Raw genomic sequence first — 144,179 nt, forward strand, 5'->3', positions numbered from 1 at the left:
ATGTCTACAATGATCTCTCTTATATATAAGAGTCATTTTACAACTTGCCAAGTTGACTTACAAAGATTTTACAATAATAAACAAAATATAATATATCAAAAATCCTATCGGCCTCTGTGTTGGTATACTTCCTTTCTCTGCCGGTGTCAGTGGTCTGAGTGCCGGTGTAGAGTCTGATCTTGCTAGTGCTGGTGTAGTGTAATGCCTTGTTGATGTAATGCCTTGCCGGTGCCATAGGATTGTAAGGTTGCCATCAATGACAAAACCTTCAATCACCTACAATGTCTCATTGGAGTGTGCATATGCCAATATGGTGAGCAAACGGGCAGTTAAGGAGGATATGATTGGTGTCATCCTCATCTGTCTCACAAAGAGGACATCTACTAGGGCCCTCATACCCCATTCTCCTAAATTTGTCTGTAGTTAGGAGCTTCTTCTGAATCGCAAGCCAAGAGAAGATGCCTGCCTTAGGCAAACAATACCTATCCTAGCAAAGTTTCAAGGGAAGCTCAATCATAGGTCTTAAAAAATCTTTGGAGATATGAGAGTACCCATCCTTGGAGTTGTATTCCCCCTTTAGGGAGCCATCCCAAATGAGCTTGTCCTCATCATGACCTAAGACTATGTTTTTTGATTTGAGAATTGCCATAAGAATTTGTTTATCTCTTTCCGATATAACCTCATTTTCCTTCTCGATCCACTGCCATCCAACCCCTTCCTTTGAAAGGGAGATACAATTGTTTAACAGGGGACCTCTATGAGATTCAAGAAGGATACGATTAGCACCGAAGTCATGGATATTATCAATTGCCTTATACCCACCCCATGAATCAGACCAGAAAAGGGCTTTATCCCCAGACCCCAGGTTCCAAGTAAGTCTGTCAGAGATAATGCTCCTGCAATCTAGCATAAAATTCCATAGGCAGGACCCTCTAGGAGGATTGGTTTGTTTGAATATTTGGATAGGATCCCCACCATTAAGGTATTTGTGGTGCAACAGTCGAGCCCATTTGAGGTGGGGGGTTCTGAACAATCTCCAGACCAACTTGGTCCCCAAGGTTCTGCCCTTATCACATAGGTTTTTAATGCCAACTCCTCCTTCTTCCTTGGGTTTGCATATCTTATCCTAGGATATGAGAGATATTTTACGGTTGTCATTAGCACCTTGCCAAAAGAAGGTCCTAAGATGTTTGTTGAGCTCAATAAATTTGGAAGAAGAGAGATGTTGACAGGAGAGTTGGAAAATGGGCATGCCTGACAAGATCGATCTCACCAAGGTTGCCCTATCCGCAGATGAGAGCCATTTCCCTTTCCATATGTTAATCCTAGACTTGATTTTATCCACCAAGTTGTCCCATAATTTTGAGGGTCTCCTCCCCTTGTCAAGGGGAATGCCTAGATATTTACAAGGAAGGGTTCCTTGACTAATCTCTAGGATATTGCAAATCTCCTTTCCTAAAGAGGGGTCTATGTTGAACATAAAAACTACAGATTTAGCCAGATTCACCTCTTGACCCAAGGCTAACATAGAGGAATTGAGGATGCCTTTGAAGGCACTCGCTTCTCTCGCACTTCCTTGCCCAAAAAGTATCGTGTCATTAACAAATTGTTGGTGGGTGAAAGGAGGGAGGCCACTGGTGATGGGGATTCCTTAAATCCCACCCTCCTCTTTGGCTTTAGAGATGGATTTGCCAAGAGCTTCAACCATGATAATGAAGAGGAAGGGGGACATAGGATCTCCTTGCCTGAGCCCTCTCGAGCTACCGAAGAAACCTCCCGGCGAGCCATTAACCATAACAGAGAATTTAGGGGTGGAAATACATTCAAAAATTAGCTTGATCCAGGATTTGGAAAAACCAAAGGCCTCCAAGCATTTACATAGGAAGCACCAATCAACTTTGTCATAAGCTTTACTTATATCTAATTTGACTAGCATGCTTGGAGCCCTGTTGAGCTAGACCGAATGAATGGCCTCTTGGGATATAATAACTCCATCATAGATTGATCTATCCGTTACAAAGCCAGTTTGTTCTTCACTAATGATAATGGGGAGAAGATTCTGAAGTCTGGCTGCTAGGGTTTTGGTTAAGAGTTTATACAAAGTGTTGCAAAGGGCTATTGGTCTGAAGTCATTAAAGCTTTCAGGATTCTCTTTTTTGGGAATGAGAGCTAGAAAGGTATTGTTGATCTCTTTGAGAATCTTACCAGAGTTCCTAACGCCTTCTAAAGCATCTGTTATCTCTGTCCCCATAAAACCCTAGCATTTTTGGAAAAAGCTGGTGGGAAAGCCATCTGGACCCAGAGCCTTGTCCGGATTCATCTTCATAAGGACAGATTTAACCTCCTCCACAGAGAATTTCTTTAACGAGATTTTATTGTGATCGTCATTAATGAGTTTTGGAAGATTCTTGAAGATGTTGAGTTGGCCCCTATGGTTGGAGCCTTCAGGATTGTTTAAGATTTTATCATAGAACCTTACTGCCTCAGCGACAACATCCTCTGGTTCAGGTAGGATGGAGGCTTGGCAGTTCTTTATTTTAGAAATTTGATTGACCCATCGCCTCTGCTTGGTACTATTGTGGAAAAACTTACTATTTCGGTCCCCCTCACTCAACCAAGTCTCCCTAGATTTTTGTTTCCAGAAGATCTCCTCATTAGATAGTATATTTTCATACTCAGAGAGTAGAGCCTTTTCCTTAAGGAAGAGATGTCCATCCATCCCCTTCTCTAGAACCTCCATGTTAACCTTCTTAAGATCATTTTCAACTAAGAGTTTTTTATCGAAAATATTGCCAAAATTAATCCTCTTCCACTCTAAGAGCTTCCTTTTGATAAGCTTTAACTTACTTGCAACAATAAACATCTTCGAGCCTGAGAAAATAGAGCTTCTCCACCAATTCTCAATTAAGTTTAAAAGGTTATCATCTTTGAACCACATGCTCTCAAATTTGAAGGGACATTTATTAGGGGAGTGGTCAGATAATAAGTTTAGTTGGAGTGGGAAATGATCAGAACTTGATAAAGGGAGAGGCTCTGCTTTCAAGGAGTAATTAAGCTCTGAGAGCCCCCCATGGATAAAGAACTTGTCTAGTTTCTCAGCAATGTTACAGAAACCACTCCTTCTATTGTTCCAAGTGAAGGCATTATCTACCGTCTGGATTTCCAACAGGGAATTCCTATTGATCCAATCAATTGAAATCTGCAACCGCTGGAGGGAGTTTGCTGCTCCCTCCTCTTTTGTCTACTACCTTGGTGATAGCATTGAAGTCTCCACCAATGATGCATACATCATTTGGGGAGCTTCTAAGGAAAAACTCAAGTTCCATCCACATCCTAGCCTTATCCCTGTTCTGGATAGGGCCATAAACGTTAATCAGTTTGAATCTAAGGTTATTTTTATAGCTTACAACTTCTCCTCCTATCCAATTTTTCTTAATCTCTAAAGGTGTAAATGAAATAGATCTAGAGTCCCAAATGATAGCTAAGCCCCTTGAGGCCCCTATGGTAGGGGAATGCTTTAGCTGTCTAACACTTAGCTTTTTCTCAAAAATGAGAATCTCAGAGGAGTTCATTTTAGTTTCTTGGATTAAAATTATGTCTGGTTTAGAATCAAAGATGCAACGCTTTAAGATGCGCTATTTGTTAGGGGCATTCAGACCCCTAACATTCCATGTTACGATTTTCATGGCTCTGTGGGGAGGAACTTCCCCTCCCCTGCATTAAAAAGATTAGATATTTTAGACTGACCCCTTGCTTTTCCATCCTTTGATCTTAGTTCAAAAAGGGATCTCCTGCCTCCTTTCTTACTGATTTTAGCACAGTCAGGAGAATCTTTACTTCTTTCAGAGCTGAGAATGCCTAGAGTGTTTGGGTTATCACTTTCTAAGTTGTCTAATGCTATAAAAAGTTCATCTATTTCTAATTCGACTCTGGCAATATCCATTAGATTTTTGACATAGAGATCCCTTTGTCTTTCCAGTTCCTCATCATCACAAATTTCATCAACCAATTGATCCATAAGGTCATTTACTACTTCTTCCCCTACAAATTTAGCGATGATGTTAACTTCCCTAGCAATTCGGTCACTCTCAGATTTTGCAATTGAATCTGAAACAACCATCAAAGATGGAGGATGGACCTCTGACACCTCAAAGGTCTCCATTCTTGAGACTTGAAAGATTGGTTGACCCTGCATGGATACCAATCCTGGATTCAAGGTAGGTCTATCCCTCTCTGATTGCTCAAAGGAGGAGGTGAATTCCATTAAAGGGGAAGACCTCGAAGGACTCAGCCTCTCTGGTGGGATGAGAGAGCTAGACGATGGCAAATTAGTCATTCCTGGTTGCTCTTTCTGAGGGAGCACCTCACTGATTTCACCTTCTTCCAGGTCTTGATCCCAAAGTAATGAGTCAGCTATAGGTGGATTAATAGTTGGCAATGGAGGAAGAGGTGGGTGAGATATCTTAATGGGGGAACTGTGAGGACATAAATCTATGGTGAGATGATTAGGGTTAATATTAGACTTATAGCATTCGAAGGTAAAACCCCCTCCTTCCATAAATCTAAATGGGGTGCCATTAGATTTGAGGACCGATTCAAAGAAAGGTTTCTCAGAGGGGATCTTCCTCGGCATAGTATCTTCGAAAGAACCATTATAAAAGGGCAATTATAGGGTTAAGAAGAAATTGTTGCATTTAACTGCTATGGGCTCTAAAGATTTAATGTTAATATTCATATTAACAATCAAAAGCTTGTTAAAGAAGCTTAGGGCTGATTTTTTAACTTCTACAAATTTGCCTATTTTGTTACCTATTATTCTTAAAAACTCATTATTTCGTAATTCTATAGGGAATTTATCAAGTGAAATTTCTCTGTTAACCATGCAGGAATTGAATTGAGATGGAAGAAAGAGGGGTTGCCATTCCCGATAATCAAACCCTAGACCTTTGAATGTTAATATGTCCCCGTTTAGCAAAGAATTTCTCAAACTCTGATTACCACATTCAATAGCTAAGAAATTATCAGGAAGGATATCAATTTTACCTGGTTATTGAGAGAAGCCAACACCCAATTAGCAATTTTATCAGACGGGATCCCCCAACCTTTCCACCGAGCAAAGATCATTCGGTCGTTGCAATGCATTTGATACCTGATCTTAGTATGGGTATCAATTTCAATGACCAGCCCATTAGGATTAGCTGGAGGATTTGAAGGTGAATTCAGCTTAAGATGCTTAGCCTCCTTTAAATTGTGATTATTCGTGAAAGAGTGACGACCCAGGGATACCATTTTCTTTGATAATTTACCCAAGGATTTTCGAGGAGGAAAAATATGGTGAGCAAAGGAAATCTTTGACTGGTTAGGTTTTACAAAACCCTCCTCCCGACGATGATTGGGATTCCGCTTGAGGTAGTTTGGTTTCCCTAATGCTCTGTTGTTTCTGTGGCTCACCAAATGCCAATCTTGATCGCAACCCTTGCAAAGAGGAGGGGGATCCCTAACCATGTCAGCCAAAAAATATTTAGTTTTTGCAAAGAAGGCTTATTGATCGCGAGTTCGTGATATAACCTTGCCAGGTTCCTCAGTCCTAGAGATATTAGCCAAAATAGCGAACCGATTTACAAAGCCTCTGTAAATTCCTTGTTGCGAGTAAGAATGCTTGAAAAAGGGTGTCGACGCAATGCATCGATTTTTCGCTCGCAGAGTCATTTTTTCGGTATGTTATCAGGTCTTTGTAAATTTTAATTTATATAGTTTTGTTTTTTTTAAAATAATTTTGTGTGTATATTTTTATGGCTTGGGCGTACCTCCCCCCCCCCAATCCGCCATTGGCATCCACAATGGTGGGAGCCCTTGCCGTGGAATACCCACAGTGGTGTGTAGCCCCCATCCACCATGGGTAGCCCCACCACCCAAGGAAACCCACAGTGGTGGGTTACTCCACCGTCACCGTGGGGTTTACCATGGTGCAATTTGCTAAAACACAGACTTAGAAAGGCAAATTTTTTTAATTAATTTAAAATTAAAATAAAAATTAATGTTATTTCCTGTCACTTTCCCCTTTTGGTAATACTTTTAATTATTTGGAATCCTAGTTGGTGTGTGTGTGTGTATATATATATATATATATATATATATATATATATATTCGTAAATGTATAATTATTTTTGTATAATTTGTTTAATTAGTCTTTTGGAATTAAACGCTAGAAATTTGTAAGTAAGTGGAATATTGTTTATTTGGTCAAAATTACCTGTTTTGGAGGATATTTTGGGTAATGGGAATTTAAATGGGAATGTGAGTATTTTTATGTTTCAAATGTTTTATTTAGTATTGTTTGCAAATTTTCTTTTTAATGAGATTAATTTATAGTTTTTATGGGTATGCTTGGTTGATGTTGCTTGCAATCATGTTTCAGTACTCGCTAGTTTTCTTTTGTCACTTTCTGTCAGTGGTTTTATGAATATGAGTTGTCTTGTTTGTGCTATCTGTGATACCTCTCGTGTGTTTTTCCTATGAAGAAGTTGTATGTGGCCAAGTGTTATGAAAGTTCTTGTATTGGATTTCATTGTGATGTATATGTGACTATGTTCATTTATGTCTTGGAGATTATTTTGAGTATGTTTAGTGTCATAAGGGATTGTGGCTTCCAAGTGGGGGTCAGGGCCCAAAGTGGCTGCCAGGATAACCCATTGGAAGTTTGCTTAATAAGTGATAACCTAATAATGAATCTAGGGGGCTAGGTAGATAAACACATTAATCAAGATAATGATTGCCCCACTCATGGCTTGAGTGCTCGTTTAGGCTCAAGATGAGGTGGGAAGGCCTGGAATGGCGTGATCAGCTACCTTATCCTCTTGAAAGGTATGTTGGTTCCACAGGAGACTTGAATGGGGACCGAGGGTCAGAAGAGACTGCCAAGATAACCTAGGATGGGGGGTCAGGGCCTATGGAGACCTACCAGGATAACCCATATCAAGCTATGCAATGACACTCTCCCCTTGTGTGCACTGGTGTTCTATTTTTGTGTATGTAGCTTTTGGAGTTATTCTACGTTGGTGTTTTATCTACGTAAGTTTTTATTGAGTCCTTACCTAGTGGAAATATGTTTAGAGTCCCATGTGTTGTATTTCCTTGTTTGTATGCTTGAGGGCCTTATGTTATCTCCTAGCATGGGGGGTGGACCTTCGAGTTCCACATGGTCGAGTGGTAGTTTCCTTCTTCCATCGGGGGTTTTGAACCTATCTTTGAGTGGACTGGCTTTGTTCATGTTCCAGATTGCTACTCATGGATATGGTTAGCTCAGTGAGTCAGATGAAGATTCTATGCATTTATGATGTTGCACTGATGTTATCAAATGTAAATTTGCATGGACATGCCTACATGGCAAATGATGTAACTATGAAGTGTATATGATTTAATCTTGATGCAAGTATTATGAGATTTAGATGATATGGTTTTATGTCAGTAATTGGAAACATTGTTCTTGAATTTAAATGTGTTCATGTTCATTATTCTTTACTTGTATGTTATGGTAAACTGTCGTAATTGGTTTTCAATGAATGTAGTTTTAGAAAGTATTTACATTATGCAATGTAATTGTATTTTCTTTATTCAATTACTTTAGATGATAATTATGGAATATGCTCTTAGATGTATCAATGTTATCTTTGTTTAGTTTTAATATCTCTAGCGTAGTATGTTTAATTTAATAACAACGTTGGGAAACCTTAGGGGAAAGATAGTAGATGTCTTCTGCTTGTGCATTATATTTCCATTCATTTAACACACACACACACACACACACACACACACACACACACACACACACACACACACACACACACACACACACACACACACACACACACACACATGCACGCACACGCGCGCGCACACACACACACACATGCACGCACACACGCGCACACACACACACATGTATATATTAGTTTTATTTGGTTAAGTTAGTTTTTTCCTCTAGGGTTTTTTGGCGGGGTGTTACATAAAATTTCAATATAGGTGAAAGAATATTGTAAAGAAATTGAAACTGACATGCAAGTAAACTTGGTGTAAAAGTGCAAAAGTAATCAAACACCCCAAAATTTAGACCATTAAGCACAGCTAAACCTCCAAATTTTTGGCAAAAATCAACTCCATTGCTTTCTTTCTTTTAAAAGAAAGAAATAGACCAACTATAATGCCCACCAAGAAACCCTAGGGAATTAAACCATCTAGCATCCTAACTAAACAACTTAGAATTTTTTTTTTTAAAGAGATACAACATCACATTAAACTATAAAGAATTATATACATTTACAATCACATGATCACATAACACTAATGCACAAATGGAAATAAACTCTAACACCTAACTTACATTCTATAAGGTTCTTAATGTTGTTACTATTAAAACATCAACTAAAAGATACATGAGTTATTTCCCTACATAAACTATTCCACACAACATAGGAAAGTCACCATCTAAACTTTAAAATTATAATCACGAGATATAGCTAACACTATTAAGTTATTACAATTATTTTATTTCACCAATATTCAATTGTTCTTAAGCTATTAGAACATTCAACATGATATAGTCTATCTATCCCTATAATATAGTTGATGCTAATGTAGCAATGTTTAAGTACATGGATATATTATTACATTACATAATACATCTCATACATGAAGTATATTGCATATATAATTCAACCATTACAAATAGAATGCCATAATACATTGATCATATGAATGATATACAAATACAAGTGCATAGATGAATCTTTACATATAACAAAGATTACATTTGCACTATAAATCCATAGCACTGAAACTGAAGAGAATAGGCAATAGCCATAACGCTCATGAACATCCAACAAGGAATCCCAATGGAAGAAGGCATCAACCACTTGACCATATGGAACCAAAAAGGTCCACCCCCTGTGCTCTAGAGAATGACATAAGGCCCCACACACATCACTTGACCTAGGCTGACACCTATACATCAAAGGGAATACAAAGACTCACAAAGATGAAACAAACTGAATGACTAAACAACATAAAACATAGGCTTAACATAAGACACAAACTCACCAGAGGCTTCTACATAACATGAGGGTTAAGGTCCTAGGAAACACATAGATAAGATTGTCATCACATGCCATCAACACGGGTTTTCCTGGTAGTCTAACCCTCTCCAACCTCCAGACCCCAACACCCATTTGATGCACATGCGGAACCAAACAATCTTTCCATGGAGGCAAAAAAGTCGATCTACCATATAGGCCTTCCCAATCTCATCTTGAGTCTAAAAAAGCACTCTAGGCCATGAGAACTCATCCTCTGTCTATACGAGAACACGAGACATGACTGGGGCACCAATTGTGTGTTAAATCCAACCCAATTCATTTAATTTAATGTTATCACTTGGTTAACTAACTCCCAATGAGATCTCCTGGCAACCACTTGAGGGCCCGACACCCACTTGAGAGCCAATCCCCCTAATATGCTTCTATAATCTAGGGTACAAAAAGAGGATCACAAAAAATATCATAACATCCATTGTTCAGATAATTAATTATCACAACCACATCTCATAAGCAAAGATTTCATAATTCCACATGAAACTTGATACATTGGATCCATAACAAAATCCGATCCACATTAACAAATTTGATCCATAACATTTTACTCAACAAAATAGATCTCATGCAACCTCAAGTTGCCCAACCAATATACCAAAATGTTCAAATACATAGGAAGAAAGTAAATAACACATACAAATACTCTTAATAAATCAAATTAGCCTCTAGAAAAATTAGGTACCATAGCAAGTCACAAACTCCAAAATAAGCCTCTAGCCTGACCCAAACCGACACAGACTTTGAAAATCAAATTAGAAATATAAAACTATGAAAAAATGCTTTTGTTAAATCTTTTATCGCATATATAACACAGAGTAGTGCATATATAACACATAGTAGCACATGCATAAACTCTTATGATGCATTTGACCTCTGTTCTGGTACATTCACAATAGAGGCATAAACACAATGCTAGGTTACCTTTGAACCCACTAACAGACTCCAAAAAGAAACCAAACTCAGAAACTGACTTCTAAAGAAGCGAAATGAAAATGCCTAACACTCTATTCAATCAAAACAATACAATGAAAACACAAGATTTTTCAAAAGTATCAAGACATCTTTCAAACACACAACACACAATCTTTGTAGTTTTTTATTTTTTTGAAGCAAAATACATAAATATCAGAAAGCCAAGAAGACCACCAACCTAGACAAAGAAGATTGGAAAATAAGTTGAAAGAAAGATGATCCCACACAAACAATCTGGACATGATAACCAATCCACAACTTGTTCAAGCTTCTCCAACACATACACAATAACAAAGAAGTCCAAGAAGCTCTTCAAACCACACTCAAACATGCACAAGAAAGCTTCCTTAACTCGAAATCAAGAAACACCCTTCGAATCCAACATGCAGATCTTCAACACCACATATAGACCCTCAAAGTATCATTCCACAATCTTAGATTTTTGAAAATCAGAGCACAAAAACCATCCTCACTAAAATCTTCTAAAAACATAAACTTTAAAACTAAAATCCTTTTCCCAATCAAATACCACCCTTACCAAACAAAATCCATGCAAAAATAAAAAAGAAACGTTTTTCCCAAAATATTGAGAACTCGAAATAGAAACTTCCCATGTGAACACAAAAATCATTCCACATCCTCATTCAAAAGAAAAAAGAAAAAGAAAAAGAAACAAGTATTAATTAACAATTTTCAACTCCAAAATATTCAATATAAAATAAACAATTAAATTCATAAATAAACATAAGTACAATAATAATATAATTTCATATAATAATATCAACATAATATTATATGCTCATAATAAATATAAATATATATCTATACATAACATTATTTATTAATTACGCAAAAGGGCTATGAATAATAATTAATCAATTAATTAGTCACCACAACTCCATAAAAATCAAACCAACACAAGGTTAAATAAAATACCACATCACACCTAACAAGACGACTTAAGCAAAAAAACAATAGAATTGACGAGACACTGACTAGATTTAGAGTGCGGTAAGACCTTATGTCACTTTCGATCAACTGCCATTGGGATTAGAGGCATGGTCAAACCTGTGAAACCAGGTGGAGTCGATGCCTAATACCTACATCCTACATAACACCAAACGCCTATACACAACATATATATAAACATAAGATACACAAACATGTGAAAGAGAATCACAATATCACACCCCGCTCATATATGAGTGATGTGACATTGTCCCTTTCATTCCACAATAGTAAGACATCATAGAAAATATATAACATAATAATTGACATCAACATCATCCACATCTAACGTAGACACTAAATTAGGGTTAGCACAAGATAAACCATTATAATCAATAAACATGAACCACATCTCCCAAATAGTGAATAATTATGAAGCTAATCATGACCTAACATCTATAATTAATCCAGAGCATAGAATACATTTATGTTGTAAACTTTGCCTAGATCTTACCAATATATACATATTTCTGTAATTATTTGGTATCCTATACTATTATAACAAAATAATCACTCACATTTGACAAGAACTTCGCTGTAGTGCAACATTATTTTATAAAATCGATATAATTATTACATCTCTATTTTAATATTGATATAAAATTTATAAAAAAAAATGAAAGCTTGAAAACATATCATCAACCCAAAATCGAAATTGTATTTCAAAATAATATAAAGAATACAAAAAACATTATAAATTAAATTATAAATTAATAATACAAATACAAAAAAATAATATAAATTAAATTAATATATCTTTATACACTCTCTAATATATTAACTTATATACAAATGTTATACTAAACCTGTTAATATGATAACATAAAACCCATTCCGCGTGTGTTGTGCACAAGTCACGCTCGACTGAAAGTATACGAATGAAAAGAAATAATAGAAGGCAAATAGGAGAGAACAATTTAAAAATTAAAAGCGACTGTTGATTCTTCGACGGAAGAGAAAAGCACAATTGTTGGATTTATAGAAAAAATTCAAAAAACCTGGTGAATTACCAAGGAGATTGGCTGCATTGCGTTGGGGAGCATTTAATTTTGCAGTTTCCTTTCTCTAAAGTGTCCATTCCAGAATCCAGGTAAATTTCTTTAGGTTCTTGTGCGACTAATTTTGGAATTAAGGCGCTCGTAACAGAATGTGTAGTTATAGGCAACCTGAATTGGGTTTTTATTGAGTTCAAGACTTGCGTTTCTGAGTTTGGAAGGGAAAGTATAGCTCAGAGAAGTTTTTGAACAAATTAGCAACAGAAAAACCACGCTTAATAGAAGCCGCGTGTCTCGTGTTTAGGCATGCTAATCTTGTAGAACTTTTGGTGTAGAATAAGAAACATTCGTGCTATAGTTTCCAACGACCTTCTGCAGTTGTAATAAACTTTGTACAGGGCGGAAATTGAACCCACGACTTGGTTAGCCGGCGAACTGCTACAATTTAAAAGGGAACAAGATTCAAACCCTTGACATCTTCAAGCCGTGGAGTTGCTCTAAGCTTGTAAGGCCGTGGAGTTGTTCTAAGCCTGTAAGGCTGGGGTTCCATGGATGGGTATTGTATTGTTTAGATTTTTGAGGAATATTTTAAAGTTGGTGGTTCCGTGGTACAATTTAGCTTAAAAGTTTAAGTTCAAAAATTTAAAATTGTTGGTGGAATGAATTATAAATACAGAAATTAAAATAAATAAATAAAAGCTTTTTTTTTTCAAATTGTTATTTTTTAATCTAAAACATCATATGAATGAAAGTGTCAGAAAATATTCATAAGTTAGTGGGATAATTTCTAGACCCACCTCAATTTCACCCGTTCAAATATGCAGTCATAAAAAGTAAGGTCCGATATTATTCAGAAAAAATTCCAATTAATTCTGCAGTTTGCTTCATGAGACTCCTACTCCTTGAAAATAGATCCTGAAGGCCCCAATGGAACCCAGCCTCCTTTTTAGAGTTTTTTCTCTGTAAGTTTGTCGCTGTTACTTACTACGGGAGAAGATTTGATCTTATGACTATTCTGTACTGGTGAGTTGCTTCAAGTTTTTACAGATTAGGTTTCTAACCTGGGATGTGCTCTAGATGGTGACCAGGGCTAGTTTTTGACATGCAGGAGCTGCTCCACGTTATTGTGTTACTTGAATTTTGGATGTGGATAGGTTCAGATGTTGGACCCTCTGAGGTTCTGTTCCATGCTTTTGAGTTGTTCTTGAATTGTGCTTCTAATTGTGGATGGTACATGGTTCAAACCTAAGAATGGTCTAGATTGTTGAGGAGATTGAGTTTTGGACAGGCTTGAATTAGTACATTTTTTTCTAGGTAATGACTACAATATACAGGCTTAGAGAGATGGGAAAATGTTCAACTGGTATCCTTAGGTACCCAAATTTAGCATCCACATCCACCATGCAGCATGCACTTGACAAGGTCAGGCTGCCTCCACGTAGTTTTTTGAAGGAAAATACTTGATCTCATTAAGCGAGATATAAGTTAGAGCATCCAAGATGGGATCTGCAGACTATCCACTTGGATTGAGCCTTAAGAGCCTCTCCTCTTGAAACTTAAACACCGTTATAGTTAGTACCTTCACTTTGAGTAAAAGATCATCCAACCTCAAAATACATCGAGTTCTAGTCATCTGCAGCTTGGGGGTTCAGTTTAGGTTTTGTTCCGATCAGCCCTGGATTGAAGCAAACTACTACATTCCATGGGAGCATTTCACTTGGTGAATTTTTCTCTTTATAGCTGGAGTCTGAGGACTGTTTTGTATTTAGATGCTCTCCTTGCTACGATACCAGGAGATTGTTTGAGGTTCACATGGTTTCCTTTAGGGTTTCTTGGCATACAAAGAATATAAATATCTTGTACTTTTATCTCGGGTTGTTCAACTCATGGTGGCAATAATCTTTAATAGATCACCACTCAGCCCAGTTGGCGATTGCCAATTTTTTCCTTTGATTATTGTTAATTTCTATAACCCAGTTACAGATTAACTACTCAACAAATATCACAGAAAAGAAACAAGAATAATGTTTACCTATCTGATTTATAACAACCAATGCTCTGGGTTAATTAACAGAATGAACAGTGGAAGCAAATTCACACAAAACCAAACACAAAAACAAAATATCGTAGATAACATTGATATACCCAGGAAACCCCAATGTGGGGAAAAACCTACAAATGTTGAATCTTTTATTCAGCCTCGAGCAAAATTTCCTTCAGAATACCATCCTAGTCGCTACAACAATCTTACATATATAGCCCTCTTGATGAAACATCAATCATGGAAGAGAAGAGAAACTTTCCTCACACAAACAACCTAAGAGAAACATTCCTTACCTGATGCAAATTGGAACTTTCCTTACATGATGCAAGAGAAAAGAAACTCGCCTTACATAACTTAGACAATCACACACATAAAACCGCTCTTGGTGTTAACCTCACAACTCTAGGAAACATTCTATTTACATAATAGAAAACATTCTCTTGCTGAACATTCAACTCAAGCTGCACTTAAGCAACTTCCACATTCCACATGTTTCAAGCTACAAAAAACTCAACAATCCCTCTTAGGGAGGAAGGTGTTTTGCACAACACCCAACTTATCCTTGAAGAATACAAACTTACTCTTCATCAAGGCCTTGGTCAAGATGTCTGCTATCTTTTCATCCGTAGGAATGTATTGTAACTTCGTTGCCCTCTTCTCCACACAATCTTTGATGAAGTGATACTTGATTTCAATGTGCTTTGACTTGTCATGAAACTCTAGATTCCTAGAGAGTTTGATGCAACTTTGATTATCTTAGTAAATGACAGTAGGATCTAACCCCTGATTAAAGAGCTTAGCTAGAAGGTTTTGAAGCCAGATAGCCTCACATGTAGCCATACTGGCTGCCATATACTCGGCCTTTGCAGAACTCAATGCAACTGACTTCTGTTTCCTGCTGTACCAAGAGATTGCTCTATATCCCAAATTGAAACAACACCCTGAAGTGCTCTTCCTAATAGTTGTACTGCTTGCCCAATCTGCATCAGTGGACCCTTCGAACTTCACTCCATCCCGCTGAATATACTTCAGCCCATAATCAATTGTGCCTCGGAGATACCTTAAAACATGCTTCGCAACTATCCAATGCACACGTTTAGGTTCCACCATAAATTGACTAAGTGAATTCACTGCAAAACAAATGTTTGGCCTTGTATTGACCAGATACATAAGAGAGAAGTTGGGTCCACTGCCTCTAATTTGGAAGCATCGATTTTCTTCCAGTTGGTCACAAGTGGCGTGGACATGGGCTTACAGTTTTCCATCCTAAATCGCTTCAAGATATCAAGTGTATACTTCCCTTGTCTAAGGAAGATTTCTCCCTCTTTCTGCCACAACTCCAATCCCAAAAAGTAGTGCATCAATCCCAAGTCTTTCATCTCAAACTCTCTTGCAAGATCCTGCTTGTAGTGGGCTATGAGCTCTTCTGACCTTGTGAGAAACAGGTCATCAACATACAACACCAATATGAGAAGTTCGTCCTTCACTTGAAAATAGTATAGGTTTGGATCATCCTCACTCTTGGTGAAGCCCACACTCTGCAAGTAATCATTGATACGTACATACCATGCCTTGGGAGCCTGCTTGAGCCCATACAGTGCTCTCTTCAACCTGCACACATGGGAATCCCTCCCATGCACCTCAAAACACTCTGGTTGTTCTATGTAAATCTCTTCCTCAATCAGTCCATTAAGGAAGGCCGTCTTCACATCCATCTGGTGAATCCTCCAACCCATCTATGTTGCTACAAAAATGATAGCCCTTATGGAAGAGTACCTGGCTACCGAAGCAAAGGTCTCGTCATAGTCAATCCCTTCCTTCCGAGAAAACCCCTTAGCCACAAACAGGGCTTTAAACTTTTCCACACTACCATCTGCAACATGCTTGATCTTATACAACCATCTCGACCCCACCACTGACTTGTTTTCGAGTCGTGGCACTTCCACCCACACGCTATTCTTCATGATGGAAGAATATTCTTCCACCATGGAATCCCTCCATACTTGATGCTTGGATGCCTCTTGAAAGCTAGAAGGCTCCACCTCAATCAGTTCACTCATAAGTGCCAGATAATCAAAATAATGTTTGGGAACCTCAACCTTGGTTGCCTGCTCCTCCTTAACCTTCATCAAGTTATTAGACTTTCGAAGAGCCCTTTCCTCCTTGAACTTCACATCTCTGCGAACAATTGTTTTCTTGAGGGCAGGAATGTAAACCCGATAAGCCTTAGAAGTTTCATTGTACCCAACACGGATACCCTTCTCTGTAGTTGGTTCCAACTTGGTTCTCTTCTCCACGGGAATATGACAATACACAAGGCATCTAAAGATGCGAATGTGCTCCAAATCTGGTTTCTTCCTAGTGAACGCCTCTTTTGGAGTCAATTTGCCCAACACTTTGTATGGGCTCCTATTCTGCAAATACACAATTGTATTGCATGCTTCTGCCCATAAAAACCAAGGCAGATCCTGATAATGAAGCATGGCCTTGACTGCTCCAACTATAGCCCTATTTTTGTTTAACAACCCCATTTTGTTGAGGGTTGTATGAAACTGTCTACTCTTTCTTGATACCTTCCTGAGCATAGAAATCTTTGAAGGCATTCGAGGTATACTCACCTCCATTATTAGACCTCAGTATCTTGATCTTCCTCCCTGTTTGGTTCTCCACAAGAGCCTTAAATTCTTTGAACCTACTGAAGACTTCATCTTTATTCTTCAGAAAACATATCCACATCTTCCTGGAGAAATCATCATTGAAAGTAACATAATACTCATACCCATTCAAGGATGCTATTGACTTGGGCCCACACACATCCGAGTGTATGAGATCCAAAGGGAGATCCAAAATCCCTTTGGATCTAGTGTCACTGCTTGGAAAACTGGTCTTGGCATATTTCCTAATAGAACAACCCTTGCACACCTCATGCTTTTCGACCTTCATCTTAGGCAGCCTTGTCACTATTTCCTTGAGCACATTAAGTGCTCCATGGTGAAGATGAGCCATCCTCCTGTGCCACAATTCTCCAAGCCCTGTACTGCTACTCACCAATGCATGTGTTGGCTCAAACTGTAACTGAAAGAAGCTACCATGCCTGACTCCAATCACTTTTGCTACCTTGGAATTCATAGGACCGTTATAGACTTTTCCCCCTTCAAAGGTCATGATGTAACCCCTTGTCCACCAAAGTAGAAATAGAGATTAAATTCTTTGTCATGCTAGGGACATACAACATGTCCTCCACCAATAGAGGTTTGCCAGACTCCCTTTGAAACTTGACTGTGTGAACACCAGTTGCATGGTATTTGGCATTGTCTCCAAGCTCAATACAAAAATCCAACTTCTTCTCCTCCAATTTAGTGAAACATTCTCTGTCTCCTGTCATATGGCAAGAAGCCCCACTATCGATATACCACACATTATTGGCAATTGAACTTGAGAGACCAGCAATGAGTGAAAACTCATTCTCAAACTGTGATGCAAACTTGTCCACCTCTGTAGTAGCCACAACTTCTTTGACTAACCCTTGTTTTTCTTATTCGGGCACTGACTAGCATAGTGACCCAATTGATGTTAGCAAAAATGCTTTATCTTGCTTAGATCTTTCTTCTCCCCATCCTTGGAAGAAGACCCTTAAGTTTGCCCTTTATTGAACTTTTGCTTACCCTTGCTTGCAAGAGCAAGGTTTTCTTTGTTGTCAACTTTCTTTGTCTGACCTCCCCGATGGGCATTTTCACGGATCTCTTCCTGGACAAAATCATCTTAAATCCTTGCCCAGTTAGGAAGGTGATCTTTGTCGACAACACACTTGACAAACTCTTCCTAGTGCTTCAAAAAACCATTCAGGGCTATCTGAACCAGCTCATCATCAACAATTGTCTCTCCAACAGTAGCCAACTCGTCCCTGACCTGTGTTAGTTTGGACAAGTAAGAGGTCACGCTCTTGCCCTTGGACATCTTGGTGTTATGCAATTTGTCCTTGAGCATCATCTTACGACTCTGATAGTCGCTCTATTAAAGTTTTGTGAGCGTATCCCACATTTCCTTGGCGGTGTCTTTACCGAATAGATGAGGACTCAAATGATCTTTCACCCATCAAGGATAATCCTATGAGCCTTGGCCTCCTTGACTTCATGTGAATCTAGGGCAATAGGATCATTTGTTGGTGGAGTCACTTTTGTACTAGCATAGATCCATAACTTGTTCTCCTTGAGAACGGATGTAATCCGAACTTTCCATTGTAAGAAGTTAGACACACCATCAAGCCTATCCTCATATTGAACACTGGTTGCTATAGTCACAAAAAAAACTGAAGACAAAATTCTGATTTTTTTTTTCTACTTGAAATCTGCGTCACAAATCTTGGATTCGTATTCGGAGTTTAGAGCTCTGATACTATGTTAATTTCTATAACCTAGTTACAGATTAACTGCTCAACAAATATCATAGAAAAGAAACAAGTATAATGTTTACCTATCTCATTTATAATAGCCAATACTTTGGGTTAATTAACAAAATGAACAACGGAAGCAAATTCACGTGAAACCAAACACATAAACAAAATAACACAGATAACATCGATATACCCAAGAAAACCCAATGTGGGGAAAAACTTGCAAATGTTGAATCTTCTATTCAGCCTCAAGAGCAAACTTTCCTTCAGAATACCATCCTAGTTGCTACAACGATCTTACATATATAGCCCTCTTGATGAAACATCAATCATGCAAGAGAAGATAAACTTTCATCACACAACACAACCTAAGAGAAACATTCCTTACGTGATGCAAATTGGAACTTTCCTTACTTGATGCAAGAGAAAAGAAACTCTCCTTACATAACTCAGACTATCACACACATAAAACCGCCCTTGGTGTTAACCTCACAACTCTAGGAAACATTCTATTTACTGAATAGAAAACGTTCTCTTGCTGAACATTCAACTCAAGCTGCACTTAAGCAACTTCCACATTCCACACCTTTCAAGCTACAAAAAACCCAACAATTATTGGCATGATTCCTGAGGTTGTTGGTTTTTTCTGCTGATCCCCGGTGTGATTCTCAACGCTGTTTTAATTACAAGTCAAATAAATTCAAGTTGTTTCATCCATGTTTTTAATTTGCCTATAAAATACTTGTTTTTTCAATTTTCTGTCAAAACCTCATTTTTAAATTGCAGATTTAGATTTTGCTGAAGTAACCAAACATTGGATTGATTAGAGAGAGCTCTCAAGGGCACAAATTCTTCAGTGTATATTTGTGCCATTCTCATTCAGTTAAGGCCTGATATTTGCTTTATGGTCTTGACAACCATGTTTTATGAAGGGTCTGGAGCTCGGTAAAATGCGATAAAATAATGAAAAATGGCTTACACCATGAATGTCCATGTGGCCTCAAAGGTCTTAATTTGGTCTTGGGAATGCACTTGGGCACTGCCCACCTATGAAGGGTATGGCCCTTAACTTTGCTGGATGCTGCTTTAGTTTTAAAAAACAACAAATAAAAATTTCATGTTAGACAAATAGTAATGGTGTGCATCACACTAGAGGCCCCCTCTTATCTAGATAGTTTCATAGATTGATCATTGAACAACTCCTGAATTAAAAGTGCAAGGCAATTCTAATCTTTGTATGTCAAGAAGCCCCGTACAGAACTATGTGAACCTCAAAAGAGGCAAAAGAAGAATCCCTTGATATCATGATAAAGAAGGGAACAAAATACAAAATGATACTTGGTTTCGAGCTATAAATACCAAAAACATTGTTTTAATTTCATGCCAAACAAAGGAAAAAAAAATTTCATGCCTTTCTTAGAGTGTTTGATTGGTTTTTTCACTGTAGTGGGAGTATGTTGTTTTTTCTTGCAGTTTCGGTGCAATAAGAGATCATGGCTAGCTCATCTCGATTGATCATTGAAAAGTTCAACAGTTCTAGATATGAGCTTTGGAAGCTAAAGATGGAGGATCTGTTGGAAGAAAGAGATCGATGGACTGTTGTTAATAAAGAGGAGAAACTAGATACTGTGTCAAATGAAGATCGGAAGAAATTAGATAAAAAGGCTTGTGGCACTATTCGTTTGTTTTTATCTGATTCAGTTCTATAAATGTTTCAAATGGGAGTGCTGCATATAATTTATGGAATAGAATAGGAGAGATTTACCAAACTAGGAGTTACATTAACAAGTTATTTCTGAAAAGAAAGTTATACTCTCTTAAAATGAATTATGGAGACTCGATTGCAAAACATTTAATCTAATCTTGAGAGTCAATTGCAGTCAATTAATGTAAAGATAGAGGATGAGGATAAATGTATTTTGTTATTATGTTTACTACTTGAATCTTGGGATAATCTTATTCTTGCAATTAGTGGTTCTTTTTTAGATGATTTGAAGTTGGATGCCCTTGTTACCACTCTACTTTCAGAGGAAATGAGGAGAAAGACTTTAGAGGGGTCTAAAGATGCATTGCATGTAAGAGGTAGAACTAAGGAGAAGGTAAGGACAAGAAGAAAGGTGAAAAGGACAAGTCCACGGGAAGGTCTAATTTTCTAAATCACTTGGTAAGAGTAAATTGAGATGTTGGAACCGTGGTAAGTAGGGGCATCTCAAAAAGGAATGTAAGAATTAAAAAATAATGATGATTCCTCTACAGATATATCCTCTAATGATGAAGTTGTTGATTGTTTTACTATTTCTGCTAATATGACTTATGGTAACTCTTGGTTATTAGATTCAGGTGCATCCTACCACATGACTCCTCATAAGGATTGGTTTTAAGCACATTCTTGGTTTAGCTAGAAATTTAATTTCTATCTAAAATGAATGATTCAAAGATGCATGTTACTTTTGAAAAGAGTGGTTGCAAGTTAAGCAAATGGAATTTGATTTTAGTTAAGGGTAATAGGTGTGGCACCCTATTTAGACTTGATGCCTCTACTTTTTGTAACTCTGTTAATGTAATTGATAAATCTGTATTATGTAAACTATGGCACCGCATGATGGGCCATATTGGTGAAAAGGGTCTTTAAACCCTCATAAATAAAAAAGATGGTTGATGGTTTGTCTGGTTACTCTGCTGATTTTGATTTCTGTGAACATTTTGTGTATAAAAAGAAACACAGAGTATCTTTTAAATCTGGAAGTACTAGAGCTAAACAAGTTTTGGAGGTAATTCATAGTGATGTTTTTGGTCCTGTGGATGTACCATCTATTGGAAAGTCTTGCTACTAAGTTTCCTTTATTGATGATTATTCCAAATACTCATGGATTTATTTTTGAAGGAAAAATCTGCTTTTCTTTTAATATTTAAAGAGTTTAAAACAGTTGTTGAGAAATAGATAGATAAAAATGTGAAGGTTTTAAGAACGGATAATGGTGGTGAGTTTTGCTCTAAGGTTTTTGATGACTATTGTAAGCATGTAGGAATTGTTAGGCATAAAACAACTCTATAAACCCCACAACAAAATGGAGTGGCAAAGAGTATGAATAGGACTTTAATGGATAGAGCTAGAAGCATGTGAAGTAGTGCAAATCTTGAACAACGTTTTTGGGCTGAAGCAGTTCGCACTGCTTGTTATCTAGTTAATAGATCACCGACTTCTGCTCTTGTTGATAAAATTCCCTATGAGGTATGGATAGGTAAATGACCATCAATTTCTCATTTTATAGTTTTTGGTAGTGAGGCATATGTTCATGTTCCTAAAGAAAAACATTCTAAGCTTGATTTCAGAGCTAACAAGTGTGTTTTTGTGGGTTATGGCAAAAACATTAAGGGTTATAAGCTTTGGGATCTTGTAGCAATGAAAATGGTATATTCTAAGGATGCAATTTTCAGGGAGCTAAAGGAATTTAAAAATAATGAACAACCTCAGGTGAAGCCTAACAAAATAGTGCATTTTGATATTAAGGTTGAACCACATAAAGATACAAAGGTAGAACAACCTCAAGAAGATGCACATGTAGAACAATCGATGAACATGAAGGTGAAGAAGGATTAGAAGAGAATCTCGAAGATGAACAAGCAGAGCATCTTGTTACACCTCAAAGAAGATCCACTAGACAATGTAAGCCGATTGATAGGTAGGGATATGGTCCATTTGATTTTTGTTGTGTTTCCGCTTTATCTTGTATTGACAACGAACCTAGATCTATGAAAGAGGCCTTATCTTCAAGTGAGAATGAGTCTTGGTTAGAGCCAATGAAAGATAAAATAAAAGCTTTGGACAAATGTGACACATGGGATCTAGTTGAGTTGCCTAAGGGGAGGAAAGCCATTGGATGCAAATGGGTATTTAAGAAGAAATTTAGAGAAGATGGTAAATTGGAATAGTACAAGGCTCAATTAGTGGCAAAATGTTACTCGCAAGTTGAGGGAGTGGATTTTGGTGAGATATTTTCTAGTATGGCTAAACTAACCTCTATTAGGTTCCTTTTATCTATTGTTGCTGCTTTTGATTTAGAAGTAGAGCAAATGGATATTGATACAACTTTCTTACACGGGGATCTTGATGAGGAAATATTTATGAAATAGCTTGATAATTTTATTGTGTAGGGACAAGAACATTTGGTTTGTAGGGTAAAGAGATCTTTGTATGGTTTGAAGCAGTCACCAAGAATGTGGTATCAAAAATTTGATGCTTTTGCATTAAATCATGATTTTGTCAAAAGTGAAGATCACCATGTTTATTTCAAATTAATTAATGATTGATTACTAATCATTGTCCTTTATGTTGATGATATGTTATTTATTGGAAATGACAAGTGAGCTTAAGAGCTACTTATTTGGTACATTTGATATGAAAGATTTAGGGGCTGCAAAATATATCTTGGGTATGGAATTCAACAGGGATTGGGCTAACATAAAATTATGGTTAAGTAAAAAGAAGTATGTTAACACTATTTTTGGGTTAACAGAAAATTATGGTTAAGTAAAAGGAAGTATGTTAACACTATTTTGCAGCCTTTTGCCATGCATGATTGTAAGCCGATTAATATTCCCTTTCTAGTTGGCACTAAGCTATCTCTAGAACAATGTTCTAAAATAGATAATGAACTTGAAGGGATGTTTAAAGTTCCATATGCTAGTGCTGTAGGAAGCCTTATGTATGCTATGGTTTGTACAAGATCAAATTTTGCCCAAGCAATGGGAGCTCTTAGTAGATTGATGGCAAATTCTGGTAAAGAACATTGGACTTATGTGAAAAGGGTTTTCGGATATTTATGTGGGACTTCTAATCATTGCATTTGTTATCATGGATCTAACGATATGAGTAGGGTAATTGATGTGCAAGCCTTTGTTGATTCAGATTTTGCCGGTGATCTAGATTGCATAAGATCAATAAGTGGCTATGTGTTTACTTTGTTTGGCGGTTTAGTTAGTTGGATGTGCAAAAGACAACCTACAATTGCATTGTCCACTACAGAAGTAGAGTACATGGCTGCAACACATGATTGTAAATAGGTAGTGTGGTTAGAGAGAGTAGAGTACATGGCTGCAACACATGATTGTAAATAGGTAGTGTGGTTAGAGAGATTGTGTTTAGGTATTGGCTTTCAATGTAAAAAAGTAAGAATTGGATGTGATAGTCAAATTGCCATCCGTTTGGCTAAAAACCCAATGTATCATGCTTACACAAAGCACATAGATGTTTAGTATCACTTTGTTCGAAAAATGGTTGAGGGTGGTATAGTCATGTTACAAGGAGTAGAAACTTTAGAGAATGTTGCAGATTCACTTACTAAACTAGTAAGCATAGAAAAATTTAGTTGGTGCAAAGAGGCCATGGGCCTCACCTCTTCTGAAGCTTGATTTGTTTAGTTTCCCTTTATGCTTTATGCAAGGTGTTCAACAAGTGGGAGAATGTTGAGAAAATGTCTCAACCTTGCTGTTGCTATTTTTGAATTTAATTATTAATTGACAAATTGTAATTATCTTTTAGTTGTCATGAAAGTTGCTAAATGCAATTGTGACAACTTGTAAGATGTCTTTTTATTATCAAAATAGTAAAAGCATAAAAAGGGGGAAAGATAAATAAAAGCTTGATAAGATAAGGAAGATCTTTCAAAAGGCGGATAAAATCACAAGTTGAAAGAGGAAGTTTTCTATTTTTTGTGATTTGTGCCTAAGTGGTTTACGAAACCATTTGTGATATATGGTTTCTCTCATGCCTATTTATTTAGTGCTTGAGTTGAAGGAAACATATGTTATTCACATTTTGTTGAAGCAAAGAAGTGTTGCAGAAATTCAGAGAGAGAAGTTGTATTGATGTAACTCATTTGAAGGATTAATACAAGTCTTGGTTCTCTTTGGGTGTGGAGTTTTTTCCTGAAAGGGTTTCTCCACGTAATTCTTGAGTTATGGTTTGCATTTATTTTGTTATCCATTTCCATCTATGATTTATTGTTATCTATTTATTTGGATGCATAAAATTATCAGCATAATTTCACTGTAAAGTTTTATCTTGTTTTCAACACCTCCTTGCACCCCCTTGGCCTCATGGGACTATCAGTCACCACCATGAGGTGGCGTGCCTAGAAGAGGACCTCATAACTGTTTCCTCTCCTTGTATTCCCTCACTATCCCTATCATGGTTGTTTGCAGCATTTTAAATAGACATATGAGGAATACACATTATCTATATTCCATCTAATATAATATCATTAGATTGCATCCATATTATTCTTATGTGAGTAGTTATGCATAGAATCATGTCACCTACCGCAAGAATTACTATTACCAAATCACTGGTGTAATGCTTGATTGCTGTATGCCAGAATCTGACTCACTTGTATCAGATCTGTTTTTGTTCAGCATATAGATCTGCTATAAAATCATTGTCTAGAACCGCTCATATATCTTCTCAAGATCTGCTCATATATCTGCTTAAGATATGCTCATAACCTTCTCAAGCTCTGCTCATATATCTTCTTAAGATCTTCTTATATACTTACCTAAAATCTGCTCGTAAAATCTGATTTCAATAATGTCTGATCTGATTATAAGTCTGCTAATGAATGGACAGATATTGCCTTCTAGTTCCTCATTCACATCTCCTCTTAACCTTGTTTTATACCTGATCACATCTCCTCCCAAGATGGGCTATCCATTCAAGAGAGGTTGGCCCTTGCAAAAACAAATATATATTTATTTTTGAAATTTAAATCTCAAGGAGGGGTGCAAAAACTCCAAGGGTTGGCCTATGTTAAGTTAAATAAATTTATTTAATTTTATTATTTCCACTTAAGCCCTAGGTCGTGTCTTCTTCATTTGCAGCCCTAGTTTCTAAATAAGAAATGGTGGGGGCATGACATGTAAGCTGATATACCACTCAACTTCTTGTTCATTTCATGATGGAACTTATAGGGTCGCTTGAGAGTTTGAATTACAATTACTTACATTCCCTTGAAGCATCTCTTATAATTGTTTAGGGCCTTAGGCTTTAAAATCAAACCCACTCTTGGCTTGTAAATTGTGATGTCACCAAGTGACTTACTTCATGATGGCACTTATGGGATTTTCTCTCGAAGTGTCCAATTTCCAATATGCATCATTCCAATCCATAAGCAAGTTTTAGCTTTAATCAGATTCTAACATTGATTTTGTTAATGTGTTGGAATTCTTAAGCCAATTTTTTTTACTGGAGAGCTACTTTTAATTGAAGAACTACCATTGATCTACTTGACAATTTCATGATGGCTTTGGCTTATTTATTCAAGTTTTATTTTCAAATCAATTGTAATCTCAATAGCATAACATTACAAATTGAGGTCTTTTGAGTCTCTAGGCATCATTATAATTTGTTGGAAAGGCAAGTTTGAAAGTGAGCTATCATTTCTATTATCTTGGTTGAGGTTGAATGTATATAATTTTTTGGGGTGGATGACATTAGCAAAGATGAAAAACTCTTAATCGGCAATAAATCTTTTGGCCCAAAATTGTAAAAAAATCGGGACTCACAAAAAATCGGCAAATTTATCGAACATTTGAAAATATATAATTTTTAAAAATATTCTTAAAAAAACACACATATACACTAAATATCAAGAAAATAATAACATATCACACTAATTCACAAATTTAGTCTTAAAAATAGTTAAATATATAACACTTTTTCTTTCTCTCACTGCACTTGAAAAACATCATGGAAACTCATGTGAATGGATTTCATGCTTAAGTTATTTAATGTATAATATGACAGAAATAAAAATAGCCCAAATTTGATCCATTTTTTCTGGATAGGGTTTGTGAAAGAAACTCGACCACCATAAAAGAAAATTCAAGATACAATTTGATTGTGACGTATTTACGATTTTTTTAATGTTTATAATTGTTAAACTAATTTATTAAGTTAGTTCAATTTCTTTGAAGGTGAAGCAAAGTTTAGGGATGAAATTGTGCTGTATCAACAACTTCCGTTGGCTTTCGCGTCTTTAGTCGTGCGCTTAAAAAAATAAAATCGCCCCCGTGCGTAAAAAATTGAAGCCGCTCTTTAGGTTTGCCGTAAGTTATAAACTAACACACTTTTGAAGACACGATTTTTCCGGTTCTGCTTGCAATTTTATCATGATTTAATCGCTTCGAATATTACGATTTTTTTAAAAAAATCGACTGCAATTTAAATGATGATTAAATCGTCTGTTACATTGAATCGCGATAAATCGCGATTTTGGCTATTTTTTAACGATTTTTTCATCCTTGGGCATTAGTATAAATTATTTAGGTCAAGTTGAGGCAAGTAGGCATTTTAGGTTATAAACATCCTCCAAGAAGTTCATATAACATTTTGACTTTAACTTACTATATTTTATTGAGGTTTGTATCCCTTTTAATACGGACTTGATGTGTGTCTTTTTTTACTTGAATCTCATTGAAATTTGACTTTACATTGCTGAAAATATTATGCATTAAAGTTGTGAATGTTTTGATAATTGCTCAACTGTATAAGATTTTTTTGTTTTGTTTGGTATGGCTGTATTTCTTCTTAGCCTTTTGGTCTTCTTATGAGGATGAATTGGTTGGAGCTACAATAACTCTTTTCCTGGATAGATTGTATAACCTTAAAATAAAATATAAGATATAGAATGAGTGACCATATTTCGTGATAATGAAAATGGGTTTATTAAAATATGTATCGTGAATTGGATCCCTCTGATTTGAGAAACTTGAGAACATTAAAGTTCAAGTCAAAATTTTATCTGTACAATCAAGCCCAAAAACTAAAAAATCCTTTTAAAACTTGAAACAACCTTATGACATTCCTCAAATGGATAAATTATAAAATAATTTGAGTCATTATGAAAGGGAGTAAATCAAGAGGACAATGATATGGCTTTAAACAAAATTTAGTAACTTCTCTAGATAAGTTGAGATCTGAATTAAACCTTATAATGACGATATTGTACTTTGTACTTAATTCATTTGGCATTTCACCTTATGGGCAGGGACTGCCACTAATCCAAGCATAGGAGGGGTTACTCTTCCCACATCCTTGTAGCAATATTCTTGTCATTATTTGGAAGCATGAAACTACTCATTGTAACAAATGCATGTAGACAAGAGTTAAGCAACACTAAACCTTAATGCCAACGCTTCAGCAGTTTGACGCTGTCTTCTTTGCTGGGATTGCATGAATTGTCATATGTGTAAAGGGTGTGATTAAAAGTTAGCCATAACAACCCTTACTCCACTTGGTTGACCCTTACTATTTGACTGTTTCGCCTTGGATCAATGCCACATAGTTTGGACCCACACCTCTCCAAATGGCTCACCCTTAATTGACATCAATATAGTTGTGCTTCCTGGCTTGATGTTACTTCAATTGGCTTACCCTAGACTGGCACCACTACAACAACCTTCCCACATCAGAACTATTTTGATTGGCTCACCCCAGATTGGCACCATGCTAGTTAATCGGTCAATACTATTTGATTGGTTCTCCTTAGAGTGGCACTACTCTAGTTGGCTATTCTTAGAATTGATGTAATACTTAATTGGCATTGCCCCCTCGGTGCAAGATGCTAAGGATTTCTGCATAGGTCTAGCTCAATATTAAACCTTCATGCGACATGGTGCTACTCTAATTACATTTCCATGGTTCATGCCATATTAGTAGTCTAGCTTGCACAATGCACAAATGGAAGTTGACTTGACAAATCAGGAAGATGAATTAGAAATTGCTACAAGATCTGAAATGTTCTTGAACTGCTTTTGATTGTAACTGCTTCTCTTGTTATTCATTTATACTTGTGGTAAGCCTTGAGGTAGATTAGATAGGAACATCAACCGTGGGAGCTACACACACATGGTTCTCCCATTTTCCTAGGCATTCCATAAATTTGTCGGCTTGACAAATTAGCTACGTTGATGTTCTTCCCTGGTTTTTGATCACAATATTTCTCATTCCTAGTCTTCTGGTTCATTTTATACTTAATGTACCTGTTGTGACCATTTCACACATCGCCCCATCGCAAATGGGGACCCCCTCTTTTTGCTTGTTTTTCGCTCGTTTTCGCTTTCGTTTTAGGGTTTTGTTAGTTAGTTAGTTGTCTGGATTTAGGGCCAAGCCTTAGGGTTTTAAATATTGCCTTTTTAAGCCAAAATCCAGTCGCTTTTGAGAGCCTTTTGAGCTTCTTTTCTAGAATGCAAATTTTGAATGCAATGAATTCGCCAAAATGGTCTAATTTTCAATTGGAATGTTCATACAGAGCTTAAACTTGTCTAAATTATGACCGTCAATGTGAATTTTTGTCTGATTGAATATTTTGACCAAATTTTGACTTTTTTGAAATTTGATCCTGGGCATTGGAATTGATTTGTTTTCGCCTCGTGAAGTGTTAAAATGTGAAAAATCTTGTTATTTTGGCCTGTAGGAGCAAAATCGCTCCTGTCCCTCAGTGAAGGACGGGAGCTCATTTCCAAATATCTCATTGTCCTTGCAGAGTCCAGACAAATTTTACGTTTGAAGTGATGGAGAACGACAAGATCTTTCCATTGAATATAAATTGAAGATTTTCATGAGCACAGAAATGCCTCCAGGAGGAAAATCGCTCCTGTCCCTCTATGAAGGACCGGAGCTACAATTCAAATTTCACCTTGTCCTTGTAAGATTTTGAAAGTTTAGCAATTTGAGGACGTCCAAGGGAAGATGCTTTGCCAAATGAATATAATTTGAGATGCAAAAACGAAGGAGAATGACCTATATTGACCAAATCGCTCCTGTCCCTCTCCAAGGGACCAGGGCGAGGTACCTTGTAGCTCTCGTCCCTCTCCCAGGGACCAGAGCGATTTCCTCCATTTTGCAAAATCCAGACAAGGGTCAAAGCAAGTTTACGTTCAAAAACGAAGGAGAACATGAGATGAATGCATTGAATATAAATTGAAGATTTTTGGGACGTCCGTACCAATGCTAAATGCCTAGTTCGCTCCTGTCCCTCAGGAAGGGACCAGAGCGATTTTTGATATAATTACCTCTTTTTGCAAGATTCCAAACAATGTCAAGGCATGGACGGATCGAGTAAAGAAGGACGAATCCGTTGAATATAAACTTAGAGCATGACAAAGTAAGATGAGAGCCACAAGGAAAAAATCGCTCCTGTCCCTCTCCAAGGGACCAGGGCGATACAATGGTGAAGATACGTCCCTCTCAAGTTCAAGGTCGTCCCTCCAAGGTTCAAGGCCGATCCAAGCCAGGACAAAAGGTGGCGAGGACATTTCAAGGCGCTTTCATCATGCGTAAACACTTAAAGGACGTTAAAATGAAGAAATTGACACCCTATAACATAGATCGCTCCTGTCCCTCAGGAAGGGACCAGGGCGATGTTAGATGCATTGGCCATTTCATGCAAAATTTACGTAAGGACAAGACATTGCAATATTTTAGAGGGTCCATGGTACGACAACAAGATGATAAACAAGAGTTTTGAACGTTAAATAATCACCAAAATGGATCTAGGAACCATATCGCTCCTGTCCCTCTCCAAGGGACCAGGGCGATTTGCTTTGGATTCCTTGTTAGTTTCAAGTTCAAGCTAAGTCAAGACGTCCTAAGATAGCATATGGTCCAAGGCATCGTTTGAAGATAATTCGCAAGGGTTTTGAACGTCCAAACATTGCTAATCAAAGTAAAAGTCTCCCATCGCTCCTGTCCTTTGGACAAGGACCAAGGCGATCCTATCAAAACACTCACGTTCCTTCAAAGATCAAGGCGAAATGAGGATAGGAAGTGCGAAGGAAGACGTTTGAAGGACATTACAATGAAGATCGAAGTGCAAAGTCGCCAACATCAAGGAGAAATAATAGATCGCTCCTGTCCCTCTCCAAGGGACAAGGGCGATGGTCCCTTTAAAACGTCCAAACACATAATGAAGACAAATGGAATAAGCGCAAAGGGCACAAGCAATGATATTGTTCGCCTTACAATAAAAGATCGAAGTTAAAAGATGCAAGATGAACATGAAGACATGGAGATCGCTCCTGTCCCTCTCCAAGGGACCAGGGCGATGTTAGGCAAAACACATGATATTCTTTGAAAATCACGTTAAGACAAGGGCGCACAAGGTTTTAAATAGCATTTGGAAGATGATACAAGGAAAGGATCGTACCAAAATGGAGAATTTCAAGCAAAAAACTTAGGATCGCTCCTGTCCTTTGGACAAGGACCAGGGCGATGTACACTCAAAAGGCACTTAAACACACATGCAAGAGGATCAAATGCGAAGAACCTATCAAGATGATCGATTTGGGACGTGGAAATGAAGGAATTGAACGTTAAAAACGCAAGAATCATGCCAAAGATGGTGAATCGCTCCTGTCCCTCTCCAAGGGACTAGAGCGATGAGGTACGTCCCTCTATTTACATATTTTTTGGCGCCAAATTAAAACAATTTGAATTTTCTTTAAATGCTAAATCAATTTAAAAAATTGAAAATCCATTTTTATTGGCATTTAATATGGCGTTAACACTTATTAATTATTTTTGCCTTATTTAAAAATCGAAATTTGCAATTTAAAAACGCAAGGCATTAATAGTTAATTAATTAATTAATAAAAAATCGATTTCAAGAGCTCATATATGGAAGTCGGCCTTGTTATGACATTGCAAATCATTTAAAAAAGGTTATATTTTGTCAAGTCGGCCAAAGAGATAAATCGATAAGAGCGCTATATATAGGGGGGTGAAAACTATTATTTTCACATCATTATTTTACCTCTCTACATGCGAATTAAGGAAGACGAAGGGAAGTGTTAAGTGTGTTCAAAGATAGTGCGAATATTATCCAAGGTGGCGCAAGTTTTATTCATACCAAAGGTGGCGCTAATATAGAGTGCGAATTACATTGAAGACCAAGGGTGGTGCGAGTTTGAAGGTTCACTTGAAGACCACGCCAAAGTACGAATTTGAAGACCACACCAAGAGCGAATTTGGAGATCCATCCAAGACCACGCCTAAGGCGAATTTACTAAAGACTTGGTGATTTATTTGTGCGAAATTGAAGATCACATTCTCTCCAGAGGTGGCGAAGTCAATTCTGAGGAGATCATATTGAAGATTATCTTTATACCTCAATTTTGCCTAGGCAAATTTTGTTTTTGCATTCTAGAGTTAGCTCTCTATCGAGGTATGGCGATTTAATTATTATTGTTTTATTCATTCATCGTCATATTTCAAATTTTGAATTTTAAATCTCTTAGCTCAATCGTTGTATTTTAGGAAATGATAACTCTAGAGACTTATCATGAGGTTTCCTAAAATTTATCTCTCTTATTTACGTTATTTATTGCAAAATCTATTTCTTATAATGAAATGTTGTGTAGGTATGGCGACCCCAAAGGCGGGAGCATCCACCAGTCGCTCGGCCCTCATGAAAGAAGATCAGAAGACCGAGGAAGTGGAGACCAAGATCGTGTCCAAGTGGAGCAACATTGGAGATACAAACTTGGGGAACTTTAGCACGAAGAAGTTCCGAGAGGTCCCTTACATCGGCAAGCCATCACCTGTCGCCCGGAGAATAATAGAAAGTGGCATCATTAAGGCGGCCGGTTTTCCTCCAGCCATTCAGTGTCACGAGTTGATGATCGAGTGTGCCCGTCATTACAATCCACAGTCCAGGACAATTGTGTCCAATGAGGGAAACATTTTGGCGTACCTTTCAGAGGAGGCCATAAGTGAAGCCTTCCATCTTCCAGAGCACAGGGACATGATATACAAGAGCATTGAAGGAGCCAGGTCAGTATACGATGATGATCCAGATGCTTGTCTAAGCATAATCAACAAGAACTGGCTACTCAAGAGTCGTCCCCGTCTGAGCAAAGTACCGAACACACCACACCGGATTGATTTCCAAGAGGAGTACAGAGATTTGATTACCATGCTCAACAGAGTTACAGGAGCACCTCATGCCTTCTATTTTGAGAAATGGATGTTTTATTTCATCCAGGTGATTGTTCAAGGGAAAGGTACAATACATTGGGCTAGGATAATTAGCCATTGCTTAGACGTACAGTTGAGAAGACTCAGGGCTACTAAGTCCTTCCACATGAGTTCATACGTCATCTATGCCTTAATCAGGAGCGTTGAGTACGCAGGACTACCTCACAGAGGAGTGATTGGAAGAGGACCCGGCGAGGTCAGAGTTTGCGAATCCTATACCTACTTGCATCATCCACCAGGGAAGAACTACAAGTTAATCAATGATACTTTCACGATGAACATCACAAGGACGTTGCAAGGAGGGATTCACAACAGATTATCTCAAGATGCCCAGGAGTTAATCAAGAGGTACGGTGCTTGGTTCATTCAGTTTCCCAAGTTCACTTACATTAGAGTGTATGGATGTCCTTTACCTCCATACATGTTGCCGAGATACCCGACAGACAGGATTGTGTTACTTGAAGTAACAAGGCAGTTGGCAGCATATGTGAAGGCATTCAGACACCGACATCAGAATGGAGTTCAGGTACCTATTATTTTGGGTAATTCAGTTGAGGTATGTCCCAATGTCTCAGCCATGGATGATGCAGAGAGGGAGTTAGCCTTGTATCCTTTTTCATCTTTTGCTTGGAGGAATAGTTTTGATCCTCATGGACATTTAGAGGAGACAGTCGGTAGAAGATTTAGACATGAATACCAGATTGAAGATTTTATGATGAATCTCCTAGATGATCTCGAAGTGAAACGTAAGATACATTCTAGATTGCCTTTGGATTTCATCAGGAAATGTAAGATTTACAGAGTGGCCGACCAAGCTCAGGACAACGGCAGGCACATCCAATCTTCATATGATAGAGAAAGCAAAACAATAAGTTTGAATTGGAATGAGCCCGAGGCCGTGGATTTAGATGAATTGATGGCACCAGTCTTGTCTTGTACTCGCAGATGGGTAGACATTCAACATCAGAAGTTGAGAGAACAAGGCATAGCCATGTCTTTTACTTTGGAAGAAAAGCCAGCCGAAGGAGGAGCCAGTGTTAGTGAAGGCAATCCTAATCCTAGGAATTCAGGTGAAGGTAACCTTCGATGTGCCAGTGAGGGCAATATCCATTCGAGAGGTTCAAAGAGAAAGGAAAGATCAGAAAAGAAAGAGCCTTCCAAGAAAAAGCAAGGTGCTAACAAAGATCAAACACCAGGTACTTCTTCCAGGCCAGAAGACAGAACAGTTCGAGTGGAAGAATCCATGGAATCGATGGTACAGAATGACAGACAGGAGGAAGAACAGGCATAGCATGTTTCATCCGACGGATCTCTCCAAGACTATGATTTAGATAATGATAATGAAGTAACATCTCCTCCCAGACAAGAAGAAGTAGTACACAAAGAAATTCAAGTTCAAGAGACAAGATCAAATATCCCAGATTGGTTGAAGGAAAGATTGACTAAGGTGATCGTAATTGAGGACGAGGACAGTGCAATCGATCTAGAGAGCCTTGTTGGACGTTCACATATGACGACAGAGAAGAAGAAGGCTACAAAGATGTCCAAGATGATTCGAGATGAGACTGGATCTAGAAAACTGCAGATAGCTACACCGGCAGCAGACAAATATGAGGGTGAGATCCTAGCAGAGGACTATCATATACAGACTATTGAGTTAGGACCATCCACAGCAGAGCAGACTTTAGATGATGCCACCGACACATTTGAGGCATTGAAGGATAAGTTCAGAGAAGAAGTAGAAAAGAATAGAAAGCTTGAGAAAGAGGTCGGTGCATGGAGAACATATTTCAGTCACATCAATGAACCTTTGGGACGTCAGGATCCAGTTAGATCACCATTGCAGGCATTGCCCCTTCAATCAATCAATGAAGCAGAAAGATTCAGGAATATGGTCCAGCGTACATGTAATTGGATGGATAGATCTCACACGGTGGCCATTGAGTTTATTACAAGGATGTCGAAGATCACCCACCAGGCTATCCAAGTTCTTGAGATAATTCACAGATTGATGGCAACAGTAGCTGCATTTGCCCATACCAAGGACGTTGTCATTCCTGTCTTGAAAGTTATAAGACATACATCCAGAAGAATTTTAGCACAAGAGAAGATCTTGGAAGGCGATTCTCACAGTTTGTTTCAGTGGTCAACCTTACTCCATATAAAGAGTGTTCTCTTTGAGGACATCAGTATTAGATGTGGTCAAGTTGAGGAGGTGATCAATCCGATCCAGGACAGAGTATTTGAGGTACTTCGTACCATTCTTGGCAGAAGGATCGAGATCGAGACAGATGTGGATTTACAAGAATTTGAAGATAGAATCAAGATCATCTTTCGCAAGGACGCAGATGTTACAGATGAGCAGTATGATCAGATGTATGCCACCATGCTCCTAATTGATAGAACTAAGGAACTTGAACCCACTTGGGACACAGCTCTTCTAGATGCATTTGATCAGGTTATCCACTTAGAAGAGAGTATCAAGAATCTTCCCGAGATTCCAAGCACAGAAATCGAAGGAATTGTGACAAAATTCATTGCATATGCTAAGAAAGAGAATTGGAAAGGGAATAAGATTCTAGATGAAAGGTTGTTACAGATGACATGACATCTTATTTCTCATTGGCTGATACCTCCTAGATTTTTGTGCCAAATTTAATATTTGGCTATGCATTTAATATTGTTCAGTAAAAAGGAGGTCATTTGTAACAAACCCTAATTAGGGTTTAGGTGTCATGATCTTGTCCGTTGATTTACTTTCAATCTGGACCTTTCATTGTAATTGGGGATGCTATTTATACCCCCATTTTTCATTTCATTTGAGATATAATAGAATAGTCAATAGAATAGTCAATAGAATAGTCAATAGAAAATAGAGAATAGAGTTGAGAGATTTAGAGTTGTAAGCAATTTTTATTTTATAGCAAGATTGAGTCTTGAAGAGAGAAGTTCAAGCAATTGTTGTATATGATGACTTGGAAATCAATAAAATATTGAAGTTATGGTGTTTTGTTGCAAGTTTCTTAAGTTATCTTCATGGTTGTTGGATGTACTTGAATCACGCTCAATCAAAGTAGTTTGTTAATTTGAAAGGCTAAGTGTGAGGTTTGATATTTGGTAGGATTCGCTATCCAAACCACTAGCTTCTTGCTGATTGTAGGAATGCCTTGCGTGGTCGACTGGAAAACGTTTTGAGCCCTTAACCTTCAAGCATTTTCGCATCTAGGATATGTACCTTCGTAGTAGTGTCCTTGGTCTTTGATGCATTGAACACCATTATTACCTTAGAAGATCGCACTAGTTTCAGTTGAGTTGTTATCTTATGGCAAAATTGAAATTGGTTGAGTCTTGCCTAATCTCACTCATGCTAAGTCATTCATAGGATTAGACTAGATTAGATTTACTCAAACCCTGTCCTTTTTCCCTTTTTTTTGAAAGTTCCTTTTAGATTAGTAAAACCTTCGAACTATTGAATCCGTAAGAAGCCTTGAAGGAAACAGCAAATCACATCATACCACTAAAAAAGCTTGTCCACACGTGGAGACCCCACTAAAAGAACCTTGGAGTCCACCTAACTGATCCTTTTTGCAGATCTTCAGCAGTTAGAGACTATTTTCTCAAGAGAGGATAAGATGCCTAATGGTATTTTATTCTGTGTATGATTGTGTACAAAATACACGTCAACAGTACCATACTTGCTCATATTGAATAGAGAGCATTATTCCCGTGTTGCTTGGGGATGTGTCCTTGGCATTTTTGGACACATCCCTGTATTGGGAACGTTTGGGGGATGTAGGGATGCGTTAGAAATTTCCCCTTGCCATCCCTGATTGATTTTGTTTTAGCTCTAATGTCCCAGAAATAAAATATACTTTGTGGGGATTGTTAGGGATGTCAATGACATCCCCCAATCATCTTGGGGATCACCAGCAATCCCCTTGCAGTTATGCCCAAATTAAAAAAAGTAAAGAGGTCAACATGAATTGAAATTCATTGTATTGTTTTTTATTGTGGGCCTGTTGTGACCTTTTCACACATCGCCCCATTGCTAATGGGGACCCCCTCTTTTCAGGCTTGCTGCGTTGTTAGTTTAGGGTTTTGGCTGCTTAGTGGGCAATTTTGTGTTTCCCGTGCCTGAGTCTCGGAGTTTTGATCATGCCTAGTGCCGTTTAGGGTTTTGAAGTTGTAGGATCAAGTTGCAAACATTGATATTTTAATGATCCTAAATTTTGTCTAATTGTTGACCTTTTGAGTGTTAACGTGTTCTTAAACACGTGCATCAGTGATTTTAAAGTGCCAAGGTATTCCCAGACCTTTTGGAGTCGTTTTCTCGCTCCTAAGGTATTATTTAAATTGATTTCGCACTTTATCCCGATAATTTCCTAGCGTTTCGCTCAATTTTTTGGAAAATTTGCCTAAGTCCAGTCTAATTTTGAAGTTTCTAAGCAATTTTGAGTGGTTAAAATGCCAAATTCCTAAGGGAAATTCATATTCCAAGGGTTAGAAGGTCAAATTCCATGCTAGAGGTGCTTTTCCCCTCATATTCCAGACTACCCACCCTTTTCCCCCACTCAAAATCCACACTACACATGGGTTTCCCCTGAAATCCATACTGGCTATGATTTTCCACCACTGTTTATCCATGCGTGGATCGATTTTCCCCTGGAAGTGCTAAAATTTTGCTAAGTGTCAGGACTTTTCCAGACTGAGATCGATTTTCCACCAAGAGTGCGGACTGGAGTGCGGACGACGTTGAGGATGATTCCATGCTTGGGTCGATTTTCCATCAGGATGTTTTGTGACAAGTTAATGCAGATTTTTGTGCAGACTCTCAGTCCATACCCAAGTCGATTTTCCACTGAGAGCATTTTGATGAGTTTTAAGTCCGGATTTTCATCCAGATTGAGGTCGAATTTCCACCAAGGAGTGTTTTTTGCAAATGAAGTGAATTTGGAGTGTGGATTCCTTGTCCAGACTGCCATCGATTTTCCCTTGGAGTGTTTTGTATGCATTTTGATGAAATTTTGCATGGATTTTTATCCAAGCTAAGATCGATTTTCCCTTGTGGGGATTATTTTGACACTTTAAATGATTTTTAATGGGATTTTTTAATCCCAACTAAAGTCGATTTTCCCCTGGAGGCTCAATTTTGACTTAAAATTGAAATATTCAATAAGTGAGCCCCATTTTAATTGTTTTTAAATGATGATTAATGATTATTTAAAATTTTAAAAGCAAAAATTAAATAACTTGCAATAAGCATTTAATGTTTTTACCCTTCTAGAAGCAAGTTGTTTTTTACCAAACAAGTATATAAGCAAGTGTTTTATCCCACATTGCTTGTGTGGTGAAAGTGAGAGGCAAAAACAAGTATAAGAGAGGAGTCTCCAGCAATATTTTATTATTAAATTTGCCAGGTGTCTCCATGAAAGGCGATTTTCTCTCTTATTGGCGAATTTTGGCAAAGTGTTGAAGTGAAGTGTTAAATTGAGGATTTCTTTCCTCCATTTTTTCCAGCTTGCGGTTCCATCCCATTGCTGCCATTGAAGACCATTTCCAGATTTTTCGATTTTTCCAAGTTTGGCGATTTTTGGTGTTTGGTGACTTGGGTGATTTTATCCTCCATTGCTGCTTGCTGTTCTAGACCTCCATTGTTGTAGATTCGAGCTACATTGAAGAGATTTTCAGAATTCCAAAAATGGCGCCATAGCTGGGAAAGTTCGATTTTTTATTTTGCAAGTGCTGAGAACTTATTTTGGTGAATTCCACGCATGTTTGATGCCACCTTTGCCTCCCTACTTGCTGTCATTTGCTTCAGATTTAAACCTCCATTGTTGGCTGTACATTCAATTTTCAGACTTAATTTTTATTGCCCAGCCAGCTGCAACTTTAGCGATTTACATTTGAAGAACATTTGTAGGCATTTTGGAATCATTTCCAGATCATTAGAAGGCCGTCTTAAGGTCTGCAACTGTGTTAATGGCTGCTTGTCCTCAAATTTTTTTTTTTTACCAGCCATAACTATGTTTCCAAAATTAATTATTTTCATCATCAAGACTGATTTTTATCAAGTTTATGCATATTTTTGAAGGATTGCAACATATTTTTGAAGTTAATTTATTAGTTGCAGGTTGTCTTCAGATTTGTTGGCCTCCATTGTTGACTGCGGAAGGTGTCCTCAGACATACATTGTGTGAAAACACAACCTTTCACACCTTTTCTTACATTGTGTGAAAACACAACCTTTCACATCTTTTCTTAGTCACCATTGATCCGTTATACTCTTTTGCATTTTAGTTTGCATAATTTCTAAGCACAAGGAGCTATTAATGAATTTTATAGGGGGTTTCCATGCCCTATCGTTGTCACACTTTGAATCTAATTGTCGAAATCTACCAAGAGTATGGATTATTCTCTTGATTTTATGCTCTAATTAGCTAAAATCTTTAAAAAGTTAGGAATTTTATCAAGAGCATTATTTATTTTCCTAAGTCTAACTTCAAGCTTCATACAAGTGCGATGTCGAAGTTCGGATTTAAGGAAAGGAAAGAACTATTGAAGATGCTGGAGAGTGGATTCTATCCAGAGCTCAAGATTTCATCCAGATGGAAGGAGATCACAGATACAAACATGCATTTCCTAGACTTGGACCAAATGCGACATCGGATGTTCGAAGTCGGAAATCAGTTTCCTTCCCCAGCATATGCGAACATTATGAAGAGTGGTATTTTTCATGCCGCTGGATTTCCATAGTCCATACAGTGCAGTGAGCTTATCTTAGAGTGTGCACGGTGTTATGACCTGCTCACGCGAATGATCAAAACTCCTAAGGGTGTTGTTATTGCCTACCTTGCTGAGGATGCTATTGCTGAGGTGTTCTGAATTCCACGCGGAACAGATATGAAGGATGTGACCAAGGATGAATATATAGAAAGATACACGAAGAAGATGGGTGCATGCAAGAATATGATAAACAAAGAGTGGATGATTGAGCCTAGGTCTCATCATTCCAAGGCTCCCAAGACACTCATGTGCATAGACTTCAAAGAGGAGTATAGCGACTTAATATTCCTACTCTACAGAGTGATGGGGATGCCGCAGGGAGCAATATTCGATGGATGGATGTTTTACTTCATCCAGGATTGTCTTAGGGGAACACTAGTAAATTGGTCTAAGATTATAAGTGACAATCTGGACTTTCGGCTGAGGAATGTAGAGCGGTCCAAGTCATTCGCCATGACTTCTTACCTGGTATACCTGCTTGCACGGTTTGTTTCATACGGAGGATTGATATGCAAGGGTGAAGTCGGGAATGGGCAAGGACAATTCAGGAATCATGAGTGCTACCCCCAGTTGAGCATGTAGAGAATTGAAGACTATAAGAGAGTGAATGATGCATTCACTATGTACATCACATGGATGTTGCAAGGCGGAATCCACAGAAGATTGTCCAAGGAGGCAACAAAGTTAATAGAGAAATATGGATCGTGGTATATTCAGTTTCCCACTTTCACGTACCTTAGGATTCATGGGTTTCAATCTGAACCCTACAGACTTCCTAGGTATTCGACCGACATAATGATCTTGTTCAAAGTAGTGAGGCAACTTCTAGAGTTCGATGTCATTCAAAGAGAGAAGCATAGGACATGCATGACATTCCCTATTTCAGTTGGGAAGACATCAGAGGTTTGCTAGTCTGCCATAGCCGCCAGCACTGCGAGTGAGGAGCTTGCATTCTATCGATTTGCTACATATAAGAAAAGAGAAATATTTGATCCTGATAAGAAAGTTGGAAGGATCAGGGGAGAGAAGTTCATTCACAAAGTTGACATAGAAGTTTATTGGGCCAACTTGATGGACGAGCAAGCAGTGAAGAGAAGAATGTGATCCAAAATGTTAGTGGATTTCATGATGAAGTGTGGACTTTTCCTCATTCTTGATCAAGTGTTAGATAATAGAGATCATACACATCCACAGTATGAGAGTGAAATGAAGAAGGCAATCTTATTGCCTAATTGGTCAGAGTCAGAAGAGATTGACTTGAATGTATTGATGAGAGAGGTCTTGAGTTTCTCCCGCGCATGGGTAGATATACAGATGAATAAGTTAGTTGATATGGGTGTTCCCTTCACTTATGAAAGGACGAAGCCGAAAGAGTCTACTTCCGAGGATGATCAGAGGACTATCAATGATGTCAGGATTCATGCAGACGAAGAGAGTCAAGCTCCCAAGAGAAGGAAGAACACGCTAGGAGAAGTCAAGGCCAGAGGGAAAAAGATTGAGGAGGTGAAGAAGAAACAAAAGATTATCATTCCGTCACCACCTCTTAGTGTCTCATCAATCAAAGTGATCGAAGTAACAGAGCAGAACAAGGAGACTCAACAATGTTCCAACACAGTGATAATACCAGGGAATATTCAAGAGTTACATGCCACAGTGACATCTGCACCTCCAAATGAGAATGATGATCAGTCGGGATCCCCTATTGTCCTTTTGGAAGTTAGTTTGGGAAATGAGGTATACGATTGGACCAGGAATAATCCTGATGATGATGATGATGTTGTCTCGGCTTTGAGAGGACTTGATCGAGAAATGTGTCTCGATGATGGTATGGAGATGGCCGCTATTCCTAACTGGCTGATGAGAAGTATGGAGAAAAGTAAGAAAATTGTAGAGGTACAACCTATTGATGACATTGATGACTACCTAGCGAGGAGTGCTGAGGAGAAAGGACCCAAGAGATCGGAGATTTTGTCACATATAGCTAGAGATGAGACAGGAATGCGGATTGTGCAGATTGCGGTTCCTATTGCCGGCATGACAACGGACGTTGCTACTCCTATGGATTTCCAGATCACTTCAGTTGCCCTTGGTCGTACATCCAGAAAGCAAGAATTTCAGGAGGTTGGTGAAAACCTCAAGGCAATTGATGCAAGGTTAGACAGAGAGATTGCGGAGAAAGAAAGGTACAAAGAAGAGAATATCAGACTTAGAGAGTATATTGCAGGGATAAGGTGTGAAAATCCCACCCTTATTTCCCCTATTGCATTTGCCCATGGAATGCATTCACACTATGAGGTAGCGAGAGATACACTCTCGGAGGTGGAAAAGTGGATTGAGAATACAAGAAAGCAGGCAGATGATTTCCTTACTCAGTTTGTCCATGCATATGATAGGACAACAAGGCTCACATTTAGAATCTAGTATCTGGAGGGAGTTTGGGAAGAATTCTGGCCTATTCAAGAGAAGACTATTCCACACCTCCAGGCTTTGAAGAAGATTCCTAATTCCACCTTGGTCAGCGAGAGCATTGTGCACAGTGGAGACAGATACAATTTCCATGGCTGGTATTGTTCATTAGCCGTGAAGAAATCAACTTATGAGAATGCCCAGTCGAGTTGTATGGAGATGGAAGGATTGATTCAGGACATTCAGATGAAGATCCTTGCCTCGATTGAGGAATTATTGGGTGTTGATGTTAGTGATGCTAGTGGTTTACACTAGACCGAATTAAGAGACAAGATGAAATTTATGTATTTTTGCCAGTTGGACTCTTTGAAGAAGAGTCAGATGGACGACTTGGTCTCTTTGTTGATTCATGTTCATAGTTCGCAGAACCAGAATGGAAGAACACTTTGGATGCTTGCCTGGATTCACTGAACGTGATTGATTTACAATAGGATACCTTGCCTAGCATTTCCATGGAGGAGTTAGATTCAGTATTGGCTAGATTCTTGGAGTATGCTAGGAGAGAGAGAGATGCACGGAGGAATCTTCTAAAAGATTCCCTATTTGATGACTAGGTATCTTTTCATTGGGCCATATGTAGGTGGCACCATTTTTGATGTAAACCCTAATTAGGGCAATTCTAGGGTTTTGTTGGCATGATCTCGGCCGTTGATCTTGGATCAATCTAGGCCATCCATTTTGTAAGAGACTCTATATATGCCTCCTTGTCTCTCATTTGTAAGAGAGAGTTTTTGTAGAATTGTTGGTATATGCTGCAGCTATTTGAATCATGATCATTGGTCAATTGTTGGTGATTTTGCTCTTCAAGTGTTGTCTTTGCATTCATGGTTCTCAATTCCTCCAAGTTAGATTATAATTTATTTTCATGTATGTTAGATTGAGTGGAAGATTTGTTGAATTCATTTGTGTGGAATCCTTAATCCATACCACTAGCCTCTTGCCGCTGGTAAGTGCGCTTTGTGTGGTCAACTGGAAATTTAAGTAAGCTTAACTTGAACTATTATGCGTCCCTTGACAAGCATCAACTTGGATGGTGTCAACATTTGATGGTGATAGCCTGAAAATCTTTAAGTATACCTTAGACGATTGCACTAAGCTTGTGTCAATACCTGTTTGTGAGACCTCGCCTAGTTTGATTCCACTAGATCTGTTCATCATTTCCTACATTATTAGGCTTAGAATAGATTTCCTGAACCCTATTCCTTTTGCCCTTTTTTTAGTAAGAAGTAAAATCCAGAGCCCTATTGATAAATCTTAAGTTGTCAGCACGCCTACTCTGCATCTTCATGATAATCCAAACATTTGCGTAAGTCCCCAAGTGAACACAACAATTCACATAGACCATTGAGTTACCCACTCGTCAAGACCTGACATGTAGAAACCTTGGAATCATTTTAGTTGATCTCATTCTTAGCATCTGAGGTGATTTTGTTCAAGAGAGGGTAAATTACCTTGGTATTTTATTTTGAAATGTTATGTGCATAAAAAACACATCAACAGGCCCCCCACACAAGTCTCAGCCCAACAGATTTTTAAGCTCCTTTATAGTGTATGACAATCACATGTTGTCAGAGTTGACTTTGTAAGATGTGGAAGCAGTTTTTAGCCATTCCAGTTGGCAAAATAGCGGGGTTTTCAAGGTAAAATCAGACAAAACAATACCTAGGATTTCAAGCTCTGTTTTTAGTTTTACCTTGCAAGGTGATGTTTCAGTCCCAAGATGGCAGTTTTCAATCACTGAAAACAACAAATTTTTAGTTGTTTTTGCAGTTAAAAAATTGCAGGTTTGCAACATATAATGGCAGAGATCTTAGTCATAGAATAGTGGATCATCAAATTCTCATACACACATTTTGAACACCCTTTTAATGAAGCTGGCTCAATTATACAACCTTCCCACTAGAACCTCACACCAGCGATCAATTATCAGCCCCCAAAAGTGATTCAACTTGATGAGGGGGGGGGGGATATTTAATTGTTCCGAGTGAACTTGAGCTCCCCACCCATCCCCGAATTGAATCTCCCACCTTGAATTCAGTGGGGGATAATGGCATCTCCAACCTTGAACTGAGTGGGGGGCTAAAGTAGTGAATTGATTGATAACTGCATGTGAGGATGGGCGGGGGGATAAAGCCTCTCACCCACCCCAACCTTCATCCTCCTACAATTTCTATCCTGTGGCTGGGACCTATAATTTGAAGGGCACAAAGAAACCCCTAGATAAAGGTATTGGTGAGTCAATGAATAGATAGTTGAGGTTGGTTATTGGTATCCTCCTCTCCTCCTAGCTGAAATTAATCTTCTCACTCTCAAACTTATCTTGATGAGGGCTCCGTGGGAAATGACATCCATCCAATAGGTCAAGGCAATCATTCTATTTAGATGATACAATTACACTCCATGGGCAACTTTACCATCCACCACACCCACCCCAATTTTTGATAGTAGTTGGCCAAAGAGATGGAAGTGTTGTCATTTTAGGACATCCTTGGTCCATCAATAAGAACCGATTAGAGATATGTTCCATGGGCCAACATTGCCTTGGTTGATCAAAGATAAAGCCAATGGAATCATGAAATGTTAAGTGTTGTCTCATCAGAATTCCCAGTTCTCAAGCCTTTTCCTTCCTTGAACCCCTGAAATCTCGAAATCTAAGAATTCCTAGTTCTCAACCCTTTTCCTTCCTTGAACCTTGGAATCCCGAAATTTCCAGTTCTCAAGCCTTTTCCTTCCTTGAATCTTCGGAATCCCAGAATCCTGGAATTCCAAGTTTTCAAGCCTTTTCCTTCCTTGAACACCAGAATCCTGGAGCCCTGAAATTCCCAGTTCTCAAGCCTTTTCCTTCCTTGAATCCCTGGAATCCTGGAATTCCTAGTTTTCAAGCCTTTTCTTCCTTGAACCCCAGAATCCAGGAACCCTAGAATTCCCAGTTATCAAGCCTTTTCCTTCCTTGAACCCTCGGAATCCAGGAATCTCGAAATTCCTAGTTCTCAAGCCTTTTCCTTCCTTGAACCCCGGAATCCTGAAATTTCCAGTTCTCAAGCCTTTTCCTTCCTTGAACCCCTAGAATCCCGGAACTTCAGAATCCCCAGGTTCCAAGCCTTTTCCTTCATGACCCCGGAATCCTGGAACCCCCAAGTTACAAGCCTTTTCCTTCTTGGTCTTGGAATCCCGAAACTTTGGGGTTCCCGACTCCTCTCCCCTTGCAGTGGGGCCCGACTTGCGATGACTTGCAACACTTCCAGATGACATGATCAACACTCAAGGCTCTTAATGCTCCACCAACCCTGTGACTTGTCTACTTTCATTCATGGAGCTACAGGGGCACATTTAATGTCTTTGCAGAGTTGCCATCAAATGGAGTCTAGGGCCATGCTTATTTATGGTTACTTGATGGCCTTCATGTCAGGTCTACATGCTTTGACTTTGGAATGTTAGGCAATCCACCTTTTAGAAGTACTTTTCTTCTTCGGATTGCTTTGTCAGGGTATGGCCAGGTTGCTTGCATACACACCATGTCAAGTCTGTGCATCTCCTTGCCTTCCTTGATTGACATTCCTTTGTGCACACTAGGGTCAACTCTTCCTCTCCTTGACCTTTGGTCTCTCCTCTGCGACCAGTTTGCTATATATAGGCTGCTAAGCCTCATTTTAAAGGGTTCTCTCCCTACTGGTTTGAGTTACTCTCTGCTCTTTCACTTCTCTTGAAGATTTGTATTATTTCTTGCATTTCTGCAACTGTAAGTTTGGCCATTGGCTTGAGAATGAATTGAAATCATCATTCTTGCCTCTCTTCGACTTATGCATGTTGTGTATGTTTCCTTAGCTTCATCAAAAGTGCATGTTTTGTGGCTTTTCTCTCACATATATGCCGTGTTAACTTGTTTCTAAGTGTGACTTGTGGGAAATCTTCTCCCCTTTGACATTCAACAAATTCTAACCTCCATACATGCGTTTGGGGTCATTCATGCAATTGAAGTTTGTGCATCTCCAGGGTATTACGTTTGATTCTTTGTGTCATCTCGGGGTGGGGAGAGGAACATCTCTTATCTTGGTGCTTAACCTCCTTTCATTTTAGCATTTCCTTCTTCCCTTTTTTTTTGCAAGTTGTTAGGATAGGTTTAGAATTAGAATTTGGAGTGTTGAGTTGGTTCAACACCTGCACTTGGATTAAGAAGGAAGCCAGCCTTCTTCGGAGATTCAACCCCTTTGCGCATGGTCCCACACTTGGGGGTTGTTTCCATGTTTCACAAGGTTGCTGAGTTGATACCTCAACAAGGGTGCAAACTTTTGTGACAACATGAAGCAAAGGCTTAAGTCATAGAATGATTCCACCTCATCATTTAAAGTAACACAGTATGAGAAGAGTAATGCTGTGATGAAAGGTTGGGTTGAAAGAAGATCCAACTGAATGAATGAATGAAAGAGTTGGGTGGGTGAGATGGGCACCCCAAGCCATCAGATCTCCTACTCCCACTCAATTGAGATGGAACACCAACAAACTTCTTGGAGGAGGCCTTCAGTCCTATCCTTCTCTATGCAAATATGCATATGAGACACTGCCCAGCTGGAATCTGCATCGATATGAGTGGGTGCGCTCTCAATGTAGATGACAATAAACTGATTTTTGTTATCATAACACAGCAGTTTTCAGTAACAGAATAGTTAGGATTTCAGTGGAAAAATATATGTTTATCTTTTCAGTCATTAAAGGGTGCTAGTTTGGCCCTGAAAGAGCAAGTTTTCTATCAGATTTTAGGGGGCAACAAATATTCAAAGTGTAAAATAAGTGAATAGAGGGACCTTTCTCATCAAAATGCAACACATTTCCAAATGGTAGATTCTACTTCTAAACTAGTGTCTGAATATTGTTAGATCAAGCATACCAATTTGGGATGCATCAATGCCAAAGAAATAGAATTTGAAGACCACATTTGGAAAGGCAATAAGCTAGTGAGAAGACTTTGGGACAGTGGTCTTATTGAGGCAGCCTCCTTTCTGATCTCAACACAGAGTCAATGATTTGGTGTTGCTTGTGTCAACCACAACAATCCTATGACGAGGGAGAGAAGCTCACTGAATGCACGAGGTCTTTGTAAGTGCGGAGGGAGTGGCATATTTTCTATGTTTTTGTCATTTTTTAGTTGAAACTTATAGCCTTTGGGCTTTTTTTTTTTTTTAATTTTATATATTATATATCATATGCACATTTACAATGATCTATGAAAGCAATTAAATTTTAGTAATTTGTTCGACTCTCATGCGAACTCTGAATTTATCTCTAATTTTATGTAATAAAGACCTATAGTGATATGATTGTGTTTGACGGGGACGTGTCTCGACCCTGAAACCTGTTAAAACTTGAACCAGAAAATCTGAAAATCTGAGAACAGAAAATAAATAATGAAACACAATTGAACAAGCCCTTATCAAGCGAAAACCCTCCACCTGAGGGTGAAAAACACAGCCCACTCAAAATTAACTTTATTATATCTCAGAAAATAATACAACTGATGATAGTCTCAGAATACTATCAATCATAATAATAAGAGTTCGATTCTCTATGAATCAATCATAAAATGAACTCAGCTGATACAACTCGAATACAATCCAAAGCCTACTAATATCAGAAACTTTGTATGCAGAAGGAATACACAATATTTCTGATCTGACAGACACAATTACAAGGAAGAAGAAGCCGATATATAAAACTGCCAAAGAAGAAGAAGAAATGGATACGAGACAAGGAAGAATAATAATATAGCACATTGGAATTCCTAGTGAAGAGTCACACAAAGGGAGAGGGAAAGGCACAGACAGTTACACCTGTACCGACAACCTCATCATCTTCACCGACAGCCACATCACTTTCACCGTCAGCTGTAGCAACATGAAGGGTCACCGACAGCAACCAAGACAAGATGAGAACGGAAGCTAAAGAGTCAAAACTTAGACGAAATAAATCAGGACACGGCATAGATGATCTCTATCGCTGCTATATCTTCAACAAAACCCTTGTCCCCAATCCCAATGCAGTTTGGGTATGTTGGGACAGTTGGGGATGCCCTCTGGCCATTCCCAAAAATATTCAAAATTCCAAAATGTTTTAGAAATATGTTGCAATAACAAGAAAATCGTAGGGACATTTGGTTGTCTCCGAGGCAGCTAGGGACATCTTGACTGTCCTAGAGATGGTTGGATGTCCTTGATGGAAAGATTCCTTTTTCTAATGTTCAAACCTTTTTTTTCTTCATGACATTAAACAAATACTGTTTTCAGAGTCCTTCATGAATCTAATTAACTTATACAACTTTTAACTATTATATAAATGTTTTAAAATTCCTTCATGGCTTTAAAAGAATAGTGTTAACTATTATATAACTTATGTCGTTAACAATGAATCTGAATCATGACATAATTATTACTGTTGTACTATTGTTGCTGCTTGATGTCACTGCTGTCATGATATACTTATCACTGCTATACTGCTGTCACTGTCTTTATATACCGTCACCCCACTGTCCCTGAAACCTGTTCTCTGTTGTCTTGCCACCCCTATCCATGAAACACCATGGAATATAGGTATATGATGAATGCGTCATCAATGTTAGCATATGAATATTTGAAATTTCCCTATATGTTTAAAATTTTCCCTTTTTACAATAGCTGTCCCAGAAATTGGACTCTTAAAAAGACGTCCCCTGCCATCCCTGTCTGGGAAACTTGGTGTAACATTGCTGATCATTATGCTATCTCTTTGTTCTTCATGAATGTTTGACGGTTTTCTATGTTGTATTCTGTTGCATGTTCATTAGAAGTTAGAACATAGTAGTTTACTAATTAGGTTATTGCGTTGTCCCCCATACCCCCATGTTGGGTCCCATGGTGTGGATCAATCACTCACTTTGACATGTTTTTAGGTATTGAAGTTGTGGATGAAATCAATAAATAATTGATAATCATGAATATAGTTTCCAAGCAATCAATTCTTTTTGGCATGAGAAAATGCTTGATGCCAAGTAGTGGAAATCTTCCATGAGCAGGCTGAACTCTTGGTAACGTCAGAATGATAGTCATGTTAGTTTGAACGTTAGAGACATGAATCATCAACTTGCAAGCAACTTAGCCTTCTAGAATCATTAATCCATGGCATGCAGTTCCTGAGGATTGGCAATTCCACTCCCCACATAGCTACCATTGCAAGAGAAGAACTAACCTGGTCAAATTCTAATCTTATTTTAATCAGATGTCTTTGTTTTTCTGTACATATTGTAAAGCTTAATCTCAATGATGATATCTCCGACTCTTGAACATAAATTCTTTAGCAGATGTTATCCCTGAATATGAAGTTGAGTGCCATGGTGTATGGGCCGAAGGTATTGGTGACCATGGCCTGGTTTGCGAGAATTTTCTGTAGTGCATATTGAATTTGTGCTAGGATCACTTGGATGTGTTGAGACATGGACCAGCTAGGACTCGAACCTAGGACCTTCCATACATTGTTGGAGTGCTCTACCACTGAGCTACTGGCCCCCCTTGGACTAGTCCATCGTCGGTCTGGGTGTGGATTATTTCCAACACCAACACCCCCCCTTAAGCCACACCTCTTGTGTGCTTGGGGCTCCTAGCCTGAACCTGGCTCTGATACCATGGTATCAGAGCTATAGTTAAATCGAACTTGAGGCTATTCAATTTTGTGGAAAATTCAAAACAAGCATATATTCAACATCACATTTCTTCTAATGGCTAGCGCTATTAGATTTGAAGATAGACTCGGAGGAGGTGATGACTTCTCAGCATGGAAGTTCAGAATTCAGATGATTCTAAAAGAAAATAAAGTCGAATCATTTGTAAAAACTGAAACTGCAGTACCTGAGATTGAACTTGACAAAACAACTTGGAGAGAGGGAAATGAAAAGGCCATCAAAATCATAGTTGATGGGGTGAGAAATAATATTATGCCCATCATAAGGAAACATGAAACGGCCTACAACATGTTCAAAGCACTTGAAGATGCATTTGAGATATCCAATGCTAGTAGAACCTTGGCTTTAAAAAGAGAATTAAATCATATAGCTATGATCAAAGGAGAATCAGTCAATGCCTACTTCATGCGAATATCAGCCCTAAGGGATGAACTAGCAACCCTTAGATATGAGATCCAAAGCAAAGAATTAACACTCATTGCTCTAGATGGGTTGCCTAGTATATGGGAAACATTCGTCCAAGGCATCAGTGCAAGGGATGAATTTCCAAAGTTTGATAGGCTAAAGGCAGATTGTCTCCAAGAAGAATCAAGGTTAAATAAGAAAGGGATCAAACAAAAGAATATAGATGAAGATCTTTAAGTCCTAAATACAAACTCAAACAAGAAAAGCAAGCAGAAACAATTTAGGAAGAGAAAAGGTCGTCATCGCAAGAACACCTTCAAGAAGGACCTTTCACAGATTCAATGTTACAGATGTGACAAATTTGGGCACTATGTTGCCAAATGTCCAGAAAGAGCCAAACAACAAGCCACATTTGCCAAAGCAGGAAAATCTAAAAGGGAAGATGACTCCGAGAAGTATGTAATCTATTCAGCACTTACAAACCAAGCATCAAACAAGGTTAACTCCTGGGTGATTGACAGTGGCTCATCCAGACACATTACAGGGTTTAGAGAAGTGCTAGACTCCATGATAGAGGAGAATGATGAGGAAGTGACTATCGGAGATGACTCCACACATCCAGTTAGAGGAGTTGGAACCTGCACCATCAAACTAAAGTCAGGTGTATCATTACAACTTAAAGGAGTACTATATGTCCCAGGCATCAAGAGAAACCTAGTCTCCATATCAGCACTAGAGGATAGTGGATACAGAGTGACCTTCATGGACAATAGAGTGTTGGCTTGGCCAAAGAATTCATCCATCAAGAAAGCTAAAACCATTGGTCAAAGACAAGGCTACTTGTATGAGCTGTGCACAGAGCCCAACCTAGCCCTAATCCATGAAACCACATATGCTAATGAAGTTTGGCATAGAAGACTAGGTCACCTGAATTTTAGAGCTTTATCATCAATGAGAAACCTTGTCACAGGCCTACCCAAGTTAAAGCAATATCATTCAGGGGCATGCAAAGGATGTGCCCTAGGTAAAAAAATGCTAAGGGTGCTTTTCAAAATAGTACTAGGAAAACAAGCAAAATTTTAGAGTTAGTTCATTCTGATGTATGTCAGCCTATGTCCATACCTTCTTTAGGGGGATTTTTGTATTATGTAATATTTGTTGATGACTACTCTAGGAAAACTTGGATCTACTTTATGAAGTGTAAAGAATTAGAAGAGATCCTCAATAGGTTTAAAGAGTTTAAATCACTAACAGAGAACTACTCAGGAAATAAAATTAAAACTCTAAGAACTGATAATGGGGGGGAATACACATCAGAATTATTTAAAGATTTTTGTAAAAATTCAGGGATTAAGAGGGAGTTAACAATACCTTATAAACCTCAACAAAATGGGGTAGCTGAGAGGAAAAATAGGACAATTGTAGAAGCTGCCAAAGTCATGATTCTTGATCAGAATCTAAATATCAATCTTTGGGCAGAAGCAACTAGCACTGTTGTATATATACAAAACAAATGTCCTCACTCCCATCTTGAAGATAAAACCCCTGAGGAAGTCTTTACTAAAACAAAACCAAATATCAGCCACCTTAGGATATTTGGGTGCCCTGTCTATATTCATGTACCTAAGGAGAAAAGATTAAAATTAGAGCCTTTTGGAAAAAAGGGGAATACTTGTAGGATATAGTGAAACCTCCAAGACCTACAGAATCTATATACCTGGTCAGAGGAATATTGAAGTGAGTAGGGATGTAATCTTTGAAGAAGACTTAGCCTTTAAAAGAGCCCAAAGCTCAATAGAACCTGAAGTCTATATCCCTACCCCTAGCATAGATGAAGACCCTGCTCCTGAGCTTCAGAGGGAGAGAGTCTTGAGGAAAATGAAAGTGAAACTCAAAACCCACCTAGAGAAAATTTCAAGAAAAGACCACTATGGGCCACCAAAACTGTAGAAGAAGCTTAGAAATATGCTGCCCCTTCAGGAACTTTCAGAGAAAGCAAAAGGCCTAACAAACTTACCAACTACGTCACCCTCCTAAATGATCTCTCAAAAGCAGAACCTACTAATGTATCAGATGCACTTAAACATCAAGTATGGAAGGATGCCATGTCTGAAGAATACCAATCCATTATGAAAAATTATGTTTGGGAAATTGTCCCTAGGCCAGCTGGGAAATCTGTTGTCACCTCCAAATGGCTCTTCAAAATCAAACACGCTGTAGATGGCAGCATTGAGAAACACAAGGCTAGATTTGTAGGCAGAGGGTTCTCTCAAAAGGAAGGAATTGATTATGAGGAAACATTTGCACCTATAGCCAGATGCACCTTAGTAAGAGCAGTCTTAGCCATTGCAGCATCAACGGGATGGAAAGTTCATCAGATGGATGTTAAGATATCATTCCTTAATGGTGAGATCTTAGAAGAAGTATACCTAGAGCAACCTGAAGGGTTTGAGATTCATGATGTAGAGTCTCATGTGTGTAGACTCAAGAAAGCTCTCTACGGGCTTAAACAGGCTCCCAGGGCCTGGTATAAAAGAATTGATACTTATCTCTCAAAACTAGGCTTCTCCAAGAATGATGCAGATCCTAATCTCTACTATAAGCAAAACAAAGATGATATGCTAATATTGATTTTATATGTTGATGATTTGTTAATCTCCGGAAAAGATCACCTCATAGATCAGTGTAAGAAATACCTTGCTAAAGAATTTGATATGAAGGACTTGGGACTCCTTCATTACTTCCTAGGTTTGGAAGTATGGCAGAATGCTGATTGGATTATACTAAACTAGGGTAAATATACCTTGAACATTTTAAAGAGATTTGGAATGCTAAACTGCAGACCCATGACCTCTCCTATGGAAACAAACCTTCTTAAACTTAAGGAAGCACCAGCAAAATCACAACCCTCAGATCCTATCTGTATAGGCAAATGATTGGGTCCCTGATGTATCTTGTAAATACGAGACCAGATATATGTTATGCAGTTAATGCCTTAAGTCAGTTTATGTGTAAGGAGATCCATCTGATTGCAGTAAAACACATTATGAGATACTTACAAGGTACTCTAAACCTTGGTTTCAAATATGAGAAAGTTGATCTAGACCTACACGGATTTACAGACTTAGATTGGGCTGGAAATGTGACTGATAGGAAAAGCACTTTAGGGTGTTCGCATCAGTTTAGGTTCAGCCATGATATCCTGGATTAGCAGAAAGCAGTCTTTTGTAGCTCAGAGTTCCACCGAAGCCGAATACATTGTAGCTTCCATGGCTGCCCGAGAGACAGTATGGTTTAGGAAGTTGCTTATGGGATTGTTTGGAGAGCCTGTGAAACCTACTATCATACATTGTGACAATCAGAGCTGCATAAAACTTTTAGTAAATCCAGTGTTCCACGACAGATCCAAGCATATTGAGATTCCATACCACTATGTGCGAGATATGGTAGACAAAAATGTGATCCAATTAGAATATGTTTGTATAGGAGATCAGACTGCATATATTTTGACCAAACCTCTTTCCAAAGTGAAGGTTGATCACTTCAGAAAAGGTTTAGGTATGATAGAAAGGTAATTTGCTTTGTAATCTGTATTTACATATCAATAAGATGTTTAATGTGTAAACATTTTTGTCATGTTAGGACATTTTAGATTTTATCCCCTGGGTTCATATCTAAGAGGTGACGATCTCTCAAGATAATGAACATTTGTATGTAGACATTATAAGGTGACGATCTTATGATGTTGAAATCAGTTATCATGTTGGATCTCTGGAATGTCATGGATGTGCCATGACTGTGTTGTGGTAAAACATTTGTATAAAATGTTAGTGCACATACCACAACTTGGATAAGATGAGAATCAACTTGGATAAGATGAGAATTTAATCATCCTCATATGTTTATCCTTAAGTATTGCATGTTGAGGCAATACTGATATCACGTGCTTAGGTGATATCCTATCATCACAAGTTGATGTGATGAATGTTTGTATCACGTGTTTAGGTGATATTTCATGTCATGTGATTAGGTGATATGATTCTCTGAAGAGTCAGATTATGTAAGGAATACTGATCATCATTGGAATTGTGATGCTTGATATGTTGTCTTTCATTTATCTTACCTAGCTAAGAGGGAGTGTTAATGCATGATAGCCTCGGTAAGATAAATGATTGGATGAGAGATAAATGAAGTCTCTCATGCAATCATCTATCTTATCGATAGACTATGATAAAGACTTCAAGTTATTGTTCCTTCATTTGATGATTATTCTTCGATTTATATATATTCAACCTTACTTGCAAATTCCGATCAATGCTTAACTATCGATAATTATCGGATGTAAATCTCATAGCACAGAATACCGATTGGTATCGGTTTACATTGAATCGTATGCACACCAAAAAATATCGGTTAAACATATTAACTGTGTGAACACCGATTGTTATCGGGTTTAGTTTATAACTAAATACATACCGATTAGTATCGGTTGTCTTGCTTATGGTATACATGCCGATTAGTATCAGGTGATTTGTTAAGTTTTATACACCGATTGGTAAATACAATGATAAATGAAAAGGTGCAATCAAGTAATATCTTGATTGGTCATGTCTAATAGACATGACCGGTCAAGGTATTGCTTGATCCTCCTTGCATACATATATATATCAATCGGCATTTGTGAGAAGGACATTGAAATCGATAAATGCTCTTTTCATCTGCAACGTACAAGACAATAATCAGATTTATTATATTAAAGATATAACACATACTTGTAAGAAAAGATAACCTTGAATATAACTTGCATCTTGAATTGAAAATTGAATAACATTTACAGGATGAAGGTGTAATCTAGGATTTGTGGACAGTCCAGTTTATAGAGGCAGGCACAAGTAGAGATCGCCAGTGCCACCTAGGGGCAGCTGGTGGAAATGAACATAGGAAATGTAGTTTGTCTATGTAATGGAGGAAGTGTGCAATGAGTGAAATCATTAAATTATATTGAATTGACAAAGTGAGAACAAACAAATGCCTTAGAAGTTTTCATTGATCATAGAATTTCCATTTTTTTAAAAGAAACATAAGAACTTTTTGAAATTACCAGAAGCAAACCATTACTGATAGGTGTAATTCATTTATTTTCTACATATGCTACATATCAAGAAAATTGGATGGTTGAGAAGATAAAGCTGTAACCAAAACCTGAAATTGTGACTGGCTGAGCATTGAAATTCTGATGCTGACTGGTGATTGTTTGGTGAGAATTGATGTAGTATAATTGATATTGGCATTGTTGTGGAGTTTAATTTTGGTGCAGGACCAACATTGGCCTGGGTTGGGCTGAAGCCCAAGGTTCGAGTTTTCTACCAGAGTTGAACTTTGTACAGGTGATCCTTCAATGAATTTTGACAAAAATGTGGATGAAGTGAACATTGGGGAAACTGATTGCATGGAATTTGTCACTGTGCATTAAGACAGAAATTGTTGTTAATGTCAAGATGTACTTGGCATGGTTGGCCAGATATGTGATGTCAAAAGTGAGAAAAATTGGTGCATCTGTTGACATAGCAAAATTTGAATTGATGTTGCAATCAGTTCCCTTTAATAATCAATTGCTTACTTTCTAAGTGATAACAAAGTACAATATAAGGCCTTTGACAGGAGCCTTAACCTCGGCTATGTTATTTGTATAATGGTGAAGTAATAAATTTTCTTCTTGGTTTCCAGATAACTCCACCTCTTCCTTTTCTTCTCTAGATTGCCATTTTGCACCACGTTGAACTTGAACTTAACAAAGCCATCATAGTAGCGTCCATTAGAGACCTTATAAATTTTCTTCTCCTTTTTGCCTTATCAGGTTTCCTTGTCAGAGTTTGACAAAAATACTCATTTTACTTTGGATTCTTTTCTTCTAGTGATGGTACTTTGAATTATTTATGAGGCATCTTTAAGAATTGTAAAGATTCCAGAATTCAAATGATCTTTTCTTATCAACAAAATACTAGGGAAACCTTTCACAAAGCACAAAGGTATAAATTTTTATTTTTATCTGGGGAAAAGATCACTATCTAATTTACAGGTTAGAGCACATTTGTTGTGTCTTATTGAGATTTTGTGTAATGTCCTGCAGTGATGTTGCATATAATTTCCATGCTTCCAAATTGTTTGCTTCACTGCTTTGAAAACTTAAAAAGCATTGGAGATAAACTTTGAACACTTAAAAAACACAGGAGACAAAACTATGAAAACTATAAATAATGAAACAATGAGATAACCCTGCAATAACTACCAATTGTTTTCGACAGGATAAAAAATGTCAGTCCAAATTAATATGCCTGTTAAACAAGAAGGTAATAAGTTCTTAAATGTTAGAGACAATATCTATTTAGGTGCAGAATATTGCTTCCAATTGATCCCGGGTCATTGATTCCTTAGCGCTTTCCCCAGTATAATGATAATAGGCACTTGCTACTACTATATGAAAATGGATTTACAGATAATGATAGCATATATAACAATTGTATTTGTGACAGCAACAATTCAGACTATAATTGCAAATAAACATTGATCATGGTGTCAGTATACTATATTTAAATCAGAAAACATTTTCTGAAATATTTTGTGCTATTGGTGATCTGGATAAGTCAGAGTTCGTAGGAAAGATGTAAATTTTTAAGGTCTCATGGAAACTGTTAATTGTCACATAGCCAAAATGTCTTACAGGGTTGATGAAACAAATGTTTGTATAAGGAAGAACCTACTACAAAACGAAATAGAACACACCAAAATATTCTATTAGATTTGATAATTGATTACATGTAGAGTTTAGAGTGAAGATAAAACAATGCATGATAAATAATCTTAAATTAATAAACTAGTCTAAATTAAGTCACTAAAGTGACTTTATTACAAAAGTAAGTCGTAATAATATCTAATAGGCCCTTATATGCCTTTATATAAACCTCATATGATTGAAATATATTTCATCTGAGGTCTAATAATTCTCTTTTTTAGATATGTTTTTGATCAACTAGGTTATTTTCTGTATTATACAAGAGTGCCATATTGATTTTCTAACACTTATAAATATCATTCTTGCAGTTCATGTGTTTGTGCCATTAGAGCCGGATGATAGACATTTCATTTGGTTTGACTAATGGAGGTTGGATTAAATGTTCCATATGAGTTAGAAGATGGGGAATTACATCAAGATGACTGCTTGGATCATCCAAATCATGTAAAAGAAGTTGCTAATAATCTTGGCAAAAATGGAAATAAAATTTCTGATCCTGCATTACGAGTTGGTGGACAACAGGAAACTTTAGAAAAGTTGTCTGACAATCAAAATTGTACGCAAAGTGATGTATCTACTATCAGGGAAGCTGGAAAAGAATATGTTGCTGTCAATTATCAAGAGGGCAGTATGCCATCCCTACAAAATTCTGAAAGATCATATGATTATCAGAATCATATCCAAAGAGACATGCACAAGAAAACATACGGAAATGATAGAAAGGAGACAGGACATATGATGATCAGTGAGCCAATAACACACCCAAAAAGCTGGAAAAGAAGATATAAAGATATTAATCATATACAAAAAGATGGTTGTGATGCCAGAAAAGCTGGAAACGCCATTACAGATATCATTGTTCCAAGTAGAGATTCTCACGAGCAAGGTACAAAAAAGAAAAAAATTGACGATTCAAATCATATGGGAAAAGATACATATGAACCCATTGAAGTTGGAGTTGACACTAGAGATATGAGCATATCTATAAGAGACACATGTAAAAGTAAAGATAGAAAAGAGACAAGAGATATGATAATTAGAGGGCATAGAAAAGAGACAAGAGATATGATAATTAGAGGGCCAATATCAGACCAAGAAAGTTGGAAGGGTAGAAGTCATGCTGATGTTAATCATTTACAAACTGATGGATTTGATGCCACGAAAAGTGGAGAAGCTATTGGAGGTATCTTTCTTCCAGAGAAGAAGCCATCCAAGGGCACTAGTGAAAAAAAAAGTTTTCAAGATTCAAAGCATATGGAAAAAGATGCAGATCAACCCATCAAAGCTGGGGTTGAATTTAGAGATATGAGAAGAACCATTAGGGATTGGATTGATTCAAAGGCAGAAGACCGTTCTATCATATGGCCTCCAGTTGTAATAATTGAAAATATAATAACTGGATTTAACAAAACTACAAATAAATGGGATGGTCTTAAGAATAATGAGATCAAGAGTTGTTTGAAGAGTATAAAGGATCTTGAATACAAGAAAGTGATGGCTATCTACAACCACCACAATGGTCATCGCGGTAGTGCTGTGGTGATTTTTGATGCAAATGAAACAGGATTCATGAATGCAGACAATCTCAGCCAATGTCTGCAGAGGGCTGCTAGAGGAAGAGAGCACTGGTATACTGTAAAACCATGGGGCTTGCCAGTCAATGAAATTGATATGGAACGCTGGAATTCAAAGGGTCTTGTAGGTGATGATGGAACACGATTAATCTATGGATACCTTGCAGACCCATCAGATTTAAGCCGGCTTAGATCATATGTGAATAGGGTGTCAGTAGAAAGCTTTGTTAAAAAGGTGTTGGAACCAATGAAACAAAGATGCCAGGTATTTAAAGTACCATCTTAAGAATTTCTCCTCAGAGCAATATCCATGCAAATTTGGGTTTCTTTATTTCCTCTTTGCTTTATAAATTTCTTCCTTTCTGAAAAAATGCATAGTGCTGATCAGTTAAATTAGTTTGAGTTTATTTTATTTTTTTATACACTTTACTTCAATAAATTCTAGACATGTTCCACCTATTGTCTCACAAAAAAAAATACTTTTATTGGAGCCAGCATTGATCATTCATAGGAGTAAAATGAAGCAAAGATTTTTTTTGTTTTTGGAAGTATTGCTCTAACAAGTACTACAGTTATATACTTGTACTAGTGTACTAGTATATGCTGATTCTAGAAATAAGTTATGTTGAAATTTTTTTAAGCAAGATTGCACATGCACTTGTTTATAGCTTCAAATATTAAATGAATCTCAAAAAATGAATGTAATAGGGAAAGGATATGACATTTTAAATTTCACTGTGTATTGGTTATCTTAAGAAGGAATTGAAAAGTGCCTTACTTAAAAGGTGTTTTTCTCTTATCTGGAAGTGACTTTTCAGTTGTAGAATATTACTATATATATACTCAGTAGGATGTATAGAGAGTATTATACATACAGTTACTTATGCAGAAACACCTAGATACAAGCCTAATATTAAATGAAAAATTGAAACATTAAGCCATAATTTACTTAGTTGAGGGTGAAGTTGCAATTGGTGATTGGGTTGATTTATGCCCTTAATAGTATTTTGCCAATATTAGTCATCAGCGGTGCTGCTTATCTAGGATAAATATACTGATTTTTTTGTGTTATTAGAAAGGCACACTTTGTTAAACACATACATTTATTTTAAATGCGCATTTTTGGAGAGGTTATATCAAAATTTGTATTTTCATCTCATATTGATTATTTAACCCTATGATGTTCTTAAGCTAACGTGTCTGATCTTGGAGGATGTCTAACCTTGTGAGTTAACTTTTTTTTTTAGGTAGATGAAAGGGGCCGTAGCTTTATATGTTAAAATTACCATCTCAGTTGGAAAATCTGTATGGCTGATTCACTCTGCACTTGTGAATGATAAGATTAAAGATAAGAACCTCTTACATAAATAATTCTAAGTACATCATGATGCTGGGGCCCATTATAAGCACAATATGAACATAAAGTTTGAGTACTTAGAGTCACCGTGGACTCGGCATCCCAAAATAGGACTCGGACTCGAGACTCGACAAAAAACAAGGCTAGGTCTCGGCAAAGAAGAAAACCATAGTTTTACAAAATAACAAAAAGAAATTAATGCATTTAGATAACATAAGAGCCATAAATCAAACATTACACATGTCATATGATCTTCAAACACTCAATATTTGAAATTTCATCATTCATGAATCATAATCAATGATCATACTGTTGTGACGTTTTCACACATCGCCCCATTGCAAATGGGGACCCATGTTTTTTGCTTTTTAGGGTCTGTTTTCTAGGTCTTTTAGGGTTTTGTCAGTTGGCCTTTGCATTTTTGAGTGCTGTCGGGGAGATCATGGATAGCAGGTCCTGCTCGAGTGAAGTCCTGATCCTGAAAATTTTGGCTGAGTCTGAAAGTCCTGATCCTGAAAAATTGGCTAAGTCTGGAATGTCCTGATCCTGAAATTTGACTAAGTCTGGAAACTGAAAAATCTCCAAAAACTAGATTTTACAATATAACTCCTGGAGGTCTGAAACCACTCTCAAACATCCTAAAAGTATATATGGAATATAACTTAAAGTATAAGACTTATACTTAAATGTTATATTCCATAAAAATTATCCTGTCGGAGAGTTCGAAAAGTCAAATTTCGCTCCTGTCCTTCACTGAGGATCCAGAGCGATTTTCCAAAAAGTGCTCCCATCTCTCTCCAAGGGACCAAAGTGATTTTCCAAAAAGTGTAAATTTCTTGCAAAGACAAGGCAAGTTTGTGATTGAAATGAATGGAAGAGGACATGATTAGCCCATTGAAGATAATTTGGGAAGCTAGCAAAGGACGGATAAGCTTGAAGTTGAAAAAGTGCTCCTGTCCCTCACTGAAGGACCAGGGCGAAAAACATGTTATCTAGCTCTTCTCGCCAAGTTTGGACAAATCAAGGTCAAGGCGCAAGTTTGAAATGATGTTTAAAATGCTTAGAGGTGGAATTGAGATGCAAGAGTTGCAAATTTTGACGACGATTGGCAAAAGTGCTCCCGTCCCTCACCAAGGGACCAGGGCACAATTTCCAAATATGACCATTTACCTTGCATTTTGAAATGATATTTTTATTACCAAGGCTCAAGATGGAGTGAAATGTGATATTCTACGCCTGGAGGATAATTTGAAGTTGATATGATCAAGAATTCATGCAATGGACTCAAAAGTGCTCCTATCCCTCATTGAAGGACCAGGGCGCTTTTTATGAAACAACAAATTCCCTCCGAGATTATGCTAAGGCAAAGTTGTGTGAGATGGGAAAGATCTTCTAAAGCAGGGTGAATAAAGGTTTGACTTCAAAAATTGAGAATCCTAGCCTAAAAATGAAAAAGTGCTCCTGTCCCTCACCAAGGGACCAAGGCGAAATCTTTGGAAAATCAATTTTGCCTTGCAAAAACAAGTTAAGCATGCATAGAGTGGACAAAAGAGATCATTGCTTACTCCACAACGAGAATCGACAAATGAAAGATGAAGGATTGAGGACAAAAGTGAAAAAGTGCTCCTGTCCCTCACTGAGGGACCAGGGCGAAAATGTCCTAAGGCACGTCCCTTCTAAAGATAAAATGAAATCAAACTCAAGACTCCAATCAGAAATGTCATTTTAAAATGCCTAGATGAAGTTTTGAACGTGAAAATGAGGAATGCAAGGCCTAGATTGAAAAAGTGCTCCTGTCCCTCTCCAAGGGACCAGAGCGAAGTCATTGGCATTCATTATTTTTTACCATATTTGGGCGTTAATATCCTCCAAATCGCATTAGATGCCAAATTGCTAACTTTGGAATATTTGAAAAAATTAATTAAATTGGCATTTAATAAATTAATTTTGGGCCTAAAAAAAAATCGAATTTCTATTATAAAGGCATTTATTTAAAATTAATTTTTGTGAAATTAAAAATTAAAAGTTGAGCGCACAAGGCATTATTTTGTCTTTATTTATCAAGTCGGCCTTCTTCTTGGTGGTTTTTTATTTTATTTTAAGGCTTAATTGCTAGGTCAGCCTCATGGGTAAGTGGAAGGTGAGCGCTCTATATATTGGAGGTGTTGTTTCACAATTCGAATCATTCAATCATCCTTTCAAGTGCGAAATTGGAGAGCAATTTGAGGAGCGAAATCCAGAGGAGTGGAGCAAATTTCTACTAAGTGTGGAGAAGCTAGTGGAGGGCGAAATTCATCTTGAAAGCTATTGGAGAGGAGAATTTCTTGCTAGATTGGAGGATAAATTCCAGATGTTTCGAAGGTATTTGAAGGCGAATTTCCAGATTTTTGAAGAGGAAGGTGGAGTTCTTTTCCAAGCTAAAGGAGGTGCATTTTATCCAAGGGAGAGCTTTGATCTACACTTTACCTAGCAAAATTCATCTATTTTTACGTCATTTCTTAGAGTTAATTCTCAAGAGGAGGTATGGCAAAATCATCTTGACACCCTTATTCAAGGTTTGATTTTTTTTGACATTTTTTTTAGAAAAGTCTAAGTATTTCATGGTTAATTAGGAAATGATAACTCAAGATTTATCATGAAGTTTCCTAATTAAAATCTTGAATCTTCCTTTTAAAGTTTAATTTTTAGATTTCAAGATATATTACTAATTTTGAAATGTTGTGTAGGTATCAAGATGGCGACTCCAAAGCTCGGAGGATCTACAAGTCGGCAGGTTCTCATCAAGGACGATCAAGCAAGGACAAGGGTGACCTCCTTCAGTCTAGCATTGACAAGGATGACCTTCTTCACTCAAGCGTCATCAAGGGCGACTTCTCCAATCCAGCATTCCAGGGCGAGGTACATCAACATCCTGCACATCAGAGACAAAAGAAGTCGGAGCAAAGGGTTCGTTGAAGAAGCAGATAGTTCCAGATGAATTAATTAAAGCTAGCTTCTCAACAACATCAAGTTGAATATCTACCAAGTTACAAGTGTCAGATGAGGTGGCATCCCAGTCATCACTCCTCCAGTCAAATTGATCCACCTCAACAATGTCCAGATTCAATGTACCTAACTCATGGGAGATGGCACAAACTCCGATGTACCTACCCCAGCTATCCATTGGTCGATTTTTCCAGAGAGGACATGTGTCCAAGCAATACAATTTTATCATTGGTCAAACATTAAATGTTATGTAATGGTTGTAACAAACCCTAATTAGGGTTTTCATTGTAAAATCTTGGCCATTGATCTCGAATTGGTCTAAGCCATCGAATTGTATTGAGGGCACTATATAAGCCCTGGCATTTCATTTGTAAAGGCAATAGATAGAAAGCAGTAAATAGAAAGCAATAGAAAGGAGTTAGTGAATAGAGAGTAGTTAGAAGGTGATTAGAATAGCTATTAGAGTAGAATAGGAGGACAAGGCAAGAAATTGTTGCCATTGATTGTAAACAAACTCCATTTTCATTGAAGTAATGGTGAAGTGTGTCGTTTCTTGCAATATGCATGGTTTCTTGTTGAATCTACAATCCTAGATGGTAGATGATTAGATGAGTGGAAGAAATGTGCTTGATTGATGGTGGAATTCGTATATCCATACTACTAGCAGTTTGTTGATTGCAAACTTGCCTTGTGTAGTCAACTGGAATCATTCAGCTTAAGCTTAACTTCAATTGTCGCTTCTTCATTGATATGCATCAACCTGATGGTGTCTATGCCTGCAGTGATGATTTGAACATCATAAAGCTTTCCTTCGAAGATCGCACTAGCCTTGTGGAGATGGTCCTGCGATGTCAAAACAAGACTTAGTTAGAATTTCATCAAAGATCATTCATTGCTCTTACATTCTTAGTGTTAGGATTAGATCCTTTCCTCGCCCTCATTTTTTTTCCTTTTTTCAATTCTAAGCTAGTAAGAGCCTGTGTTCCAGCAATATTCAAAGCAAATCAGACGTTCAATCATCAAATGTAAGTCCCCTTGTGATTCCAGCAAATCACATCATACCACAAAGAGCTTATCCACACGTAGAGATCCTACAACAAAGAACCTTGAAGTCATCCTGATTGATCCTTTTCGCGATATTTTCAGCATTCAGAGACTTTACTCAAGAGAGGATAAGGTACCCTTGGGTATTTTATTCTGTGTTTGATAGTGTACAAAATACACGTCAACACATACTCATAATTTCAAACTTTCAAATGTATAACATATCATAAGTTTATAAATGTTTACATATAATGATATATCAAAATGAGAAAAAGCAACCCAAAAAAATCTACATCCTCCTCTTTCCTCTCCTAATGTAACTCAATTTTTGAGGTCTCAAACTAGAAGGTGCTACAAGATGAGTTGTTTCTTGTTTTTCAAAATCAAAACTGTCTTCATCCTCCTCCATTGCATCCAATTTTGCTACTTCTCTCTCCAATTCTACAAGATCTTCTTCTGTAAGGAGGACATCATCATTATTTTGTTCATTGACAGTCCATTCACCATAGGGATCAATATCATCCAAGTTGATGGACTCATGTGAAACACCCTCCATCTTTCTAGTTCGAAGGGGAAGGTTGCACTAGATGAAGACAAGATCATTGAGGCATTGCTAGGTCAACCTATTTCTCTTCTTTGTGTGAAAGTTCTCAAATAAACTCTAATTGCGTTCACACCCAAAAGCACTACATGGCTGGGACAAAATATGAATGGCTATCTTTTGAAGATTAGGTGTGCCAGCACCATAATTCTCCCACTATAAATCTAGAAAAAATCATTTAGAAATATAAGAATTAAGTAAAAAAAATAAGAGTCAAGTTTCTAATTATTTTATAAGTATTGAACTAAATTTTTTACCTGGTTGTTGTTTTTCTCTCCTATCAATTGCTTGAGCTGAAGAAAAGAGTCCCTCCACACCCTTATAGAGAAAATTAAATTAAATCAAATATGGATATTTCTAGATACTCAACATTGCCAAATTCATAAATAAGATATAGTAAATCTCACCTCCAACTCATTAAGAACCTTGTCTCTCAACTCACAATTAGGTGCCATCTTATCAATGAATGTAGTAACACCTGCCATGACCTCCTCATCAGCCTTAAATGTATTAGAGAAGTAGGCCAAGGCATGTATCGGCTAGTGGAGTTGGTTTGTCCATCTACGATCAATGATGTGCCAAATGATTTCATATTTTCTCTTGTTTCTGCCATAGTAATGTGAAATGGCTTCTTTGGCCTTATCCATGGCCTCATATATGAAACCCATTGGCATGCCCTCTCAGTCCACCATATGAAGAACCTTACCAAAGGTTCAGTCACTTGAAAAAATGAAAACAAATTTTAAATTATTACAAAATTTACCCCTAAAAAACAGTAAATAGATTATCTTGTATAAAGTTTATGTTTGTGTTTGTTATTGTTGATGTGCTTTTTATGCATGTGCACACAGAATAAAATACCAAGGTATCTTATCCTCTCTTGAACAAAGTTATTCGAATGCTGAAGATTTTCCCAAGGATCAATCGAAATAACTCCAAGGTTCTTATATGTAGGGTCTCTACGTGTGGATAAGCTCTGTTGGTGTGATGTGATTTTGCTAGAATCACAAGGGGACTTACATTTGTATGCCTGAACGTTTAATTTGCTGGAACTTGAGTCCTAACTACTCACCGGGATAATAAAGAAATAGCAAAAGGTGAAAGGCTCAGAAAATCTACTCTAAGGCCTAGAATGCAAGAAGATGGATGAATGACTATTTGGAATCCTACTAGGCTAGGTCTCACCATCAAACTGAACAATTCGACACCGACTCAGTGCAATCTTTTAAGGGAATTTTGAAGATGTTCAAATCGTTATACCATCAGACACTGATCACCATTCAAGTTAATGCATGAACAATAGAAGCATAACAATTCGAAATTAAGCTCATTCAATGCCAGTTGACCATGCAGGGCGCCCTTACAATCAGTAAGAGGCTAGTGGTTTGGACTAGGCGGATTCCAAGTGAGTGCATTCAACAGTTTTTCTCCATTCAATCTAATTATCTACCATCTAATATGAAGACTCAACAAGAAACCATGCACATTACAAAGAAACGACATATTTCACCATATCTTCAATGAAAATGGAGTCTTTTTACAACCAAGGCAACAATTTCTTGCCTTCTCTTCCTACTCTATTCTAATTACTATCTAAATTTCTATTCTTCTATCTTATTCACAACTAACCACTATTAACTATTGACTCCCTATTAACCTTTACAAATGAAGAGCCAGAGCCTTATATAGAGAGCTCCTTACATTTCAATGGCTCTGATTGATTTAGAAAGAATGGCCAGGATTACAAGATATAAAACCCTAATTAGGGTTTGTTACAACAAACTCCTTTACCCAATGAGAAAATTACATTTAATGCATGAGAACCAATGGGAAATAGGGGTAGGTACATCGAAGTTTGTGCCTTTGTGCATAAGCGGGATTCACTGAATCTGGACATGCTGATGTGGACCTTTTTGACTGGAGGAATAGTGACTGGGATGCCACCTTGTCCGGTACTTCCTCTGTGATGACCTTTGGTCGATCCTCCTTCATCCTTGATATATTTGAGAAATGATGTACCTTTCCTTGGCTCTCCTATGCTTGATGAGGCTTCTTCACAGTCAAGTGATTTCTTCTTCTCTACCATCTTGTGATTTCTTCATGTGATAGAATGAGGTCCTTGAGGATGGTCAGCTCCATTGCTTGCAATTCCTTGAAAACTTGAAGTCCTTCAACTTGGAAGTACTTTGAGTCCTCTCTCACGCATTTGAAGTGTCCTTGATGATGATGAAGCTTGAAGAAGTCGCCCTTGTCCTGGCCCGATCTTCCTCTAACTTGGTCTTGTTGATCTGCAAAACAAACAAAAGATGATTAAGTATACATAATATATTCATTCTAACATAGCATTTCTTACCTTAAATCATCAACAAGAAGGTATTAGGATTAATTTTGCTCTAGACCCTCTCCAAGGACAGGACCTATAATGAGATTTTCGCTTTGGACCCTCTGAGAGGGTCAGGAGTGAATTTGGCATTTTTGGACAAATTCTTCACATTTTGTGACCACAACTCACTCAAATGCATGCCTAAGGATGCCTCAATCCACCTCAATCAATGCTAGGCTTGATACAAAATTGGGAGCAAAAGGAGGTTTCAAGAAAATTCGCTTTGGACCCTTTGGAAGGGTCAAGAGCGATTTTTGTCTTATAGTCTCAAATTCATCTTTTCCTTTGCTTCAAATCACTTCTCAAGGCAAGTATACATCAATCTTCTCTCAACCATGCCTTAGGAACCAAGATTTCGACCCCAAACAAGGAGCAAATAGAGGTTTAGGAAATTTCGCTCTGGACCCTTTGGAAGGGTCAGGAGCTTAGATGAAATTCGCCCTGGACCCTTTGGCAGGGTCAAGAGCGAAATAGCTATTTTGCTCAATTTTCCTTCATAAAACTTCATTTCTCATCCTTTTCTCATAAAAAACAAGTCTTTTGCCCTAAAAAATGCTTAGGAATAGGTTAGTTCAAAGGTTTGAACAAGGTACAAGGCTTCTTGAAGAAATTCGCTCTGGACCCTTTGGAAGGGTCAGGAGCTTAGGTGAAATTCGCTCTAGACCCTTTGGAAGGGTCAGGAGCGAATTTTGCATTTTTAGGCTTAATTTACATCTCTTTTCACTTAGCTTTGTCTTAGACTTGAACTTTGATCCTTTTCTCTCCATGATCTTGCAAATTTGCCCTTACTTTTGCTCAAAATGACAACCATTCAATGACTTTGGTGAATAATTAGGTCTCCTCAAGGATTTCGTTTTGGTACCTGTTGTGCTCGCACACACCCTTGGTTTAGGTGACCCCCTTTTTTTGTCTGCTTGTGTGGGAGGAATAGATGCTTCTGCAAATACCTTTCATACCTCAAAGCCAAAACACCCGAGTTTGCTGTGGCTAAAAATCAAATCATTCAAGGCTTTCCAAAAACTCACGAAATCCCCAATCCACCTGAAACTTGCAAAATGGCCTTTCAGGCCGACTTTCAAAATGGCTCAGAGAGCTGAAAATGGCAAATAGCAAATCGCATAAGGAGGAAAAAATGAGAGAAATTAAGAAAGTTTGCAAAGTGCCTACGAAACCCGAAGTTGGGGGTAAAGTGCGTAAAAGATAAAGGTTTGCAAACTCCTTCCAAACCCTGAAATCACGTTATAAGGTAAGTGGGAAATGTAAAGTTTGAAAGCCCCCCTCAATCGCCGAAGTTCGGCATCCATAGGGAAATCGCGAAAAGGTTAAATCCTTGCAAAAGACCCTATTTCGCCGAAATTTGCAAATCATGTAAAATCGCTGAAGTTTAGCACTAAAGGAAGTCACGGAATATAAGTTTGCAAACCATCTCAAACCCCCGAAGTTTGCATGTAGTGTGAAAAGCGCGAAGTATTCTAATGTTGAAAAAGAGACCTCATTCGCCGAAATCGCGACTTAAGGGAAATTGCGATGTAAAGTTTGAAAAACCATCTTACTCGCCGAATTTTGGCGATAGCGCAAAATGAAAGGGCGTTAAACTTTGCATTTCCCCCACCAAAATCCCGAGGTTTGGCATAACTGCGCGAAATATAGAGTTCTAAAACCTTGCAATCACTCCAAAACGCTGAAGTTCGGTAAAGTAGAAAATCACGAAAGTTTTTAAAAGTTTTCAAAACCCCCTCAATCTTTGAAATTCACTAAAGAGGGTAAAGCCCCGAAATTTGTCATAAACTTTGCAAGAAGTCTAAAATTCCCAAAATTCGCATTACAAGGGTAAATTGCAAAATTTATAAAGTTTGCACGAAGTGGAAAAATGCCGAAATTCAACTGGAGGTAAAACCGCGAAGTATATAAACCTTTCAATCGCTCCCCAAAGGCTTGAAGTTTGCATAAGGATGTTCAACTTAAAACAAAGTTCGCTCATATCACTTCATGGCCAAGATGATAATCTCGCAAAAAGCTTCCAAAGGGCTTGAAGGGCTATAAGTTGGGCATTGACACTTAAATAAAACAAAATCTCTCAAAGGTTTGACTCGCCTGAATCTCGTTCAAGAGAGCAAATTAAAGATTGGGTTTCAAGATACATCTCACAAGGAGCTTCATCGAGACTAGGCCAGACATTTAGAAATTTAATGTTTGATAAATTAAATTAATTAATTTTTCAAATTGATTTATTAAAGTGAAATTGTTGGTCGCAAGACGTCATTGAAGAACCAGGAGGAAGCCTGAAACGACAAAGCCAGGCACTAAAAGCTGAAGAGGAAGATGCAGGAGTGCGAGAGCAACCGAACATTGGGAAGCGTGCCGTTGGGCGACAAGCTAAAGTCCACCACCGGGACCAAAGACCAAAGAACACTCCGAGTACAACAATAATGCGTTCTCAAGAAAAGTGCACAAGCTGGATTTAATTCCAGGAATTCAGTTTTAAAAACTGAAACTGTTTTATAACTGCCTATGGGTCCCGCGCAAGACTGCCTATGGGTCCCGCGCAAGATATTTTTGTGGACAGCTATGTCCAACTGCCAAATTGACCGAATTAAAGCCAAATAGTGGCAGGTAGTTGGGATTGTGGTTGAATGGATGACTGAAAGTTTAATGAGCATGGGTTAAAGCTGCCAGCTTCTGGATGGCAGGTTGCAGCCCTTGGATGTAGTCAATCCTAGCCTTTGATTCAATATTGTAAAATCTATAAAAGGCAGAAGCCTTTCTTTTGTAAAGAGTTAGAGATTTTTGTTAGATAGTTAGACTCTGGTGAGAGAGTTAGATTTTAGAAGTTAGAATAGGTTAGATCTTAGCAGTAGCATAGGGATGCTGCAGAAATTGTTGTAATAGGCAGCTGAAATCAATATATAGACATTGATTTGGTGTTTATTGTCTTGTTTTCATCTTGTTTGCATGGTTTCTTTCAGCATTTTAGATAGATCTTTTTGTTTTGGGTGTGTAGGTATTTGATAGATTCAGGCTCATACCATTGAGGATATACTGATTGTGTATCCTTTTGTATGGTTAACCCGAGCCTTTGATTGTGCTTAGTTCAATTGCAGGTGTCCGTTTGAGCTGCGCCAGAATTGGATGCTTAGCCGTGTGTTTGCAGTCTGAAAATCTTCCAAGTCCCCTTGAAGATTGCATCGTTCCTGCAAGGTTGTGACCTATTCTGGCCAAGCAGGAATTGGTTATGTTGAATCCGTGTACTTGCATACCAGTGTTGTTAGTTTTAGATCTCCTATCCCTTCCCTTTTTGATTTTATTTCGTAGTCTGAGAATTTTTGATTTCATTGGAGGCACCTATAGACTTTAGGAACACCAATGCACCATTAGAAGCCACTAAGAAGTTCAGGAGAGTCCTATTCTGTCCATCTGTCCATCTATCCCATAAAAAGCTGCATCCGTTTCTCCTCCAAAATTCTTTTTGTTCATCAACTACAAGCTATGTATTTTTTATGGTTTCCTCTAGCAATGGCCTACTCAAATCTTTAACTATTGGGGTCTTAAACCCCTTGCCTGCAATTGACAATGCATTCACCAAACCTTCCCAATATGGTTTGTTCACCACATTGAAAGGTAAATTAATGTAGTACCAAAAATTTGCTGCTGCCATTTGTTGGTGGGTGTTTTGTGACCACACCAACATAGAATAAAATACCAAGGTATCTTATCCTATCTTGAGCAAAATCTCGTGTATGCTAAGATTGCGAAAGATCATATAGGTGACTCCAAGGTTCTTCTCTGTTAGGTCCTGACGTGTGGATAATGTGATGACCTCTTCCTAAATTCACCCTAAAAACATAAATTAGCAATAATTTTAGGATTTAGGAATAGGAGCTCATCCTTTATACAAATTGATTTTTTCCATATTATCCATTCATAGCTAATATTATGCATACCTATCAATCATGTACTTATGCCAATAATGAAATGTTAAAATATTTTTAAATAAGATAAATAGATTGTTAATTTGTTGTATGATTTACCTCCCATAGTTTGCATGAGACTCCTCTTCCCTATTCTGCTAAACTTTACAAGATGGAAGATTTACTGTTCCAAGGGTGCATGACACAGTCTACATGCGGCTCTCTCAAGGATTTCTACCTGTCTTGGGACATTTTCGCCATGCGACTGATTTACTCTGCCTTTCCCCTACACACTCCCTATCTTTGCAAGTATTAGAGAAAGATAAAGAATCAAATCACTGCAATCTATGGGTTAGGAATTAATTTCAATATGGCATTATTTGAATTACATTGTCAATTATTTACTTAGTAAATTTTTGTCCACATTTTGTTGTTATCATTACATGTGGTAAATTTGACCAATAGAAAACACATTGCTTAATTATTACCAGTATTAATATTATTGATAGAATTAACTGTGTGAAAGTTTTGTATTGATTTATGAATACTTTGTCTTATCCGTATTAGTTGCAATAACCATATTAATATAGCTTATTAGTATCAATTATATTAAATTGTATTAATGATACTAAGTTGTAACTAAAATATTGTTTGAATTATTAATGTTAAATTGTATTAATAGCAGACCATATTGCTGGTCTTCATATTGTAACTGTTAACTGAATTATTTAAATCACTCTTTTAAATTGTAATATATTCTAACAAGGTCCTACCTATTCTATAGTCTCATATCCACCATGTGCTCTCTCTCTCTCTCTCTCTCTCTCTCTCTCTCTCTCTCTCTTTATATATATATATATATATAGAATTAATCATAAATTACCATTTTGTAATCAAACTTACCTTTTGGCTGCTGTTGGAAATTCTCTCTGCAGCAAACTGGACTGCCCGATGGTATTCCCTCCTCTTTTTGGTTCAACTGTATGCTTGGCTTTTCTTCCTTCCTCTTATCTCCCGTGGCTTTTTATTATCTTCTCCCTTCCTTCCCCTTAAATAAGGTAAGAGTGTGTTAATGATTCTTTTGGGGAGAGACGTGGCTTTATTGAAAGTCACGTCTTCTCCTTTTACCATTGCTTAAGGTTATCGTGCCTTTTGCTTAGCGTTTGCTATAATTACATTGGATTAAAATCTATTTTTGGGTTAATGTTCCTTTATTAATTAACATAGGAAATATTTATTTATTATTTTTAAATTGGTGTATCTTATAATCAACTACTGATTATTAATCAGTAAATAATATATCAACATTTAATACATCAATATAAATGTACACAAAAAGAATTAGAGATTAGAATTTGAACAATTTATGATTTCTATTATATTGGGTTTTTATTATACATAGATTAGGCATGGTTCGTGACGGATTGTTGCAAATATGGGTGTTATGGAGGGGACATGACGGATAAGCTCAATGGTCGTTGTGATATGCGGGTAACACAAAGGGACTTACGTTTGAATCATTCTTCACTTCTTCTGCAATGCTAGCTGGAACGTCTTCATCGGATATTGCAATTTTGTGATGCTTTCTTTTCGAATGGACACAACTGAAATGAACTGAAATTAAAGGGGAAAGGGTTGGAGAATCTATTCTACTCCTAAGGACAATGATATCAATGGATAGTGCTCCAATGGACGAATTCCACATTAACCAAGTACTACTTCGCCAAGCTTAGCAACAACTTCACAGGACCAATGCAATCTTCCAAGGTTTATGCAAATAATTTTCATATCATAATGAACACCATCATAACGAATAATGTACATTCATTGTTTAATGATCGAAGTTAAGCATCCATATAAAAAGGCCTAGGCTAACTTTACACTACAAATAGAATCATCTATGTGCAATAAGTATGAACCATTGAAATTCATCAAACATTGTCACATTCTCCATTAAAATCAAAGTACTTCCTCTAACAATTGAGAAATTGGAAGAACACCATGCAACAAGTTGAAATAAACATGAATCCACCATATCTTCAATGAAATCATATTTTATTTCTCCAAGTCTTACAACAATGTCTTCTCCTTCGCCTACTCTACTTCTACTCTAAGGAGCAAGAGCTCTTTGCTTCTAATGAGCTAAATATCTAATGAATTACAAATGAGAAGGCAGGGCCTTTTATAGAGATCCTCCCACAAATGAATGACCAAGATTGATTTGAAATCAAGGGCCAAGATTTCAACACCATGCAAACCTTAATCAAGGTTTTCACCAAAATGAACCCTTTGTGGCGCCAAGTAGTGGGCTTGTCAATTAATAAGGCATCACACCCTTCATGTATTTAATGACCCATCACTCCAAATGAGGTGCCCTCTATGCAACAAATAGCCCACCACTCCATTATGCATTAAATAGCTCATTGCCCAAAATAGGACGCCCACTATCCCTTTTCTTGGCGGCCAATTTAATGAATTTGGTCATTACGGTTGGGAGACATTTGATTGGCCAAAGAAGGTGATGGGGTGCCACCTTAGCATGTTGGACGTCATGTGGACCCGGTGACTCATCACAAGGAATATTACATTTTGCATCATTTTGTGATCAAGGTTCTAACTTTGATTAATTTTTCTGAAATGATCTTTACTTGATCATTTTCTTCCTTCCATGTACTTGCTTGGGAATTCACCTTCTTGGAATATCTTTCCTTGTCGATGATTCTGTCATTATTGAAGTCTGTCATACTTGAACTAGATCTTAGGAACTTTGAATGTCTTCCTTGAACGTTTGGAATTGGAATTCTTCCTCCTTGCTCTTTCCTGACTGGGATCTTGGACTTCTAGAGGAAATTCAAGATAGTTGTAAATTCTTCTCATCTATACTTGCTTGAATCTTGAGGTCTTTCAACTAGCATTCTCTGCAACTGGAATTCCTCCTCCATGAACTTCTTGAGGCTGGATTTCTTCTTGAACTTGGATGTCATAAACTGGATCTGCTCATCTTGGTGCTCCATGCCTCTTGACATCCCGATATTGTCTTTGGATTGGATAGATGAATTCTTGATGTTTTATCATTTTTTGACATTTTCAGATGGGTTCATTTGGAGCTTAGAGAAGGAATTCTCCATACTTAGTCAAATTTTTGAGTTTCCATTTTTGAGGAATTCTTGAGCGCATATCGATGTTGGAGGAGGATTTGTCAACACTAAGCAAAATTTATCATTTCTTCCCTTCCTGGAGATAGGCGCCTTTGGAGCCCGGGGAAGGAATTTTTTTTACTTGGTGAAATTTCATCCTTCCTTGCCATCAAGAAGCTGGGCGCATTTGCAAGGACCTGAAGGATTTTCCATACCTTAGTAAAATTTCAAATTTCTATGACCTGAGGAATGCTTGGGTGCGTTGTGGACTGGAAGGAGGAATTCTTTGATACTTAAACATTTTTTCACTTTCCAAGAATTCTATTTTGCTTGGGAGTCTGGAGGAAGAAATTTCCAACACTTAGCCAATTTTACACGATTTCCAAGAATTTTGTCCTGAAGGAAGGAATTTTGGTCATGAGGAAAAAATCCTTCTCCTCTTGGATTTTGCACCCCAGGAGCCTACCTGGGTGCATTTTGGAGGTGAAGGAGGAATTTTATGTTTATGGAAAAATCCTCCATTGCCACTGATTTGCGCCCTCCTAGTTCAGGGCACATTTTGGAGGCAAAGGAGGAACTTCCTCTTGCAGGGAAAATCCTCCTTGCCTTCGGATTTGTGCCCAAGGAGGGAGTAATCCGAAGGCAGGGAGGATGGGCGCATTTTAGGGGTCATGAAGGAATTGTCAAGTTTTGGAAAATTCCTCCACTTAATAGGGATTGCGCCCACTCTACTGGATTTTGAGCATTTCGAGCGAGGTGAAGGCTTTTTTAAACTTTGGAAGATTCCTCCCGTTCTTGGGAACTAGGCCCAAGAATAGATTTTACATGCCTTGTCATTTCAAGAAGGATTTCTAGACTTAGCCAAAATTTTGATTACTTGCCCGCTCTTCAACTTTTCTGGATTTAGAACTAGATACTCAAGAACATTTTGTTGTCAATACTTTGCTAGTTGCCAGAGCTAGACTTTCCAAAAATAGACATACTAAAAATAGTAAGTTCTTCCAAACACCAAATTAGGGCAAACCAGGACACATTGACACTAAAAATAGATTTACTAAAAATAGACACTACTAAAAATAATAAGTTTGTTTAAATGCAAAATTAGGCCAATCTGGGCTATAGTGAAAATTACTAAAAATAGTTTGTCCTCAGAATTCACCCAAATTTCATTGGTAGCTTCCTTAAAGGGTTCTCATTTCAATGCTTTGTTTAGATTTCACAACCCTAGGCTACTGACTCCATTTCTAAGTCTAAAGGATAAAAACCTTAAAATAGACAATACAAGCTTCCAAACTTAGCCAAATTTCTCCAAAACACTTGCAGACTTAGCCAAAATTTGGCTGTTTCTCTTTCGTTTCTTCATATCAATTCTCAGGGTTATCTTCGCACTTAGCCAAATATCCATCATCCCATTCGTTTGCACGTGCATTCTTTGTTCTATCACTGCAATCTCTTCCTTGGATGATGATATCATCCACTCAACGATGTCCTCCTCTCAGCATCCAAAGTCCTACTCCCCGCAATGTACCTGAAAAAGACAAGGAATCGTTGTGAATTACAAGTATCAATCAAGTTCATAGTTAGCAAAATGCAAAGTTCGAAGGATAAAGCAATAAGCACAATACATTTCTTAATACATCAAAAACCTTAATTCTTGACTTTATGTCAATATTACGATTGTATCCTGTCTAGGCTGTATATTCCTTAAGAATCCATTCCCCGCTTAGTCATTTTGTTACTTTCAAAGATCAAAATCCAGACCGAGAAGACCTTACAACTCATTCCTTAGGGTCAGGAGATGACATAGATTGCAAAAGACTTGGTTTATTCAGCAAAAAGAGGGGGTCCCCATTTGCAATGGGGCGATGTGTGAAAACGTCACAACGCCATCCTAGCTTCATGATGTTTTTCTTTATTCCATCCCATACCTTCAAGTGAAGGTTTTGCTCCTGGAACATTCCGTGGAATAATGTAATTTGATCTTGATGAAAGAGGAATCTGACTACTTGTAGAAAAAAAACCTTTAGGACTCTCACCAAAAGATGAATGTGGTTGACGGATGCTTGGACTTGGGACACCAAGAAGATCCGATGCCGTAGAAGTGGATACATTCTGAGTCATCGCTGTTGCTATGGCTTCCTTTGTTTTTTCCCTTTCTTCTTTTCTCAACTCAAAACCAGCAAGAAGGGCCTTCATCTCTCTAACCATCTCTGGAGTTGATGCAGGGCATATGTGTCCACATTTTGTCTAGGTATTTTTGCAATGTGGTATTTTAATCTATTGATTCCCCCTGTCATCCATTTATTTCATTCAATACAGTGACCTCACCCTTTTTATTTTTCGGTATCTTATACTTACATGCTGGGTCTTTTCTAGGTGGCTTTGCCTTTGAAGTTGATATTGCTGTTTTAACATGAAAAAATAAAAAAATTAGTAGGGTTTTGTGAAAAAACAACAAAAAAAATGATAATCAATCATTTGTAAAAATAGAATTCAAAAAGAAGCTAAAAATACGAGAAAATAGGTTATGAAGGGAAATGGAAATTTTTTTGCTAGCATTTCCCCTTATTTTTTAAAGATTTTTTATTTTCAATTGACGAAAAAAAGAGAATAAAAATCACTTGGCTCTATTTTGATCTCATATGCTCATTTTCTCCTCTTCAAACTCTACTTCACAATGTAGACTTGTTTTGGGCATCGAAGAGCAGAATGAAATGAAAACAAACCAAAAAAATTGTGTCTTTTAAGTGGTTGGGCATTTCCAGATAGGTGCGAGAGTCCTAGGTTGGGACTCATGAATCGGACATTGGGACTTGTGCAAGTCACAATAAAACTTGAGCGTTTTGGGGGAAGACCCTGTTGGATGTGGCTCACGAGTCTCAGCGAGTCCTATGCGAGTTTTCAAACTTTGAATCAACATACTTAATATGTATCAGAATAATTTTTTTTTTTGATCAGCAATGTTTAATAGGCAGGGACAGGTTGTTACACTCTTATTAAATTCTTCATGTTACGTATAGAACCACCTGCAGATACAGAACCGGCAGATCGAGATTGAGCTTGTTCCCTTCCAATTGGAGAGCCATATCGGCGGCCCTTCCCCACAAATCCCCTTAAGCCTTGTTTTTGAAACCATCGAGATGCCCCTACTATTCTATGGCAACCAAGGCTGCAGTAGCAGCACGAGTAGCTTATCCACTACCAGCACTAGCAGCAGCAACAGAACCAGTTTAAGCATATGATCTAGCACCAGTAGTAGCTACAACACCAGGACGAGTAGCAAGGTAAGCTAGCTATTACGATTGGCTGTAATGATATTGCTCTACCATTGGCATAGCAAATGAATCTAATCTCTTCTGTAGATCGATCACCGAATGGGTTTTGCTGTTATGTGGACACAGTGGTAAGTTGTGATTATTTTTATTTATTAAGAATGCTTTTAACTGGAGCTACGAACCAATGAGGGTCACAATGGGGGACCCCCTCCTCGAGGGATTACATGATGAGGTATTAACACCTCCTCGATGATATGAATGCCACACTTACATATATTTTTGTTATATCTATCTCTCTTTATCACTCCTTATCACTCCAAGCGCCTTATCTCCTTATCTCTCCCTCTCCAACACAGGCTTTGTCGCTCCTTAAACTGGCAGGGGGGCATCATGATCAACTAGCAGGTGGGCATCATGATCAACTAGCAAGTGGGCATCATGATCTTGGCAGGGCACAGCGAACACGAAGAGACATCAACGTCTCAAGTCATGGGAGCAGCGTTGACACCAATCATAGTAGGAGACCAGGTCAGCCGTCAAATACCGCTACAACACGAAAACCGTGGTATGAACACCACCAAGAGAAAGCATATCCGCACAAGACGAAGGGACTCGAACACGAGACTGCCTTCTCAACAGGGCTTGGGGCAAACGTCATGCTGCAGGGTCATCCCCAATGTATCAGAATAATTAATAACATTCTATTAATCATGATTATTATCCTAGTGTTGTTAATTAATTTCCTAAGTTACTGAATCAAGTACAGGTATGGGTATGAGTACATGGGCACAACAATTTTTAGGGGGTTTGGGTACGTCTGTGTTGTGACCATTTCACACATTGCCCCATTAAAATGGGGACCCCCTCTTTTTGCTCGGCTTTGCCTGTTTCTCTCTCTGCTTTTAGGGTTTTGGGTTAGTGAGTCAGTCGTCTGGACTGGGGTTAAGCCTTAGGATTTCCGTTTTGATGTTTTCAAGCCGGTGTCTAGTCCAAATTTTGAAGATTGTTGAGCTTCCTCCCGTAGGATGCAATTTTGAAGTAAGGTGAATCTGTCAGGGGGTCAAATGAGTTTGTCTAGGTTCAGTCAGATTTTTTGGATGCAAGTCCAAATTTTGCCTAAGTGTTGATGATGGAATTATGAATTTTGTTTGAGTGATTTTGACCAAATTTTGGAAATTTTGATAATTGATCCCAGGCATTGGAAATGGCCTAATTTTGCCTTGTGAAGTGACTGAAGTCTTAGAATCTTGGTATTTTGACCTATGGAAGTGAAATCGCTCCTGTCCCTCAGCCAGGGACCAGGGCGAAAATGATATTTTATGCATCTTGGTTATTAATTTATTTCATTTGTCTTGTGCAGGGTCGCCAGGGGATGCAGTTGAACACGAATTGGAGGTTTTGAAAGATTTTTGAGACTCAAAATGGCAAATTTTTAAAGTTTAAGGCCAAATCGCTCTTGTCCCTCAGTCAGGGACTAGGGCGAAATGACTTACTTAGACCATTTTTGACCTCATTTTGATCAAATTGAAGCATCAAGGACGTAATGGAAGGTGAAATCAACATGATAGAGCGCCAGGATTGAGTCGTTTGCAATAAAAGTTGAACTTTTGCCCTCAAGGACAAAAATCGCTCTTGTCCCTCACTGAAGGACCGGAGCTTGTTTCTCAAAATTTCACTGTCCTTGCAGGACTAAGGTGATTTTTGGATTGGAAGAGGTAAAGGAGGACATCTTTTGTCCATTGAATATAATTTGAAGAAATTTGCAGACAAGGAAACATGCTATGAAGACAAATCGCTCCTGTCCCTCATTGAAGGACCAGAGCTTGAAATCCAAAATTGCCTTGTCCTTGAAAGATTTGAACGATTTCGCAATTTGAGAAGAACAAGGGAGGTACATTTTACTCGTTGAATATAATTTGATTGTACCTCGAAGGAGAAAATTGGCCCTAGAAGCAAAATCGCTCCTGTCCCTCTCCCAGGGACCAGGGCGAATTTTAATGGTAGCTCCCGTCCCTCTCTCAGGGACCAGAGCGATTCCTCCACAAGACAAGTTTTTGGCGAAGTGAAAAGAGTTTTTAAGTTTGAGGCAAGTAAAAGGAGGCGTAATGAATCTATTGGAGATCATTTGAAGATTGCATGATACCAAATGAAGCCCATATTTGCCTAGGCGCTCCTGTCCCTCTCCAAGGGACTAGAGCGATTTCTTCTTAAGACAAATTTCCCACCAAGTTGGAGCAAGTCGCATGTTAAAGATAAGTGAAGGGGAACATAATGAGCCCGTTGAAGACAAATTTGAAAGTTGGCAAAACACGAATGAGCTTATAAGTGAAAGTTCGCTCCTGTCCTTCAGTCAAGGACCAGGGCGAAATCAAGGCTATCTAATATTCTCCTCCAAGTTTAAACCACTCCAAGCCAAGGTACAAGGTGGCAATGATGTTTGGAACGCCTCGAAGAAGAACAAAGTTGCAAGGACCATGAAAATTGATGAAATTATCCAAGTTCGCTCCTGTCCCTCACTAAGGGACCAGAGCGAAATAGTCAAATATGCTTAGACTTTGAAGGCCACTTTCGTTTCAAACGTTCAAGAAGGAATAAAGGGCACCATTTTATGCCTTGAAGACAATTTGATATCAATATGATAGAGGATTTGCACCATAGACTAAAGTTCGCTCCTGTCCTTCAGTCAAGGACCAGGGCGATATTCATAAAATCAATCATTTTTCTTCCTAGATCACATCAAAGCAAGGTTACACAAGATCCGAAATGTCATTAGAAAGGTGATGAACAAGGAGTTAATGATAAAAGTTGACAAATTTGAGCTAAAATACAAAGTTCGCTCCTGTCCTTCAGTCAAGGACCAAGGCGAAAATCACTTGAATGTCAAGTTTGCTTTGCAAAAAAGGAGTTTAGCATGTGTGAAGCAAACAAGGTGATCATTGCCTACCTCACGAATCGATTTGGCAATTTGGAAAACAAGGACCAAGGAGTAAAAGCAAAAATCGCTCCTGTCCCTCACCAAGGGACCAGGGCGAAAATGGTCTAAAAAGCATTCTTTCCAAAGATGAAATAAGTCACAATCAAAATACATAGCGAGAACCTCATTTTGGACGTAGGGGATGAAGTTTCAAACGTGAAAAATGAAAGATGGAGGACTTAAATGCATAATCGCTCCTGTCCCTCTCCCAGGGACCAGGGCGATAATGATCTTAAGAGGCATTCATCTACAACATCGAATCGATCAAATTCAAGATTCCCAATGAAGATGCCAGTTTCAACGTAGGGGAAGTGGTTTTGAACGTAAAAGGGGAGAAATTCAAGAGCAAAATGCTAGATCGCTCTTGTCCCTCTCCCAGGGACCAGAGCGGTATGGTTTGTATCCTTTACATCTCTCCCGTGTTTGGCGCCAATAAATTTTGAATTGCATTAAATGCTAAATTTCGATAAACCTTGATATTTTTAATTAAAATTGGCATTTAATGGGTGCGCACAAGGCATTTAATAATTAATTTTGCCTTTTAAAAATCGAAGCTATTAATTACAAGGCATTTAATTTATTAATTATTAATTTAAATAAAAAGAGGAGTGCGCTTGGGTTTTATTTTCTATATTTTGCAAAGTCGGCCTCCATTTTTATTTAAATTTTATTTATTATTTGCCTATTTTCAAAAGTCGGCCCAGGGGAGATTGAAGAGGTAAGCGCTATAAAGGGGGGTATGATGTCTCATTTCAAATCATCATTCAATCATTGTTGCATGCGATTTTGGAGAGCAATAGGAGAAAGTGCGAAATATCATCAAGAAAGGAGTGCGAATTTTGTTGCAAGTGGAGCGAATTCTCTATCATCACGTTGGAGACCCCAAGGGTGGTGGAATTGACAAGAAAGGTGCCTTTGCTAAAGGAGGATCACGTTGAAGACTTCAAATTTCGTTTTTGCCTAGGCGAATTTCATATTTTTGCATCTTTTTAGAGTTAGCTCTCAAGTGAGGTATGGCGAAGTCTTCTTTTTTCTAAATTTTGAATTTTGATCGTCATAGTCTTAATCTAAATCTTGAATTTTGAAAATTTGAATTTCCAGTAGCTCAATCGTATTTAGGAAATGATAACTCAAGGACTTATCATGAAGTTTCCTAAATTCAATCTTTAATCTAATTTATGTTTATACATTGCAAAATCTATTTCTTATTATGAAATGTTGTGTAGGTGTTACAATGGCGACCCCAAAGGCAGGAGCATCCACCAGTCGTCCAGCTCTCATGAAGGAAGATCAGAAGAACGAAGAATTGGAGACCAAGATCGTGTCGAAGTGGAGCAACATTGGAGATACCAACCTGGGAAACTTCAGTGTGAAGAAGTTTCGAGAGGTCCCTTACATTGGCAAGCCGTCACTTGTCGCAAGGAGGATAATTGAAAGTGGCATCATTAAGGCGGCCGGCTTCCCTCCAGCAATCCAGTGCCATAAGTTGATGATCGAGTGTGCTCGCCATTATGATCCACAGTCCAGATTGATAGTGTCCAAGGAAGGAGACACTTTTGCTTATCTTTCAGAGGAGGCTATCAGTGAAGCTCTTCACTTGCTAGAACATAAAGATATGATTTATAAAAGCTTAGACGGAGCCAGGTCCATGTATGAAGATGATCCAGACACTTGCCTAAGCATCATCAATAAGAACTGGTTACTCAAGAGTCATCCTCGCTTGAGCAAGATTCCGAATACACCACATAGGATCGACTTCCAGGAGGAGTACAGAGATTTGATAACATTACTCAACCGAGTTACAGGGGCTCCTCAAGCCTTCTATTTTGAGAAGTGGATGTTCTACTTCATCCAAGTGATAGTTCAGGGAAAAGGAACAATCCATTGGGCTAGAATGATTAGCCATTGCTTGGACGTACAGTTAAGGAGACTGAAGGCTACCAAGTCTTTCCACATGAGTTCATACATCATATATGCCTTGATCAGGAGCTTTGAGTATGCAGGACCTCACAGAGGAGTGATCGGAAGAGGGCCCGGGGAAGTCAGAGTTTGTGATTCCTATGTTCACTTGCATCATCCGCCAGGAAGTAACTACAAGTTAGTCAATGATACCTTCACGATGAACATCACCAGGACATTGCAAGGCGGGATTCACAGTCGGCTATCTCAAGATGCACAAGAGCTTGTAAAGAGGTACGGTGCATGGTTTATCCAATTCCAGAAATTTACATATATTAGGGTTCATGGATGTCCTTCACCTCCCTATATGTTGCCGAGATATCCGACAGACAGAATAGTGTTACTTGAGGTAACAAGACAGTTGGCAGCTTATGTGAAAGCATTCAGACATAGACATGGAAATGGAGTTCTAGTGCCTATCATATTAGGGAATTCAGTTGAGGTATGTCCTAATGCTCTAGCCATGGATGATGCAGAGAAAGAGTTAGCTTTATATTCATTTTCATTCTTTGCCTTGAGAGAGAACTTTGATCCATATGGGTATATAGAGGAGACAGTCAGAAGAAAATATAAGCATGAGTTTCAGATAGAGGACTTTGTGATGAATCTCTTGGATGACCTTGAAGTGAAAAGAAAGATGCATTCTAGATTGCCTTTAGACTTCATCAGGAAATGCAAGATTTACAGAGTGGCCGACCAAGCTCAGGATAGTGGTAAACATCTCCAATCATCTTATGATCGAGAAAGCAAATCAGTGAGGCTAGATTGGAATGAACCCGATGTTGTGGATCTAGATGCTTTGATGGCTCCATCCAGTTTTGTCTTGTACTCGCAGATGGGTTGATGTGCAACATCAGAAGTTGAGAGAGCAAGGCATACCTATGACTTTCACTTTGGAAGAGAAACCAGTTGAAGGAGGAGCAAGTGTAAGTGAGGGTAATCCTAATCCCAGAAATGCAAGCGAAGGCAACCTTCGAAGTGTAAGTGAGGGCAATCCCCCTCCAAGAGGCTCGAAGAGGAAAGAGAGACCTGAGAAAAGAGAATCTTCCAAGAAGAAGCCAGAGGCCAACCGAGATCGTTCATCCGGCACATCTTCTCGACCTGAGAAGAGGACACTTGAGATAGAGGAGTCTATGGAATCAATGGTACAGAACGATAAAGAAGGACAGGCACCTCGAAGGTCACCAAGTGGGTCTCTCCAAGCTAATGAGCTACATGAAGATAAGGAAGAAAACGAAGTAACATTTCCCCTCAGAGAGGAAGAAACATTGCCTAATGAGATACAGGTTAGAGAAACAAGATCTGCCATTCCAGATTGGTTAAAAGAGAGACTAACAAGGGTGATTGTGATCGAGGACGAAGATAATGTGATTGATTTAGAGAGCCTTGTTGGAAATTCTCAAGAAATGACAGAGAAGAGGAAGGCTACTAAGATGTCCAAAATGATCAGAGATGAGACAGGATCAAAGAAATTACAGATAGCTACGCCAGCAGTGGACAAGTATGAAGGTGAGATCCTCGTAGAGGAATATGATGTAGAGACATTTGAGCTTGGTCCACTCACAGCCGAACAGACGTTGGATGATGCCACTGATTCATTTGAGGCACTTAAAGACAAGCTTAGGGAAGAAATGGAGAAAAATAGAAAGCTTGAGCGAGAGGTCAGTGCTTGGAGAGGCTACTTTAGCCATCTCAATCAGCCTTTGAGACGTCAGGATCCAGTAGTATCTCCTGCACAGGCACTACCCCTTGAATCAGTTGGCGAGGCAGAGAGAGTCAGGAGTTTGGTTCAGCTTATGAGCTCATGGATTGACAAATCCCATACAGTTGCTATTGAATTTGCAACACGAATGATGCAGACCATTCACCGAGCTATTCAGGTTCTTGAGGTCATCCACAACTTGATGATAACTATAGCTGCTTTTGCTCATACTAAGGATGTTATCATTCCTGTCCTGCAAGTAATCAGACAAACATCAAGGAAGGTCCTAGTGCAAGAAAAGATAATGGATGGAGGACCTCATAGTTTACTTCAGTGGTCGACGTTACTCCAGATGAAGGAAGTTCTCTTCGAGGACATCAGTACTAGATGCAATCATGTTGAGGAAGTTATCCACCCGATCCAGGACAGAGTGTTTGAGGTACTACGTACTATTCTTGGCAGAAGGATCGAAGTTGAGACAGATGTGGATTTGCAGGAATTGGAAGATAGAGTCAAGGTCATCTTTTGCAAAGATGAGAATGTTATTACAAATGAGCAGCGAGATCAGATGTTTGCCACCATGCTCTTGATTGAGAAGATCAAAGAACTTGAACCTGAATGGGACGCTGCTCTTCTCAAGGCTTTCGATCAGGTCATCCACTTGGAGGAACGAATGAAGAATCTTCTCGAGATTCCAATTGCTAAGATCGAAGGAATCGTGTCTAGATTCATTGCATATGCTAAAAAGGAGCATTGGAAAGGGAATAAGATTCTAGATGAGAGGTTGTTATAGATGATGTGGCACCTTAATTATCATTGGTCTATGTCTCCTAGATTTTCGTGCCAAATTTAATATTTGGCTATGCATTTAATATTGTTCAGTAAAAAGGGGGCTATTTGTAATAAACCCTAATTAGGGTTTAGGTGTCATAGTCTTGGCCATTGATCTTCTTTTTGATCTGGACCGTTCATTGTAATTGAGGATGCTATATATACCCTCACTTCTTTTCATTTTGTAACTAGAAAAACTTGAGATTAAGGAGAAATTAGAGAATTAGAGAGATATTAGAGATTAGCAATTTGATTTGTAGCAAAATTGAGCTTTGAGGAAGGAATTTCAAACAATTGTTGTTCATGATGGCTTTGAGATCAATAGAATATTGAAGTTATGGTGTTTTATTGCAATTCTTATGGTTATCTTCATGGTTGTTCACTTTCTTGAATCATTCTCAATCAAAGTAGTATTTTAGTTTGAAGGATAAAGTGTTGGACTTGATCGTCGATGAGATTCACTCTCCAAACCACTAGCTTCTTGCTGATTGTAGGAACGCCTTTGCGTGGTCCACTGGATAAACTTGAATCACTTAAACCTTCAATCATTGTTGTATCTTGGATATGTGCCTTTGTGGTAGTGTCTATGATCCTTGATGAATTGAAAAATCATTTGTTACCTTAGAAGATCTTATCAATTTCAATTGAGTTGTTATTTTATGGCAATATTGAAGTTGGTAGAATCTTGCCAAGTCTCGTCCACATTGAGTCATTCTTAGGGTTAGATTAGACTAGATCTCTTGCAAGCCCTACTCTTTTGATCTTTTTTGGAATTCATTAGTAATAGGAAATCTTGTTCCTGCACTTCGGAAACGTAAGGCCCCTTGATGACACAGCAATCACAACGACCACTGGTGCTTATCCACACGTAGAGACCCTACTTAAAAGAACATTGAAGTCACCCTAACTGATCCTTCTTGCGATATCTTCAGCAGTTAGAGATTTTATTCAAGAGAGGATAAGGTACCCTTGGGTATTTTATTCTGTGTATGATTGTGTACAAAATACACGTCAACAGTCTGTACAAAAAAAATATAAAAATAATAAATTATTACATATATAGTTTTAATATATGATTATATACTATTTATGATAGATACAATATTAATAATTAATTATTAAACTGTAAGCAACGTATATAATATCTATTATCTATACAATATTACTATTAAAAAGGCAGGTTTTTAAAACACTTTAATATAAATTAAAATACTATGGGATAAGACAATAAAAAACCATGTATAACAATTAAAATAATATTAAACTTAATAAATAACTAATTTAATACTAATTAATAAAATAATTTATATTTAAAAAATATTTTCTAGACCAATAAATTAAATTCAATAACAATGAGCTTCATAAAAATAATTGTAAGTGTCATGTCCCCATCCTTAACTTAGTAATCAGATTAACTATTGTACATAGTGGCAGACCAGATCTGACGCATGTCAGATTTGTCTGCCTTTGCAACAATTAATTACTAATACATGCATTAAAAGAGAGCAGCGATCTTATTACCACAGGCAACAAATAAGATAGTATTAATAATGAAGTTTTTATGGGCAGTGATTATGATGGGAGATCAATTGCTACGATGGGTATATTTAACAAAGGCAATTATATGAAGGGGCAGCGATTGTTATACTAATCACATGTTAGCAACGGTTATGAAAAAGGTATCCTATGGCAGCGATTCACAAATAAAATTGTATTTATCAAGGGACGCCACCTTTTAGGGGGTTGTGTGGGTAGAAGAGACACAACTTTTCTATCATTGTGAAGACTATTAAATAGGTTAGGATGGGAAAAGTAAAGGCATCGATCAAGGAGAAGACAGCAGTTTGATAATGATAACAACTGCAGTATAGATCGATCATAATAAGAACAATTATTACAGTAGACAAGAACAATTATTACAGTAGACTGATTTATTGGCAGTCATTAGTTTATATCAACATTATTGGTAGCAGCAGATTGATATGCTGTATCCTACCCCTAGAATTAATTTTTATTTATGATATTGCACAATGGAATACTGTTAGGAATAATAGGCCAATACATGGCATGTACTAATAAGCTATTCCAATTATTCATATATAGTCAAGATCAAGAGCACATTGAATAGCACAAAAGAGAGACAAAATAGAGAATAAATTGTATTCTCAATATTATCAAAATGATCATTAAAAATTACATACAATGTAGATAAGCCAGCTTATAAAGGCAAGGCTAAGAGACAAGAGAGCACACAAAGATGACATGTGGCTCAATGAGATGCAAGGGTAGGTAAGGAGAAATAATAAAATATTCCACATGAGGTGGATTATCCACCGAAGGTGGAATTATCATCCCACAATAAGTGGATATGATAAAGTAACAACAATATCACACCATAAAATGTGGACTTTCTCCTACATACACACTCCCAATGTATGCACACCCCTAAGTGTCTCATATATAAACTACGATGTTATGCATTTACCTAAGTCAACTTAAGTAAGGTGTAATTATATCCTATATGAATAAATAATTACACCAACAGTCTTGATCAGAAAAAAAATAACAATATTAGATTGTAAATTAGAAAAAACTCTTAAGGTAATAAATATTAAGAAGAATGTGTACATACAATTTCATTCTTGTTACTATTATTGGTATTTAAGAAGATGGGGATGAGATGTTCTAAAGGGAGGCAGTCTAAATCCAAGTAATAGGTTAAGTCCCAAGATAGGGTGGGGATCAATGACCTATAAGCCTTGAGGGTATAGACCCAAGATAGGTAAGGGCTTAGATTTGTAAATTTAGAGGGAACCTATCGTATTTGGTATCTAAGTGCTTGGCAACATAGTCATCTCCTCCTTCCTTAAAACTAGAGTAGTAACAAGGATTGAACTTTGCATTAAGAATTATGGATGATACAATTAATTATCTAATAATAGAATTAATAGACTAGTATGGTGGATTGACAATTTATTAATTAATTCATGAATTATTGATAAATTATTTAAAACTATGGAATATCACAGATTTGATTTATGTTAAGGAAAGAGCTAAAAAATAGAGTTGTCTCCTAATCAATTTAGTTTAAGTCATATGTATATTAAAATAAATTAATTACTGTTATAACAGGCCTAAACTAAGTAGGGGACATTACAAATGGTATCAAAGCTATGATCCTGCCATCTTGTAGGGTAAAGTTGAATCAATGAATCATTTCAGTCAATAAGAAGGAATCTAACAATATGAGTATTTGAGTGTATGCTCTGTGCCTACATATATCCACATGTATGCTTTGTGTTTTCAAGCGTATGCTTCGTGTTTGGCTCTATATTTTTTATGAGTAAATCAAAAGGATATGAATTTATTATGTTTGAAGTCATAGATGCGAGTCATGCTATTTTGCAAACATGGGTCAATCCAAAATACGATGAGAGAAAACTTGTCTTAAATCATAGGGCCTTGCCATTACCAAATCTGAGTTTGCGGTTAAGAAAATTAGACAAAAAAAAATTGTCCTCATATTTTAGATAATGTGATCAACCTCATGATCCTAAAAGAGGACTATAGTAGTAGTTGACTGAGGCCAGTATACTAACCATGACTGATTGAGATCATATTAATACGAGTTGCTTGAGGACAAGCAAATTTGGGAATGGCAGACTGTCACATCCCCATCCTTAACCTAGTTATCAAATTAAAAATTGTACATAGTTAGTGGCAGACCAAATCTGACGCATGTCAGATTTGTTTGCCTTTGCAACAATTAATTACTAATACATGCATTAAAAGAGAGCAGCGATCTTATTACCATAGGCAACAAACAAGATAGCATTAATAATGAAGTTCTTATTAACAACGATTATGATGGGAGACCAATTGCTACGATGGGTATATTTAACAAAGACAATTATATGAAGGGGTAGCGATTGTTATACTAATCACAAATTAGCAACGGTAATGAAAAAGGTATCCTATGGCAGCGATTCACAAATAAAAGTGTATTTATCAAGGGACGTCACCTTTTAGGGGGTTGTGTGGGTAGAAAATACAACTTTTCTATCATTGTGAAGACTATTAAATAGGTTAGGATGGGAAAAGTAAAGGCATCGATCAAGGAGAAGACAGCAGTTTGATAATGATATCAACTGCTGTATAGATAGATCATAATAAGAACAGCTATTACAGTAGACTGATTTATTGGCAGTCATTAGTTTATATTAACATTATTGGTAGCAGCAGATTGATATGCTGTATCCTACCCCTGGAATTAATTTTTATTTATGATATTGCACAATGGAATACTATTAGGAATAATAGACCAATACATGGCATGTACTAATAAGCTATTCCAATTATTCATATATATATATATATATAAATAATGTCTTATCAGAAAAAAAATAACAATATTAGATTGTAAATCAGAAAGAACTCTTTAGGTAATAAACATTAAGAAGAATGTGTACATACAATTTCATTCTTGTTACTATTATCAGTATTTAAGAAGATGGGAATGAGATGTTCCAAAGAGGGTCTGTCTAAATCCAAGCAATAGGTTAAGTCCCAAGATAGGGTGGGGATCAGCGACCCATAAGCCTCGAGGGTACAGACTATAGACTCAAGATAGATAAGGGCTTGGATCTGTAAACTTTGAGGGAACCTATTGTATTTGGTATTTAAGCGCTTGGCAACATAGTCATCTCCTCCCTAAAACTAGAGTAGTAACAAGGATTGAACTTTGCATTAAGAATTATGGATGATACAATTAATTATCTAATAATAGAATTAATTGCCTAGTATGGTAGATTGACAATTTATTCATGAATAATTGATAAATTTATTTAAAACTATGGAATATCACAGATTTGATTTATGTTAAGGAAAGAGCTAAAAATGGAGTTGTCTCCTAATCAATTTAGTTTAAGTCATAAGTATATTGAAATAAATTAATTACTGTTATAACAGGCCTAAACTTAGTAGGGGACATTACAGTTAGATTAATAGTAATTAATAAATGATATTAAATCCAATAAAATTCTAATAAATTAAAAATTGAAAAACAACTCTGTAGTGTCATAAAATTGCGACCCTAGCAATTTTCGACTGCATTAGGGTCCTCACGCACGCGAGTTCGAATCCTCTAGCCTAATCGGAGACTGGAGATTGCTCAGCGCTCAGAAATAGCTTCTTCCTTGGCCTCTGCATCACCCCGTCTGCACTTTGCCCTGGAGAAAGGGGTAGGACAATGGCGTGGCGCCATTGTTCCCCCTTGGATAGGGGCGTGGTGCCCCTGTCCCTGCCCTATTTTGCGGCAGGACCCTTCCTAGGGTTGCATTTTTGGTTGTGCATCGGGCGGGAAACTCCACCGATGTCGGCCCATGACGAAAATCAAATCCACTAACATGTATTTAAGGGGAACTCGTCCTCTCATTTGCATAAGTTCAATAAGTTGGATGAGTGGGAAATTCACAAGCGATCAAGCATTCAAGAGCATTCAAGCATTCTTTTCTAGCATTGAGCATTCTCAAGTCTCCCTTCAAGGCTTGGTGTTGCATTCAAGTCAAGAATTCAACCATTGAAGAGGAGATTGATTTCAACATTCAATTCCACACAAGTATTTCTATCAACATTGCTACTACAACCTCCCTTGAGGTGATTTACAATTCAATCTTTCATTTACAACTACTTGCAAGTACTTTCTTTCATTACTTGGTTAATTCCAAAACTGGGGTTTGACCTAAAGCCAAACCCCTAATCCCAACCCGTTTTCCTCTCTTTTCTGTGTGTAGGTTATAGGTGCGCAACTGTGCTTTCGGATTCGGGCTTCATTTGCAGAGGTGGAAAAATCCTTTTCATTTCGCGGATTTTTCGGAGGACCGTGTACATTCCTGCCACGGCCCGGGCAACTTTTCCTCAAATTTGCAGGGCGACTTTGTCTCGACATATTACTGCCAAATCCAGGTGCACAGCTTCATCCCATATTCCGATCTCAAGTTATAATCAGTTCTTTGTCACTTTTGCACTACATAATTCAATCAATTCCTTTCCATTTCAAACAAGGAAGAGAGGATCAACTTATCATTCCCATTTCATTCAGAATTCAAACTACCATCTTTGTGTGGAGAGATTGAATCTAGTGAATTATCCTCTCCTCTTCCTAATGTAACATGGTGAAAAGTGTTTGAAGGGTAATCAATAGCGAAACTCTCATCTCTCTCTGAGGGAAAGGGTAGTTTCCTTCTTGATCTATCATTCACCATTTTTCCATCATTACAAACTCTAAGATTCTAATTAACGGTGGGAGCAATGGTGGTTAGCTTGTGATGCAAAAATGTTAAGGGATTCAAGAACTCTAGAGAAACCCTTTGAAAATCATGTTTGTATTTTTTGGCGATCATGATTCTTTTTGGAATTGTGAAAGAGTCGTTGGAGCCAGCTGGATTTGACAAGAAAACCTTTGAAACATGTTGGGTAGGAAATTTGTGTATCCCAGTCGAATCCAAAGACTATTTGACTCAAGACCTGATTCTAGGATGTTTCGTACTTGAAATCGGCCTATATATGTGCTGATTTGGCAACTTAGTTAATTTCATCAACTCTCCCAAGCTTGTGGATGATGAACTTCCAAAAGTCACCAAGTTTCTATCCTTTGTCTTTGTTTAGGTTTTTAGGATCAAAGTTCCCAGACTCGGACTCGGCTCTGACTCGGCAAGGCTGACTCGACTCGTGACTCGGCTCGGAATCGGCAATGACTCGGCAACAACTCGGCAAAATAAGAAAACCCTTGAAATTTAGAGATTTTTAACGATTTAAAACTTGTTTCATACACCCATTATTGAATTAAGCTTAAAGACACTATAACATCATCAAATAGAAGCTAATTTGATCACATACATAAACATACATCCATCACATGCGTAGAAATGTAAATTGTAGCTGAAGGAATTAGAAAACATAGATATATAGAGTTATAAATGTTGCCCAATGTATATAAAATCCATGACTTCAAATGTTCCCAAACATATATGTAACTGTAAAGTGTAAACAAAAACAAGTCTATGGCTTAGGCTCTGGCTTAGCCTCGTCTATTTGCCTCCTAGAAAGGCGTCTAAGGTAGGTCCTGGATGACTGAGTAGCCATAGTCTCTGCCTGTGATGTGCCAGTTTGAGTAGCCATAGGTGTTGGGGACGAGGGGACGTGTTTCCAGGACGGGGGGACCAAGGGCCTAAGTTTGGGGACGGCAGGGGGACGGCGACAGGGGGGTGGCGGGGTGGTGGTGCTAATATAGTTATACATATACATATAGTACTTGAAAAACTAGTTTTGAAAAGATGTATGATAGTATTACAGTATAAGAATTACATTTTCAAATGAGACTATAGGAAATTTGAAATACTAAATCTAAATACCAATTACCAAGATTTCTAAGTTGTGTTGTTATATGGAGCCTAATCAGAGTCGCAGGTTAGATTTTCCCAACTTCTATCGGCGCGGTTTCCCCCTATATTTTTCAACGGGGGTTTGGGGGCAGCACCCCCAACTTGGGGTCAAGGGGCATCGCCCCTTGCGGGGTCAAGGGGTAGCGCCCCTTGCGCGTTCCCTGTCGCGATACAGGGCGGGGTCGAGGGGCAGTGCCCCGCGAGGCCAAAAATACTTTTATTATTTTCTAAAGGCGTCGGGTGTTATAAGAAAGGGAAATGGCGAAAAAAGTCATTAAAAAATGTTATGTTTTTTTTAAAATTTTTTTACTGCACTTTATTAAGTGACTCCAGCCGGGTCACGACCCTCGGACTTGGCGAGTCACGCCCTCTGACCCGTCCGAGCTCGGGTTAGGGTCACCGTGACCCGACAGGGGTCACCCGGCCCGCTGACTCGCGTGACTCGCCGCGAGTCACGAAACTTTGATTAGGATGCTTCCAAATCTATATAGCTTCTTTTAGTTTCCTCTTTGTGGAATATTCTTCCTTTATTAGAATTTTTGCCACCTGTATAAAATAATGAGTTGATGCATGAGAGGGAAAGCCAAGTTCTTTACGTGGCCAAAATAAATGCTTGTACATTGTTATTTTATTATTTGTTGAAAATTTTTCTTTGTTTCACCAATGTAGGGAAGGTCTTGAGAAATCAATTCGTTGAAATCCCATTGCTCAAGTTTGGATCAAGTTGATCTTTTTTAATTTGAGGATACCATCAATTTCATAGTTGAAAATCTCGGACTCGCCACGGACTCTGCAAACCAAAAATTTGGACTCGGACTCGGACTTGGACTCGTGAAAGACTCGCGAAAGACTCGGCAAAAAAAACAAACCGTAGTTTTACAAAAAACATAAAGAAATTAATGCATTTAGAGAACATAAGAGCCATAATTGAAACATTACACATGTCATATGATCAACAAACGCGCAATATTTGAAATTTCATCATTCATACTCATAGTTTTAAACTTTCAACTCTAAAATGTATAAATACCAAGATTTCTTCAATGCTAATTATGTTGTTATATGGAGCCTAATCAGACTCAGAGGTTAAATTTTCCCTACTTCCATCAGCGCAGTTTCCCCCTATATTTTTTGACGGGGGTTTGGGGGCAGCGCCCCTTGCGCGCTCCCTGTCGTGATACAGGGCGGGGTTGAGGGGCAGCGCCCCGCGAGGCCAAAAATATTTTATTATTTTATAAAGGCATCAGGTGTTATTTTTCTATTGGCCCACGTCCAATTAGGGTTACCCCTTAACCCCCAAAAAAGTAAAAAAGGGGGGGAGTTACGCCAAATGAAGGCCAAAAAACCGAAAAAAAAACTCCTCTTAAAGCTTGCCTGATGGTTTTTCTAGGTCGCGCGAGTCCATCTAAAAGACTCGCGAGTCCCTGCAAAAGACTCGCGAGTCTTTCAAATGGATTTGCCAGGACTCGCCTCGCGAGTCCTTGGCGAGTTGACTCGTGGCTCCCACGGACTTGCGAGTTTCTAAACTATGATCAATTTAATTTCAATTTTGTGATATAGAAATGCATTTTATGGTTTGGTTGCATTTTATTGTATCTTCTTTGTTTGATATTTATTCTTTTTAGGAAGATTTTTCATCTCACCCTCAAGTTGGTGTGTTTTATGTTTCTTGTTCTCCATGCTTTTGAATATCCTAGAGATCTAGCTCATGCTATAACTATTTTTCTGAAACTCTTTTTTTATATATTGCAACCAAAATGGTGTAAAACTTATGTGGATGATACAAATGTGAATTGGCTGCATGGAAGAAGAATTCCATTCTCACCTCAATAATTTGTGTGAATGCATATAATTTACCATGGAGTTGGAGAGCAATAGTTCACTACCTTTCCTCGGTGTACTTGTAGCAAGAAAAAGGATTCCTTATTAGAACAGCAAGTATATAGGAAAAGCTCTTGAACAAATCTATTACTTCGGACTCATCTTGTCACCATTCTTATCAGAAGATGGATTTTCTGAAAACACTTACAAGAATGGTTTTCTTGGATTGTAGACAAAGACCATGAGGAGGAAAACAATAGTTAATAATGGATTTTAGAAAAGTATGAAAATAACATGAAATAAATTGCTGGTGTTGTAACAAGCACAAATAAAGTATTGAAGGTGATTCAATTGAAAGTTGAAATGCAAGATCTTCTTAAAGCTTTTTTTTAAATTTTATTAGAAGTTTATTTATATTAATATATCAGGATTTATCTATATTAATATATTAATTTTTTTTTGTGCATGTAACACATTAGTATTTATATTAGTGTATTGAAATCTAGGCATTCTGAGCCCTCGAGTCATTTTTACTAGGGGCATATGATATCTTATAATAGTGGGATTGGAGTTTCTCATGAGTCCACTGTATCTATGTGCCCATTCATAGAAGTTTTGATTGTGGTTAGCTTGGTCGTAGAAAACATGATTCTCTCATATCTTCCTAGTTATTTTCAACAGCCCTAGTAGAAGACAAAACGTTTGACACTAGAAATGCCACCTTTAGATATGTTTCAAAAGATGTAGACTAGTGTTTCAACCATATTAGAAAAAGTCTTTCTTGGGAATAACTTGACAAGTCAAAACATAAAGCTTTTTTCAATTAATTTGGATTAAATCAGAAAAAAATCACAAACCCAAAAACACAAAAATTCAAAAGAGAAAAAAATGATGTTTTTTAATATTTAAACTTAAAGCCAAATTAATTGCACAGAGAGAATGTATGCCACGAATTTTGAAACATGGATTTTTGTTCATTAATTTTAAGATTGCTGATTATAATGCACACTACACAGTGCTTTACTAGATTTTTTGACTTTGAAGTTCCAACTTTAAGATCAATTACAAACTACAAAATACAAGTGTCAACCTATAAACTATAAAATAGTATGAAGTGGATTGAGCCAATGATTGTAGCTGCTATGAAGAGTGATCCACTTGGGGACTGTCGCGTTGTAATGATGAAGCTCCAACTTTTATGTCTGTCCTAGTTTGATTCAATTGCCCTTCATCAAGTACCCTAACCTCCCTCAAGACAACAAGGTCATCCTCATCTAAAAGTAGCTCACTATCATTGATGATTCATTTTGAATTTGGAACAATCTCATCAAGTTCAATTGATTCATCATGCTTGACACTCAAATTAATCAAATGAATTATATTAGTTTGTAGTCTTGTTAGCCTCCCCTACAATTTTCCATTTTGAATGTTCATACTTGCGGGTTGCCTTATTGTGCCTTTATTTCTGTCGAGTCCTTTGTTCTCCTTCGTCTTTGAACCTAAGTCGTTGAACTCTTTCTAAAAAAAAAAAAAAGAAGTTCAATAGTTTCAAGGTTCAAAGCGCGTTTTAGAAAAAAGTCATTAGCGGTCTTTGTCTTCACGAAAGCAAGTGCATTATTGTTATACGTTTTGAACTTTGAACCCGTGAACCTTTTTTTTTTTTGGTTCAAGGTTCAAAATGTCTTTTGTGAGTCATGACAACGTATTGTTGTATAACGAGCGGATGTCTATATGTTTTAAGTCAGTTTCTGAACTTGAACTTTGAACCGATTTTCAAATGGTTCAAATGGTTCAAGGCTCCTGCTTAATAATCATTGTTGTTGCGAGTTCCCGGGATTGTTTTGTGCCACTTGTTCATTGTTGTACTTCCTAAATGAACTTGAACCGTTGAACTCTTTGTGAAATGGTTCAAGGTTCATAAGTTCACTTCAAAACTGATTCTAAGGCTTTTGTTGATAATGAAAGTGGCGCGGCAAGAAGGAATACCAGTATTCAACAGTTTAAAATTCTAGATATGGAAAGTAATCATGAGTGCATCAACTATTTGTGCAGAAGTGATGGGTAATTAAGGTGGTGTCAGATTTTTAGTCGTTTCATTGTTACTTTGCACGCTTAAGTGAATCATTATGAAGCGTGTGTGGCTTTCTTGATATTTTCCCCTATGTTCAAAAGGAATGTATGAATTCATTTCCATAGTTAGCTGCTATACTTGAGCAAATTGGAGGCGTCGAAGGTAAAATCAGCTTTGATTTCCTGAGAAGGTTTCTAGTTTTTATGGTGGTAACAGGTAAGTTCAGACGATTCCTCCTACGCTGTGTTTCTTTAAGTTCTGAAGATTTATCAGTATAGGAAGAAAATCTTTAAATTGCTGGAGTAAAATTCTGCCTTGTTTTAGAATTTCTTGGTTAAAAGTATAGATAGGTAGTATGAGGCCGATATTGCCGAAGCTTGGCCAGACCTCGTGTCTAGTGAGCATATTACCAGAGCTAGAAGATACTTCCTTGGCTCATGCCGATTTAGGAGATTTCTTAGAGAGAGACAAGAACCCTCAAACTGGTTCAATGGAGAAAATAGTGAAAAGCGGTCTTGTTGAAGTTGCTGTGTTTCCGCTTGTTGCACCATGTCCAGATTTGGTGATTGCTTGCATGAATAGGTATGATACAGAGAACAGATGCATCAGAACTAGTCATGGTGAGCTGCTAGTCAGTATCAACAGAGAAACAATAATGGCGGCAATGGGAATCCCGCATAAGGAGTTATATGAGGATTGGACCATTGGGAACTCGTATGCCCATTTCTCAGAGAAGAAAAGTATGTAGAAGAGTGTGATTGCTAGGAATTGGCTCCTAAAAGTTCAGAAAGGAGGGTCACGGCTGCCAAAGCCCCTGACTAGAGAGCACTTCATCACAAAAGTGCGGGATATTGTGATACTTCTGAATAGGGTGAAGGGAAACTCACATTCTTTCTATTGGAAAGATTGGATGTACTTTTACATTCAGGTGTTGTTATCTGGTGACAGGTATCTTGATTGGGCTCAGGTAATTGCGGAAAGGCTTCATGAAGGCATTAGTAACTATGTGGGAATGTTTGGTTTTTATATGTCTTCTTACCTTTTCTACATACTAGCTTGTACAAGGGACTGGCCTGGTTTGCTTAATGAACCTTGGGTAGATGGGATGAAGGTGTATAATTATTATCCTCTGTTATAGCAGCAAAAACATGTGGAGCAAATTGATAGATGGAATGGTGTCTTCATGGGAAGACTTGCTTTTGAGCTCCAGGGGGATGTGAACAGGAGAATGTCTGTTGAAGCAATGGAGTTCATAAGCATATACGGTAGCTTCTTTATTCAATTTCCCAGGTTCACTTACCTACGAGTAGGTGGTTTTGAGGGTCAACCATTCAAGCTGCCTAGGTATGCCTTCGACATCTATGTACTTATAGAGGTGAGGAGGCAACTAGCTTACATTGATAAGAGATTGGGGGCAAAGGGTGAGTTTGGAGTTGCATTCCCTGTTGAACTTGGATACTACAGCTGCAAATTCGTATCTGACGCTCTAAACCTGGAATTGGAATTCAAGAGGATGAACCTGCAGCCATATGTGGCAAGATGTAAGTTTGATAGCAGAGGTTATGCCTTTGAAAATCTAAATGTGGACAACCATTTTTCTCATGAACCTCAGTTGGAGGACTACTGGGAGAATTGCAGTGACGAATATGAGGTAAGAAGAAGACTGTGGTCAAGATTCACTTTGCAACAAATAATCACCATGAAGCTTCCAATCAATATATCTGGAGTACAGGAGGATACAGGGGAAGACATTTTAGATCTTGAGTTCGACACAGAGGTTCAAGGAAAGCCAATTCCAGAGATTGATTGGAATAAAAAGAAGGATGACAATGTTCAAGCTAGAACTTTCAATGTTTTGAGAAGAACAAAGAGATGGTTGAGAAATCAAAAGTTTAAGAAGGGATCGCTCATATCCTCACATGAACTAAGAGTTGATTCACACATTGGGACTCAATCTCTCATTTCTTCCACTAATGAAATTGTTAATGTTGCAGGTGTTTCAAGGTCTATTATTGAGAAAATCCAACCTAGGAGATCAAAGAGGTCACCATCAGGTTCCATAGCCGCTCGAGTAACTCGGTCTAGGAGTAAGAAAAAGATTAGAGAGCCCATTTTGAAACAGACTGTTGTGGACCTAGACCCTAGTGAAGAGATAGAGGCAACAATGGATCAACAGGATTTGGATGAACCTGTGATGCAGGAAATGGACATGGGTAAAGTGGAGAGCAAACAAGACCCCATGAACATCCTGGTTATTGTCAATTCACTGGATATACAGACAACTCCTCCATCGAAAGAGCCTGCGAACACACCACGATGGTTGGAAGCTGCTGTTGGAAAGAAACGAAGTGTAGTGCCGATTACAATCCCTATGGAAGACATGGTCAGCAAATGTTTGGGAAAGGCACCAAAGCCGAAAAAATTCAAGACACAGACAATGCTTGAAGTGGATGAAGCAACAGGTCACTGGACGGCTGAGATAGCCAAACCAATTCCAGAGAGAGATGCAGACAAAGCCACTGAGGAGGACTTTACAGTTGAAAAGATAGCCCTGGGAGTTGCTTTGCGTGTTGTAGATGTTAAGCATTTGGAGTTATCCACAAAAAGGATAATTTCTAGAACATGGAAAGATGAGAAAGATAAAAGGGAATTGAAGCAAGTCGTCACTCAGATGGTTGAGTATATCAATGCCATTCATAATCCAAATCCCCAACCTTTGTCGCAGGTACCTGTATCATTTGATCCCAAATCTCCGGCCAATCAGAAAATGTTAGACCAGGTTCAAAGGAATAGAATAGTCACAGAGATGTTCAATAAATGGTTGGATCTTATAATGCAACAGGGATTAGACTACATCGTCAATCTGGTGAAGGTTTACAAGGATGCTGAGACCTTGAGCAAGGAATTGGAGCTAGAGACTGTGGCTTGGGAGAAAGAAAGGATCAAATGGGTGGCAGTCCTTGCGCAGATGAACGACATACAAAAATATGGAGTGATGAAGTTCTTAACCGAAAAACCAGTAGAAAATCTGGATGATAATGTATTGTATGTATCAAAGAAGAATGTGGAGTGGCGTAACTCAATCATTAAATAGGGCCACGAAGAGTCCACTAAATTGCTTAGAGGATTGACAGACTTAATTGATACAATGCAGAAGGATCTCAAGTGCATTGACATCCAGCTCATGAAAGATGATGCTAAGACAATTGAAGTAGCCGCAGATATGACCAAAATCTTTCAGGAAAGAATACAATTCATCCAGATGACAAAATCCTTGACCACGGATGACTTCTCAAAGGTGGCTAGGATCGAATCAATGCTCACGGTCTGTTTTGATCATTTGGAGGCACACAAGGCAAGGGTGGCACAAGTGAACATGGACAAGGAGGTGTGGAAGCAAAGAATTCAGCACATCGGACTTCCTTATTATCAGGTCATCCTGAACTTCTCGGCGACACACTTGGAATGGCGTGGAATGCGTGGTTCTGCGGCAAAGTAGGATAGATCAGTAACTTCTTCTGCCATGGTGGAATCATGATTAATCCAAGAATGAGATGTTAGCCTCACAGTGGCTGTTGTTTTAGTTTTCTTTCCTATTGTAGCAAACAATTTCTATAACCTTTGGTTAAAGTAAAGTTTAAATTTGTTATGTAAAAACTATGAGCCTGGAGGCTACTTAAGCTGGAAAGCTTGTTTATGTTAAGGTCCGAAAAACTGTGATTTTTCGAGCAGCAAACAATATCCGTTTTTTCTATGAATTGCTTTAGACTGGAATGATTGATTTATCAATAAAATGTTATGATGTGCAGTCTTTGAATCTGTGTGTTTAAATATTAGCAATCTTTCTTGAGAAATCTGCTATGGGCATGATATCATTTTATGATTAGTTATTTCTATGTTTTTCTGAATTCATGATTATCATTAATTGTTAGCAGATTCATTGTGGATTGAGTTGTGCTGATCCCCCTTGTCTTGTGAGGCATGAGAGAGTATCGATTAGACATCAATACTGCCGTGCATTTGCTATGCTCTGAATTTATAAAGTGAACATGTGTGTGAATCAAAGTCTGTGAGCTCTTATTTAATCTTCAGAATATTTTCTTTGTTTTAGTTTGAAGGCGTTCTTTTGTGTTGATGGATGAATGCTAAAGCTTTTCCACGCTTTCTGGTAAAAAGTGTCAACATTTCATTTTTGTATTAAATTCATTGCAAATCATATGGGGAGCTGCCCTCTAATGCAGAGGATGGATTTTAATTAATTCATCCAACTGTTGGTAATTTGTTTCCTTTCATAAAGGGGCGTACAAGAGTTATATTTCTGTTCAGAGAGAACAAATATTACAATTTCAGGAAAGGGACAAATCTGTTTACCAACAAGTCTATACAAATTAAGTATTCTAATTGCAAATTGCAAGAAAACAATAATCATAATTTACAATCAGATATGCAAGTTTTTCCTACTTCAAAGTCTTTTGAGTTGGTATACGTTGTGGTGGACAAAGACCAAATCTTTCATTCACCCTAGAGTGAAATGGTTGTGTTTCTAGCAGTGTATGTGTTCAAATCCCCTCCAAGAACACTAACAAATATTTAAATTATATGTTGGCTCAAAATTCGCATTGCCTTCCAATGTAAGTTTTGGGTCTATTTGTCAAATAATGTAACATCAATTAGGAAAAAGCAAATTCTATCTACATTCTACTATGGTAATCTATTTCAAACTTAAAAACAATTTTCAAACTTTGGAGAGATAAAAAGGGAAAATAGTTGCTTGCAAATTTAACATTAGAGCAAATTAATATTACAACATGGTTGATATTATATCAAGGTGTAGTTAGTTTAGGTACGAGTCTATAAAGTTATGGAAAAAGATTAAGCCACTCGAGATATGTTAGAATGCCCTTTTGTTTAGACTCATAATTGTTCTTATTTAGGATTGCTATAGTATGATAAATAGAAATGTTGAGTTTAAATCAGATTGTAGGTAAGCAGCAGTATGCACAATTATGTACAGTACTTTACACAAAAGTCACACTTGATATGCTGTATGTTTATTTTCTTGTTTGAATTATCTGGACGTGTATGACAAAATCTTTTTCATATATATTACCCCATATATTTCACGAACAACTCGACTCTAATGACCCCTAATTGGGAGTTTCAAGTCTAGACAAAGGGGGTGCGAAAGAGCCAATCAACTCGATAGTTAATCATCCTAAACCATTCGTTAGGGAAGATAGAAACTAACAGATTTAACAACTAAGAGATCAGTAAGATAATACAACGATAAGCAATAAGGTAATTAACGTGCTTATAATAATTTGTTACGGAAGTCAGGAGGAAAGAGAACTCCTGTTGCTATAACATCAACACTCCCTCTTAGCTAGCGAGGTATCTTTCCAAATATTCATGTCATGGAGTTTTTCAACATGACATTCACCATGGCTACTCCCATGTGTGAAAGAAAGTTCATCACGGAGTCACTCAACGTGATATCGTCATGGAGTCACTCAACATGACGTCCACCATGGCTACTCTCATGTGTGGAAATGAATATGTGCACAAGTGTCCATCACGGAGTCACTCAACGTGATGTTGTCATGGAGTCTCTCAACATGACATCCACCATGGCTACTCCCAGAGGGTGGATAGAACCAAATCTCCGTCTCAGAGATGAACAAGGGCTTTCACCTCAAATTTCTCCGTCTCAAAGAAAAATGCATTATAGCAGATAACACAAACCACTGATGCTGAGCCTCCCTCTCAACAAGGGCTTCATTCTCCAAAACTCCAAGCTTGTCTCGAAAATGTACAAACTTCACTGTGGATAGGAGCTTGGTGAGAACATCAGCCGTTTGATCATCAGTGCAAATGTACCTCAGTTGAATAGCTTTCCTCAGTACCAGATCTCTGATGTAATGGTATTTGATTTCCACATGTTTTGTTCTGTCATGAAACACTAGATTGACAGATAGCTTCACACAACTTTGATTGTCACAATGAATAACAGCTGGCTCCAATGATTGTCCAAACAATCCTGTAAGGAGCTTTCGAAGCCACACTGCTTCTCGAGCTGCTACACATGCTGCAATATATTCGGCCTCTACAATGCTTAGTACCACTGAAGATTGCTTCCTGCTACACCAAGAAATCATGGCAGACCCCAAGCTAAAGCAACATCCATAAGTGCTCTTCCTGTCACATACGCTTTCGGCCCAATCAGAATCAGAGTAGCCTTGTAACTTTAGATCTACACTGGATGAATATCTCAAGCCATATCCAATTGTGCCATGCAAGTATCTCAAGATATGCTTTGTTGCAACTAGGTGAATTTGCCTTGGTTCACACATGAACTGACCGAGGGCACTCACAACATAGCAGATGTTTGGTCTAGTATTGACTAGATACATCAATGATCCAATCAACTGTCTATACATGGTGGGATCTACCAGATCTGAACTAGTTGCAAACTGACTCAATTTCTTCAAATTTGTTTCCATTGGTGTAGACATAGATTTGCAATCTATCATCCCAAATCTCTTCAAGATATCTATGGTGTATTTCCCTTGACTTAGAATAATCTCATTGGGTCTCTGCCATACCTCCAATCCTAGAAAGTAATGCAAAAGACCTAAGTCCTTCATCTCAAACTCAGAGGCTAACTCCTTGCATTTGGCAATGAGATGTTCTTCTCCAGTAAGGAATAAGTCATCAACATAAAGAACCAATACTAGAGCCTCACCATCAATTACCTTGAAGTAGAGATTTGAATTTGCATCATTCTTGGAGAATCCCAAGCTCATCAGGCATCAATCAATCCTCTCCTACCAAGCACGAGGTGCCTGTTCAAGGCCGTACAATGCCTTCTTCAACTTGCACACATGAGATTCCTTTCCATGAATCACAAACACATTTGGTTGCTCAATGTACACTTCTTCTTCAATCACACCATTAAGAAATGTTGTGTTTATGTCCATTTGGTGTAGCTTCCATCCTTTAGCTGAAGCAATAGCAATAATAGTTCTGATGGATGTATAATGAGCAACAGGAGCAAACGTCTCCTCATAATCTATTCCCTCCTTTTGAGAGAATCCTCTAGCCACAAATCTTGCTTTGTATTTTTCAATGCTTCCATCAGTTGCATGCTTGATCTTGAAAAGCCACTTAGAAGATACAATTGATTTTCCTTCAAGTCTCAGTACACTGTCCCAAACATCATTCTTGATAATAGATTGATATTCGTCTCCCATAGCATCTCTCCATACTTGCTGACTTGATGCTTCCTCGATACTGGAAGGCTCAGACTTAATGATGCTCCTCTTCAATACTACATAGCCAAGAAACTTCTGTGGTCTTTTGCTTTCTCTGAATGTGCCTCTAGGGGCTGCATACTTCTTTGCATCTCGCATAGTTTGTCTAGCCCATAGAGGTCTCTTTCGACATGGCAATATATCTCTCGGACCATCAGTAGGTTCCAAAGGCTCGACTGGATCAATAGCCTCATCAAGTTCAGTAGACTCCCTCTGAATCTTGGGAGTATGATCAACGTCCATGTCCTGAGGAGTCTCCTGGTCTTCATTATCTATCTCCATGTATGAACCTTTATACCTTTTGAATGCAACATCTTTTTCAAAAGAGACATCCCTGCTGATCTCTATTTGTTTTTGTCCTGGAATGTAAATTCTGTAGGCTTTTGAAGATTCACTGTAACCCACAAATGTTCCCTTCTTGCCAGATAGTTATAACTTTGATCTCTTATCTTTAGGCACATGAATATAAATAGGACAACCAAAGATTCTCAAATGACTAACCTCAGGTTTCACACTTGTAAATGCTTCTTCAGGAGTCATATTTTCCAATATTCGATGAGGGCTTCGATTCTAAACATACATTGCAGTTCTGGATGCTTCTGCCCAAAGGAAGGTTTGTAAGTCTTGATCGTGGATCATAGCTTTGATTGCCTCAACTATGGATCTATTCTTTCTTTCCGCAACTCCGTTTTGCTGGGGATTGTAAGGAATACAAAACTCCCTCTTAATCCCTGCCTCAATACAAAAGTTACAGAAGCCTCCAGAGGTGTATTCTCCTTCGTTTTCAGATCTCAAAACCTTGATCCTTTTCTCGGACAAATTTTCTACTTGAGCCTTAAATTCTTTGAATTTCTCAAGCACTTTTTCAGATTCCTTAGACTTCAATAAATAAATCCAAGTCTTTCTAGAGTAGTCATCAATGAAATTTACATAATACCAAAAACCACTCAAGGATGCCACATACATTGGACCACACAAATTAGAATGAACAAGATCTAGAATACATTTTGATCTACTTTCACTACTATGAAAAGGACCCTTAGTATTCTTACCCATTGCACATCCTCTACAAGTACCATTATGCTCGTGATTGAGTTTCAGAAGGTCATAAACCATCTTCTCCATGGATAGAAGAGCTCTGAAGTGAAGGTGAGCAAGTCTCCTATGCCATAGCTCACTTGAATTGGTGGAATCATGCATCAATGCTTGAATTGGACGAATGGAAAGTCTATATAGACTCTCTTGACGAACACCAATCACTCGAGCTGTTTTTATGCTAGAGTTCTTCGGCCAAGCAAGGACTTTTCCCTCCGAAAATGCAACTTGATATCCGTTGTCTTCTAAAGCTGAAATTGATACAAGATTCCTCTTGATTCTTGGCACAAACAAGACATCACTCAAATGAAGAGGGATGCCGGAATCTAGGTGAAGAGAGGTGTTTCCAGCACCTTTTACTGAATATCAAGCATCATCTCCGATTATTACTTGAAGGTGAGTTTCTCTTTCTATTAAATCTGAAAGATGTTCTCTATAACTATTAAATCTGAAAGACGTTCTCTATAACCTGTAATGTGATGTGAAGCGCCACTATCAATCAACCATATGCTACTACCGGTTGGAACATTGCTTGATAGGGCAGAGATGAATAGAAATCTACTTGAGTTATCTCTTGATTCCTTCAAAGGGGAGACAACATCCACATCCGCAGTAGAGGCATGATGCTTTGGTCTTGTTGGACAATCTTTAGCATAGTGACCATACTTGTCACATCTGAAGCACTGAATATGAGAGAGATCCTTCCTCTTCTTTGATTCAGGAGCATCATCTGATTTCCTGTCTCTATTTCTCTTGAAGTTTCCTTTTCTCCCTTCTCTTCTTTTCCTCTTTGAAGTTTGAGCAACAAGAACATAATTGTCATTGTGAGAGCTACGACCAATACCTCTTGCTGCCAACCTGGATTCTTCTTGAATGCAATATGCTCTAAGGCGATCAAACTTTGGTAGTTTAGATCTTCCATTGATACTTTGGATTAAAGGCTCCCAAGATTGAGGAAGACCATTAAGTGCCAACATTACTAAGTCCCTATCTTCAACCATGTCTCCAATGGCATATAGTTGATCCTTCAATTCAGTAATCTTCATGAAGAAGGAGATGACTGAATCTCCTTTAGCCATCTTGATGTGATGAAGTTGTTGTCTTAAAGCAATAGCTGTGCTGGTGTTATTGAACTCATACAATCCCTCCGAAGTTTTGAACATTTCTCTAGCTGTCTTCAACTTGGAGATAATAGGCACAAGGTGGTCCTTCATGGAATCAATCAATATCTTCTTGGCCTTCGTGCCATTCTTCCTCCATTGTGTTTTCTCAGTCTCATCGGAAGGCTCAGACACCTCGCTTTCCACGAACTCGAGAATATCGTTTTCTTCTAATGCAATTAGAACTCTAAACTTCCAAGAGGTGAAGTTAGAGGCACCATCAAGTCTATCTTTAACCTTGAGTCCGTTCATCATTATCGATGCTAAGATAGATGTCCTAAAAAGAAGAGAAGAATATTTCGCTGCTTAATCAATTCTGATCACGATCTTTGCTTAAACCTTCTCCGATACCATGTTAAGTTTAAATCAGACTGTAGGTAAGCAACAGTATGCACAATTATGTACAGTAGTTCTTTACACAGAAGTCACACTTGATATGCTGTATATTTATTTTCTTGTTTGAATTATCTGGATGTGTATGACAGAATCTTTTTCATATATATTACTGCATATATTTCCCGAACAACCTGACTCTAATGCCCCCGATGAATGGCACTAAATACCCGACTAGAGCAAGCGAAGAGACATGACTCCTAATTGGGAGTTTCAAGTCTAGAGAAAGGGGTGTGAAAGAGCCAATCAACCCGATAGTTAATCATCCTAAACCATTTGTTAGGGAAGATAAAAACTAACAACAAATTTAACAACTAAGAGATTGGTAAGATAATACAGCGATAAGCAATAAGGTAATTAACTTGCTTATAATAATTTGTTACGGAAGTCAGGAAGAAAGATAACTCCTGCTGCTATAACATCAACAAGAAAAACTGTCACCTCGTTATATCATAAAATTAGAGACCAATAATCTTAGTTAGAAAGAAGTCCTCTCATGACAACATTTTTTTTTATGTGCCAAAATGTCCAAGCAATCAACTAGAATGCAAATATGTGACAAATTGAATAGAAGATACCTGGGGCAGATTTTCGAAAAAGTGCATGGATGGCTATTAAGAGCTTCTCGATACCTTTCTGATGCTGCAAGAATTACAAAAAATGGAAAAATTGACAAAAAGTTAGGAGCTCAAAAACAAAAATGGGTGATTGGACTTCTACCAGCAACAAAATTTGGATAAAGAACTAGCACCACTAGAAAGTGCTTAGAATAAGTTTTTTGACAACTATTTGTTTTCAAAAATCTAGTATTGTATGCTCAAGTTATGGCAAAAAGAAACAATCTCAATTAGGCAAGATTGAGGGTGGTTGGTGGTTCCATCGCGATTGGTAGGTGGCAATGCTTGGGTTGTGTGGCTGTCTAGGGGTTTTCAGTTCAGCAATGCCATTGGATGGGGTGGTGTGATGGTGGCAGATGGGTTTTAGTAGAGGGAAGGGTGACTGGTGGAAGGGGTGGAGGTGCCTCCTACTAGGTAATGTGGCCAAACCAAAAAAATCTCTTGCTAAAAGTTCTACGGCTGTTACTAATTCAAATATAACCATTACTAAAACATATAAACCACAGGTTACTACACAAAATTGCCAAAATTGCAAATAAAAACTGCTCCATGAATAGAAAACCATGTCATAATTTTGACTACCAATTTAATTTAGATGTTGGAAAAAAAACTTTTGCTACTATTTTTTTAGGTCAATTTTGTCCATCAATAATGCAGGGATGGCGACGATTGCATAAAGACCTGCAAAAAAATCACAATGATTTTTTTTAACTCTAATTTCAATGTTTGGACCTAAGTTACTGGTCCGGGTGTGTGTGTGGGCACAAGTATTGGGTATGTTGGTATAACAATTTTTTTCTTTGGGTATATATATATATATATATATATGTATGTATGTATGTATTAATATGTATGTACATATATACATACATAAATATGTATATATAATTCCCAAATGAAAATGCCTTTTGTTGGAGATGAGGTTTTTCATCCTTGGTTATGAACTCAAACACAATGATCAAATTTTTGAAAAGTTGATTGCAAAATGATGACAAAGATGATCCACAATGAATCCATGTGCCATTTTAAAGCTCTTCAATTTAGGCTTATGAATTGAAATTTCCCTCGAAAAGTACTTTAAATTAAATTTTATCATTAAATGTTCAAAAGCATTTTTTTAATAATTAAAATAATATTATTAAGTTGCCCCTTGAATATAAATTTTTTCGGTCCTAGCTCATAATATTATTAATCATTTCTAATGCTTTATCTGTAGCCTATGGGAAATGAAGATAGGGTAGAGGTCTTCTCCATAGCTCTAATTTAGAAAAGGTGACATTACATTCCTATAAATCTTGTAGGTCAACTATTAAGCAGACATACATAGACAATCCAAAATTTTGCTCTTATTTACGATCTCAAAATACACCCAAATATATTTGAATTATGGATGTTTTGCTGACCTTGCTTGTGAGTAGCACTTCGCCACTTCATTGCAAGGTACATGCACTCACTTCATTGTGAGGTACGCTCACTGGCATGCAAGCTTCATCTTCTTTTGTTAGCCCAAGTCTTCTCAACAGTCCAAAATCGTCTCTCTAGTTTAGATTGCTTTATTTGTCATTGTCACTGGATGAAAGAGCATCAAAGAGGGACAGAAATTTCCACCATCAGTGAACTACAAGATCCCAAGTGTTGAAATGAAACTGGAACCACACAATTGCAAACAATTGAAGTGCAATGGAAAGTGACCAACATATCCTTTAAATAGACATGTGGTAAGCCTTCACAATTTGAGTTAAATTTGTCAAATTGATCTTTGCCCACAAGATCAATTTGTATCACATCAAGAGAGAGGTCAGCTATCCATTCTTTGGCTTGGAAACGAATTTGAAATCAGAAGGAAATGGGATGGAGGTCACCTCTTTGCCTTCTCAATTTCTGTATTTACCACCATACTTGAATGTTCATGGGATGTGGGATGACCGCTTTGCTCACCTATAACTTGATCTAGTTGGGAGAAGGGTTGACTGGCCCTTGTTTGGTTCTTGCTTATTTCATTTTCAGATGTCTCAAGTTTTGAACATGAGGAAGGAGGGACACTTGTTTGTTCTCTTCTCTTTTTATATTTTGAGCTTGTTGGGGAGAGAGGATGATCAACACCTCAATTTTGAACTTTCCAGTTTTACATGCAGAAGAAGAAACGTTGGTCCCTTCTGTCAACATGTGATATCCCCAACCAAACGAGAACTTTGGAGTGCAGCGTATCACCATGGATCAGATCAGATCAGAACTGTTATTAAGATACAGGCAGCAACATCCTTGTACTTGATGGTATGCATGGGGAAGATTTAAGACTATCAGATATTATTGCTATGGGGAGTTTGGGAAAGCAAGGAATGCTTCTAGGAAGTCCGATCATTGAAGAGTATTAAGTCAGCAATGATTAAGAAAGCAGAGAGTTGTTAAGACAGTGATTTAGTTAATAACATATGGAGAATTATCACATGTTTTGAAAAGGCATGTATTATAGTAGTGAAGGCAGTGATTACAAGATCCATCGATGACAGTGATCTCAGTGACACATTTGTGATAAGCATGAAGGTTTGATAAGTAAAGATGGCCAACGTAAATCAGGATTAGTCATTAATACTAACAAGTAGTTAACATACGATGAATGGTTAAGAGATTGATTCACTTATGGAAGAGGCACGATTAAGAACAAGAAGGTAGCGATTAAAAGACATGTCTTTTAAGCCACATCCTTCCCATCATATAAAGATGGCAATCAAACCCATTCAGCAATCATCGTGGAATTTATCTCTTGTTTCTAAGCCAGTTGGATTGCTCTTTAAGAGCCATTGCTGAAGGCAAGATATCAATTGCATAAGTATATCGACACACTAGATACAACAAGGACATAAGCAGGCATCCATTGCATAATTATCAAGTCTCAATCGGACACAACAATTCACCTTATATTGCTCCAGATTTTACGAAATGTTCCACAGTAATTTAAACAAACAGTTTGCATGAAAACTGATTTCTATTCATTCAATAGATTATATTGAAAATCATATAATTTCAGACTGAAATAGAGATCTGAAATTAAATATGAATATATCATCAAGATAGATAATCAATACAACCTTCAGCAGAATAACAAAATTATCTTCCCAATCATAGCCACAGAACTTACAAAAAGATGGATGCATAGGAAACCTCCCAATCATAGATACAGGATGTACAGTCGGATTGGAAATCTACACATCAACAGTAGATCAATCTGTTATCTTCAACAAACACTAACCAGAGTAGATCTTTCACCACCGTAGCTAGTCTTCTTTAAGAGGGATTTCGTCCTCAGGAAGGCTGATATGGACCAAGTCAAAATCTCCAGAATCTCACAGGGTTACAACCAAGAAATGAATAAACCCAACACGCTCAAACAATCCTCTCAACGCTCTTTTATAACTTTCTGAATGTCCCTTGGCCTTCCATTTCCTCATACCTTTTCTTTTTCTTTTATTTTATTTCACTTTTGAAATAAAGGTCACTTAATTTGATTTCCCACTTTATTAAGTCACTTAAGTAATTATATAATATTATCCTTATGATGTACTTTTAAAAAAAGAAATAATATTAAATAATTACACTAATGGCTTATTAAATAATTAAACATGCTTTCAATTTTAATTATATCTTAAGCCAAAAGGGGACATTGCATATACCAGTTTGGAAAAAGGGAAAGTTTATCAGCATTACTAGAGATTTATTGCATAACTCCTATCAATATATCAGAAAGAGCACATAGCTCTGTATATATAGTTTGCAGATTAAAATATCATCACTTTTCATACTTTTAAGGGTTATAACAGATATAGCATCAATCTGTTATCCAGTTTACAAATTGTTCTTTTGAATAATATTACTATTGTTCATCAGTTGTATTTCGTTGTTCATATCATGTGCAAGATAACATCAGTATCATAAAGGAAAGACATCTCTTGAAATCAAGAATTAATAGATAATTGTCCCTACCTCCTAAGTAACCAAATAAGGGGACAGTACACAATATGCTATGGAAGGAACAATGTTCCATTCACTCCCCATCTTGTGGAAGAAGGAATGATGACCCTTTTCTTTGCATCCTTACTTTGGTTGTTTGGATTTTGATGTAGATGGATGAAGTCGTCCCCTTTGTGTTTCTTCTTCAATCTGGGAGAGTGCGCTTCAGCCACAGCAGTAGAACTTCCAATTTTTAGACTGGCCAGTTTTTTACTCTTAGGCTGGCTAGGGGAGGTTGGCCGCTATTTCTTCCAAGGGGAAAGGTTTTCTGATTCCACTTTAGGATCTTGCCTTAAGTGCATGATCTTTGAGTTGGATGAAGAATGCCACCTGATCCTTCTTACTTTTGGATCAAAATCAACACTTAAGGTACTGCCAATAGAAAAATGACCTTTAACATGCAGGTCCATCGTTTGGATGGACAATTAGTGGTTGTTTTTCAGTGGAAAGGTTTTCTTTATTTTAGGCTTTGACTGATTATCAATATGGTCTTGTCTGGCATATATATCAACAGTAGTTAAAATGAAAGTATTGTTCCATTCTAGAACATGTTGGTTTCTCATGCATACATTTGAAACTTTGATCCTTTTGGGCAGAATATCAGTATAATTGGTATGGCAGATAAAGAAAGTGAATATCTACATGTCCACGTTTTATTGTTTGTTGGATATTTTCAGATTTTCATAGCCTGGCTTGTTTTGCAAACAACATGCATGATCAGATATGGTTGTTTGATAAATTGATCTGCAGGAAATCACAATTTTGCACCAATGTTGATACTGTCCATGCTAATAAAATGTGATTTTTTGTATTAATGTACAGAAAATAAACATGAAGATTTTCTTTTATGATACCTGATATGCTGGAGTTTTCATCAAATGCGTACATGCTGTTTTTTTTTTATGGTATACATATAATTTTATCTATAGATTACAACTTATAACTGAAAAAGAATGGAACCTAACGATTTTTATACAGACACACAGTATCGTCCTGATGGAAAGCTATTTACACTGCTATAATTTTCTGGTTAATTTTGCTTCATCTATGGAGGTAATATTCTTATTGAAATTAAATACAGGAAAATGAAAAAGCGTGCAAAGACATTCAAGAGCTTGAGGAAGAAAGAGAACAGAAAAGACAAGCATTGCAGTCTCAGAAGCTTGAAGTTAATCGGGTAGAAGAAGAGCTGAAGAAGAAAGATGACGAGGTTCAACTTTATAGGAAACAACAAGATGAAGCAGAAAGATACCATAAATTGAAGGTAATTTTCAAAAGACAGATTCTCTTATTAAAAATTACCTTCTTTCAAGGAAGATTAAGTCAATTATACACGTATTAACATAGAGCATTTCATAGAGAAATAAAAATAAAAATCAAAGAAACCTCGGTTCCTCTTCGGTATATCTTTTTCACGTGACTGAAAAAATTCAGTTGTAATGTGTATCGTTGCACAGATGTTTTTACAAAAAGAAAGAAAAATGTCAGATAGAACATACGGTTCATAACATTGTTAATGCAGATGGAGGAAAACAGAAGAATGTTTGATAAGGTTATGAAAGAGAAATATCTTCGCTATCAACAAAGAGAGACAGAAATTAGAGCTATGCTGTACGCAAATAAAATACATTTTGAGAAGGAAACTGAAGAATATATGAAGACTGAAAATGAACTGGAAGAAGGGATTGAGAAAGAAAAGAACGAGCAAGAGTATGCATTTTCAAACTCGTGAATAGCAAAACAATCCTTTGTTTTTTTATACGATTTCTTGAGACTCAGTTTTCCAATTTTTCAGGCAGAAGAGGCAAAGAATAGTTTTGAGACAACAGGGACTTGAAAAAGACTTGCAAGCTAAAATGGAAAAGAAGTATGCTGAACTTCAGAAAAAATTACACGAAATGAAACTAGAGCTGCAAGCTAAGCACCATAAACAAGTCTTGGAGGTAAGTTTTGTAACTAATGCTGTCAGATCTAGGATCGTTTTCAATAAAAAATAATTCTGTTAGTGACTGATTTCTATTGACAATTTTCTATATAATATCAGTTAAAGGAAAAGGTTCAGAAGGAAAAACAGCAATTTCTACAGCGAAAGCTTGAAGAAAAAAATAAGCTCGAGAAAGAACTGGAAATTGCCAGACAGGAAACCAATAAATTGTCGAGCATATCAGCAGTGAATCCAGAGGTAGAATTTGCACTGATGGAAACTTTCCTGGAATTTTAGGTTTCTTCTTAAACATTGTGCTAAATGGTAGTATTATTTAGTAAAATTTGGCTGAAGTATTAAAACATCTGGCTTGCTGTTGATTCCATTTCAGGTTGCAGAGTGTGTCATATGTCATACAGAGTTTGGTCCTAAAGTGTCGCGAGCATTTTACGAGGACTGTGGGCACAAGGATGTGTGTATGAACTGTGCCAAAAAACAGAAGATCAAAAAGAAGTGTCCCATTTGTAAAAGGCAGCAGACAAAGAACTATTTCCTTGTGCCTTACAAGATATTTTGTTAGATACTGTTAAATATAACCTATATCATGCACTCAGCAAGCATTTTGTTACTGCTTTCCTGGCATTACTAAAGCTTGCTATGTCTAGTACAAAATTTAATCAAACTAAGATCACTGTTTTTTGTCATAAATGTCTTTTCTTAAGCAATGGTCTGAGTGCTTTCAAATCATATTTCTTCAATACCATGGGATTTGAAAACCTGTGCTGAATAAGTTTCTTGCATCTTAAACATGGCAACATAAAAGTAACTACTTTTGGCATCAATTGCATAACATAATTGAAAATGGGAATTCATTGCATGCCAAGGTGTTGGGACATACATAGATTAAACCTTTACAGTCTGATTCCATTGTTCTGAGTGTTCCTTGTGTATGTTCTGTTGTTTGTAATTAGGGCTGGCGGATTCCAATTGCCTTGGGCAACATTGGAATCCACCCCCCCCCTTTTTATAGGGCCAGGCCCATTACCTCTCGGCCCTCAACTAAAGAAACCTCCACTCTTCACTCAACTCTCATGCCTCCTTAATAGGGTCGGCTCCATCAATTAAAAGGAAATTAATACTTAATTGTTTAAAGGTAAGGAGGCCGACATGGTTGAGAAGTTATATGTCCCCTATAAATGCAGCGCATACTTCTCATTATCAAATCAAGTTTTAAGTTGATGACATTATATTCTGTAAAGAGCGAATTGATACAAAGGCATTTTGGGAATAGCAAACAGTAGACAGCAAACTCCACAAAAGGCAGCAGACCGAGAGGAAGAAGATCCAAATTGAAGAGCGAACGAGATCAAACAATAGCAGATCCCAAACAGTAGACAGCAAACTCCACAAGAGGCAGCAATCCATCTCCAAAGCATAGAAGACTTCTTTAATGAACTGTGATTAGATAAGGAGGACTGCAAGCTGATTGAAGAGTATTTCATCTCTTTCACATAGTGACTGCAACTCCAGATAAGTGTGTAATGTTCAGTTGTATTCTAAATCATAAATCAGATCTGAGGATCCTTTGGCTGGGTTTTTCCTCTTAGGAGGTTTTCCCAGGGTAACTGTGCATTGTCCTTAGCATTTCATTTCTCTTATTATGCTTAAAAGTTCAGAAAACTAAATTAATTAACCTAATAATAAATTTCTGAGTTTTATTCAATCTGAAAGTACCAAAAACAACATGTTCCTTTTTTTGTCTTTTGCCATTCAAGAGAATAGGTTTGTAATAGCATGGTACATTTATGACTGCCTTTAACTACCATATGAGGCCAAAATTTTAGTTCCTTTTCTTCTAGATACTCTTAACCTTTAGTTTTGAGTTCGTTTCCTCGTATGTAATATTAAGAACAACCATACAATGTGAGAATTCCAATATCACTGAAATATGAATTTTATCACCTACTAAATAATGCTACAATGAATTCTAGGTATCTTTTGTAAACTGATAGCGCTGCCTCTAGCCATTGACAATGCTATCCATTCAAAAGAAAATTAATGGCGAAGTGTTGACCATATTCTACTTTTGAAGGGTATTGCATTACTGTAAGCAAAACGGAACCAATACATTTTTGTTTCTTCCCATTGAATATCATTTTCAACTAAGTTGCAACCATCACTCTCATTTTATGATCAGCTTCAAAGACGGGTATATAAGTGAAAACCAACCACAATATGTTTGGATTTCAAAAGTCACTGAAATATAAGAATTATATGAACTAGTAATGTCAAATATAACTCTTGGGTTACCATTGTAGTTTCGGTGGTAACGTTCGTGGGACTCGTTTATTCTGGCTCCAAAACGGCAGTATGGATTGACTAACACGCGTGTTAGTCGTGCGTTTTACACCGTTGATTTTGCAATAAACGGCTGCGATTAACTAACACGTCACTATCATGCTGTATGAAAGGTCTGTTTTGGAGCCAGAATAGCTTCAGCCATGTTCGTGAGTGTAGTGCTATGGAGATGTGGTATCATTTCATTTAGGGTGAGTAAGTTGGATTTGTTGCCTACAAAAAAGTTTTTGGGATACTATAATTGTAAAATATATATTTAACATAAAAAATACATTCTTTTATGATAATTAATAAGGTCAAGCTTTTCACTTTGGGTAATGAGGACTTTGTAGTTTGTTGAGACTTATGTAGTTTTTTTTTTTTTGTTGTGGTAGCAACCCATCTCTAGAATGATAGAATGAATTAATAGACATCCTTGATGTAAAATAAGTTCGCAAGGGCTTAGTTTGAATTCCAATGATGGTTGAAAACAATAAAAAGTCATCATGGGATGAAGTATGAAGGCCAACTTTGAAATCCAAGGCAATGCCCCTTACTCCTATTTGTGTGTATCTTTTAGCCTTGATAGTACCTTTTGTCTTTTTTGTTTGTCACAATGGTTAAAAGTCTCACGATGTATGCCTTTGAAAATTGCTGAAGTGTACATGTTTGAATCAAAGGATGTCACGATGCAAATTGGTGAAACAAATCCAAATTTGTGAAGGCTCATGATCAATCTCCAAATATAGGTGATAGCAAATGTGTTGTAATTATTATTAGAGAGAGTGAATATTGTCAAAGAGTTTTTAATATTTGCAATGCGTGACTACATAAATAAATGTTCAATGCCTAGCAAGAAATCATCCAACGCAATTGAAACCAAAAGACTAGTAAGATCTTGTTGAAGTGAAGCAACCTTTTAAGAGATGAAATGGATGGAAGAATGCATAGGTCCAAGTAACCAAACCCTTTGAGAATATATTCCAATTTAGATGTATGAGTGTGTATGGGAGTCAAAGTTACTATAAGATCATCTAGAGAAAAATGCAAAAATGCATACAATCGAGATGCATGATCAACAACCTCCTATTTCCACAAGTCTTTGATAAGCTCTTAATCAAGTGTGTAACTCAACAATCTTCTCTACTCCACATAATTTGATAGATAGGAGATTGGTTGACAATGAACTCAAAGTCCATAATTAAAGATTCCATTTCCAATGTTAATAGATCCTTTCCAATAAATACTCATAAATGTGTTGTTGCGCATTAGGAGGTGTGGTAAAGTACAAGGCTCAAATGAAGAGAATATACCTTGTGATAGAACCATATGATGTGAGGTGCCTAAATCAAGAAGCCATCTCCATGATTGAAAATTGTTAGATGCAAAGAGTGCATTGCCTTTCATCTTTTGCATCCCATTTTGTAATGTCCTCATTGAAAAATCAATGAATAATTTCAGATTTAAAAATTATATTTGCAAATATTATGTCAATGTCATCAAAAACACCAAAACTAGTAGTCTCACATAAAAATAATACCAAATTAAGGAAATTTCATAGAACATTAATAAAATGGATTTGATGATATCAAATAGCATATGAACAGATTTGAAATTGACTTATTACACTAGCAACACAATATAGCTTCATACATCAAGAATACCTGATTTTGCCCAACAAACTAGCTAGCTAGTCTTCATTGAAATAATAAAACTTTATGGAACATTTGTGATACTCAATAGTAAATAATCGGGTCTGAGATCTGATATACAACAGCGAAGCTCATTTGTCTTTCAACATCCAAATTCTACACAAAAACTCACTAAATATGACAAATATGGTATACCGATTAACTCCAAACACCATATGTTGAAATAGTTTGAGTTCCAATTGAAAATACCAGCATGTAGATCTCATTACAAACTCAAGGGCAACAACACACTTCTATGATACCTCAACAACACTCAAAACTAAGATCAAATCATACAATTATGCTTGAAGAATTAACAAATCAACACATGAATAACAACAACAACAACTTGAAAATAAGAAACTTTAATCAATATTACAAACTTTCCTTTATTTAAAATGCAAATCTTTGAATGAAAATACCCTCTACATTCAAATGGTTTTCATCTTTTGATCATCCAAAACTCATTGGTTTTCATCCACAAGTCTTCTCCTTCAGTGGGTTTTTGTCCACTAAAGTAATTGTTTGCAAATCTACAATTATGAGAGAAGAGATAATAATAATCATACCTTCCACAGTCCCAAATCATTGTATTGATAACCATTCAACAAGATTTGGGCACCCAAAATGATTGTTGAGTTGCTTGACCCTTGAGATGCCCCCAAAGCCCATTCATTTGCCTTAAATTTCTTACTCAAAGGAAACACTTTCTAATGACTCATTTGGCCTCATGACAATGTATTTTACTTCTTACTATAAAACTTAAGGAACACATTCCCCAACACCCCTATGTGGTCTTATGAAAATGTAATTTAATTGTCCTTTTGTTAAAAGAATCGAATGGACAATAATAAATATTAAATCATTTATTCTTTCTATGCTTGTCTAATTAACCCATAGAAACATAAAATGGGTTTAACAGTTGCTAAAATCTATATTTAAACAAAAAGGGACATGACAATTCCTCCCTCCCAAAATTGCTTGTTATTAAGCAATTACAAATATATATCTCTAAGGCCCTAATGCCAAAATGATTTGTCATAACCAACTACATACCAAACCTTGATTTTGTTCATGTATGGTCTAGCAACCTTTGCTAGGGAAAATAATACAAACTTGGAAACTTAGATTCTTGTATGACAATGCCATAAGTCCAACAATAATATTCATGAAATCTAGAATGAGAAACTCTTTGATGCATCCATTCCAATTGTAGCGTCCTAAAATTGCACCCCTTGTAATTTTTGATCACATTTGGGTCTTTGCCTCAATGTTTGCGCCCCTTGGCCTGATCGAAGACCTGATTATGCTCATACATGTCATAAAAACCATCTAGCTCAAAGATGCACCTCATTGCCACCTTGATCTTGCCCCAAAATAGGGCAGGACCAGGGCATGGCGCCTTGGTCCTCCCTAATGGGGACCTATTTTGGACCCCCTAACCTATCTCAAATTTGAGCGGGAAAATCCCCTCCATGTCGGCTCATGTCGAAAAATTAATTCGTTTTCCCTACGAAAAGTATATAAGAGGGATTTCCCCTCTCATTTGAAGAGGAAGCATCCACAAGAACACACAAGAGGTCTTCAAGCATCCAAGAGATCAAGCATTCAAGAGCAATTGAACATTTTCAGTCTTCCTTCAAGCTTTGGAGCAGCAATAGAGTCAAGATTTCAAGCATTGGAGAGGAGATCATCATCTTAATAAACTTATAATGCACTGGGGGGGGTGAATCAATGCAATCAAAAACAACACAAATCTGATCACCACTTTTATCAATTTGAAACTTAACAAGCATGCAAGGAAAATAACCACATAAGCTAACACCCAATAAAGCATGCAACTCATAACACAATTTTTTTCACGTGGAAACCCAAATGGGAAAAACCATGGTGGGAATTAGTACCCACAAGATCAACTATCTGCATAATTCGCACTTCAGATCTCATAACTAATACATCGTCACACAATATACTCCTTTTTATTAACAACTCTGCTAAGTCGGCTAAGAACCCTGGGAACAATTTCCTAGGTACATCGAACCTAGACAATCTTGCACATTACGCTTTACTCATGTCAGCCACATAATTCATAACTAAAAAACAAAACATTATGTCTATCGGTTTACCGATCTAAGTGACTTTGCTCTACCGGTTAACTGTTCTTCTTGACTGATTGCTCATAACATCTTAACTCACTCATTCCACCGAAACTACCAATGCGGTTCCGGTCATAGACTCCTGCCAATGTCATGAACATACATTCCAAATTGCAACACTTAACTCTTCACTGATCTTCTGTACTGGTCGCTTGAACATAGCTTTGTCACTGTTTACCTGTTCACTGTTTAACTCCTTTCTCTACCGATTAGACTTTACCGGTTGGACTAAATGACTTAGATGACTGACAAAACATAGTTGCCATCAATGACAACACAATACACGTCATCAATCAACCTCTTACAACAAAATCATCATCAAGCCAACAATCTCCCCCTTTGGCATTGATGGCAACACTTAGGAATTTTTTTGTCTAAGTGTCACATTACAAAAATTATGACTCATGACTCAAAAACTCCCCCTTAGCAATTGCATGCTACTACAAAATTTATACTGACCAATATACTACTCCCCCTTTGACAACAATGACAAAGGTAAGCAAATACATGTGAAACAAAATGAATACAATAGACCCAAATTTGTATTACCAGTGCAAAGTGTATAGGAGTCAACACATCCTAATTCATGAAGTCCTAATTCCATCTGGAAGCAAGCAAAAATTCACAAAGAGGTATAAGCGTTTCATTTTCAGTCAATTTAACATCCCCTCAAAGAGGAGGATTTCTACTTTCAGTCATTTCAATTACATTATTTCAACCACTTGGTTAATTCCAAAACCGAGGTTTGACCTAAAGGCAAACTCCTATCCCCAACACATTTCCCTTTCCTTCTATGTGTAGAAAACAAGTGTGCAATTGTAACTCTCGAGATAAGCTTCAAATACAGAGATGGAAAAACCCTTTTTGGCGATTGAAAATTTCGGAGGACCAAAAGGAGGGCGTCTTGGTCCTTGCACTCGATCCCTGCTACTTTTGGTAGTTTTCACAGAGCAGTTCCAAATCATCTCATATCTCCCAGATCCAGGTGCACGACGAAGTCCCAAATTTACAACTCACTATTTTCTCGAATTTGTCTTCATTTCCAACACTTATTCTTTATTCAACTATTCAACTTACAAAAGAGGGTCAAACACATTCCATTTCAATCAATCTACTTAGTATTCAGTCCTAATCTGATTAGTGACTGAATCTAGTGGATTACCCCCTCTTTTGAATGTAAAGACATCTCCCCATTCACGTGAAAATAGCTGATTTGGTGGTTTCTCCTTCTATGTTGCAAATTGCCAAGTCACCTAATTTTCCCCTTTACATTTTGGTGAACCCGATGTGTCTTATCCTTACTTCTAATTTTCATTTTCAGATTTGATTCATATGCAATTAATTAATTCATATTTGCAATCATTTTAAAGAAAATTAGGTTATGCACTTAATTGTTACATCCATTTGATAGCTAGTGTTCACCTTTACATTTTGGTGAACCGACATGCTCTATGCTTGCTTCTGATTTTTGCTTTCAGATCTGAGAGTGATGCGATTTACAATTCAAATTTTCAATTACAAGTTTAATTTCCTTGCAATTTTAAAAAAATTAGAGGTTAAATTCACAAAACCCTAATTTTTAGATTCAAATTTGAGCTTGTAATTTGTTTAAATTGGATTAATTATTTCAAATCTGAGAACTCTTCAATTTTACAATTCAAGTTTTCATTTACATGTTCAATTTTCAACAAAATTTTAAAATTAAGTGGCTAAATAAAAAACCCTAGTTTTTAATTTTAAAATTGAACTTGCGGATAATGTAGATCTTGAATTAATTTTTAGATTTGAGTTCTTGCTTCAATTTCAAAATTCACATTCCCACCTTACAACATTCAAATTTTCAAATTTAAATTTTTAAAATTAAGTTTATGCAGCAAACCCTAATTTTTAAATTTAAATTAATCTTCTGCAATTTCCAATTTTCTTTTAAGCATTTAATCAATTTAATTGAATCTAAGGCTCATAAAAGTTGGCCCTTAACCTTAAGTGTGCCCTTTTTTGTTTCATTCTTTAAATTAATCATCTTATTGAACATCCTAAGTGCGCTCTATTTCGACCTTCAAGGCCTTATTTCACATATCTAGACATCTCCAATTTCCATATCCTTTTGGAGTTCACATCAAAATCACAATATCTTGCTTCCCTAAAAAATTTGGTAAAAAGTTGGCCGAATCGGGAGGGGGCCTCCTGGTCCTGACTTTTTCTCCCCAAATTTTGGGAGCTTGTTTTGACTGTATTTTACTGTTCAATTCCAAAGGTTTGTGAAATTTTATTGATTTTAGGTCGCCCTAAGGTCGAAAGAAAATCTGAATTTCAATATTTTAATTTTCAATTTAAATTTTAAAATTAAGTGGTTAATTACATACACCCTAATTTTTAAAATTAAATTGATTTCTTCAATATTTCAAGATTTAAAATTTTAAAATTAAGAGGTTAGTTTTGGACAACCCTAATTTTAAATTTAAATCTCCCCTCTTTTCAATTTTCAATTTTAAAATTAAGAGGTTATTTTCACTAGGCCCTAATTTTAAAATTCAATCACCTTTAGATAATTCTCAATTTCATAGGAGATTGCATTATTGCGCTTTATTCTTTCAATCAATTTGTTCATCTAATTGGATAATCATTTTTCCTAGAATTTTGCATTATTCAATTATTTTGCAACTTAGATTCCAGAATTCAAATTTCACAATACAAAATTCAAATTTCCAATTTACCTCCCTTACTGCATGAGTTTTACTACTATTAGTTGTACCTATAGTATCCCCGCAAGAAGAAGTTGTAGAATTAAGGGTTCCCAAGGTTTAATTATCGATGAGATGGAGCCTAATTTGGCTAGCTTTTTCAATGAGGATATTGGTGGTTCTTCCAATCCTATAGATATCCCTGTTTATCCTCTTGATAATTCTCATGGTGTGGAGGAATCACTAACTAGGGTATCCGTTGACCAATTGGCGAAGATGGATTATCAATTTGACGATCTTCAATAGTGGATGAGTCAAGAATACTCGAAAAGTGAGATTCTCCCATTGATTGAAGGATTAAAATGAATGATTCAAATTGATAAACATGGTGTTGATATCTTGCACGGTATTGCTCATATTGTTGATTCTAATATTATGCCCACGAAGAGTTGTGCTGAAGCCCTACGTTATACACAAACTCCTAGTCAAGTTAATCATTCCATTCCTTTGACAACTTGATGGGTTTGTTGTAATCCTCATCATTTAATTTATCAATCTAGGGCGGTGTCCATGGCTGTATGCAAAAGAGAATTGAGAAAACTCATTTGACAGTCTATTCTAACTTGCAGGAAATGAAAGCTAATCTAAGGCACACTTGCATGAATTGAAAAATCTAAACTATCTCACACTTGCATGAAAAGAAAGAGGATAATATAATTGACACTTTCTAAAAATAAAATGCTTGCTTGAATTCAAATTTACTCTAAGAAATTCTAGAAAATACATTGTTGGAAATGAAACTAGTCTATTCTATTTCCTCAGGCTAAATCAATCATTTCTAATCTCCCCCTTTGCTTGATTGATTATAATATATTTATAGAATTATAATTCCATATCTACCCAACCAATCTACTAAGAATGTGGATCCAAGATCCTATTTTTAAGGGGTCGTTTATAAAACTTAGAGAAAACTAACACTAATGTCCATCCTGCCAATCTGTCTTAATCATTTTCTTATGTAAATTGCTCCTTCACTATTGTGAATCTTTCCAAACCCACAAAAGGGGTTTTATCCCTTCAAGTCTACTTTCCAGATCATTTTTAATTTTTTAATTTTGTTGAGAAACGAGGGAGATATGACCGTTTTACTGAGACTGCGTTAGTCACAATTTCTGGGCACCTGATTTTTAGGAAGCCTCAAGTTATCAACGTGAATGAAGGAATTATTCTTCAATTAAGTTGAGCAAATCATTTTAGATCATCATGAATAATATTCTACAATAATGCAATTACATTGGAGTGCTTTGGTAACTCGAGTTATCTTTGTTGGAGAAAGATAACACAGTGTAGTGTGTAACTACAACTTGTAGGAAACAAATACTTTGCCCATTGATTTAGGAATGAATGATGCTCCATGATTTTGCATGATTGATGGAATGTGATGGGAGTCTTCAAGGGTCTTCTCTTAATGTCTTCAAATCCTTCTACAATGTGTGGAGTTTTCTGGAGTTGATGTCTGGAGCTCTCTGTTGCAAGTGTTTTTGAAGCTTCTTCTTGTCATGAGTTATTCAATAACTCATTCAACCACATTGCAACATCTTGCACACTCATGGAGACATATTAGAAGCATTTTGGATCACATTTATCTACTAAAAATAAATCAAATATCTACTTTATATTCTACCTTAAACAAGCTAAAGAACTTTCAATTATTACTCAAAGCCACTTTTACAACAATACACTAAGAAGAAATAGATAATTTTAATGGGTTAAATATGAGACAATTTATGGTCTCATCACAACTCCTATGAATAGTGTTCCCACCTTCACATCAAACATCATGGCTACCTCTACACAAAATGTCATACCTACAAGTGTTAGTCATGGGGGCAATACCTCTTCTTTCATTCCTCTTACCATGAGTGTTCCCCTTGTTACCCAATCACCTTTGCCACCTATAAATATTAGTCAAGGGGGAAAATCTTTCAATCACAATTCCTTCATTCCTCCTATGAGACTTTCATTTGTTACCCAATATTTCCAATACATACCTACCATAGTGTCTCACCTCCTTATTTTCAATCTCTTCCTTCATTCAACAATGTTACTCCTCCTCCTCAATCCAACATGTCTAATTTCAATCCTTTTACCAAAGCTACCATCAATAATCTAGTTCAAACAGTGTCCTTACAACAACAATTAGCTTCTATGAATCAATCTAAGTATAATGTGCCCATATTTGATGTCGTGAGCCCATTATCCAATGGCATTGTCAGAGTTGTCCCTCTCAAACATGTAGAAGTCCCTCAATTGGAACTTTATAATGGAAAAGGTGATCTGTTAACTCATGTTAAAACATTCCAAACTTTGTGTAGTGACTTTTCTCATGATCAAAGATTGTTAGCAAAATTGTTTACTAGAACATTAAGGGATAAAGCTCTACAATGGTATTATTTTTTGCCTCCTTATTCTATTACCTCTTTTCAACAATTGGCTAATGTTTTTATTCAACAATTTCACAATAACATTGGTCCTAAAATTACTTTGACTGATTTGATGCATTGTAAACAAGGTGTTAAGGAAAAAGTGATTAATTTTATTGGTAGATGTAAGCATTTCTATTCTCAGATTTCTTTTCTTGTGACTGATCAACATATCCAAAGATTTTTATTTCTAATTTGCAAAAAGAAATTAGGGATAAACTTCTCTTAATTAAATTTACTTCCTTTCCACAGTTGTGTGCAGTACTTCACAATTATCAATTGACTGTGAGTCAATTGGAGCAATCTCCTTCCATGGCTCCAAGTGATAAGGGTGAGAGTTCTCAACAACCATTTGCGAAGTTCAAACCAAACAAAGGATTTGTTGACGGGTGTTTTGATAGACTCACCAACAGTCAAGTAGAATATGAAATGTATACCACCTCTCCTGAAAAGAAATCAATCTTGAAAGACTAATTAGTGCAAGGTCTCTATAGTCGGGTCACGATGGTGTTGGGTCACTCAGTGGCTGATGCGATTGTACTTGTCAAGGGGCCTGTTGGTTGACAAAAAAAAATCCTTTTTTTTGTATTTTGTGATTTTCACTTGATAAAGAAACTTCAAAAGACCAGTTAGGGTTACAAGAGATAATAACTAAACCAATACTGAACAACTTGGTGTACTACAAGTCAATGGATCACAACAAGGTATTATCAATAACATTTAATCAACATTCAAAAGGGACGTTCCAACAAATATGTGAAGTCATACAACCCACACATAAACGGAAATAACAATCACAAAATCAGATAATCACTCTACTATTTTATCCTCATACACCATTAACATGCACAATATGATTCATAAAAAAATAAAGCTTGGAATAACAAGTTGCTGATTCAAATGAAAGAAGATACTGGACTACGGAGAACAAAAACCAAAAGAACACGTATTGTAGATTAGGCAATCCACAAGCTGATTTTGTATTAATCTTCGTAAAATGAATAACTGTACTTCAAAAGTTCATGATAAAGAATTGCATAAAACTAAATTATCTAGCTAAGTGGCCTTGAATCATCAATTCGCGGAACCTCAAAATGGCCCAAATTCTACAATATATAGAGTTTTACCCTACATTCTAGGAAGCATCATTCCTGCAAACTAGGACTACAAAAAGGAGAGAGTCGTAGTCGACATGCAAGTCGCTGCTTGTGAACTCCTATTAAGTGCTACTAAACTGGTACTCAATGTCCACTTCTAAAATAGTGCTCCAACAACAAGAAGTTCAAATCATGCAAAACAAATGCTCAAAAAGCAAGTATTAAATACAAATCCAATTGACAACACAGTTGTAGCGGCGGTGACAATGTTCCAACATGCATTTGCTTTTCGTAACTATCTGTTTTTTATTTTTATTCTTCTTGTAATTTTGGTAGTTGGTGAGGAGGCATTCCATCGAAGAGGCAGGTGGGTCAGCGATGTATTGGATTCTAAATTTGGATACTCTAAGTATCTCTTTTACATTTTCTAACCTACTGACCATATCATCCATCATTACTTCTGCACCCTGGCATTGAAACACTACATACATATATCTATCCATTGTTTCTATGGTGAATTCCATAGTGGTTGCGAAATAGTCAACGGTAAAAGAATCCCATTAGCTAAGTATGGTCTCTTCATGGAGTACTCCTCCTTGATTAAGGTTATAACCATACTTCCCCAAAATTTCACCAATAACTACTCATATTGTTCAAGTGTTTTAAGAAACAGAGGATGTTCCTTAAGAACCTTGGTGCGACACTACTCCATGATCTCCATTTTAAAATATGTATATGACAACAAGTTACCGACACTCTCTCCTCCTACCAAATCTTCTTTTGCAATGGTCTCTTCTCCCAATCTTTGAATCTTCTTAATCATTTTATGCAATTGTGAGAGATGAAAGATATGTTGTTCCTACTGCTTGGAACATGTAACAAGAGCTTTCTCATTATCATGAGATTGTAAAAACACCTTCAACGTGTCCTACAAGAACATTTTAATCTTATCCATTTGATCTTGAGCCCAGGTCCTAACCGTTGTTGCTACTTTCTTCATCTCATACAATGCTTTTATATCACCTTGAGGGAGCGATGAAGTGGATGGTAAGGTGTCATCAATTCAGGAATCAAGATGTTTAGCTATTTCCTTAATCAACTGCTTATACTACCTCAATTGTGCCTTAACCTCTGCCTTAGTTTTATACTACTTCTCCATCATTGATTGAACATTAGATGTAGTAGCAACTAGAGTATCAATCTCCTCCCACTTAGTCTGTTTACCCAGGTTAACCTTAGAAACTTGGTATCTAGGGGTAGCTTGGGACGATCCCTCAGAATTGAGTTCCGGTGCTGCTATATTGGCGATTACCTCTCCTGAGTCCATCTCGAGAGATGGTGAATTGTTCTCACTCTCTTTACTTTCCTTGGAGATTCAGCAATTGCCTCCTGTAAAGTTATATCCGGGAGAACGATCTTTGACTTCTTCTTGAAAGTAAAATTTAACCATTGAGGCATAGAGTTGTCTTGTTCCCCTCCCTGCACAGTTATATATGCAGTGATCATGTGGGCTTCTATATTCTGTTCCTATTCTTCTTCTTGGTGCTCTTCATCCTATTGTCCTTCTTGCTGCTTTGGAGGAGTTGGTGGCCTTTGCTGGAGTTGGGAAACTTGTTGAGAAAGATTATCTTGAAGGGGCTGATCTAGATCGGGTTGTTATTGTCTTGCTATCTCTTCTAAATTCTTAGAAACTTCTTCTTCAAATGGTCTTTCTATTTCAGTTTCGTGCCCTTGCTCATTTCCTCCTAACTGTTGAAGAAATTTCTCTTGAGCTTCAAGAGTAAGGACCATCCTTTCATCTTGCTCATCATGTTCAACATGTTCTTCATCAAGTCCTCCTTCTCCCATTACTTGTACATGAATTTCTATTGGTTGCACTTGTATTGTTGGCTCTTCTGTAAACTCGCTTGTTTTTTTGATTGAGCTGTAGCAGGCTCCTCCTATGGTTCTTTTTCGTTTCTTTTCAACTGTTCTCTTTTTTTCTACAACTGAAATTGGTTCATCATCTTCTTCAGAATCAGTCTCAACATTATGAATGATAACCCGTTCTTGGGTTGGCACGGGAGGAGGTGTAGCCTATTGTGTTAAAGAAGCAGGAGGATGTTGTGTTTCAGTAGCTTCCTCTTGAGAGGCACCCTCTCCTGGTCTAATACCTATGGTAGGAACAATGGGGCTTACATAAGATTGTGGGATTGCTCATAACCCTGTAGTGATCACATGTTCCATGAAATTTTTTCAATACATGGGACTCTTTCATTTTGGCATCCAACTGCCTCTTGAGCTCTCAGTTGTCAATTGGTACCATTGCCTCCTCCAAATCAGTGGAAGTATTCTTCCTTGAATAAGCACTCATTGTTCTTACATATTCTTTGTGGATTTTGGTTTGAGGGTTATCAAAAACTTTGCCCTTTTTCTTCTCCTTGGTAGAACTTGGGTGGATCCTTAATCTTATCCATTGCCTTGTTCTCTCTAGAACATTTGCAGTAACAATTTCAATAGCCAACTTTTCTGGGTTATACCATCTAATAGGAGTAAGGGATTTTTGATCAATTCCCCTTTCTTTGAATGTAGGATCAAGAAGCTCACCATCGTCCCTTAACTCCTTTGGGATATTTGTTTTAATTTCAAAATTTCTGATTTGTGGTACTGTCAGCCTATAATATCCTTTCTCTCTTGCCTCAAAGCTTTCTTGCAAATTAGCCCAAAAATCCTCTCACTAGTACATTTGGGGCTAATTTTTGATGGCCAATCGTCATAATTGTGACTACTTTTTGTCGGACTGCTGACAAATGAAGCCGTCAAAAACTCGTCGTCGGTCTTTTCAATGATGCCATTGAACGTCAGAATTACGACGACACCGTGAACTCTGCTGACGATGACCATGATCGCTCTTCTGGTCAAAAATATCGTCAGACATACACCATCCTTGTCAGATGTTTGTTTAGTTTAATGAATACTAAGAGGGGGGGGTGAATTAGTATGCCAATAAACACTGCACTAAAACACTTAAATAGTCTAAAGATAAACCGGTAAAATAGTTTAATAGATAGACCGGTTATCACACATGCAAACCAAAATGCAAATAAAGCGTTCACCCACAAAAGCAATACAACCATAACACAAGATATTTGACGTGGAAACCCAAATGGGAAAAACCATGGTGAGATGGAACTCACAAGTCACTATCTGCAGAATAGAAACCAGACCGGTTAAGGCCAGACCGGTTAAGGTCTTACAATGTTCTTCACCAGAACAGATCCTGTTAGGAATCTCAATCTCTATTAGGAGATAAGTCCAATTAAGGACTACCTTGCTAGAGGATTTTAGATTCATAGAGGTGAACCACCTTGTTAGAGGATTTTACAAAAGGCTTTTGGGCCTACCCGGTTAAGGGCTACAGACTTGTCAAAGATGTGAGTAATCAACAAGTGTTTGATCTATCTAATAGCACAGACTGCTCAGTTAGATCCTTGATAGCTCGTTCTTAATGCACTCCTGCATTACTTCAGTCTTCTACACATTCATATTCTTTTCAACTCCTCAACCACCTTAAACCCTAGTCACAACATAAACCCTTTCAGCAACAACCTAAAACCCTAGACATGATGTCTTTTTAAAGGAGTCTGATTTCATGTCGGTCCAATAGGATTACATTTCAATTTCGTAGGTTCAATGAATCTAGACATACTCAGTAACACGACACAAGAAGCACCGTCAAACAATCGGTGGATTGATAACTCATCACAAAATGCCGGTTGGTAACTCATCGTAGAGTATTACCGGTTCATACAAAATACTGGTTGCCGGTTTGACAAAAATGAAGACTGGTCGAAAATGTGTTATGCCACTTTAATCCCTCATACCGCTTGAGGTCAACATGCCGCTTCAGATTGGGAAACACATTCTGCAAAATCACCAATAGTCTAAAGACTAGAATACAACATATCGATTGGAACAGATACCGGTTGAGCTCTAGCTCATACATATAAAGGGGATCTCAATGCAAGTGTGTGTCCATCAATGACAATCACAACATAAACATCAAAAATGCCAACAATCTCCCCCTTTGGCATTGATGGCAACACTTAGGAAAATAAAATTTTGACATCTAAGTGTTTTACAACAAAAACATGCCATTAACAAAATTGCTCCCCCTAAGCATATACACTATCCCTTAATCAATACAATGTATAGCAATTTTGCATACAGAACATAAACATTGAGATATCAGAGCATATAACATATATCAAAGTAGATAGCAAAATTTTAAAGCCAGATACTTCTCCCCTATACTTCTCCAAAATAGATAGAGTACTTCTCCCCCTTTGCCAACAATGACAAAGTACTGCTGAACAACCCTGTTTCCATTTGATATTAAAATAATAAAAGTTTATGACAACAAGGAATAATACTTATCAAAAACCGATTTATAGTCCTGCAAAAATTGTTTCATTGATAGAGACCAGGACTCAAGTAGGGAGGTGGCCACTTCTTTTTCTGTTTGCATCTGGGAGACCTATTCTTCCATGACATCAACTATGCTCATCTCCTGTGTAACTGTCAAGGCATCCAGGTTCAGATAACACTTCTGAAGAGTTTGCAGACATGGAAGTAAAACCAGCTGTAGCTCCTGTAAATCTCTAGACCGTGTACTGATCTCTTGCTCCATTTTGGCTGACTGGATTTGAAACCAGTGAATGGTTTGCCCATAAGTTGCAAAGGAATCATAAGGTGGCTTAAATGTGCTCAAGTAAGACTGTAAGTCCATTTGAAGCTTTTGCTTCTGAGCTAGCACATCATCATAGAATAGATGGGGTTGACAGATTTTTCTTAGTAGCAGATTTCCCTCATCCAAAGCGTCCCTTATATCCTTTTGGTCTTTCAGCAGTTCAGACCGGAGTTCATTCAACTTCTTCACTGGAGCAATGTTAAGAGCCTTTTGATGCTCTTTCTTGACATTTGCCTCAGTTGCTTCTTCCAGGCTCTGCACCTGATCATCCACTACTGTACATAGTAGCTTAAGCTTTGCTAGTGATGATTCAGTGTTGGAAACATTGGTACCGGGGATCAAACCGGTAAGGGTGTCTACAACCGCTTGAATTATATCTTGCTCCTTTTTCCTTTGAATGATTTCAAGGCGCTCTTGAGCAACCTTGATGCTCTGCATTAGCTCCGATTCACTTGCAGACTGGAGATTGATAGGACTGGTGATATCAGCCAGTTTGGCTTGACTCCCGGTTGCCTTCGGAGTCTCCATCTGTGTGCTCTTCACTACTTCTGCTGCCTTGTACTCTTCTGCTTTCTTTTTCTCCGCTGCCTTGTCTTCTTCTTCCTTCCTCTTTTTCTTTGCTTCCTTCTTCTTTTCTTGTTCCTTGTCTTCCTCTTCTTTCTTTTTCCTCTCAGCTTCTTGCTTCTTTTTCTCTTCATCTTTTCTCTTTCCTCTTTTTCTCATCTTCATCCCTCTTCTTCTTCTCTACCCGTTCCTTAGCCGCTTCCCGTCTATCCTTAGCTTGCTCACTGCCCTGTTCGGCCTGTTGCACCTATCCTGTTCCCTCAGAAGGTATGTCCTGAGTGACATCTTCTACGTCTAGGGCATCGACATCAATAGTGTCGATTGGTTCTTCAACCGGGTTTCCTTCTTCATCAAAAACTTCATCCGGTTTGGATATAACTGGTTCTTTTTCCGCTTGCAGGTTGGCCATACGTGCTTTGTGAGAATGGATAACATGATCCATATACTGATGAGTGTCTTTTTCAACATCATCAACTCTTCCCTCTAACAACCAGAGTCTTCTTCTCTTTGTGAAGAAGAGTCCTTTATTTTGGTCCAAAACATCAAATAATTATGAGTTTGAGAGGTCAGGAAAGTACTGTGCAAAGACTTTCTCCCTAATCTCCTGTTCTTTTTCTATGGCAATGCACCATTTATTATCTAATGCCTTATATAAGGAATCCAGTGTTTGAGATTTAATCTCTGATGGCGACTGGTCATTCTTACACAAATAAATAATAATCTCCTGTAGTACTTCTTCTTTCTCCTCATCACTAAAATCATTATAATAATCTACTAAGTCATGAAGTAATTTTCTCCTAATATTCTTTATTGTTCTTTGACAATGTGTCAAAGGTTTGTATGAGGAGATATCAATATTTATCGGTGCAGACGCTGCCGGTTCATTCTTCTTCATCTTCTTCATCTATCTGGCCTTCTTTGGCATCTCCTCAAACTCAGTTTCTTCAGAGTCTGATTCATTTGACTTAGTCTTCCTTTTTCTTTCAAAGACTTTTGCCGGTGCCACTTCCGGTTTCTTCTTTGCAGGTGACTGCTTGGTCACTCTTGGAGTTGTAGTAGTAGCTAGTGCCGATGCTGCAGGCACTGCCTTTGCCTTCTTTGCTGCCAGTTCTTTTCCTTTCTTAACAGAGGGTTCCTCAACCGGTGCAATCCTTTCCAGATAGGTTCCGGTCCTCTTTGCCTTAAAATCAAGAGGTGAGGCAATAAGGGTTGAGGCATACCCTTCCAGCATATCGTACATCACCTCATAGCCCATTGGCTCCACTTCTTCCATTCTAGGCTCAACAGCCTCCATTAAGCATTTGTCCACCTGGATGGTGAAATAGATGTCATCTTCATATTTCTTGACGATGTCACTTGAGATCCTCATCCTTTGACTCATTTTCCATCTGAACTCATCAAAATAATTGTTCAACACATCAGGGTAACCAGTTCTGATTGCTTGAATGCTTTCCTTGATCTGCTTGGTTACCGGTTGGTCAGGAGACCACTGGACATCTCCTACTCCAGGAAAGTAGCCTTGGAAATAGAAGAACAACCCGACCAATAGTTGTCTGAACTTGAATCTCAGTGCATTATCCTATTTGATCGACTTTAGATTAGACAGGAGTTGCCTCTGCATACCAGTGCACACGTCAAATGATGCATCCTCTTTAATCATTCGGTAAGTGACATTTACTGCTGCAACAGATACAAAGTTAATTTTGTTGGCACAGAATGTTTGGTAGCCTATCACCATGCATGCATACTTAACCAGATCATCCTTGATGGAGTTGACTGTCATGCCTCATGAATCGCTCACTGAACCGGTGAGCCTTGACATTTCCATTTTGCTTATTGTCCTTAGGGCTGACACTTCCCTTGTGTTGCAAAAACCGGTGACTGCATGAATTGCTTGTGGCATGATATCATGTGTCCTTTCCAGGTACATCTTGTCACCATGGACTCTGCTCAAAATGATCCTAATATGATCCTCTGTAAAGTCTTCCAGAAAGTATACAACATTATGGAGTTTCTTCTTCTCTAAGATACTATATTCCGGTTTGATTTTCTTATCCTTTCCACAAAATAGACCTAGTTGGGAGTGGATGGCTAGAGACCCTAGGTCTTCAATCTTGCAATCAATATAGTCAGAAATTCCCTCTTCTACTATCACTCCAGCTGGAACTTGTGATAGGGCATTATACTTTGATTTCCTTTGAATGAAACTTTCAGACTCAATGGATGCACTAGAACTGGTATGAGATGCAGAAGCCATTGTAGAATATTTTAAGAACTCAAAAAATACCTTTAAAATGTGAATTTAGGGCTTTCTGGTTCTCCTTCACTCCACACTTCGTCAGTTGCTGAATCACTGCTTTGTGTTCTCCACTTGACCGTTTGCAATTTGAATTTGAATCTCCTTCGCAATTTGTCAATTTCTTGAAATCTCAGCTCAAATCGCCTTTTCTTCGCTTTGCTCTTTGAAAAACTTTTCTTCGCTCGAAAACAAATAGTGAGAAATGATTTGAAAAATTCTTTTATACATGTCTCTCACCTACTGCCATTAATGCTCCTCTATTAGGGCGTAAACCCTAATTTGCCTTTTTGCCGTTTTCGATCTTCTGCCAAGTGACAGGTATCACATACCAGTTAAGGTCTTTTACTGGTGTAAACCAAGGGTTCGAAAACATTTCGCTGTTTGCTCCCCCTAAGCCTTTTGAAGCTTAGTTTGCCGGTTTCGATATTTCCACACTAGATGCAGAAACCGGTTCCTCTTCCAACATTGTTGGTTTCTTCCTCCAGGTTTTGTTCATGTCCACTTGAACTATTTCAACATCAATTTCTCCTTCTGGAGTGACCGGTATATCATCAGATACACTCTTTTTGCTTTTGCAGAATCTTACCGCATGACCTGGTTTGTTGCAATGATAGCAAATCATTCCAGGTGCTCTCCAAGGTCCATTGTTCGTGTTTCCATTCTTCCTTCTGCATGTAGCAGCAGTGTGACCATGACCATGACAAATCCAACAGTTTTCTCTCCATTCGGTTGCCGCTTGATGGCCACCGCTTCTTGGCTGATGATTGAAGACATTAAACTGGTTGTGGTTCCGGTTCACAAAAGGTTCAGGACCAACTCCTTGGGTCCTTTGAGGATATCTTCCAGTGTTATTCATCACAAACCTGCATTCAAATGCTATATGCCCAAACTTGTTGCATGCATAACAATGACCATTGAACTTATTGGATCTAGGTACATTGTTAATAAAGTAAGGAAAATTATTGTAGGCTTTGCTCCTACATACATTGGTAGTGTGTCCTTCTTTGAGACAGTTAAAGAAAACGGGTTTGAATTTTTGCTTACCTTTTCCTTTGAATGCCGGTTGCTTCTTTGATGCTTCAGCATTTGTTCCTGAGGATTCTCCTTCCTCATGTCCAGAGAAACCAAATCCATTGGTATTCTTTGCCGATCTAGCCGACTCAAGCTTTTGCTCTAGCTTGACAGTACTTTTGCTGAACTTAGCAAGTATTTCCTTTGACTTAGAGAGTTCTTTGGAAATAGCAGCATTTGTTTCCAACAGGTTTTCATTCTCAGAGATGGCAGTGTTCAGTTCTCCTTGCATGTCTTCCTTTTCCACCTTGCTAGCATGGAGTTGAGCATTTAGGGCACTCATCTCTTGTTTCAACTTGGAGATCTCACAATCTCTTTCTTTCACTAGGTCTTCAGTTTTTCTCCAGTTTTCAAGCTCTTGACACATCCGGATAGTTAGTCCTTCCAACTCCTTTCTTAGGTTGGAGTTTGATTCATTCAACTTATTTACTTCTACAATTAGGGCTTCCATGTCTGCTTCATCTGCATAACTATTTTTATATAGCTCCATCAGCTTTTCTGCATGTTCTCTCCTTTTTGCTTGAGATGCCTTATATTTGACCATAAGATCATCATAGGCCTGCTCAGATTGAGTGAGCCATTGAGTAAGTTCCCTCAAAGTGTATTCCCCCATATCTCTTTCCAAGTGGTTAAACTTATAGAAAGGTAGGCTCTGATACCAATTGATGAATACTAAGAGGGGGGGGGGGGGGTGAATTAGTATGCCAATAAACATTGCACTAAAACACTTAAACCGTCTAAAGATAAACTGGTAAAACAGTTTAACATATAGATCGGTTATCACACATGCAAACCAAAATGCAAATAAAGTGTTCACCCACAAAAGCAATACAACCATAACACAAGATATTTGACGTGGAAACCTAAATGGGAAAAACCACGGTGAGATGGAACTCACAAGTCACTATCTGCAGAATAGAAACCAGACCAGTTAAGGTTTTACAATGTTCTTCACCAGAACAGATCCTGTTAGGAATCTCAATCTCTGTTAGGAGATAAGTCCGATTAAGGACTACCTTGCTAGAGGATTTTAGATTCACAGAGGTGAACCACCTTGTTAGAGGATTTTACAAAAGGCTTTTGGGCCTACCCGGTTAAGGGCTACAAACTTGTCAAAGATGTGAGTAATCAACAAGTGTTTGATCTATCTAATAGCACATACTGCTCGGTTAGATCCTTGATAGCTCATTCTTAATGCACTCCTGCATTACTTCAGTCTTCTACACATTCATATTCTTTTCAACTCCTCAACCACCTTAAACCCTAGTCACAACATAAACCCTTTCAGCAACAACCTAAAACCCTAGACATGATGTCCTTTTAAAGGAGTCTGATTTCATGTCGGTCCAATAGGATTACATTTCAATTTTGTAGGTTCAATGAATCTAGACATACTCAGTAACACGACACAAGAAGCACCGTCAGTGTGTCGGCACCATCAAACAATTGATGGATTGATAATTCATCACAAAATGTCAGTTAGTAACTCATCACAGAGTATTACCGGTTCATACAAAAAACCGGTTGCCGGTTTGACAAAAATGAAGACTGGTCGAAAATGTGTTATGCTGCTTTAATCCCTCATACCGCTTGAGGTCAACATGCCACTTCAGACTGGGAAACACATTCTACAAAATCACCAATAGTCTAAAGACTAGAATAGAACATACCAGTTGGAACAGATACCGGTTGATCTCTAGCTCATACATATAAAGGGGATCTCAATGCAAGTGTGTGTCCATCAATGACAATCACAACATAAACATAAAAAATGCCAACATAGTTGGTGTCGGAATTTTGACGGCAACCAAAACCTTTGCTCCAACAAGAATGCTGTTGGTCCGACGGATTGTTCATTGGTCCCAGTAATATGCATCGACGACCGTCCGACAAGGAAGTGTCGTCAGACATACAACAACCTTGTCGGATGTTTGTTTAGTTGGCGCTAGAACTTCGACGGAAGCCATAACTTTGCATCGATGATAATGCTGTTGGTCCGTCGATTTGGTCATCGGTGCAAAGTTTAGTTGCCGTCGGAATTCCGAGGATGATTTATTTAAAAAATAAAAAATAAATTTGATTATTATCTAGACGTAAAGCACACCTCATTGATATGTACATCGAATGGTATTCTATCCCCATCAACTAGCAATAGGGGGCATAGGTTTCAAGCTAATATGAGGCACACCATGGTTGAGATGGTGCAACTCCTAAGAGGACTGCATGAACCACTGAGTACTAGAAAACCTATTAAAAATGGGATCAAAGGGAGTAGCTCTGGTGTTGATAGGGAACTGACCCAAATACAAGAGCCTTTAAAGCCAATTTTCTAGAAAAGGAAGGGACAACACCAATGGAAGAAGAGCAACCCAACCAGGGAGATGAAATGACTTTATCTACTTTATCTAAGTTAGTTGTTCTTGTTCTTCTTTGTTATTTTCATAAGCTAGTTGTATGAGTCACATTTGGTTTGCAATGACTTTATCTACTTGAAACCTACTTTGGATGTTTTTCTTAAGCTTGTAGCCTTTGACTCCCTTGCATGTTTTCAACATTGCCCCCCATCAGGTTTCCATTTTAGGTTATTAACCTAATGGGAATGGTACAATTCTATCTTAGTAGAAAAATCCATTTTCTTTCAACATAGTCTCCCCAAGTTTGGTATCTAGCTCGAATGACCATTTATCATATTCTATAAAAACTCTAGTACCATAAAAATTTCATAGCACTAGTCACTTAGAGGTTCACATTCACTAGAATCAAGAGCTTATTCATAAACTAATTGTTCATATCCAACACCTCCTAAATTCCAAATAGATGTCAACACCTTCACAAAACACTTTACAATAAGTTTAAGGTATACTTAGCCCTTCATTTCTCTCTACTTGGGTGGTTTTTTTTCCATTATTTATGGGTTAGGTTTTATCTCTCTTTTTGAAGGGAATCATTTCTATGCTAATCTCACTCTCTCTTTCTCACATTGTATTTGTGGCAAAGGATTAGGGTCTGATATCTCCATGTATCATACATTTAAGGACAACAAGATTGAATATACACCATGTTCAATGAATACAGATTAATTCACCTTGTGTTTGGTGATAGAGAGATGTGTGGGGTCCCTGTGTATCCGATCAAAAAGTTTGGAGATCATGTTTTAAAGGAAGAACACAAGCACTATTGACTATCCTAGAAGGACAAGGCGTGACAAATTGAAATTACTAGTGTCATTGTTGCAAAACAGAGTCTTGTTGGAGGGTTTGGGAGGTTGGAAGTCCAAGAGACTGGTCCTAGTTCTTGTGTAGGTTCTGCAAGTCAGTTTCAAGGGGTTTTTTTTAAAGGCATAGATGTGTTGATTTGGCCTTTGCCCATCAACATTGACAGTCTTAATTGTAAAGGACTAGTAACCATCAATGATAGTATGTTTGGCATTGTTGAGATCCACTAATTTGCACTTGTTCTGATGTCACAATCCCAAGAATAGTTTACCATGATGTTTATATTGCCTTGTAATGTTGGATCAAGCCTTGAAAGGGTGATCAAAGTCTAGTGGCCAATAGGTGTGTCCAAGGGTACCCATAAAGGATAGTATATGAAACCATTGTCATTGTGAATTGAAACACTTGTGAATTTTTAATTTGTGAATTATTATGTTATGGATTTGTTGATTATTGTTATCCAGTGAATGACCTTTTGGCCATTTCCTCATATTAAGTTCATTTCTATATCTTTTTAAGCATATTTGTTTATTTTGCTTCTCCCTGGAAAAGTGAATGGAAAGAACCTATTGAAGATCTTATACTTAGTTCTCATAATCACAAGATGATTTTGCTTGATCAAGTATTAGAGTGCGACATATCTACACACCAACAATACTACAGGTAGACTAAAATTAAATAACAATTAACAAAATAGTGGAAGAACGTTAAATTTATAAAGAACTACTATCATACTTACAAACTTACAATAATTTCTTGAAAGTTATTTTATTTGTCTATCATGTCTCTCAACTATCTTCAATTTTATATTTGTTAGCTCTATTAGTTTATCTCAATTTATATATACCGGTGAGCATGCTAACATGAGTACAAGGATCATGTGACAAACACTATCGCTTGCCAATTCTAGGGTTTCTACATATAATCAATCTATGTAGAATGAATTTGTCCCTAAGGAACCCCTGAAAGGGATTTCTATCAATGGGTAGACAAAAGTGACGAAGTTTTCCCGAGGAGTTGCTGCATATCCTTCCTCAATTGTGTAAACTACTTTATGTAAAATTCCATTAGATTTATATCTTAAGGCTGAAATCTAAACTTAATTATTATTATAATGACATCAAGCAAACAATAAGGTAAAGAAAAATCAAAGTCAAGCAAAACCTTAGACAAAAGATCTTTACTTCTAATCACCAAAGGTCTTTTGTTTCAAGGTTTTGCTTGGCTTCGATTTTTCTTTACCTTATTGTTTGCTTGATGTCATTATAATAATAATTAAGTTTAGATTTCAGCCTTAAGATATAAATCGAATGGAGTTTTACATAAAGTAGTTTACACAATTGAGGAAGGATATGCAACAACTCCTTTAATGAAAGAATCCATTAAAACTCATAGCTATTGTCACCTCATGAAATGTTATGATTGCAAGATAAGCATAGGATGTGTTTATTAAAAAGGCTTTAGAATCTTTCAAGAAAATGTGATTGGCATGGTGAAACCCTTGTGAGAAAAAAACCACACCAAAGAGAACAATGCTTGTGTTATTCCTTCAAATGGGTTACAAGAATACTTCTCTCTAAATTCCTCTAGCACTTTATTACTACTACAACCTACAAAACAACTTGTCTAACCTCCTAGACCAAGCTCCAGTTCACAAAATAAATAAAGGTGAAAACATGGGATGGTTTTGTAAAACATTTTACAAGACTAGTTTCACATCTCACCAATGCAAAAGGTATGAATTTTGATTTCACAGTATAGAATGGTTTCTCAACTTGTCTATTATGTTTGTCACTTGAGGATAGGCCAATGGGGAGATTGTTAAATTTATTTGTTGAAGGGTTTGGGGGAACTCTATGAATCACTGAACACTTTCTTATCAATAATAAGATGTGGTATTTTTTTCTTTATTGAGAGGTAGAAATATTTATAGCTTCTCTCATTAAAACTTCCAAAACACATTTGTTTTTGCTAATTCACATGGTTTGATGGTGCAGGAGCACCTTAGGGACCTAGGTTTGGCCAAAACGATCAAAATTTGAGATTTTAGTTTTTTTTTTGTGTTATTTCATGTAAATAAGGCCATTTGAGGCCATTATGATTTATTTGGACCTAATTGGGAAATTTTGAGGTCCATTGGGCAAAAATTGCAAAAAATTTAAAAAGTCATTATTGTCATGACAACTTTTTAAAATTTAGTTGGGGGGTTGGTTTTTGGCGGTTTGAGATTTTAACCCACTTGGATGGGCATAGATAGGCCTTTTTCACACGATCCGAGTTTGTCTTGTTGAATTTTGAGAGTTTTACTAAATGAAGTTGGAGATTTTTGTTCATACAAAAACGTTTCAATCTAATTCTCATTCTTTTTAATTGTGAAATTCATCATATTTTCATTAGAAGATGATTGGATACTATGTTTTAATTATTCAAGGTAAATACATTACACAAGAGATAAAAACAAGTCGCAAAACTCTTACTAGTTACATTGAACATGCTAAATCATTAAAATATCTTCAAGAAAACTTCATTTAACCAAAATTTGTGAGACAAAACTATAAATCCTCTTTACTGGGTTAGCATTTATAAGAAAAAAACACAATAACTCACACCATTTAAGCATGACAGCACTCCTTTAACATCTAATTGCATGCAATTAAGAAGATAAATATACATTTTACACAATATTTTACACATAGGCGCATCCTTATATTATTGAAGTAGCCATGTCCTACACCTATATGAGTAAACTTTTCTTTGAATAAGCTTCCTTCAAGACCAAATAAAATCATAATAACCCACAATTTTCAAAAATATTTATCCTATAAACTCAAGGGAAAATACTACTTACAACATTCAAATATCCCAGTCTCCACATCAAGCACCAAACATGAAGCATGACACCATCTTAACTAAGAAGAAGGAATAAATCTCACTATCTGATACAAACATTCAATCCATCCTACATCCAATCAAATTATCTAAAGGCACTTTTATCGGTTAATTATACATGATACATGATGGCAAAAATGCAACAAACTGAGAGGGAGGGGGGGGTGTTAATCAGTTTGCACAAAAACTTATTGCAACTTAAACCACAAATCAAATTTGATAATTCACAGTTTAAAGCATGAAACAACACCACACATAAAACCAATATTTTTGACATGGAAAACTAGGTTAAGGGATAAACCACGACGGGAACTTATCCACAATGAGATAATACCCTATTAGGAGTAAGTGAAATATTATAATGGGGAATGCACATGCATTCAAGCACACTACCTAGAGTTCATTGCTCAAAAAAGAAAGCCAGAAAGGGGTACAAACCTTAGGGAAGGCTCACTGCCTTACAGAAAGTCTCACTAACTTACAAAATCATTTGGATTACATCCAAAGAATCATGAACTAATGAAATAGCATCTCCACATGCTTGAGTATAGTTTCGGTTAAGCTCACTGTCAATTCTTCTCCGCAACACACTCTTTCACACAACTTTGCACAACTTCCCTGCTACTGAATGATTGATACAATATTCACATGTAGGATGATTAGTCTCAATGATTATTACACATTTATACAAGTCATCAACCTATATTTCAAGGTCAGCTCAACACATGCTACATATTACAAAAATATAATTACACACACTACAAAAATGCATGTAGACCAAAATAATGTCGGCTAAGACATAGTCTAGACCAAAACAACCACCGGGAAGATGCAACACCTCCAACAACTATACCTCGATCATCCGCAACACACTACTATCACCAAGAATGTCACATAAAATGAAGAACATCATCAGATAAGGAAAATATTCAATAATGTGCACAATAGTCAATGCGGACCGCCAATATGCATAGAACACGATCTAGAAACATTTACAAGCAACATGAATTGTACCACAACAACTGCAACAACTTGGATTACTAGAATCATCATCTCTCTACCAGAGCTCAAGAACACCAACATAACTGACTATCAACTTGAAAGATTCGCTTGTGGATTTCGAAATCATGAACCAATCAAACTGAAGACACACATCAACATCCAAAATACATCCCACACATTCTCAACTAAAGATATTACAATTCTGGAGCAATATAGAGTACAAAATAGAATACCGAATAACATGAACAACTGAATAACATCCTCAATATTGGACCTCATAACTCGATCAGATCAATATGCAGACCTCTAAAACTTCTGTTGAATCAACTAAACATACATATCTCAAAACCTATTAAACCGCATTAGCTCATCTACAATGCATAGGATAAACCAACTCATCCAATCTAACTGCAACACTGGAATACACAAAAGAATATGTTGACATCAATGACAACACACTATTCCAGCAAACTTCTCAACAATATCCAACAATCTCCCCCTTTTGTATTTATGGCAACATATGAATGTGAAAAACAATCAATGCAAAGAAAGAAATCAACTCCCAACAATCTCCCTCAAAATCACAAGGATCAACTCCCCCTTTGATAAACAACTCAAATCACAAATCTCAAAATGTTTCAGGGTTTTCCACATGCTCTTGTCTCCCTCTTTGACATCAATGACAAAGGCTCAGGAATCGGGATTCTCTCCCCCTTTGTATTAGCTTCACAAATCTATACATATAAACAACTAAACACCAACACTGACTACTCCCCTTGAATAGCAACCTCATTCATCAATCTGGATCACAAAATATCTCAGTGAATTTCACCAGATTGATGCAAATCCATGCATCTTAGTTCTCATTAGGAGGGGTAATCACCCCTAACCTCTCTCTGAGATACTCAAATGGATCTTTAGGCAAAGGTTTCATAAAGATGTCTGCAATATGTTTCTTTGTAGATACATACTCTAATCTGACTTCTTTCTCATTCACCTTGTCTCTCAAGAAATGAAACTTGATTGATTTATACTTTATTTTGGAATACAACACCAGATTCTTTTAAATATTGATAGCACTTAAATTATCATAGTATATAACAATAGGAACATCATAAATAACTACTATATCCTTCAACATTTGCTTCATCCAAATCACCTGAGTATAATTACTAGTAGCAACAATGTATTCAGTCTTTGCGGTAGATAAAGAAATATCGTTCTGCTTCTTACTTGCCCAAGAGACTAACTTCTTACCCAAAAAGAATGCACCACTAGTAGTACTCTTTCGGTCATCAACATCACCCACACAATACACATCTATAAAAGCACTCAAGGTAAAGTCATCATTCTTAGGATACTGTAAAGTGGAAAATTGGATCCTAGTGACTCCCCACCTAGGAGAGAGAAATGAAGCCACTAGGATGATTTTCACTTGGGAGATACTTTACATTCAAAAGAGGCGCTTTAATCCGCTAGATCCAAATCTGAGGGAAGCAAGGATATGAATTCTAAGTGGATTGCAAGTGGTTGAAGTGTGATTTACCCTCTTTTGTAAATGAGAAAGCTAACTTGTTGACTATGTGGAAAAGAGAGAGGAAACAAGTGAAATGAGGAGCTAATAGTTCAAGATCATGCTGTAACTCGGATCTGAGTTAATTAAATTGACGCCGATCTAACCTGCAAATTTGGAGAAAATTCGTTGGGACTATGGTGGGAATGTACATGGTTTGCCACAAACCCATGAAATGAAAAGGGTTCTTCCATCTCTACAAATGAAGCCCAAACCTACAATTATAGCTGTGCACCTACAACCTACACACAAAAAAGAGAAGAAAGGGGGGTTGTGGATAGGGGTTTCTTTGCCTCAATCAAATGCCGGTTGAGGAATCAACCTTGAAAGAAAGTAATTGCAAATACTTGAATGTAAACAATGGAAATGTATACCTTGTAGATCTGCAACTTGTTGATGATGATTTCTTTACTTCTTGAATGTAACCACAAATGTTGTATGAAATGGCATGTAACATGATAAAACCCTAACACACACACATGATTGCAAATGAATGTTGTAATGTTGCTCCAATGGATGAATGAAGAAGACTTGAATGCTTGAATACTTGATGATGACCTCGAAATATTGTATCTTCTCTTTATGCTCTCTATATATCTTTTCGTTGTCCATCCGTCCATGAATGAGGGTATTGAATTCCCTTTTATACATGCCTCAAGGATTAAATTTGAACCACTGAAGGATGACAAAGAGGAATAACAAACCTCAAAGACAAGAAACACATAGGAGATTGGCCAAACCAAACATAGGGCCACCCTAAGGGGTGAGGACAAGGGCGCCACACCACTGTCCTAGGGGGGACAGGGGCGTCTTGTCCTGCCCTATTTTGGGGCCCGAATAGGGTCTAAAGGAGACACGAGACATGAAGGAGGAAGAGAGAAGGGTTGGAAATGCAGAAATAGGTCCTGATTAAGGAAGGAGATGTCGTCACCAAGGTGAGGACCCCAAATGTTGTTAAAATTGTAGGGGTTGCAAGTTTATGACACTACATTTAGCCCCCACTTTAGCGAGAGTATGGCTTACGACACTACTATTGGTAAAGTAGAAGAAAAGAGAGAGATGAAGATGAGAGATGCAGAGCAATACCACAAGGAGTGTAAGACATCATTGTTGGCATTTGCATGAAGATTGCATTAATGACAAGTTATGTTGTCATTGATGCCAATTAACTGGTAATGCCATTGTTGGTATTGTTGTAATATTGTTACTCTAACCGGTAGGAAGAATTTGTGAGGAGAACTGGTAACTGGTAACCGGTAAACCCTACTTGTTGTTTTTGATAAACCCTAACGGATTAAGTTTTGTGAACTGGTTATATTGGTTTATGATCTGATGATGAGTGGTAATGATTATGACATGTATGATTATTGTATGAAGACAATTTGAAGAGATTTTGGCGAGATGTTGTAACAATTTTTGTCTAGGGAATGAGAAAATGTGTTTTATTTAATGCAAAGTGTGTGATGAGTTACTAAGTTCGATGAAGTGGTGATCAAGGAGCGATCAAGGTTTTCTTGATCGATGTGTAGAGATTGCTATGTAATCCAATGGTCATAATTAAACCGATTTGTTTGTAATCTCTATGAGAATTAGGTTTTTGTTGTGTTACCGACCTAATTGATTTGTTTATAAGGTTGATGAAGTTGTTTAGTTTTATGAGTTGGAAAAGAGTTAGCACAGATCAATTTAGTGCGTGGTTTCCGAACTGGATGATGTATCTATAGTTTGAGTAAAGGCAGATAGGAGCATGAAATGGATTTGATCAAGCAAGTGTAGTGCTATTCAAACATATCATCAAACTCTTGTTGTTTTCTAACAATTACAACAAAATTGAAATCCCCTAATTGGGTAAGCTCTAACAAGCTTGGTGATATTCAAATCCTCTAACAAGGTGATCCATTAGCTTGGATTTTCAAATCCTCTACCGAGGTTACTCCTTACAGGGTATTGCTTCTAACAAGGCATTGTAGTCAATCCCTTAACCGGGTGATTCCTAACAGGATCAGTTCTTAACATGACTTTTTGTAAAGCTTTAACGGGCTAGGCTCCTAACAGGATGAACTTCAGAAGAGTTC

General features: G+C 37.4%; 1 protein-coding gene across 2 annotated transcripts; it reads left to right on the forward strand.

The window, feature by feature from the left end:
- Window positions 1-11,967: 11,967 nt before the first annotated feature.
- LOC131076267 (uncharacterized) lies at window positions 11,968-113,061 on the forward strand. 2 transcript variants are annotated; one of them, XM_058013356.2, is made up of 7 exons: window positions 11,968-12,217; window positions 57,052-58,582; window positions 111,472-111,654; window positions 111,913-112,100; window positions 112,186-112,333; window positions 112,435-112,572; window positions 112,706-113,061. In XM_058013356.2, exons 2-7 carry the CDS (start codon window positions 57,107-57,109, stop codon window positions 112,892-112,894), a joined length of 2,322 nt encoding a protein of 773 aa, XP_057869339.2. In that variant the 5' UTR covers window positions 11,968-12,217; window positions 57,052-57,106; the 3' UTR covers window positions 112,895-113,061. The 2 variants fall into 2 exon arrangements, with proteins under 2 accessions (XP_057869339.2, XP_057869341.2); XM_058013358.2 differs by lacking the exon at window positions 11,968-12,217 and adding an exon at window positions 12,504-12,678.
- The last annotated feature ends 31,118 nt before the right edge of the window (window positions 113,062-144,179 follow it).

The sequence above is a fragment of the Cryptomeria japonica genome, chromosome 4 (genome assembly GCF_030272615.1).
Source record: "Cryptomeria japonica chromosome 4, Sugi_1.0, whole genome shotgun sequence".
NCBI lineage: Eukaryota > Viridiplantae > Streptophyta > Pinopsida > Cupressales > Cupressaceae > Cryptomeria > Cryptomeria japonica.

Excerpts from the sequence above, each read along its gene's own strand:
- LOC131076267 (XM_058013356.2), top strand. The coding sequence starts at position 57,107 with ATGGAGGTTGGATTAAATGTTCCATATGAGTTAGAAGATGGGGAATTA. Across the intron at positions 112,101-112,185 it reads AAAGAAAAGAACGAGCAAGA|GCAGAAGAGGCAAAGAATAG; the intron begins GTATGCATTTTC and ends CCAATTTTTCAG. Across the intron at positions 112,334-112,434 it reads ACCATAAACAAGTCTTGGAG|TTAAAGGAAAAGGTTCAGAA; the intron begins GTAAGTTTTGTA and ends ATATAATATCAG.